At 39.0% G+C, this 112,795-nt stretch overlaps 4 protein-coding genes across 7 annotated transcripts; 2 read left to right on the forward strand and 2 right to left on the reverse strand.

Moving 5' to 3' along the window:
* Nucleotides 1-19,900: 19,900 nt before the first annotated feature.
* disp1 (dispatched homolog 1 (Drosophila)) lies at nucleotides 19,901-50,468 on the reverse strand. Of its 3 annotated transcripts, XM_053647637.1 has the most exons (9): nucleotides 49,933-50,468; nucleotides 49,722-49,849; nucleotides 39,932-40,443; nucleotides 35,506-35,535; nucleotides 34,809-34,932; nucleotides 32,874-33,001; nucleotides 27,485-27,582; nucleotides 24,488-24,585; nucleotides 19,901-23,744 (listed from the first exon to the last, which is right to left on the reverse strand). In XM_053647637.1, the coding sequence occupies exons 3-9, from the start codon at nucleotides 40,423-40,425 to the stop codon at nucleotides 20,220-20,222; spliced, it is 4,497 nt and encodes a 1,498-aa protein (XP_053503612.1). In that variant the 5' UTR covers nucleotides 40,426-40,443; nucleotides 49,722-49,849; nucleotides 49,933-50,468; the 3' UTR covers nucleotides 19,901-20,219. The 3 variants fall into 3 exon arrangements, with proteins under 3 accessions (XP_053503612.1, XP_053503606.1, XP_053503618.1); XM_053647631.1 differs by lacking the exon at nucleotides 49,722-49,849 and having other exon boundaries at nucleotides 49,933-50,467; XM_053647643.1 differs by lacking the exons at nucleotides 24,488-24,585; nucleotides 35,506-35,535; nucleotides 39,932-40,443; nucleotides 49,722-49,849; nucleotides 49,933-50,468 and having other exon boundaries at nucleotides 34,809-34,896.
* Nucleotides 50,469-60,001: 9,533 nt separating this feature from the next.
* On the forward strand, nucleotides 60,002-82,741 carry mia3 (MIA SH3 domain ER export factor 3). The gene is made up of 28 exons (XM_053639560.1): nucleotides 60,002-60,122; nucleotides 61,282-61,415; nucleotides 62,079-62,165; nucleotides 62,496-65,226; nucleotides 65,685-65,972; nucleotides 66,092-66,228; nucleotides 70,583-70,714; nucleotides 71,681-71,702; nucleotides 71,837-71,925; nucleotides 72,014-72,091; nucleotides 72,186-72,296; nucleotides 72,378-72,449; nucleotides 74,736-74,840; nucleotides 74,933-75,055; nucleotides 75,158-75,224; nucleotides 75,317-75,372; nucleotides 75,453-75,543; nucleotides 75,639-75,777; nucleotides 77,067-77,229; nucleotides 77,332-77,367; nucleotides 77,467-77,534; nucleotides 77,621-77,712; nucleotides 77,842-77,955; nucleotides 79,602-79,670; nucleotides 79,760-79,806; nucleotides 79,932-79,997; nucleotides 80,946-81,234; nucleotides 81,820-82,741. Exons 1-28 carry the CDS (start codon nucleotides 60,002-60,004, stop codon nucleotides 82,119-82,121), a joined length of 5,829 nt encoding a protein of 1,942 aa, XP_053495535.1. The 3' UTR covers nucleotides 82,122-82,741.
* Nucleotides 82,742-83,716: 975 nt separating this feature from the next.
* aida (axin interactor, dorsalization associated) lies at nucleotides 83,717-102,466 on the reverse strand. Its single transcript, XM_053647718.1, has 10 exons — nucleotides 102,032-102,466; nucleotides 99,611-99,677; nucleotides 99,424-99,477; nucleotides 95,989-96,043; nucleotides 95,492-95,555; nucleotides 95,292-95,395; nucleotides 92,792-92,914; nucleotides 92,544-92,666; nucleotides 90,773-90,890; nucleotides 83,717-90,460 (listed from the first exon to the last, which is right to left on the reverse strand). The coding sequence occupies exons 1-10, from the start codon at nucleotides 102,136-102,138 to the stop codon at nucleotides 90,364-90,366; spliced, it is 912 nt and encodes a 303-aa protein (XP_053503693.1). The 5' UTR covers nucleotides 102,139-102,466; the 3' UTR covers nucleotides 83,717-90,363.
* A 991-nt stretch (nucleotides 102,467-103,457) lies between these two features.
* brox (BRO1 domain and CAAX motif containing) lies at nucleotides 103,458-111,053 on the forward strand. Of its 2 annotated transcripts, none has more exons than XM_053647700.1 (13): nucleotides 103,458-103,610; nucleotides 103,980-104,099; nucleotides 104,198-104,304; nucleotides 104,962-105,058; nucleotides 105,255-105,350; nucleotides 106,864-106,936; nucleotides 107,090-107,195; nucleotides 107,333-107,422; nucleotides 107,524-107,609; nucleotides 107,952-108,033; nucleotides 108,209-108,359; nucleotides 109,452-109,611; nucleotides 109,729-111,053. In XM_053647700.1, the coding sequence occupies exons 2-13, from the start codon at nucleotides 103,999-104,001 to the stop codon at nucleotides 109,819-109,821; spliced, it is 1,242 nt and encodes a 413-aa protein (XP_053503675.1). In that variant the 5' UTR covers nucleotides 103,458-103,610; nucleotides 103,980-103,998; the 3' UTR covers nucleotides 109,822-111,053. The 2 variants fall into 2 exon arrangements, with proteins under 2 accessions (XP_053503675.1, XP_053503683.1); XM_053647708.1 differs by having other exon boundaries at nucleotides 103,469-103,610; nucleotides 103,975-104,099.
* The last annotated feature ends 1,742 nt before the right edge of the window (nucleotides 111,054-112,795 follow it).

The following is a 112,795-nucleotide window of genomic DNA, read 5'->3' on the forward strand; positions in this document are numbered from 1 at the left end:
CACACATATATACATACATACACATATATATATATATAAATACACACATGTATATACATACATATATACACATTCATATACACATATATACATATATACACACATATATACATACATATATACACATATACACATATATATATATATATATGTATATATATATGTGTGTGTGTGTGTGTGTATGTATATATGTATGTACATACGTGTGTGTGTGTATATATATGTCTATATGAATGTGTATATATGTATATGTATGTGTGCATGTGTGTGTGTAATATATATATATATATATATATATATATATATATATATATATATATATATATATATATATATATATATATATTAAACATTCTACAAATGTAGACACTCTGGGACTGTTGCCTCTCTACCAAGAAGTGCCCGAAGTATCGGTATTGGCGCCCAGTCAAAATGACACCAAGAGCACAACGAAGACTCGTCAATGAGGTAAAGAAACAACCCCGAATGACAGCCAAAGATTTGAAGGCATCATTGGAACTGGCTAACATCTCTGTTCATGAGTCTACAATTCGTAAAATATTGAACAAGCAGGGTATCTATGGCAGGACACCATGAAGGAAGCCACTGCTTACTAAAAAGAACATTGCTGCAAGCCTGAAGTTTGCAAAACAGCACATTGACACTCCACAGCGGTATTGGCAAAATGTTTTCTGGACTGATGAAACTAAGATTGAACTATTTGGAAAAACCACACAGCACTACATCTGGCATAGAAAGGGCACGGCATATCATCATGAAAACAACATCCCAACCGTATAGTATGGTGGAGGAAACATCATGATTTGGGCCTGCTTTGCTGCATCAGGGCCTGCCCAGCTTGCATTGAGGGGAAGATGAATTCCCAAATATATCAGACAATTCTTCAGGATAATGTGAGAATGTCTGTACGTCAGCTGAAACTGTGTAGAAGTTGCGTGATGCACCAGGACAACGACCCAAAACACTGGAGCAAGTCCACAACAGAATGGCTTCAGAAAAACAAAATCCGCCTTTTGGAGTGGCCAAGTCAGAGCCCAGACCTCAAACTAATAGAGATGCTATGGAATGACTTGAAGAGAGCCATACATGAGACGTCAAAAGACTATGACAGAGCTAAAGCGGTTCTGCCAGGAAGAATCTGTTAAAATTCCTCCTGAATGATGTGCAGGTCTGATCCACAGCTACAGGAAGCACCTGGTTGAGGTTATTGCTGCCGGGGGGGGGGGCGGGGGCAACCAGTTGTTAATTCTAAGGGTTCACTTACTTTTTCCACTGCCATTTTGAATGTCGAATGAGTGTGTTCAATAAAGACATGAGGGATCAGAATTTATTTTGTGTTATTATTTTAGACACATTATATTTGTCAATACCCTTGACTTAGATGAAGATCAGATCGCATTTTATGACAAATTTATTCAGAAAACCATGAAAATCCAAAAGGTTCACATACTTTTTCTTGCCACTGTATGTGTAATATATATATATATATATACACACACACACACACACACACATACATACATACATACATACATACATGCACACATATACACACACACAAATATATATACACACACAGGTGCATCTCAGAAAATGTTAACATTGTGGAAAAGTTAGTTTTTTCTGTAATTTAATTCAAAAAGTGGAACTTTCATATATTCTAGATTAATTACACAAAGTGAAATATTTCAATACTTTTTTTGGTTTAATCTTGATGATTACGGTTTACAGCTCATGGAAATCAAAAATCCAGTATCTCAAAATTTATAATAAGAATTTAAAATACAGAAATGTCGACCTTCTGAACAGAATGTTAATTTACACACTCAATACTTGGTCAGGGCTTTAATCCTTTTGCATGAATTACTGCATCAATGCGGCATGGCATGGAGGCAATCAGACTGTGGCACTACTGAGGTGCTCTGGAAGTCCAGGTTGCTCTGATAGCGGTCTTCAGCTTGGCTGTATAGTTGGGTCTGGTGTCTCTCACAGATCCTCTATAGAGTTCAGGTTAGGAGAGTTGGCTGGCCAATCAAGCACAGTAATACCATGGTCAGCAAACCAGTTACTAGTAGTTTTGGCACTGTGGGCAGGTGTCAAGCCATGCTGGAAAAGGAAATCAGCATCTCCATAAAGCTCGTCAGCAGATGGGAGCATGAAGTGCTCTAAAATCTCCTGGTAGACGCTACCTTGACTCTTGACTTGAGAAAACACAGTGGACCAACACCAGCAGATGACATGGCACCCCAAATCATCACTGACTGTGGAAACTTCGCACTGGACTTCAAGCAACATAGATTCTGTTCCTCTCCACTCTTCCTCCAGACTCTGGGACCTTGATTTCTGAATGAAATGCATATTTACTTTCATCTTCCCCATGATTGTGGTTGTGTACTGAACCAGACTGAGATTAAAGGCTCAGGAAATCTTTGCATGTGTTTTGAGTTAATTATCGGATTAGAGCTCTTCTCAGGTCAACATTTCTGTATTATAAATTCTTTATTCGAATATTTTGAGATACTGGGTTTTTGATTTCCATGAGCTGTAAGCCACAATCATCAAGATTAAAACAAACAAAGAAAAGGCTTGAAATATTTTACTTTATGTGTAATGAATCTAGAATATATGTATATGTACTTATATATAAGTATATCCAATACAGCTGAGTTTTAACAAATCCCTGGGTGCTTCTCAATACTCAAATGAATGCTTCCTCGTTTCCTCGCTTCTCCGTCCTCCAGCCCGTGACCTGGAAATCGATTGAAGTCAACCATCTTAAAGGACGTATCAGTTCTCTAATTACACCATGAGGATGCGAGGAACAAGGAGTGAGGAAGCTTCCAGTGGAGCTAGGAGCGAGGATACACAAGTGTATCCTATACATTTACGTTTATTCATTTAGCAGACGCTTTTATCCAAAGCGACTTACAAATGAGAAAATACAAGCAAAGCGATATATCAAGCAGAGAACAATACAAGTAGTGCTACCATACAAGATCTTTAATTGAGTTCCAGAAGAAGCAAAGTGTGCAGAGTAGAGATGTAAGTGCCAGAGTAAGGTTTTTTTTTTTTTTTTTTATTTATTTTATTTTTTTTTAAATGGGTTGGTTAGGTGTTCACGGAAGAGATGGGTCTTTAGGTCTTTTTTGAAGATGGCAACAGATTCTGCAGTCCGGATTGAGGTCAGAAGTTCATTCCACCACTGAGGAACAGTTAGTTTGAATGTTCTTGAAAGGGACCTTGAGCCACGCTGAGTAGGTACTACTAAGCGGCGGTCGTTGACTGATTGCAGATTGCGTGAGGGAACGTAAGCCTTCAGGAGAGAGTTGAGGTAGTAGGGTGCTGTTCCAGACAAGGTCGTGTAGGTGAGCAACAAGGCCTTGAATTTGATGCGAGCGGCTACAGGAAGCCAGTGGAGGGAAATGAAGAGGGGTGTGACATGGGTTTTCTTGGGCTGGTTGAAGACAAGGCGTGCTGCTGCATTCTGAATCATTTGAAGGGGTTTGATGGAGCTGGCCGGGAGGCCCGAGAGTTGTGAGTTGCAGTAGTCCAGTTTTGAGATAACAAGAGCCTGGACTAGTATCTGTGTAGCCTGTTCAGTGAGGTAGGGTCTGATTTTCTTGATGTTGTACAGGATGAACCCACAGAATCGTGCAGTTGTTGAGACGCGGTCTGGAAAGGTCAAGCTGTCATTGAGAATCACCTCAAAGTTCCTGGCCGTCCTGGTTGGCTTAAGTGTAGTTGAGCCAAGTTGTACAGTGAGGTTGTGGTTGATTGAGGGACAGGCTGGGATGATGAGAAGCTCAGATTTTGCCAGGTTGAGCTTAAGGTGGTGTTCCCTCATCCAGACTGAGATGTCCGACAAGCAAGCAAAGATACGTGCAGAGACGGATGGATTGTCAGGCTGGAAGGACAAATAGAGCTGGGTGTCATCAGCATAGCAATGATATGAGAAGCCATGAGACTCAATCACCTGCCCCAGAGATGTAGTGTAGATAGAAAAGAGCACTGGACCCAGAACTGACCTCTGTGGAACGTTAGTTGTGAGTTGCTGAGTTTCAGAAATACCTCCCCTCCATGATACCTTGAAGGATCTGTCCGAGAGATAGGATTCCTCCCAGCGCAGAACCGTTGCGTTGATGCCCAGGCTGGAGAGAGTTCACAGGAGGATCTGATGGTTCACAGTGTCGAAAGCAGCAGAGAGGTCGAGTAGGATGAGGACAGATGATCTAGAGGTTGCTCTTGCTAGTCGTAAAGCTTCAGTGACAGAAAGCAGAGCAGTCTCCGTGGAGTGATTGCTCTTGACGCCAGACTGCTTGGTGTCCAGGAGGTTTTTCTGTGTGAGAAAATTGGAGAGTTGATTAAAAACAGCTCTTTCAAGAGGTTTGGAAAGAAAAGGGAGGAGGGAAACAGGCCTTATAGTGGCCAACCACAGCAGGGTTAAGTGATGTTTTTTTAAGCAGTGGGGTAACCCGGGCCTGCTTAAATGAGGTAGGGTATGTGCCAGTAGAGAGGGATGTGTTAAAGATGTGTGTAAGTGCAGGTAATAGTATGGGAGAGATGGACTGAAGAAGGTGAGAAGGGATACGGTCAAGAGGACAGGTTGTTGGACGGCTAGAGAGGAGGAGTTTAGAGACATCAGTCTCTGAGAGGGGAGAGAAGGAAATCAGTTGGGAGTTACATGGGTTGAGAACTGGTTCCTGATTGATGTAACCTTGTTGGTAAAGAAAGTGTCAAAGTCACCTGCAGTGAGATAGGGTAGGGAAGGGGGAGGAGGGGGACAGAGAAGAGAAGAAAAGATTTTGAAGAGAGTGCGGGTATTGGGAGAACTGCCAATCTTCTCTTGGTAGTATGTGGCTTTAGCAATGGAGATGCTATTGGAAAAAGAGGAGAGAAGTGTTTGGTAATTGGTTAGGTCAGTTGGATTGTTTTTTTTGTAATTAACACTTTTATTGATACACAAGTTAACACAAAGAGACAAACAACATATATAATAAATCAAACTATTTTAACATAAATCCCCACTATAACCCCTCCTCCTACCAACCTCCCACCCCACCCTGGTCCCCCCACAAACACCCCTGTGGTCAATAGAATATAAACTCACATATCCAAAAAAAAAATAATAATAATAATACAAATAATAATAAAAAAAACACACACACAATTAAAAAAAAAAAGAAAGGAAAATACAATAATCAAGTATAATCATAGACTAAACTCTAAATTATACTCTCTACCGCCCCTCCTCGAGATTACCCCCAAAACACCAAATAACTGCTCCATTTCTTCCTGAAGGAATTCCCAACTCCCATCCTTCTGCTCGACCCCTCCTCAAAGGCAGCCACCCTCCCCATCTCCACACACCACTCTGGAAACGAGGGCGCTCCATCTGATTTCCATCCCCTTAAAATAACCTGCCTACCAATTATCACACTGGTCAAAACCCAACACCTCACATACAAAGCTCTGCACCTTCAACCAAAATTCTTGGATCTTACAACACCCCCAAAAAACATGGGTGGTGTCTCCATCTTCTGAATGGCATCACCAGCAGGTGGGTGTGTCTTTACGACCGAGCCTATATAATTTAGAGGGGATTCGATCAGTAAGGAGTAATACACTGATGCTTCATGTCCTCTTCCAAAAGCAGAAATCACCTCTCCCAGAGTATCTGCTGCTTTAGGGGGGTGCATGCTACTCCCAAAAATAGTACAGAGCAAGTGGCGTAGTTGAAGATACCTAAAAAACTGAGATCTGGGGATCCCAAAATGTTGAACCAATTTTTCAAAAGATATCATCACACCACTTCCATAAAGATCACTGAGTGTATTAACCCCCCTCGTGATCCACTCTGAGGTCAGTTGGATTGTTAGATTTACACCATTTAGTTTCAGATACTCTTAGTTTGGCCCAGTTGTTATGCAGAGCTTCTGAGAGCCAAGAGGGTGATGTGTGAGCAGGTCCGGAGGTTAGGGGCAGATGCTGTCAAGAGAGGATGTTAGGGTGGAACATAGCATGTCAGTTGCGGACTTTAAGTCAAGTGAGGAGAGGTGGCTATCAGAGGGAAGTAAGGTTGTGACAACGGAGGAGAAATGTGAGGGGGAAAATATACAGAAGTGTTTCCTGTCGAAAAACCTGACAAACGTACAGTATAAATTCCCCTCCTTCTTTGCATCTGCCACAGTCTCAAGCAATGGTGGGAACTCTAACCACTTATAAATGTAAGTATGATGCATGAAGTTATTGTAAATGCAGACTGTATCGATGTAATAACATGTACAGTGGTGCTTGAAAGTTTGTGAACCCTTTAGAAGTTTCTATATTTCTCCATAAAAAACATCAAATTTTCAAAAAAGTCCTAAAGGTAGATGAAGAGAACAAATTAGACAAGTGAGACAAAAATATTGTACTTGGTCATTTATTTATTGAAGAAAATGATCCGATATTACATATCTGTGAGTGGCAAAAGTATGTGAACCTTTGCATTCAGTATCTGGTGTGACCCCCTTCTAAACGTTTGCGGTAACTGTTGATCAGTCCTGCAAATCGACTTGGAGTGATTTAATCCCATTCCTCAGTACAGAACAGCTTCAACTCTGGGATATTGGTGGGTTTCCTCACATGAACTGCTTGCTTCAGGTCCTTCCACAACATTTCTATTGGTTTAAGGTCAGGACTATGACTTGGCCATTCCAAAACATTAACCTTAGTCTTCTTGAACCATTCTTTGGTAGAACGACATGTGTGTTTAGGGTTGTTGTCTTGCTACACGACCCACTTTCTCTTGAGGTTCAGATCACAGACAGATGTCCTGATGTTTTCCTTTAGAAATTGCTGGTATAATTCAGAATTCATTGTTCCATCAATGACGGCAAGTCGTCCTTGTCCAGATGAAGCAAAACAATAATATTGCCACCACCATGTTTCACAGATGGGATAAGGTTCTTATGCTGGAATGCAGTGTTTTCCTTTCTCCACACATAACACTTCTCATTTAACCAAGAATTCTATTTTGATCTCATCCATCCACAAAACTTTTTTCCAATAGCCTTTTGGCTTGTCCATGTGATTTTTTACCAAACTGCAGACAGGCAGCAATGTTTTTTTTTTGGAGAGCAGTAGTTTTGTCCTTGCAACCCTGCCATGCACACCATTGTTGTTCAGTGTTCTCCTGCTGATGGACTCATGAACATTAGCCAATGTGAAAGAGGCCTTACATGGGAAGTTACCCTGAGTTCCTTTGTGACCTTGTTGACTATTACACGTCTTGCTTTTGGATCAATCTTTGTTGGTCGACCACTCTGGGGGAGGGTAACAATGGACTTGAATTTCCTCCATTTGTACATGGACTGAAATTTCCTCCATTTGTACATGGACTGCTTAAAGATCTTGTTTTTTTTCCCCCATTTAGTAGTGCCCTTCAGAAGCTAAATAAGGTATTTACATGTCTCCCAGAAGACAAAATAACAGTTTACACCAATCATCCTGTTCAAAAGTTTACACCCCCTGGCACTTAATGTATAGTGTTGCCTTCTTGAGCATCAGTGAATGTTTGCACCTTATGTAATAGTTGTGTACGAGTCCCTCAGTTGTCCTCAGTGTGAAAAGATGGATCTCAACATCATATAGCCGCTGATGGAAAAGGGTCAAATATACAGAAGATGCTGGAACAGCAAAGAATGTGCAGGACCTGGAGGATTTTTCTGAAGAACAGTGGGCAATTTGACTGCTCAGGACAAATGAACAACTATCATAACACAAAGAATCAATCGTGGATCATCCAGATAATGACGCACAGTATTAAGAATCAAAGGTATGTTAACAATTGAACGGGTTATTTTTATAAATTCCATTATCATCTTGTGGACTATATGTAAACATCTGTTATGTGAAATAGCCTATTCAGGACAGTACTAAATAGAAAATAACATTGTGTTAAAAGTATTACGATTTTGCAGATTCTGCAAGGGGTATGTAAACTTTTGGGCACAACTTAATTAAGCTAACTGAAAATATTTTGTCTAATTAAGTTTAAGGCATATAGGGGAAAACAACCATTAATGATGTTAGATTATGACCCTAGATATGATTTTAAAAAGAGAGTGTTCACACTTATGCAACCAGGTTAATACATTTTTTTCCTAAAGCTTTTCTATTAGTTTTTTCACTTCAATTTTGTTGATTGATGTATCAAATTAAAACTGAAAGAAAAAAAAAAAAAAAGAGATCTGACATGATTTATCTTTGTGCCATTAAAAAACAAACAAACAAAAAAAAAACAACCAAAAAAGCCACAACTTAACCTGGATATTTTAACAGGGATGTGTAGACTTTTTAATCCCCCTGTACGTTCTTGGTTATTTGCAATGCCAGTCAAATTATCTCTATGTGAAAATAGGCGGTTCTTGGATACGGTTATTAACAAAACCTATTAGACGATGAAGCTAGATATCTGGCTTGTGGGAATAGTGTGGGCATCGACAGGAAACCAGGAGAAAGAACCCTGCACATCCTGATATCCTGCACTGTTATGGCAGCTCTGGAATGATGTTGGATGGGATGGGATGAGCAACCACATAAACAGTGAAACAAATCAAACATTCTTGCTATGTTGTACAATAAAAATGTTGTAAATGAGTAAATATATAAAGGGGACCTGTCAAATTTTATTTACAGTAAAACCCAACAGTAGATTGAAGAAAAAAAGAATGGAAAAAATGAATAAAATGGGATCATTCTAACTACTTGGCTAGCAAAAACATACTCTTAGGAGCTTCTTGTTCAAAATATAGTATATTCTTTTTAAAACATATGTGCTACAATTATTGACAGCCTTTAAAACAATTTTTGGCTTTAACCAAATATGAAGTTGCACACACCTGCACACACACACTTCTGTCTTGCTTTTACTTACTTTTCTGGTTGAGTGTATATTGTGTGCATATTTGCTGTTGCTTCTCACCATTTGTTCACCTTTTTTTTTCCTTCTATTTCCATATTTGAGGACTTGTATGTTTTCTGCTTATTATTATTATTATTATTATTATTCTGGGGCAAACATTGTAGGCCACTCAAGTGCTCTAGCGCCGCCAGTATGTGCATCATTTGGACACATGCCTACAATAATAACTCCAAAATATAATGTCATAGAAAGTTTATTCCATTTTCTTCTGATTCCTAACAGAGAGGGTCAAGAGCCTTGCCCAAGGGCCCAATAGTGACAGCTTGGCAGTTTAGGAGTGTGAACCCCAGACTGTCTGATCGGTAACCTAGCACCTAGTTCTTGGCTGACATTTTGGTTTCTCTAGGGGGTTGGTTGTCTTCATGTCTACATGTTAGGAATGCTGATGCTTGTCTCTGAAGCCAGTACATTGAGCTTCCTCCTCAGACCTTTTCTGTTTGTATGCAGCTCAGCTGGTCTTTATACTGTTGAGGGCTCTGGAGAGTAGCAGATCATTCAGATCCATTTCAGCTCCACTTCCTGTAATGACAGGTTGTGTTCTAGCTGGGACACTGTACACTCCAGCTGCCTGATCAGTAGTGTGTAATTTGGTAAGTGTTGATCTTCCTCTTCAGAGCCCTCCTCCATGACTTGGTCAAGGTTTCACCCCTCTTTACCAAGTGCTTTACCAGCCATTCTAGAGCCAGTCCTCCTGCTAATAATGGCTCTTCTGTCTGAGGTGTTAATGTCCTCCATCACCTTGTGTGCTAAGGCTAGCTTCCCAGCCTTTGAATGTGATGAAGCCATCACGATATACATTTACAGTCAGAATAACCAATATCAAGCTCCTTTCCATCTAATCATAGCAATCTCCCATTACGAAGGCCATGTTTTTCTGGTGGCTGTATTAGGTCCAGAGAGCTTGTGCCAAGTATTGTTATGGTTTGTGTATAATTTATGACTAATGATGGTCACCTTTTCTTCTGCTCGAGTCCAATCTTCTGTGAGGGTTTTTGGATGATCCGTATTTTGCTTAAGCTTAAATGTTTTTTGCCTGTGCACTTCAGTTCTTTTGAGTGTTTTCTGTAGCTATATTTACACTGCTTCCAAGGTTGGACTGCTACGTAAGATTAGTGCAGGAGTGTTTTGGCAATTAACACGAAGTTCTAACCTCAGCAACCTATTACAGTTAACTGCAGAGAAGTTGATTTTATGAAGTTTTGGATGCTTCAAATCCTTTCCCTGTCCTTTGCTTTGGTGCATCTTCACTTTTGATAAATTAAAGTTTGCCAGAGTGTAATATGATTACAAACTACAAAAATATCCCCTAACTGCTAAAAAAAAAAAAAAAAACCCCAACCGCCAAAATAAATACTCTCTTACTTGCTAAATACCCCCAACCCCTAAAATAATAAATAAATAAACAAACAAATAAATAAATAAACACACTGCTAAATACCCCTAAATACAAAAATACCCCATGACCGCTAAATACCCCCAAACCCTGAAATAAATACCCTCTTGATTGCTAAAAGCCCCAACCCCTAAAATAAAAACATTAAAAAAAAACACTCATTGCTACTTGCCCCAAACCCAAATAGAAATATCCACTTACTCTTAATACCCCCAAAGCAAAATCCCTCCTCACTGCTAAAATCCCCCAAACCAAACATAAAAACACATTAAATATATATTATATAATATATATTTATACATACACGCACACACACACACACACACATTAAATATATAACAGTATCTGCATTACTTTTTATGGATGCCCAGAAAGTACTGAATTAAACTAGAGTCTTAAATATTAGTAATAAAAACTCACTTTCACTGCACCTTGTGATTTCTGTTACTCACTGCCTTAGACATTATTTTACTTGTGTTTACTTTTGATCATAATATTTTAATTAGACATTACAGATCTTACTTGCGCTCCCACTCTATCACTGCGTCTACACCGTGAATGAGGAGCAACAAGGCCTCGTTACTAACACACCACTTCCGTTATAATAAACAACAGAAGTTACACTGATACAGCATATAATGCCAATAAACTTAAGTTAAACTAAACCTTTTAAGCAACTCACAACAACATCACTGTCGTGCTTCCATGCTATACAATCTCCGCTTTATAAAGTTTGATCTTCTCCACAGTGTTAAATATAAAATGCTCTCCTGCCTTAGAGGACTTTCTTTCTCAGTCACTTGATGATTTCGCCTCCGTCTGACGGTGAGTGAGGTCATGTTTGGGAATAAAAGATAATAGTGACAAACAGTAAACTAAAGAAAGTCAAGGTCGGTGACTCTGGGTATTAGGCTAAAGCTAGCGGCGTCGCATTACATGCATATGACATCATGTGCCACTGACTAGGAAGCGGCTTATACCTCTGGTTGGTAAAAAAAAAAACAAAAAAAACACTAGTGTTCCATTTTAGATGATATTACCTTTTTAAAATTCACACACTAGATGGTAGAGTACACACATATACATGTGTGTGTGTGTATATATATATATATATATATATATATATATATATATATATATATATATATATATATATATATATATATACACACACACACACACATATACATTTGTGTATATATATATATATATATATATATATATATATATATATATATATATATATATATATATATATATATATATATATATATATATATATGAGATCCAAGATGGCAGCACGGCAGTAGAACGCAGCCGCCTCTCCAGATCCAAGTGGTGCTATTTTTGTCGTATTTTGTAGCCCGTCTTTTTATAGCACATGGACATCAGAGAAACTGGTGTTCATGTTTACCAGCGTCAGAAACTGCTAAAATACAGAAATCATGCAACAACCAACCTGCATGATGATCTGCTGGAGAAGCTATGCGATCTTGGCTTGCTGCAGAGACCAGGCCTCCAGTCCTTGGCGTCACCTGATGCCGGTGGCCGGGGGAGGAGACTTCAAAAGCGGTGTGCGAGGAAGCAGAAGCATGGGAATAGGGCGGGGGTCCATGCTAGGCTAAAAGCAAACCCAAATGGCCGGCTTTTCCGTCCATCCTGCTCTCCTACCTCTGCTCCCTGGAAAATAAACTGGATTACATCGGACTCCAGCAGGCAACGCGGCATGAGTTTAGAGACTGCTCCGTCTTTGTTTTCACGGAGACGTGGCTCAGCGACCGAGTTCCGGACGCCACCATTCAGCTAGACAGGCTTGCCTTGTTTCAGACAGAAATGCAGCTCTGTGTGGTAAGGCTTGTGTGGTGGCTTGTGTGTTTACATCAACACGGAATGGTGCAAGAACTCTGTGCTAGATTCTAGTTACTGCTCATCGCTGGTGGACTTTATGACTGTTAGATGCAGACCAATTCACCACTATTCTGATAATCGGAGTATACATTCCCCCCAGCGCTACTGCTAAGGAGGCGCTCTGTGAACTGTATGAGGCTATTAGCGAACTGCAGAGAACACACCCCGATGGACTGTTTATTATCGCCGGAGATTTCAACCATGCAAATCTCAAGTTAGTGCTCCTTAAATTTCACCAACATGTGGACTTTGCAATGAGGGGGCCGAACACGCTGGATCTTGATTACACAAACATCCCCGGCGCGTACAGAGCAGAGCCCTGCCCCCACCTCGGCTACTCAGACGACATCTCTGTTATGCTAATTCCAGCATACAGACCGCTCATCAGATGCTCCAAACCGGTTTTGAAGCAGGTGAAAACCTGGCCAGCAGGAGCCGCTCTACAGGACTGTTTTGAGCACACTGACTGGGACATATTCAAGGAGGCTGCAAACTGACAGCAATTCCACCAACTAGGAGGAATACACGGCTTCAGTAACAAGCTACATCAGCAAGTGCATTGATGATGTCACCATCTCCAAGACTATCACCACACGCACCAACCAGAAACTGTGGATGACTGCGGAGGTGCGAGATGACTATTGAGGACCCGAGACTCCGCCTTCAGGGCGGGTGACAAGGCGGCCCCAAGAACAGCGAGGGCCAAACTGTCCCAGGCCATCAGGAGGCAAAGCATGCACGTGCCCACAAAATCCAGTCACTTCATGGATAGTGGCGACACACAGAGCATGTGGCAGGGCATTCAGGCAATCAGCAACCACATGACATCATCACCCGCCTGTGACAGTGATGCCTCCCGTCCAGATGCGCTGAACAACTTCTACGCTCAGTTCGAGGCACAGAATGATGTGGCAGCGAGGAAGACCACCCCTCCTCCCAACGACCAGGTGCTGTGTCTAACCACGGCTGATTTGAGGAAAACTCGACGCAGAGTCAACCCACGGAAGGCTGCAGGACCAGACAACATTCCTGGCAGAGTGCTTCGAGGACATGCAGATCAGCTAGCAGATGTTTTCACTGACCTCTTCAACATCTCCCTGAGCAGTGCTATCGTTCCTATGTGCTTCAAGGCTACCACCATCGTCCCTGTGCCGAAGAAGTCTCCAGTGTCCTGTCTCAATGACTACCGTCCAGTCGCACTCACATCCATCATCATGAAGTGCTTTGAGAGGCTCGTCATGAGGCACATCAAGACCCTGCTGCCCCACTCACTGGACCTGTTGCAGTTCGCGTATCGCACCAACCCCTCAACAAATGATGCCATCGCCACCACCCTACATCTGGCCCTCACCCAGCTGGACAAGGAGGACACCTACATTCGATTGCTGTTCATAGACTTCAGTTCAGCATTCAACACAATCATTCCTCAGCACCTGACTGGAACGCTGAACCTACTGGGCCTGAACACCTCCATCTGCAACTGGATCATGGACTTCTTGACTGGGAGACCTCAATCAGTCCAGATCGGGAACAACATCTCCAGCACCACCACGCTGAGCACTGGTGCCCCCCAGGGCTGTGTTCTCAGTCCACTGCTGTTCACTCTGCTGACTCACGACTGTGCAGCAATGCATGGCTCCAACCACATCATCAAGTTTGCCGATGACACAACTGTGGTGGGCCTCATCAGCAGGAACGACGAATCAGCATACAGAGAGGAGGTGCAGCAGCTAACGGACTGGTGCAGAGGTAACAACCTGTCTCTGAATGTGGACAAAACAAAAGAGATGGTTGTTGACTTCAGGAGAGCACGGAGTGACCACTCTCCGCTGAACATCAGTGGCCACTCCGTGGAGATCGTCAATAGCATCAGATTCCTTGGTGCTCACCTGACTGAGATCCTCACCTGGTCCCTCAATACCAGCTCCATAGCCAAGAAGGCCCAGCAGCGTCTCTACTTTCTGCAAAGGCTGAAGAAAGCCCATCTCCCACCACATTCCACAGAGGAACTATTGAGAGCATCCTGAGCAGCTGCATTACTGTCTTGTTCGGAAATTGCACATCAGATCGCTAGACCCTGCAGCGGATAGTGAAGACAGCTAAAAAGATCATCAGGGTCTCCCCCCATCACAGACATTTACACCACACACTGCATCTGCAAAGCCACCAGCATTGTGGATGACCCTACACACCCCTCACACACACTTTTCACCCTCCTGCTGTCTTGAAAAAAGTACCAAAGCATTCGGGCCCTCACAACCAGACTATATAACAGCTTCTTCCCACAAGCAATCAGACTCCTCAATACTCAGAGACTGGACTGATATACAGGAGTTCGTCCGTCGCTTTCGACGAAGACCGAAGTTTCCATTTCCGCCTCCATTATGGAGAACACAAACTGGGACTCGACTTGTGCGTGAATTGGATTATAGTGAGGAAGACTTGCGCGGCATCGGCCTCACTCTCACTTCCCGGTGACCACCATGATCCGGTGGCAAAACTGAGTCAAGACGACTGAAGATGGCCGAATTGATACACACACACACACACACACACACACACACACACACACAACTGAACATCAACCCACTCCCATTGAAATATTTGCACATTCCTGCACTGACACTGTTGCATTTTTTGCTGCTACTGTATTATACAAAATATAGTATCTAATTTATTGTCACTATATACACTTTATATACACTTTATCTGGCTGCTACCACAATAACTGCTATGTCCATGTTTAGTATAAGCTAATCTGCTGAATACTAAGTCATAGCAGGTTATGTTTACATTTATACCATTTTTAAATTATATTGTTACTCCTTGGCACCTATTTTTTTCACTACCTGTTATATCAGACACTTCCACACTAAAACTACGTGCTGTTCGGCGCTACGCTGTCACTGTGCCCATTGTCCTGTTTTAGTAGTTACTGTACTGTCCTGCATTGTTAGCACATGTCCGCACGTGCACTTTATGTAGAATGTTTGTAGATCTTATTTAGTTATGTGTCATCTCATGTGGTTAGTGTGTTGTTTTATGTAGCACCATGGTCTTAGAGGAAAGTTGTTTCGTTTCGCTGTGTACTGTACCAATTGTATATGGTTGAAATGAGGATTAAACCCCTTGAACTAGAACACAATGCATAGTGTAAGTGTATAGTTCATCATTTGGGATACAACTTTAGTATTTACTCTCGGGACCGTGTTTTCGGAACAGAAGTAACGTAATAAGTAAATGTGCTGCGCGGAGACCAACTAATCAAAAATGAGATTCGTTCACAGTGATTTTCATAATCGATTATCATAATCGTTGTTGCAGCTCTATCGGGAACAAACAGTTTTCTTGGCGGGCATGCTGCTGGAACTTGTGACCTTGGCATTCTTGCCAGGAGCTGATCTAATTCCCATTCAAGGGTGCTAAAGAGACATGAAGGTGGTAGGATGAATACCACGTGGTTATCTTGCAGTTCTGTGCCGTGAAGACAGGAGAGAGCGTCAGCTTTAATATTCTTTGATCCTGGTTGATAGGATAGCCTGAACTGAAAGCGTGAGAAGAACAAAGACCAGTGGGCTTGACGGGTTGTCAAACGTTTATCTATGCGGAGATACTCTAGATTCTTATGGTCTGTGAAGATGACAAATGGGTGTGTTGCTCCTTCTAACCAGTGTCGACATTCCTTGAGGGCCAATTTGACTGCCAGGAGCCCCCTGTTGCCCACATTATAGTTTCATTCCGTGGGGGATAACTTCTTGGAAAAGAATGCAACTGGATGAAGCTTGGGCTCCTCTCCAAATCTCTGTGACAGGATGGCTCCTACTCCAGTCTCCGAGGCATCCACCTCTACGACGACTGGTTTGGAGGGATCTGGGTGCTTGAGAATGGGAGCTGTAGTTAACGTGTTCTTAAGTTCCTCTAGTGCCACGTCAACAGGTGGATTCCAGGTTAGGCACTTCGGCTTACCTCTCAGCAAGGACATTAAAGGATGTGCCATGGAGCTGTATTCCCTGATGAAACATCAATAGAAGTTGGCAAAGCCGAGAAATCATTGTAACTCTGACAGTGCATGGAGTAGGCCAATCCACCACACCTTTCCCCTTGCCTTGGTCCATAGTGACTCCCTCTGGGCTGATGATGTAGCCCAAGAATGATATGGTGTGTTGGTGGAATTCACACTTCTCTGCCTTGACGTAGAGCTGATTCTTGAGAAGTCTCTTTAAAACTTGATGCACGTGAAGGATGTGTTCCTCAGGGGTATTGGAATAAACCAAAATATAGTCCATGTAAGTGATCACAGTTTCCCCCAACAGGTCCCTCAGAACATCATTTATGAGACACGAACACTGAGGGGGCACTAACGAGCCAATATGGCATGACCAAATACTCGTAGTGGCCGTAGGTGGTAATGAAGGCAGTTTTTCCACTCGTCTCCTTCTCTGATTCAGATCAAGTTGTATGCACTGCAAAGATCTATTTTCGTGAAAATTGTTGCGGCTCTGAGCTGTTCCAGGGCTGCAGGAACCAGCAGCAAGGGATAACCGTATTTGACAGAACCTTCATTGGGATCTCGGTAATCTATGCATGGCCTGAGGCAACCTCCCTTCTTCTCCACAAAGAAGAAACCAGCTGAAGCAGGGGATGTAGAGGGTCTGATGTACCCATGTTGGAGAACCTCCTGAATATACTCCCCCATGGCTTGTTGCTCTGCCATTGAGAGAGGATACACCCTTCCCCAAGGTGGAATGATTCCAGGAAGGACTCTCCAGGAAGGATGGTCTCTCCCTTTGGTAGCAGGGAACCCCCACTCTCCCCAATGTCAGAGCGAGTCTTGAGTGGGCACTGCTGGATGAAATGAGTATTCTGTCCACAGTAAAAACATCAAAACTCTCAACGTCATCTCTCCGTTTCCTCTTCACTGAGTTGCATGCGCGCCCCAGCTGCATAGGTTCAGAGGTGGTGCATGTTGCAGTGGGATCTCCCTCACTCCAGAATTTGCAACGGCTCTGAAGCAGGTGATTGACACGAATGGACAAGTCTATGAGTGAACCGAGGGCGAGTTGCTCATCAAGGCAGGCTAGCTCCGTGAACACTTCTGGGTTTAATCCGTTGCAACACACGGCTTTCAGCCCGGGTTCATTCCATTCACTCCTCATAGCACTGGTCTGAAATTCCAAGGCGTATTCTGCTATGCGGCAGGGACCTTGAGAGATGGTCAGGAGCTCCTCTCCCGGTTGTTTGCCCTCAAGGGAATGATCAAAGACACATCGAAACAACCCGTGAACTGTTCATACAAGGAGATGGGCTTGCCGCCTCGCTCCCATACAGCTGTTGCCAAGGTGAGAGCTTTGTCAGTTAGCAGTTCCATGAAGTGGATTATCCTGCATACCTCCGGCATGCTGGCGTAGCTGGTGAAGAACAATGAGCATTGCAGGATAAAACCCTTGCATCACGCCAGATCACCTGCATACTTCTCTGGCGCTGATATCGGAGGAAATGGGGTTCAAGTCTGCATGACTGCCGATGTGCTCTGGGAAAGTCAAGTGACTTTTTCGACCAGATAGGTGAGCTGTTGGTGGTGTTCTCCCATGAGCTGTCCGTGGGTGTCGACGGCTTGTCACCAGTCCAGCGTACCTGCTACGTCCATGTTACAGCAAAGTATTCCATCATGTAATGGAGGCACAGACAGAAGCAAGTGCAGGTATGGGAATTTAATAAAATAAGTCCAAAGGATCACTCAGCAATCAAGGTACATAGGCAGGCAAGGAACAATCGATCAGCTAAACAGTCCAAACTAGGCAAGGCAAAGAGACAAGGTTGTAAACGAGAACAAAGTCAAAACCAGAATAAACAAACACAATCAAGCCTTGGTAACGACAGAGACAAAAGGCAGCCGAGTGTATATTTCACAACTAGATAGCGAATGAGAGCCTCTTAAAAGAAGTAGTGTGCGTGTATGTAATTGGAATCAGATGTCTTTAATTAAAACCCTGGGGATTGGATCAGGCCATGTTTGTAGTCCGTGTTGCATTCTGGGAAAATGGAGTGGCTGCTTTGCAGAGATATGACAGTATGAATGGTCCTACACACAGTTGACTTTCCCTACATACTCTGCATCACCCACATTATATACAGAAAACTCCTTGTGGCAAAAAAATGAAGGGCAATACACAAAATGTGCTCGGTGTTAAGCGCTGATCCACAATGCGTCAAGTTGGCAGTGTGAAGTTTCAAAAGGTTTGTTAAATAAATTAACGATTCTCATGAAAAACAGTAACACTCCTGCAAATATTCATCTGGATATTCTTCAAAATGACACGGTATGCTCCGTCAGCTCTCTGAAATAAACGAATCCTGAAACTAAACCTGCTCCAGACCAAATTATGTTCCGAGAGTGAACATGGCTACTTAGATACCCTAAAAGTTACCACTGTCTTTGGAACAGAAAGTTAAGGTTATCATTTAACTCTGAGTAAACTTACCCAGGTAAGTGGCAGAACCTGCTTTCTGGAATTCCCCTGTTCTTGGTGAGGTCACTGTGGTACCCCATTTTCTCCACTTGTTGATGATGGCCTTCACGCTGTGCCACGGTGCATATAAAATTTTGGAAATACTTTTCTACCCCTCTCCTGATCGATACCCTTCAACAATGAGATCCCGTTTATGCTTTGTACGCTCTTTGTGGACCATGGCTTCAGCAGTCGGATGAAACCAAGAAGACGTCCTACAGAAACAGCCCATCTTTATTGGGGTTAGAGTGTAGGTGACACTAGTCCCAGGCAAGCCCCCAGTGTTTCCTTTCCTTTCTGCCTCCAGACCATCAATGGGATGACTCAGTAAAATGAGTTCTTTCTGCTGCTCCAAGCTTGAGCATGAACATTCACCCTTACCAGGATGATTCAGTATATGCGGAGTCTTTTTTTACATCACCAGGAAGTGTGTGGCATATTTAAGAGCCATTTAATGGTTAATGGAGGAACATAAAAGGAACACTGTTTCTCTACAATACACACACACACACATATATATATATATATATATATATATATATTACACACACACACACATGTGTAGCATGCAAACAAAACATCTTTAACTATAATACCAATACTGCACTGCTCCAAAACTTTATACTTAAGGTTGTTTTTAACATTTTCGACCTCCGTGCATTCAAGCCACAAAATGGGAAAAAATATAGATGCCTCTCTGTGCGTCTATTATATGAATGATCTCAAAACAGCAAAGTGTATAGTCAGTGTTACAGTTTTAACAAGCGAATATGTATGGAAATAGAAAATTACAGGAAATACTAGTATATACACAGTATAACTTATTTAAAAGTAAAGAAGTGCTACTTTGTTTACTGTTGATACTTTTAGCAGCCATGTTTATATGTTGTCATATGCTGAACTTTTACGAGTATTAATTCTGAGTTGAGCGTGTGTTTTCTGTACTGTTTTCCAGTTGGAGGTTGGAAATTCCAGGTTACGAGATTTAGTCAATTGAAGCATTAACCCCTCACCCTCTACTGCGTTTGTGTAATCTGGTGTCACCCAGAACAGTCTTTCAGTTTATCAGTAAAAAAATTACACATACATACCGGCAAAAGCAGATTGATTTGATATTTTTAATTACCATCAAGTTGTCATTCATTTTTTCTTTTTCATTCTTAATGAGTTATGTAATGCGATAATCCATCTTGCTTATAAACACTTTATACATCGTGACTCCAGTTAGTAGCATTAAAAAGTATATAGGTCATGTGCATTTGAGAACATCTCCAGCAAATGACATGACAAATCATTAGCAAAGGGACAATGAGAAACACACAAGAAACAGTAATTGCATAATTTTGCACATTTAATTGCATGTATGGCCCTATAGCAATGTATATTCTCTGTTGTCCTTCAAGTTTTCCCCTCATTCTCTTCATCAACATAAACTTTCAGATAAAGAGAGGGAGTTAAAGGGAAGGACCTGGACGTTTGCATCAGTTTTTTGCTTACAGTTTACTTTTAAAGTACCATTTAAGTAACTGTCTCTTTTGGGCGAGTCTTCATTTGTGGTTCTGTGGTACTGCTTGCATTGCACACTTCTGTCAAACATGGTGGGAGCCACCTTAAGTTTATCATTGTAATCTTGCACCAAAACAGAAGCATTTGCCACATTGCTTTTTATGTGGTTTAATGCTTTGTCCCCTGACTTATGTGTTCCATCATCAATCATGCAGTCTCTGGGCGTCTGAGGTAATGTGCAGCACTGACATACAGAAAGCTGCGGAGTGTGAGCTCGAGCATTTATGGCATCAGGTGGGGGTTTACATGGACTGGTTAAGTGTGATTCATCAGCTCTAGTTGGGTCCTGTGTTTGATGGTGCAATGTGGGCACATTACATCCCCTATGGTAGCAGCCATGCTTTTTGAGACAGCTAGTTCTTGTGGTTTGGGCCTGGGAACACTTGTGGAAATGGGCAGGAACACAGTGGACATGGTTCACATCATGATTCATAGTTGTGTGCAATGTATTTAGGGTGGAGAAGATGCTCTGATCTTTGGCTACATGACTGCCTGTTGAAGCAAACTGTGAAGCTGGGCATGGACACTCTTTTTCTTGCATACAGGTGTGGCGATGGGTCCAGTGTGTGCTCATTTTGTGCTGGGACAAAAAATGGCCACAGGTACAGCCATTATTATAAGAGTAATTATGCAGATATACAGAATCTGTGTTCTTCATGTCATTAGGATCAGAATTTTCTTTTACACAGTCTATTTTGTTGTTCAATGGACAACAAGATGCATGTTCAGGTGCACCTTCACTGTTTAGTTGAGTACATGCATTTTGGACCTCCGTTTTTTCCACATTTCTAACATTAGCTGCCAATGGCTCAAGTTCAAACTCTACCACTTGTCCCCTGGTATCTGACTGGTATTTGCTTGCCTGGCAGGGTTTTCCTTCGCAGTAGGTGGTCGATGAGTCAGAGGCACCTGCTTTGAAAGCATGACACTTCGCAAACAAATTAGGCATAGGAATCTGTCCACAAGTGCCCTGTGGACCGATACAGCGACACATGCACTGAAAGAAGAATGTAGAAAAAGCCCAACTGATACACATGATTAGCATCAGAAATGTACCAAGCTGGGTGTAAGCCAGTACTGTGGATGGCATCATCATTGCTCCAGCAATAAAAGTGGTGAGTGCTGCCATGGCAATGGCTGAACCCATTTTGCTCAATGAAAAAACCACCTTCCCTTCCCTATCGGGTTCTGGAGCAAGACGGTATGCTACACCATAATGAACTGCAAAGTCCACAGAAAGCCCTACAGCTACTGAGATAGTAACAGACTCTAGTATATTAAGTTCCCACCCCAAAAGCACTAATGATCCCACAGTTACAAAAATGGTTCCAGCGATAGAGATAATGGCATAAAGGCTAATAATGATATTACAGGTAGTTAGGAGCATAACACTGAAGGCAACCACCACTGACAGTGCCATGGCAATAAGTGTTCCACCAGACAGACTATCCTGGAGGTCATAGAATTCCAAGTTGCTGACAAACCAACCATAGCTTAATCCATCTGGAGCGTTCTTTAACTCTTCCTGGATCCAGGAATCCACCTCATGGTAAAACAGATGCATTTTTTCATATGCTAAGGTGAAGTGATATGTACTATGAAATTCAAGCACAATGGCACGGATTGTATCATTAATGTCAAATCTTGGCCCTGGTGTCTTACTGTCCAAATGATAGCCAGTGCTGCGATCCAGCTCCATAATAGCTCGCTTGATGCACAACTCAAAAACATCCTGTTTGTAGGGGAACGTGGACTGACTGCAACATGGGTAGACTCTAGCCTCATCGCAGTCTTGGTTCTCCATCCACTGCTTAAAAGTCTCCATGAAGCAACTGGTGAAATCTTGTTCATTAGACTGGAACACAAAGCTTTGGTTCCTGAGCTTCTGACAGAAGTTGAGAATCCATACTTGGCTGGCAGGGCTGGCAATGTTAAAACTTGTGTCAAGTGTCAGTTTACCTTTATTTTTGGGGTTCATGGGATCACCACTGTCTATTGGAATAACACCCCATATTATGGTAATAGGCATGTGGAGATCTTCTCCATGGTGGACACGTTCGAACATGAACAGTTTTTTGTATTCTGCATCATAGCGTTCAAAAGGATGTGTGGAGCGAAATACTTGAAATTCTGATAGCTCCAAGGAAGGTAGTTTTATTTTAGGGCTTACACAGACAATATATGCTCCAACAGCAGTTATGACCAGGAACCAAAAGAGCCACAGGTAACGCAGCTTGATTACAATGCATGGCAATACTTTTTCAAAGAAAATGCGGGAACACTCTGATAGAGCAAATAGGCACTTGTTGGCATTCCGATATATGCTCTTCAAAAAGCTTGTGGTGTGATGCGGTGACCTGAAGCACATGAAGATGTTAAGCAGGTATCGCTCATGAAGAATCACCACAGCAGGTAACCAGGTTACCATCAGAACATAGTTGACCAGGATAGCAGTGCCTGCATAGACACCAAAGCAGCGGATGGCTGTAATGTTGCTGACGTAATTAGCATAGAAGGCAGCAGCTGTAGTGAAGCTGGTGACAAACATTGAAAGAGCTGCATGATGAAGTGTGACATTTACAGTTTCAGAGAGCTCAGTGTTTGGCTTGTCAATTTTTGTGTAGTTCCACACATCACATAACACAAAAGCATCATCCGCGCCAATTCCAACAAGAATGATTAATGCCGTAAGATTCATAAAGGGGAAGAATTCAAAATTGAAGACAACCCGATAAAGAACATAGGCGATAATTAAGGAGCTGATGATGGCAAACATGGTCATGATGGTGATGAAAACAGACTTTGTGTATACACACATAACTACTAGCACAATCACAATTGCTATTGCAGGATACATAGTATCTGTAAGAAGGTAGTCCTGGAACAAATTGTGTTTGATGCCAAACTCTATACCAGTGACAGTGGTGATGCCATCTGTGGAGTTCCAGTTCTCAAAGTTGTCCAAGTAAATGTTCATCATACTTTCACCTTTCTCTGTGGGAGAAAACAGCATGCTGTACTTGAGATCGGGTGGATGGAATTCAATGCTCTTTGGGTTAAGGAAATCCTTGTCCACTAAGAAATGTAGGATATGATATACAGCATTGTATTTGGTGCACTTTCTGGGGACACTGGCACACTTGAACTGGTCTTTCCTGCGGGTATTTACATCCCAACACTCTGGGCCTAATGTGCTATTATAATAGTACTTGGCACAAGAGCGTAGGACCTTTAAGGTAAGTGATACATCCCTTTCCGTTATCTTTTGGCAGGATGACTTGTTGGTGAGCACAGCTATGTAGTTCCCCAGGGTCCAGCTAGGACAACAAGAGGCAGATGTGGCACGCTGACACAAACTCCAGTACTGTGGATGGGATCGAACCTGAGAAGACATGATTATTATTAATGTGCTTATTTAATCAATGCCTAACAGTGCAAGCTACCAGCAGTTAGACCCCAAATTTACAGTGCTTTTCATAAATATTCACCAACTATTAACTTTTCAACATTTTTTTTTTATTGTTATGACCCGGAACTGAAGTATTCACCCTTCTTGTTGTGAATATAAAAACATGCACACAAATCTTCAGTGTGAGATTTAACTAATTAACCACAGACACTTTCCACTTTTATAATAAAAAAAAAATAAAATAATTTTTTTTTTTTAACAAGGGTACCAATCATTTGTGCTATAACCAAAAACGTAACTAGAAGCCAAACTTGCAAAGTCAGTTTTTCGTAAATTAAAGAACTGAAGTAAATTGGGTCTTATCAGGCAAAGGTTTTACAGTCTGGCCCAAAAATGTGTGTGCTCTGCATGGATTCAAGTTGAGAAAATGAAAATGCAGTTCTAATCTAGAAATTATATACAAAATTAAATTAAATGTCAAAAACATCAGTTTCCAGACGTGATTCAAAGAAGGCTGTGTAGGACATCTGAAAGAATTTTAACAGATATCAAGAAGAACAGGCAACAATTGGTCACACAACCAAACAAAATTAGAACAAATCTGTCCAAAAAAAAAATAGTGTACTTCATTTGTCCTACTTTTGTATTACATTAGCCAAGTGTAAGGAACATAAAACAGGAATAATAAAACCCAAGAATTCAAGAACAACACATACCCTGGTATTGTCGAAATTGCACATGGATTTTATAGCGTGTATATTCCACAAGTTCTTCCCTTCAGCAGAGGTAAACACAATTCTAGAGTAGCCGTCACCTGTTAAGACCCAGTTGGACAATAATTACTCGATAGAACGCTAGTTACATATGTAACTGCAGTTCTATAAACCCCAGATAATTGCTAGGAGCCCCCCGGAAACACCTGGATATCTCATAGGGCATGTGCACATGTACGCCAAAAACGTCTAATAAAGTCATGTAGTGACGTATGATTTGCAATAAATTCCACAGACAAACATACATTTTTACCTGGAACATTCTTGCCAGGTTAGTGCAGGTTCTGAGTAACGAAGAACCCTAGCAGTTATCCCAAGGTTCATAAACTCAGTTAGATACATAACTAGCTTTCCATTTTGCCCCTCCAAACTGCCAGGGGTGATGTGAAACACCCAGATGGATGTATGCAAACAGTCTCATGAGGAACAGGACTCAACTTAGGACTTACCCTGAAAGATGCTGAGAGATGACCACCTAACTAACACTTACACGACTAGAAAGCGCAACTTTAACCTTGTAAAATCTGGAGAGGGTGCCTGGTGACGTCCAGGTAGTTGAATAGAGGTCCTGACACCTTTCTATAAATCCCATGAACAAGATAGTCCTTATTGTGACATGCCTCTGAACAAGAAGTATGAGTGCCCAGTCAATCAGCCATGGCAGATAAACAGTGGGTCTGAGGATTGGATGGGTGCTGTCTACTTTAAGCAATATTGTATGGCCTGTATGAGGCACAATGTTGAATCAACATGAGTGACATCACTTTGGGCAGAAATTCTATATCTAACTACAAGGTTACAGCAGAGTCATCCAACCACCAATGAAGGCAAGGCTGAAATGATCAATAGCAAAGAGAGACCTATTTCAAGTCAGCATTGTGCATATACTCAAAAGGAGGGCCTTCTGAGGGAGGAATTCACCCTGAACAAATTGTATGTCAATATTGATAATTAATTTGATATTCTATAGCATCCATTATTTATTTTTAATGAACACGTTGGTCTATTTTCACTTTGGTTAATAGTTTCATACAATATCAACAATGCCATATTAGTGCCAATGGGAATTAGCCACAGCCCTTTTCTTTAAACTGCTCAGCTCATTCACTGACTCGAGTCCAACTTTTGTTATCTCCACTATGTCTACACTGAATTTCTCATTACTATGATGTTTCCATTAAGAGACAAGGGAAAGGCCCAATGCAGGGCTGCTAGGGTACCATGGAGGTACCATACCCAAAAGCCACCGACCAAAATGTCTCTAAAATTCAGTGCTTATTTCCAATACTTCTGACAAAAATTTTATCAAAGCATTTAACAACTTTGAAGTCTGAGTGAATCCTTGATGCAGGGAGAGCAGAGAGTGTTTAAACATGTTGCAGACCTCTAGATTCTGGCTGTACTTTGTAAAAGTAGATGAGAACAATAAATTTGTAAATAAATTTGTATATAAAAAGCAGCACTGCCCTGTTTGCCCTTGCTTAGGTTGCAAGTGACCCTAGTGGTTATCCAGTGTTCACCCCTCCTAACCACCAGTGATGGTGTTCAATAGCTGGATAACCTTTATAGCAGTGGGCAGGGCCATAACCACCATAGACACTGAGGGGGACACGTCCTCCCCAATAATCAGATATAGCCAAATTTTCTCCCTGTGCATATGCAGCTCCACAGTGGAGCTACCAAGTTCCTTGGCATTCACATCCTGAAAGACCTCACCTGGACAACCACCACCAGCTGGCCAAGAGAGCCCAGTAGCTCCTGCATTTCCCCTGGCGTCTGAAGAAGGTCAACATCCCTCCATCCATCCTCACCACATTCTACAGGGGCACCATCGAGTGCGTCCTGACTAACTATCTGGTTTTGGAATTGTAACATCTCCATACACAAGACCCCACAGAGGATAGTGCCAACAGCTGAAAGCATCATTGGCATGCCTCTACCTCCTGTTCAAGACTTTTTCAACTCAAGCACCTCCGCTGATGGCTCATCATCATGTGCATGTAGTCTGATGTGCACAAGCGAGAAGAAAAAAAAGTGGGTGTAGGGTGGTGGTGTTTATTGCAAATACTGTGTCATATGTCAATATGTGACTTTGCTGGAAGTCTTGGCATGCATGCACACATACAGTGACAAGAAAAAGTGTGTGAACCTTTTGGAATTTCATGGTTTTCTGAATAAATTTGTCATAAAATGTGATCTGATCTTCATCTAAGTCAAAAGGTATTGACAAATATAATGTGTCTAAAATTATAACACAAAATAAATTCTGATCCCTCACGTCTTTATTGAACAGACTCATTCAACATTCAAAATGGCAGTGGAAAAAGTAAGTGAACCCTTAGAATTTATAACTTTGACTGGGCGCCCACTTCTTGGTAGAGTAGCAACAGTCCCAAAGTGTCTCCATTTGTAGAATGTTTGCCAAACTGTAGCTCTTTTTGGTGAGGCATGGCTCACATAAGCGTGTGCTTCTCGTGCAAAGCAAACTCCAAAAGTCTGAGGGGTTTTTAAATCAGTCAAAGTAGCTGTAGTCCACATCTTCAAACTCATTTTCTTAATGAGACTCCAGGTGTGCTAAAACCTGACTCCAATGAGCTTTTTGAGGTCATTAACTCAAGGGTTCACATACTTTTTCCACAAGCACTATGAGGTTTTTTTTGGTTGTTCTCAATAAAGACATGAGGGATCAGAATTTCTTTTGTGTTATTATTTTAGACACATTATATTTGTCAATACCCTTGACTTAGATGAAGATCAGATCACATTTTATGACAAATTTATTCAGAAAACCATGAAATTCTAGAAGGTTCACATACTTTTTCTTGCCACTGTATAAATGGATGTATCCAGGTGTTTCACAGTGGCTCTGGCAGTTAGGAAGGGCAAAATAATATTTACATTACATTTTGTGCCAAATTTCATAGTCTTTAAAATCTTTACCTGGAACATCACAGAAGAAATTGTCTTTACTGAAGTCCCATTCTGCTTGTCTTTTATCTCGTTCAGAGTGATCCTCTGACCACCTCTCTTCTTGATGACTAAAACCATAAGGCAATGCCAAAAACACAAAAGCCAAATAATTTACACATTTATGCATCAATATAATGGAAAAAAACTTTGCTAATTATTTATATGTGATACATAGATAAACTGGATATTATTTTGTTTTAAAAATTAAACGACCCAAGTTTGCTCTGTTGTGTTTAACAAGGTCCTGTTAATTTTCAGTGCATCTGGAAAGTATTCACAACGCTTCACTTTTTCCACATTTTGTTATGTTACAGCCTTATTCCAAAATGGATTAAATTAATTATATTCCTCAAAATTCTACAAACAATACCCGATAATGACAACGTGAAAGAAGTTTGTTTGAAATCTCTGCAATTTTATTTAAAAAAAAAAAAAAAAAAAAGCACATGTACATAAGTATTCACAACCTTTGCTCAATACTTTGTTGAAGCACCTTTGGCACCAATTACAGCCTCAAGTCTTTTTGAGAATGATGCTACAAGCTTGGCACACCTATTTTTGGGCAGTTTCTCCCATTCTTCTTTGCAGGACCTCTCAAGCTCCACCAGGTTGGATGGGGAGCGTCGGTGCACAGTCATTTTCAGATCTCTCCAGAGATGTCCAATCAACTGAATTTACTAGCGGTGGACTCCAATCAAGTTGTAGAAACATCTCAAGGATGATCAGTGGAAACAGGATGCACCTGAGCTCAATTTTGAGTGTCATGGCAAAGGCTGTGAATACTTATGTAAATGTGCTTTTTTTGTTTTTTTATTTTTAATAAATTTGCAAAGATTTCAAACAAACTTTCACTTAGTCATTATGGGGTATTGTTTGTAGAATTTTGAGGAAAATAATTAATTGAATCCATTTTGGAATAAGGCTGTAACATAACAAAATGTGGAAAAAGTGAAAAGCTGTGAATACTTTCCAGATGCACAGTATGATAAGAATTTCAATATAATTGTTAGCACACCGCATGCATTTTAATTGACGTTCCAGAGTAACCAGTTTTTCCCCTCACCTTTAGGGATAGCTTTGCCAGTACAGTGAAATGCACTTTTCAGTCCAATTTTTTTAAATATCAGTTTTTTATAATATATTTTTGCTGTAAATAGAGCCAAAGATAAATGACTCCGAGATAACTGCCACTACACTAGAGGTCCTAATGAAATAAGGATAAGGATAGTAGTAATGGCAGTTACTAGTGGTAAGAGATTCGGAAACCAACTGCTACAAACTAAAACTAAGTATACTGACTTCCAATGCTAAATGTCTTGCACAATAAAGTCAAGAAGAAGGATTAATAATATATTTTTCAATTACTTTCTATTTTGGTGTTCTCTGTTCTATATGAAAATTGAGCTAACTTATCTATATTTATCAATACAAAGTTAGAGGGTACAAGAAGTATCAGTAAAAAGAAAAAGATTAATTCATCTATTTCTTGAGATTAGCTATAACAAAAATTACTTTCACAAATAGGGTTAAAACAAGGGTAATTACCAACTTCCAGATAATTGAAGACCTGTATAGGTTAAGAAGATGGAGGGCTGAATTGACCAGAAAAAGCATTAATGCCAGTTCATAACATAAATTTGCCCTTCAGGCTATCTCTAAGCTCCATGGATATTGAGATGCTGTTTTTGAGATGCATGCAGGGCACCCTGTCACTTCTTATAACTGTCAGGATACTCCAGTATTTGGAAGACTGGCTCCCATGTTCTTCCACCAGAGAACAGGCCATTCAGTTCATGTACAGTCTCCTCACATATATCTTGAAGCTCAGTCTCACAGAAGAGCCCCAACCACCCCCCCACCCCACCTATTGAACTTGTTGGGATTGTTAATTGCAACCACAGCGGTGGTTGTCTTAATCAGTAGAGACACTCCCTCTTCTCAGTGAAATGGGCATGCACCCTGATCTGCAGGAGAAGCCTTTCTCACAAAGCGCTAGCCTTTTTGAAGTGGCTGCTGGATAGTAGCAAGTCCCTATCTACACTGAAAGTGTACATGGCTGCAATATCGGCACATCACAGCCCAATGGATGGAAGTTTGCTGGAAGATCATAGGCTTATAACAGGGATTCTGAAAGGAGCTAGCCATCTCTATCTGCCATGCTCATACAAGAGCCCAGCATGTAATCTTCTTCTCATACTGGAGTCCATTAAGACCTCTCCATATCAATGCACACAAAATGCAAATCTGACGGGTGTAATTGAAGACAGCCGTTTTACTGGCAATCACCTCAGGAAAAAGGGGGGAGCAACTACATACTTTGGCAATGAGCGTGCCCTACATGTGCTGGTGGCCAAATAATTCTGGAGTCATCTTGTTGCTCAACTGTGCTAGCCAAGCAGGGAGAATAAACAAAGTATTCCTCAGAAATAAACAACACTCTAGTTAAGTTTAGCTGAACCAAGCTATGAGAACTTAAATTAGCATACAGCCTTCTAGCTAGCTAGCTGGCAAAGGAGCACTGTTTCACTCTTCTAAATAAACCGTATGGCGTCTTTAGAAAAAAAAAATAGATCTGTGTCACAGAGTGGAATACTACATTCAATTTAGTGGGGTAGAGAAGGGAATTCTGCAGTTTCTTCTATTTGAGCACAGTGATGCAGGTCAAAAAAGGCTTGGAATACAAATTAAATTCATTGATGTCATTTCACAAAATAGCCCAATCTCCAACATAACAAATAAAACATAAAAGTGGTGACTTACTTCATACTAAAAAAAAGACAGCATCATGAAGACAAAGGAGCTATCAAAAGTCAAGGACACAGTTTTGAAAAAGTTATTAAAAAATCCCAAACTTTGATCATTTCATGGTGCACCATTAAATTAATTCTTTAAAAATGTAAAGAATATGGCACAGCATCAACACAGCCTAGAGGTGGTTATCCACCAAAGATAGTGAGTGACCAGGTAAGGAGGACAATAGTCAGAGACACAACCAAGCAGTTAAGCCAGGAATGCTCCAAACAGCTGGGCTTCAGGGAAGAGTAGCAAGAAGAAAGCCATTACTGAAAAAAAGCCAAGCCTGGTGGTGGAAGAATCATTTGGTGGGGACAGTTTTCAGCATGAACTGGGAAACTCATCAGGGTTGAGGGCATGATGGATAAAGCTAAATATTGTGCAATCATAGAAGTAAATGTGTTCCAGTCTGCAAGAGACTTGACACTGGAGTGGAGGTTCACCATCCAACAGGACTATGGCCCTAAGCACACTGTCAAAGCTACTATGGAAGGGCTCAAGACCAATAACCTGAATGTGTGTTAGAATTGCCTAGTCAAAGCCCAAAACTCAATTAAATCTGACAGACTTTGAGCAATTTTACCAGATCCAGATGACAGCTGACCAAGACATAACCCAAAGGATACCAAGTATTCACTCAGGTGGTGAATAGTTGTGCAACAAACACATGGCTCTTTTACGTTTAATTATTCTGCTCCCCCAAATGTTGTGTGTTATGTCAAGCAAATTAAGTCCATTTCAATTTCAGGCTGTAACACTACAAAATGCTGTACTGTACATGGGCTTTAAACTTGTGCTTACAGTGCCCTCCACTAATATTGGCACCCTTGGGAAATATGAGCAAAGAAGGCTGTGAATTTTTTTTTGAACTTTATTGTTTAACCTTTTGATCATTTGTTCAACAAAAATGAAATCAGAAAAATACTCTGCTCTGCATGGACAATTCAAGCACAACATGGGTTTATACAATTTTATTTTTATTTTTAATCTTTGTTAAATATAGGTGTGCAACAGTTATTAGAACCCCTATGAATTCATATGAGAAATATATATTTGAAGTATATTCTCATTGATATTTGACTTTTTTTTTTAGTACACCTGGGTGACTAGGAACAGGAAATTGTTCAACCATGACTTCCTGTTTCACAGGGGTATAACCATGAGGTAACAGGCCAAATTCCCTTAGTCATTCATAACAATGGGTAAGACCAAGGAATATAGCTGTGATGTGCAGCAAAAGGTTGTTGAGCTTTACAAAATGGGAAGTGGCTATAAGAAAATAGCACAAGCATTGAAAATGCCCATTTCCACCATCAGGGCAATAATTAAGAAGTTCCAGTCAACTGGAAATGTTATAAATCAACCTGGAATTGGACGTGTGTCTATATTGTCTCAACGCACTGTGAAGAGGATGGTTTGAGTGGCCAAAAAATCTCCAAGGATCACAGATTGGAGAATTGCAGAAGTTAGTTGTATCTTGGGGTCAGAAAATCTCTAAAACTAATGAAGAATAATCTGACGTCACCTACATCACCACAAGTTGTTTGGAAGGGTTTAAAGAAAAAAGCCTCTACTCTCATCCAAAAACAAACTCAAGCATCTTCAGTTTGCCAGACGCTACTGGAACTTCAAATGAGATCGGGTTCTATGAAACCAAAATAGAGCTTTTTGGTAATAAACACCAGAGGTGGTTTTGGTGCACACAGAGCAGTAGCCATATGGAAAAGTACCTCATGCCCACGGTTAAATGTGGTGGTGGCTCTTTAATGTTTTGGGGCTGTTTTTCTGCCAGAGGACCTGGACATTTTGTTAGGATACATGGCATCATAGACTCTATCGAATATCAACAGATATTAAATGAAAACCTGACTGCCTCTGCCAGAAAGCTTAAAATGGGCCGTGGTTGGATCTTCCAGCAGCACAATGATCCAAAACATACATGAAAAATCAACACAAAAATGGTTTACTGTCCACAAAATCAAGATCTTGCCATGGCCATCCCAGTCCCCCAACATAGAAACCCTGTGGGGTGAACTGAAGAGGAGAGTCCACCAGCGTGGACCTCGAAATTTGAAGGATCTGAAGAGATTCTGTATGAAGGAATGGTCTCGGATCCCTTGCCATGTATTCTCCAACCTCATCATGCATTATAGGAGAAGACTCAGAGCGGCTATCTTGGCAAAGGGAGGTAACACATATTGTCTAAAAGGATGCCAATAATTGTTGCACACCTATATAAACAAGACAAATTTTCACAGCCTTCTTTGCTCATATTTACCAAGGGTGCCAATATTAGTTGAGTGCACTGTATATACAGGGAAACCACTGGCAGCTGCTCCTTCAATAGTTAATGTTCTAATGTAACTGACCACTTACGAGACCTTGCAAAAAAATCTTCATAAAAATTATGACAACCCCAATGGCAAAGACAGACAGTGTAATACAGAAGTATTAGACAATCACTGACGAATCTAAAAATGAAATTATATTCTTTTGTAATACAGGGTAGCCTTTGTTTAGAATAGTCTCAATTACTTTGGATGGATAAAAAAAAGGACAGTGTTACCTTTTGGCCTGTTCATCAGCATATTTAAAGGGGTAGTTGGCCAAGGTGGCTTTGTAGCCTGTATTTTTCACCATGTTGTTCCATGTGACAAGCCTTTGACCTATTGTAGTGCCCCTTGGTTCAAAGCCCTATGGAGAGAAACAGTGGGAAAAACTATATTTAGAGAATAATGACAGTATGTCCTCAACAACAAAAATGACAAATGTCTTCTGAATATTGTACTTAGAAAATCTGGGGTAATTCCATCATTTCCAGGAACAATTTTGCATTAATCTCACTAATCACATTTAGTCTCACCCGGATACACAAATTTGTAATTTTTCATTTTTAGTCATATTACACACTTCCCAAATGAAGAAAACAGAAAACTGATCTTGTACGTGGATTACAGAGGCTATTAATAAAGATAACTACAGGTATAAATCTTTAAATTCACATATTCCACATACTGTTTAAACTTTCTAGAAATAAAGAAACGCGAAGTTGTGTCACGGTCAGCTCCTTAATAATTTAATGTTCAATGCTGGCAAGTTAATAATCATAAATAATCCAGTAATGTTCCATGTATTCAAACCCCAAATGCAAATATAACATATGAACATGTGCTATGCAAACACCTAGGTTTGTATGAAAAACAACTCAGTGGAAACTCACTTGTCCTGTGTTAATGTCACAAGTTTTATCCCAGAGAAAATGTGTGAAAAATGTTTAAATGACAGGCGTCAGTCAGTGAAAGTAACCCCATCTGGATAGAGCTGATGAAAAAAAATTACGTGCATGACCAGCAAACTGCATCAGATATTGATATTTTTCACTTGTTTCATTGCTCATATAAATGCCATTAAGTGAAAAGTTTCTTTAAGCTTCATCTAAATCAATGTGGCTTTTGGAAGAGGGAAGTAGTAGTGGAGTGCACAAGCCACAATTTTACCTTATTTAGCGGATTTCCACAAGCAACATATCACTAGAAATATGTACAAAATAGACCACATGTTGCAGAAAATACCAATACACTGTACCACACAATAACTTGAGAAGCTCTGCTCTGTTAAACACACTTTTCTAGCACTAGCACTGTTCCCGAGTTGTTTATGTTGCAGGGAAGAGTATCCGATCGTACATGCTCTACCAATTCTGATCAGGCACAAAATAAAAAGTGTAGCTTATGGGTAGGGAATAAAAATGACATGAGTGCTTTATTGAAAAAATGATCAACCAATGGGTGGCGATGCCACATCAGTCAAGTCGTTCCCTCATCAGCCTTTCTCTATTTTCTCTCCCATTAATTTAATGGAATTTAAAACTTAAAATTGACCGGAATACATTTGTTTGTGTTGCCTGGGGCTTTAAAATTGAAACAGGCAATTTCATGAAGTCAGTGTAGGGAATGAAGCACTGAGGTGATGTTGGAAAACATGACGTAGCTGCATTCGGGATCAGTTGCAGAGATCTGATGGGACACAGAGGAAGCACTGCCAGAGGAAATTTGCAGTAATCCAATCCAAAATGGCAAGGAAATGAACAAGTACCAAAGTGGCCTCTAAGGAGATAAAAAAAAAAAAAAAAAGGCCAGACCCTCCTGCTGTAAAGGAGAAACCTACATGGCAGATTCAAGTTAGCAACTCGAGTTGAGAATCATAGCTAGTTGGCCAGGACTACACCAATAAGGATTATTTCCCTTCTCCAACATGTCTAACAAACTAGTATTCACCTAGTCAGTCCAATAACATGTCTTTGATCAAGGGAAGTTACTGAACTGTGCAGTCTCTGGTCATCTAGTTTGGGAGGGAGCACCTCTGGTTTAAACCTTCAGATCTATAAGCATTAATCTTTCAGCTTAGTTTCCTTATCAAATGAGTCAAAATACAATCCTAAGAGGTGAATGAAAGCTTTCATGATACCAGTTGTATTGAGAGAAAAACAGAAATGTCTTACCAGTAAAGGATCTGAGAAATCGGGCAAGTCTGGCACAAGGACACCTACTAAAGTGCATACCACAATGAGTATAGTACACACACCAAGGACCACCACAGGCCAGTCAGCAATGAGCTCTGCATAACTGTAAGCAAAAAGAACCTTTATTTACAGCATGCCTTTCCAGGAGAAAGAAATGGCATTTAAATTTTCACTTTGGTTGATTTAGCCTGAAAGGATTTTAAATTAGACCAAGACTTTTCCCGGAACATATGAGCACTGAATTTTTGGTACAATTGGTCAGGTATGATGGCTGGTTTTGTACTCTAATGTGGTCTAGTCAACATCTGGTTACTGGAAATTGTGATTTGAGGTTTGCTTCAATAATACATTAAATAAACAAATTGCGTACATTGCTTCTCACTTTGCCAAAACTGATAAAGTAATTATTTGTGCAACTAGTCCACAGTTCAGAAGGAATTCATCTTTGGATTTGTCTGGGGGGGGGGGGGGGGAAATCTAGAATCGAGTGAAGCATTCACGCCTAAATGTAATGATAACTAAGACAAGCATAGCCAGAAGAGAACTTGGAAAGAGGCTGACATTAATTGTGCACAAGTAGAGTAGTAATATACAAGTTTAGATGGACAAGAAAAAAAGAAGAAGGGAAAAAAGGGAAAAAAAGGAGAAAAAAATAAAAGAGTGAGAGAGATCTTACCTTTTGGGGAATCGAAAAGGTCTTGCAGGGCTACAGGACAAGACAGACATTAAAGTTACATGTCAGAGTTACAGCAACAGACAAGCAAACTCCTACTGGCTACTACTTCAATTAATATTGACATTTAAATTTATTACATTTGGCAGATGTCCTAATCATTTAAAAAACTGAGCAGTTGAGGGTTAAGTGCCTTTCTCAAGGGCCAAAAAGTGAGCACTGAGCTACCACTGCCCCATATGAATAATTTTTCCTTTTTTTTCCCAATTTAATTGTACACCCAGGATAATCAAGTGGCAGCCCAATGGCCATAGTGACATTAATCCTCTCAGATACCCACCAGGGTTCGCAGTCACTCTGTACCAGCTCAGACTTGGTATCCTTAAACACCATCCCCAGCGGTTACCCAATGTTCACATAGACATATTTACAAAACACAACTAGCATTCCAAGTGCACACCAAAGCCCAAAGTAATCCTTTGTAATGATTGCCTAGTTGGGATATTCTGTGAAAAGACAGCCAGGCTGCTATTATACAATATTAAGCATTTAGTGAACGACAGTAGTATTAGATATTGGGAAAGGGGCGTCTTTAAGAGTAGGAGAACTGTTTAGGATTCCAAGCCTGACTCTGGATGGCATCAAACGAACCACCACAGCCCCTGTCATAAATGTAAACAGTCGGAACCTTGCATGTACAGATGGCCCTGAAGAGGATTAGTGCAGCTTAGACACACATAACAGAGTCTGTAACTCAATAAAATATCAGAGCGAGTTTATTACCTGCTTATACAAGTTAGAAATTCTACTCGTTTAAAATTCCACCATTAGTGGAAAACAATTAAAAATCAAACCAATAAAGAAAAACTGGATCAATTTCAATGTGAAAAACACTGTTTCCTTTATTTACTTACGGCATATTGCAGAATGACCTGTAATAGAGCTCTGGTAATGGTGGTCTAACAAAAACAGCCTTTCCTTTTGTTCGTTTGTTTTTCATAATCATGATGGGAACTCACAGAAAAGTTACTGAAATTATGAACACAAAGTAATTGTGACCCATCCATCATTTTTTTGTGTAATACTGACGAATGACGAATCAAGCCCACAGATACCTGTAAAATTAAACTATATTCTTAGAGTTTCCTTAAGAAACTGGATCATGAATGCTTATTTTCTTGGTCTGCATGCAATGGAAAAATAGCATGCCATAATCACAATCAAGCTCCTTTCCTTGAGCACTTACAAGCTCTCTTAAAAATCTACATATGCCTTCTTCTGTTATGTTCCTCACTTAATCCTGGGTTTACTGACTCCAAATAGACAATACAGCAGAACTCTCTGACATGAGGGTTTTTAGTCTTCTAGCCTATTGCTCCCCCCTACCGAGACTGCTAACAATTTCTCTACTCTGATACTGTCCTGTGCCCGTTAAGAATGTAATGCAATGGCACAATCTGAGTTTTTTGGTTTGTTTTAATTCATGTGGAACCTACCACTATGCCCTGGAAAAACTCAAACACACACAACAGGGGAAAATATATTGTGTAGCAACTACTAAACCTGATGGATGTTTAGAAAAATTTATTTGCTATAGTTTACATCACCTACACGGTGTTTTCACACAGTGCGAGTCCTAGAGTCATACAGGTATAAATACATAAATTCATTAAAACGCCCCAAAATGATTTGAATGAATACATAAACAAAATGTATCTATTCAACAGAAAGTAATTAAATAATAAGTCAGTCCGGATTTCGAGTTGTTTGTGCTTTTTTTTTTAAATGGAAAATTACTCAAATTGGCGAAATCTGTTTTGCACGGTCTTTCACAGTGATGTCTGTTGATAAATGAGACCTTTTAGCTGTACTCATATTTAATGCACGTTAATCGAAGAGGCTGATTTTGCGTCGAATTTCTGCAATCGCACAATCGCAATGTCCTGGAGGGACTGATGAGACCAAATAAGTAGAACACTATGCCAACGGCACGGATGACAAGTCTAGTCCATCTCTTTACTAATTTGTATGTCTCAAACACCTTGAAGATATACTTCAAACCAAAAAAGCGACTGATGAAAGATTACTTCAGATATTTGACCTTGCTGTGACATTTACCCTGTTTGGATGGGTTTCCAAAATCTAATCAGTTCATCAGCTGGTTACGATGCTAATTCCATATGAATCCCACAAAACATTTAACGACTTGTTCTTGAGATATTGCGCTAACGAGAATATCGGACAATTGGCCTTGAGCTCCTGAACATGAAAATGCAACATCTCTATATGACAAACAGGAAGGGTTAGGCTTAGAGAGTACACCTTGGTATTTTTAGGTGTTCGTGTGGCAAACTTTATTTAACTGAAATAACCTCGCACAACCAAACTGTTCAACATAAACGGGGCTTTCAATTGAAAAACAAATCACAGGTGAAAAAGTTCAGGCTTGTGTATGATGTTTTAGTACTTGATTTCACGACAAATGTATCCAGGTAACTGCAAGTACATTTGAAGGTTTTCAAGATTCCTTATGGCTGTTTATTTGTTGACGTGAAAGTGCAAATGTCAGAAGAGCTCAGTCTTTGGTCAGCGATGTTATTATGGGAGAATTTGGTTGTGTATCTTCAGGGGGAAAAAAAACCCCCAAACATTTGTATATAAAAAATAATAATAATAATAATCAAAAAAAAAAACGTTGGTTCAATTTGTTATTTCAGTCTCCACCCCGAAGGAGAGTGGAACTGTGTGAACTCACACTGTGTGAACTAGCTTTGAAAATGTTCAAAGGGGAACATTCTATTGACAACAAAACAATACCATGTTTGAAAAAAGGAAAAACAAACAAAAAGAAATGGATCAAACTTGGATAAAAGATAAAAGAGCATGTGTATTTGTGAAAGATCTGGCCAAGAGGAAGCATATACCGCATGTATGGTGAACACGAGGTGCCAGTGACCGATCCTTGAGTGACACCTTGTGTGACGGAGCAGTAGAGCAGGGAAAGGCTGCATTGGAACGGATTAAAGAGACTGTTGGTAGTGAGATAATGAAGAGGAAACCGCTCTTTCTAGCAGTTTGGACAGAAATGTAAAATTAGAAATTTGATCTGTAATTAGAATATTCTTCAGGGTCAGCGCTAGTAGAGTAAACTTGGTTTCCATTGTTTTTTTATGGTGTGAAAAAACTTTGTTATAAACCTTGGTCATTTAGCCATTTATTAAATATAAACTACCGCTATTATTATTATTATTTATTGTTTTTACCATTGAAACTGTGAGACCACACATGCTGTGACTTAAATTATTATTATTTTTTTAAATCACAATAGTTCAAGAGATTTCATGTGAACTTTAATCAAGCCATTGCACAAGCTCTGTCTAGTGTAAAGTCTGCTTTAAATGGGCTTGATGATGTCACACTACAGGTGCATGAATTTTGTTATACAGATATGCTATTTTGTTATATGGGTGTGAATACAGGCATGAATTTTGTATGCTCCATAGAGGACTTTATGAATTTTTTTTAAATGACAAAATTGAAAACACTGGACTAAAACATTAAATGTAGTAATTCAAACAATTTTATAACCAGTTGTGTAAAGACCAAAGCAAAGCTAGTTACGACTATAGGATGGGAGTTGCTGAAATGAGGACTAGAATGAAGCTTTCATTTATGCAGTAACACTTCAAGGATCCTTCACTGACATCATGTGCAGACTCAGCTGAAGATCATGTAGATAATATTACGAGGATAATGTGCATTACGCTCAGAAACAATGCCAAGCTAAGAAATATTACCCTGTTGCATGTATGGCTGCAACAACTAATCGATAATAATCTATAATTAAAATAATTGACAACGAGTTTCATTATGGATTAGTTGGGCCTGTGACGTCACTGTGGATAACCCCAGGCACCCCAGCTTGTAGACAATCAGTTGTTTTTTGTTTTCAAAATATAATGTTAATATTTTTTAAAATCCTTTGCACAATATATAGCATAGCGCACACAGATATATTTAATACCTTTTCTATAGCCTTAAGTTTGCAGGACAACATTGGGCAGAATGTGAAATAACGTATTTGTAAAAATTCAATCCAATTAATCGATTAATCGAGAAATAATGGAAATATTCATGGATTATCAAAATAATTAGTTATTATCAAAATAACTAGTTGCAGGATACAGAGACAGAAGCTTAAGTTTTTGACTTCAGTAAAACTTCTCAGTCATTATAAAATACTACTAATGAGCTTCAAAAGCACTGAAAGGTCTCACTCCACAGTATCCGAGTGAATTCTGGTCTATTATGTTCTGACACGTCTGCTTCTATAAATGAGTATTGAGATGACCATGATCTGAAGAAGATAATCACGAGTGAAAAAGAAAGGGAGGAAATATTACATCGCTTACAACCAGAAATCCGTTACCTGAATGTGGTCATGTTTGGTTGGTTCTGGAAACGCTCCTGCCACTGGTGCTGCATGCAGAAACTAGGTGTCCCCTGCACACAGCAAGGGCTCATGTGAAGGGCCCTTCTTCCATGCAAGGACCCCGGGAAAAGGCTGCCTTCTTGCTGGTTCCCATTACAGCACTCAGGCTCTTGAAAAGGGCAACAGGGAGAAGAATGATTTGGAAGAGAGGTGGGCAACAGCTTTGGAGAATTGAACTGTGACAAAAACGCTGAGCATCGGGATGTGGACGACATTGATGGTTGGATAGAGCAGTTCTGCTTGACACTATTTTGGCTAGGTGGTTCAATTTTAGACATTGTTCTCGCTTTCTGCTCTAGATTCTCATTGGTCTCCAGTGTAGACTCGGCAACAGAGCTGGCAGGCTCACTTGGCGTAGTAGCACTCATGCTTTGAGGGACTCCACCATTATTGAGTGGCGGAAGGTTAATAGAAGCCTCAGTCAGATCCATAGGGCTTGTATCCTTCACCTGAAAATCAAGATGACAAAAAATAAATAAATAATCACTTGCCATTATATGGTTCAATTTACTGTTTCATTCAAGAGAAGACAGAAGAAAGCAAACCAAAAAAAAAAAGAAAACACTGTAAAAGACAATCTTGCTCCCATCATCAATAGCATATATATGTTATTGAAATAAAGTATCATCCATCCATCCATCCATCCATCCTTCCTTCAGGGTCACGGGAAAACCTGGAGCCTATCCAAGGAAGCATCGGGCACAAGGTGGGGTACACCCTGGACAGGGTGCCAATCCATCGCAGGGCACACTCACATACACATTCACACACCCATTCATACACTACGGACAATTTGGACATGCCAATCAGCCTACCATGAATGTCTTTGGTCTGGGGGAGGAAACCGGAGTACCTGGAGGAAACCTCCGCAGCACGGGGAGAACATGCAAACTCCACACACACAGGGCCACGGTGGGAATTAAGTATAATTTATATATTAATTTAGTATTCTTCCCCCTTTCTTTTAGCAATCTAAATTAGGACTAGCATTTCATTTTTGAGTGCTCACACTAAATAAACAGGGTACACTGGTGTTGATTCTAAATCCACCTGCGTCCAATTGCATGCTTGAACAACAAGTCCCTCTGACTTTGGCAGGTCTCACAGCTAAAACAGTAGATCAGATAAGTCCTGTGATTATTTGTACCAGGGAACTGGCCATGAAGCTTTGAAAGGAAGTTGCTAGGAGGAAAAAGATGGACGTGACTAAACATCACCAAGATCAGGCCAATCTGAGTGCTCGGGACAGAAGGGCAATTGTCATTAAAGTGTCCATGAATCCAGCTACAACACTGAAATATGAGAACCTTTGAACCTAATCAGCTCTTCATAAATCAGGCATCTATAGAAAAGTGTCCAGAAGGAAGCCACTTCTGAGAAAGGCCAAGTTTGAAAATCTGAGAGCATTTGGAATAAGATTTTGTGGTCTGATGAGACTAAAGTTGAGCCATTTGGTGTAAACGACCTAAAACACATATCCAACTCAACAAAGGCATGGCTTCAGATAAAGGAGATCAACGTTTTGGAATGGCCCAGTCAGAGCCCACATCTAAATCCTATTAAAAAACAATTTAAAAAAACAGTGGATTGACTTTGAGACCGCTGTGTACAGGAGATCCCCTTGCAAATTTGCACCTCTGATGTTTCACTTAACTTGGCAAGCAATAAAAGCTTGCAGAAAGCAGGCTCTATAACCATAGAGATGTAAATATCGGTTCATTATCCGTTCTTAGCTGATACACAAAGCTAGGATACTATTATTGTGTCAAAAATGGAAAAAGGAGGATATGAATTGATATAAATTGAAATGTATATAAAAAGTTTTACGGAGGACACTTGTCCAGAAGGGACCCGTGTCTTTTGAGAAGATATATCCTGCTGTATCAGTCCTGAAATGACCTTAACATCGTGATCATCATACGGAGTCCTCAAAGATGCTCAGCGTTCCTTTGATGACGGGATGGAAGACATGAAACAAAAGGCATAAATGTCCATATTTACAGGTATCATTCGTATTCACTTGAGTTATAGAAGTGTTCACAATCTTTTGCTGCATAATCATCATGCAGGACTCCTGACACCTAGAAGCATGAATTATTTTTTTTTTTTGCTGATGTGGTCAGGCTTCAAGGGAGACATCTTAGCTTTAATCATACAGCTGTACTGAAGAGCATTACTTGCACTATAATTATAGAGATGATGTTAGTAAGAGCAGCAGCCAGAGAGCACTCTAACTACTGGTGTTAAAGCGCTTCTATATATGCAGGTTTTAAGAACTTTCTTGAAACTAAAAACTGACACGGTGCATTTTCTTTACTTGCCACTACATGTGTTTGTTTTTGTTTAGGGACCTATTTGCATTGGATCTGCCAGCAATCCTGATCAGGAAGTAACAAAAAAAAAAAAAAAAAAAAAAAAAGGAATATCGGAAGACTATAGCATTAGAGATGTGCATACACGCATTAGAAAGGACTAGCGATAGAAATATCAGTATAGTTTTGGTAGAGGAAGGTCTGGGATATTATCGTCCCTACACAATGTTACATTGCCACGATGCCTAATGACATTTATCGCCAATTACATTATATTACCAGATCTGCCAACTGTTATACATTTTGCCTTGAAGCGCTACAAAAACACTGTACTGCGCTAGTGTTAGAGAGTTAATGGGTTAATGTTTAGGTGCACTGCATTGTGGGTATTGTAGTTTTGGGGGTGGGGTTGGGAACATGAGTGTTCATGAGCTGCAGGGAGAGACCGTGTCTCTCGCAAGGCCGAATGTTTTTCTTATTTTTGTCTGTGGAAGTAAAACTGAATAGAATAAATGCCACCCATTATAGCAGCTCTCAGAGAACAGCTCTCAGAGCCTTCTGAGCCCGGTGTGGAGGCGCAAAAAAAAAAAAAAAAAAAAAAAAAAAATTCAGGAAAGGTAACACAAAGTATGAGTTATCACTCAAAAGTGCAGTCTTCATCTCTTTAAGTAGAAGATGAGTCAATCAACATGCGAATCTGGAATGATCTGCATGTTTTGGGAGCTTTCTGATATTAACAGACACTTCCTGGAAGCCCCACCCGCTTTCCCCAAACTCATCCCTCGCGTTCTGTCACGGTAAACGGAGAAAGAAGATTTGACATCAGTTAACAATATTTATTAAAATGGGCCTCTCATGTGCTCCTGCTCAACACTGTAAACAGCTTCAACAGTGAAAATGTCGACCACCTGAACATTAAATTATGCCGTTATTTTTTTTCTAACTGTTTACTGTGCATTACTGCAAAATCGTTAGTGTTGTGCTTTTGTGATAACATGACTACGCCGACCCTACTCTCCTTAAACCTGAAATGATGGAAATGTTTATTTTCCTGCCTCTTTAGGCTAGTGGTTCTTTACAATTAAACCATTTACGGCAATATTTTGAACTGGAAATAGCGATCAGGAAAAAATAAAATAGTGCACAAATCTACTTCCAACATTTGAACTAAAAGGCCACTGGTTGGAGTCAGTTACAATAATTAAGTATAAACTGCAGTCAAATATTTCAGTTGTCTGATATTATACATTAAAGTTATATATTAGCATCATCAAATTAATACACACATTTAACCTTCATTTGCACCCATTTCCATCACTGGTTTTAGAATAGGAGAGGGTTACATCGTATAGTTTGGGTCTTAGTTCAACGGTTTCAATCCAGACAGGATGGAGATACTGGAGCGTTGTCTGGGGTTCAGTTTACCGTTTTTGCTTTACTCATGGATGAGTATGTCCCAATCAAAATAACCTTTTGAACAGGCGAGTTTCAAAATATCGTGCAGTCACTTAAGTAAACAGAGAGGATCAATGTGGAATCAGTCACGTTGGGGCTTGTGGATAGGATATAAATTTGTATGTCACTTTCATAATAGTCAAATCCTCACCCATATGTCCTAGTTATATATCCAGGAGGCAGCATATAAATGCAGTGGGGGGGGGGGGGGGGGGGGTGTTGGGCCCTGAAAGTTCTTTGTTTAAAAAGATCTGTGCCAGATCGACTTAGGTTATAAGGGCTCTCAAAAATGTTCCACCTGGTTCTTTTAGGATCTGGAGACACAACAGCAGTTTTTAGTTACAAAGGGACAAAGCATACTGCAGGACAGTTGGCATACTGCAGGACAATCAGTACGCTTACATGAACAACAACAATCCAATATTAACCCGATTAAGACAATACTCTGATTAAGAAACTACCATGGAAACAGCAATTTTTTTATTACCTTAATCTGACTAAAGTCATACTCGAAGTAAACACAAATCGAATTAAGATGTGTAGAGTATTCCTGTTTTAGTCGCATTATCGACGTGTATTACAGACATGTACACACCTTAATCACACTATTAACATCGTGTGGGAGTTTTCACCGCATTTTGTGATAGGACATGTACACACACGGCAGTGCGCAACCGTTTTACGGCAAACAAGAGAGCACGGCTGCGTCCCAAACCGCATACTTACCGCACTTACAGTAAGTGAAATACATGTATCTCAGCTACTATATAGTTGGTAAGGACGCGGTTTTGAACGCAGTCCACGGTTTCAAGCAGTTGTCTATTTGCACATACAGCATGACAAATAATTAACTGCCCTTGAAGCTTTCGTAAATTTAAAAATGAAACACCCAAAACTGTATACGGTACCATAACGAAGACGAACTGTATGTCAATACGTGAAATTCTGGAGGGAACATCGGACGGCGTGGCGTGGTGATATAATGACGTGTACTGTTAATCGATCTATGTTCTATAACATGTAAAACGGGTACATGAAAGGAATATTCTAAAAGCGACTCATGTAAACACCTTAATCACAATATTGTCTTATTCAGAATAAGCTCAATAATTAGATTACTGCTGTCCATGTAAACGTAGTCAATATTTTAGACATTACGTAGCGACGGGGTTAAGAGAGCAAGTAGAGGCCATCATATTGGAAATCAGAAAAGATTGTTGTGACGCTAGATAGACAGGCGGAGGGAGAATATTATTTATATTTATACACACACACACACACACACACACACACACACACACACACACGGAAAATCACTGGGGTCAGAGGCAGGAATGAAGCAAATATTATTATTAACAGCTTACTTCCCCCCAATGAGTCTTCATTTATTATACGAGAATAACATGATGACTTAAGAGCATTGTTGTAGTCAAATAATAATGTTCATATATTTGTTAATGCACAGTTAGCAAGGCCAGATATTTATACTGACGCCCTTTGGCTGCAAGAGTGCCCAGATCTTTTGTGAACCAAGGAGACGATTTAGTAAAAGAGATGAAATGCTCTTTCAAGAGCGCAACCTGGTCCAAGATGGAAAAATACCTACTGCGGAAAGAATCAACACAGATGACCAGTCACTGACAGAGCGGCCAGTTATAGACTTGATGGAGTGGTGCTCACTTTTTCTGCGCAGCAGAACTACCAGGTTTGTGTGATATAACGATTTAATAGTCGCTACATTAGTACATTATTTTCAGTGACATTTACTCCGAATACATTAGATCACCAGACCTGTCAACTTTTACACAGGAGCGCAATTTAACGTCCGAGTACGCTAGTGCGAGTCATCACTCAAAAATACCTCACTGTCATTTATAGCTGGACCTTCTTTTGTATACGAGTCTGATGTACGAGTCAGAATTCTGCCTGACAGTTCTGATGTCTGCTTTAAAATGCCATGTTTTCGATCATTTTTACTTACGCAACAATATGGCTGCAATTTTTCTTTAACAGCAAAGGCCTTTCTAAATATTAAGGTCAGTGCTTTCATTAAGTTCGAGGTGGGGTTTTTTTTTTATGTTTATGACTCAAATTCATTAAACTAAAGTAAGACAGTTTCACAAAAGGTCTGTGCGTCAAAGGTCTTTCAAAATTAAGTTCTACATCTAAACAAATTACCCATTAAGAGACGGGACTACTTTTTGTGAATACCACAAAACCTTCGGAAAGCTTAATTAACCAGAATTACTTTCTACTGTATTGTTCCTTTGTTCAAAAGATTCTATAACCATATAGAAACAACCTCTGGTCAGACTCATGGTCTCATGTCAGTCATCCTAAAAGCTTTCGCTCCTAAGACAATAATGGGTGTCTCTTTTTAATTAATGTCACAAATATACACAGTGTAAATGACTACTGCCTTAGAGAAAATCTAACCAAGAAATCCCCTTAGACTTCCATTATTAGGAAATTTCATGTACATGGATATTTGTTCTTTTGTCAGTACAGAGACCCATGTTGAAATCCCATATAATGCCAGTGTATTTATGAAATATTTTTGACTTGCAAAATTTTTGTAAAAATTGCACACACCATTTAGACCCCAAATCAGAAATATGAGGAGAGAGAGAGAGACAAAACAAATGGCAGGCAGGTAAGGAAACAAATATCTCAGGTTTTAAGTGGTTAAATGAGTAGAGTTGAATAAGATTTGAATGGTTTTTATTTTAGTTTATCAAAGCTCTGCCCCCAAAACTTACAGCGGTGCAATTAAACAATATCGCACAAGCAAGAGTGCGTTTACACTGAATATCGGCACGGCTGTGATTCGGCTATAAGCATGAGCAAGATATTCAGTAGAACCCCACTCTTACTCATGCGATATTGCTTTTATACAACAGTTCTAGAAACAAGAAATTACTATCAAGTGAGTGACATTTCAGACACAATGTGGACAAATGTTCTGTTTATTTTTTTGCAGACATAGATCCTGAAGAAGCCAAACTCACTTTATAGCAGATCATCAGCTAGTGCACTAGGGATGCAACTAACAATTATTCTCATGATTGATTAATCAGCAGATTTTTTTTCTTTGAGTAATCAAATTGGGGAGGAAAACATTCAGTACCATTTTTTCCATTTATTGAAAATAAAATCCACAAACTGAATGTTGCAAACATAAACCCTCTTATATAAAACTTGTTAAAGTTTTATAATTTCATAACTGTTTGTCCAATTATATTATTTATAATTACATAAAAATTTGGATTTTATATAGAAATTCGTATCTATATGTATAAATATACATACATACATACATACATACATATATATATATAAAATAATGTGTGTGTGTATATATATATATATATATATATATATATATATATATATATATATATATATATATATATATATATATATATACACATACATACACACACACACACACACACATACATATATATATATACACACACATTATTTTATATATATATATATATATATATATATATATATATATATATATACACACACACACACACACACACACACACACACACATACATATATATACACACACATATATACACACATTATTATATATATATATTTATATATGTGCATTATTTTAATGGAAAAAAGCACATATAATTCAACTACAGTCCTAAATTAATAATAAAATCTAACTGCACCTTGTGGTTTCTGTTACTCACTGCCTTTAAATATTATTTTACTTGTGTTTACTTTGATCATACCATTTTAATTAGACATTACCGATCTTACTCCCGCTACACTGTTGATCACCACGTCTACACTGCAAAGGAGGAGCAAGACGGCCTCGTTACGAATAGATCACTTCCGTTATAATAAACGACAGAAGTTACACTGCAAGCACGCAAATACTGCATATAAATCACAAACTGGAATTAAACTAAATCGTTCAAGCCAGACGCACCAGTTTCCCCAGCCCCTTAAACAGTGGAGCATTCTGGATATAAACATGTTTGTGCTCGTGCATCACTGTCGTGCTTCCATGCTACACAGGCTCCATTCTGCAATGTTTACAGGTTACAATCTTCTCCGCGACATTTCATTTAAAATGCTACCCTGCTTTACGCCGCTGTCTGATGGTGACTGAGGCAACGTTGGGTACGTGCGTTTTCCGTCATACGCTGTCAACTGAGAAATGGCTTATACTTCCGGTTAGTAGTTTTTTTAAAAAAACACCAGTGTTTCATTTGAGACGATATGACCCTTCTAAAATTCATACACTAGACGATAGAGTACACAGTGCACAGGGTAAGTGTGTAGTATGTCATTTGGGACACATCTTTAGTATTTACTCTCCAATGCGTGTTTTCGGAACGGAAGTAACTTAAGCAGTAAATGTACCCTGTGCCGTGCACAGACTGACTTATTGATTAGTTGTTGCAGCTCTATAGCGCAAATTGACTTGCATATTCCTGTTAAAGGTACTGCCGGTGAAATCAGCTTTCACATTTTAAGCCAAAAGTTATATTCCTGAAAATGATCCTTTGCCATGTCCGCTGATGATGTTGCAAACTCTACTGTAGTAATTAGGAAGTGGAATTTTTACCTGGCGAACACAGACGAGTGGAGTGAAGCACACAGTGAAACGTCGCAGTGCGGTTATAGGAAATGTAGTTACTCTTGAAAAAACCAATCAAATTAGTGGCCCGAAACTAATGCCACTTTTCCACTGCACGGTACAACTCGACTCACTTTTGGGGGGGGGGTTTCCACTGTGGATAGCACCTGGTACTTTTTTCAGCACCACCTCGGTCGAGGTTCCGAGCCCATACCAAATGTGAGCCACACACTGAGTGAGTAGGGAATTCTACTTAAGGAGTGGTTCTGCATTTTGCCTGAATAAATGTGTGTCATCTAATACATACTTTGTGTACGGTAATATTCTATTAATTGAAAATTCTGCATCGTTTATCTCATTACAGATAAAATTACAACAAAGGTTTCTGTCTTACAGATTACAACAACGATTGTAACAATCTACAATACTGTACACTGTTACATCTCGCTTGTTACTGATTTCCAAACAGGCATTTACCGATGTCACTCCTGTCGCGGCTGAATCTAACTTAGTCACATAGAGCACTACGTAGGTTCTAGAACACCGTTATTTTACATCCTTAATAGGGTCCGTGTTCAGTGAACAGAAAAGGCATTTGGAATACGGCCTGACCATGTATTTATACAGGGCTTCGATAATACAACATTATTCCTGCATGAAGGCGAGTGGAAGACGGCACCCATGTTGACGCGGCACCAAACTGCAGTGGAAAAGCAAGCTCAGAAAAGTAAAGCGAGCCGAGTCGTACCGTACCATACCGTGCAGTGGAAAAGTGGCTTTAAGTGTTGTCTCACTGGAGTTACCATTAGCGAGGACTGTCATAACATCACTTAGTTAAAGCTCTATCAACATGCAACTTCTCCTCATAATGATTTATAATGAAGTGTTGGGGGCGTGGCTACACAATGATTGATAAGAAGACAATACAAAAACACAAACATATATTCCGGACAGGAGGCCAGGTTTCCAAACTGAGGTAGGGAATAGACTTGTTCTGAGACCATGCCTACCAGTTATTATTTTATCATTTCCACAAATAAGAAATGAAGAATATTAACTATTGCACCTTTAACACTTTGTATCCTTTTATTTAAAACTAGACAGAAGCTTGGAATCTGAGACCAAAGAGAGAAAAAAAATGCTTCCCTTGTGTGGGTTTGAGAAAGAAACAGACTTAAGTGAAAAACGTCAGAAAGTTGAACAGACTTAACTCAATTCACAAAAAGATGCACAAGTGTAGTGGTGTGTGTGTGTGTTGGGTTCTTATGTCTTAAACGCACTTCCCGAACTGGGAGCAAAGATTCAGCGATATGAAGAAAAACAGCTCTCTTCCACTCGGATTATTTACCTTCCAAGAGTCGACAAACTTTCAGCACAAACACTGCAGGCGGTTCACACAGTCCTCGATTTATTTGTTGGTTTGTTTGTTTTCTTTCTTTAATAGCGGGTTACACTGTAGCATTTCAGCTTGAATATCTGGAAGTGTTATCTTTTGATGAGCATTTCCTCAGAACAATGACGCGCACGAGACGGATTAAAGACGATTCATAAATCGTTACCTGGATCTTTGTTGCCAGAAATTGTTGTCAGAGTTGAAGTTGTTTTTTTTTTTGTTGTTGTTGTTGTTTTCTTTTCTTTTCTTTCTTTCTTTTTTAAATGTATTTATTTTGTGCACCTTGGTGGTGAGCTCCACAAGCAGCGGTAGTTTAAAAAAAAAATCAACAAAGGAAAGGTTCTGAATTATTTTCTCGCATTAAAAAAAAAAATCCCATTGACACTCACACACAGTGTCCTAATGGTGCTGTGAGAGATTCAGAAACACGTAGGCCCAACGCCATTCCCCACCAGATTCCCCACTGCCTTGTGATTGGCTGTCTACAGCAGCTGTAACGGGAAAGTTCCCATTCTCAACCACTGGAGAGACCGTGGATACCTTCCTCAGTGAGAAGTCTGTAGGCTCTTCCTTCATATCCAACTCCACGCACCTCCTCCTGGAGCTTCCTGGAGTACATGAGGAGGAGTACCAAGTACTACAGTCCCAGTCCCACCCACAACCGCAGCTCTGATTGGGTGCAGACCCCGGAACGTCCCCGTATGTTAGCCCGCCTCAAACGCACTCCCATTGGCTCCCACTGGAGCAGGATGACGTCTAGGGATGTGAGAATGAGGAAGTGATCTTGGATCCAGTGGTTTATTTGTAGTTCTGTGTTTTTCCAGCATTTTCATCACCTGTGTATATGTTGTGAGTGTGTATATAGTGTATATACATAGTGTATATGGTGTCCATAGATAGGGGAAATGAACACTTTTTTAGCCAAATGTAATTTTATTTACATTTAATAATTTCTTTCTTGCAGTATCAGCGTAACAATTCATAACACAACAATTTCTATAATTATAGGAATAAAGTACACTAAGCAAATGTCTCTGCATACTGTAGGGTTAGTATTTGCTTTCTATATTTCCCAGTCTACCTTATTTTCCTGCTTCTTAAGATGTTTAATACGAACACCATTTAATGCCATTAAGTTCCATCAATGCGTCATTTACGCATAGCTGTGGTGTGTTTCATACTTCCATTCATGCATGCTGTCACTGTTCCTCACTCCACTTATTTTTTAAAATATTTTTATTTATCAGGGCCTAAATAACAATTGTGTCTTCGCCAACTTCTACAAAAAAAACAAACAAACAAATAACCTCAAACAAACCAAAGGTCACAAAAAAAAACATGACAGATTTTTAATATGCAGTCATTTTCCCCAAAAATTAAACCAACAGTCAAAAACCAGGTGGGAAAAAATAAGCACATCCTATAATTCAGTAACCTGTAGAACCACCTGACAGTTTATCAGGCTCTCACATCATTTTGGAGAAATTTTGGCCCACGCTTCTTTACAACATTGCTTCAGTCCATTGATGTTTAAGGGCATTCGTTTATAAACAGCTCTCTTAAGATCCCTGGACCTGGCCATTTCAACACCTGATATTTTTCTTCTTTAGCCATTCAGATGTTGATTTGATGGTGTGTTTGGGATCATTGTCCTGTTGCATGACCCAATTTCAGCCCAACTTAAGCTGCTAGACAGATGGCCTCATGCAAGAAAATTCTGGTATAAAGTGGAGTTCATCGTTGTCTCAATGGCTGCAGGTTTCCCAGGCCCCATGGCTGCAAAACAAGCCCAAAACATCACCCCATCACCACCATGCTTCACAGTTGGTATGAGGTGTTTGTGGTGATACGCTGTGTTTCCGCCAAACATGGCGCTGTGCATGATGACCAAACAAAGATCTCCACCTTTGTCTCATCAGTCCAAAGGATATTGTTCCAGAACTTTTTGTGGATTGTTCAGATGCAGTTTTGCAAACAAAGTCATGCACCCTATTCTTATTTTCTTAACCACGCTTCCATGAAAGCAATACTTGTTCAGTCTTTTTCTGATTGTGCTGTCATGAACATAAACATTTAATGTGCTAACAAAGGCCTATAGTTCACATGATGTAGCTCTTAGGTTTTTAAACGGTCTGACCTTGGATTGAATTTGCTGGGACACCCACTCCTGGGAAGACTGGCAACTTGAAGTTGCTCTTCATTTTCAAACAATCCTTCTCACTGTAGAATGGTGAATTTCAAATTGTTTGGAGATGGTCTTGTAACCTTTCCCAGATTGATGAGCAGCAACAATTGTTTCTGCGTGGTTATGGCTAGTGTTCCAGAACTTTATAGACATTGTCACACTTTTTGATAATTAACTAAACTTGTGCACTTCATTAGTAACACCTGGCTGCTAATTACTCTCTTAATGATTGTGGAAGTAGGAAGTGTGTTATTTTTTTACCCACCTGGTTTCTGAATGTTGGTGTACATTTTGGAGAAAACAAATGACTACATATTGAAATCTGTTGTGTTTTTTTGTTGTCAGCTGAGGTTATCCATCCATCCATCCATCTTCAACCGCTTACTCCTTTTCAGGGTCGCGGGGGAACCTGGAGCCTATCCCAGGAGGCATCGGGCACAAGGCGGGGTACACCCTGGATAGGGTGCCAGTCCATTGCAGGGCAACCTGAGGTTATTTGATTGTTTATAGAAGTTGGTGAGGACCACACAATGGTTATTTATTCCCTGATAAATAAAAACATAGAATTGAAGTAATTTTATCTGGCTGTGCCCACTGTAGCCTCAGATTCTTGTTCTTGGCTTGCAGGTGTGGAATTTGATCTTCGGCTGTGGTAGCCTACCTGCCTCACGGTTTGACATGTTGTACATTCTGAGGTGTCTTTCTGCTCACCACAGTTATATGAGTAACCTTCCTGTCAGCTAGAACCAGTCTGGCCATTCTCCGGTAACCCCTCTCATCAATACGCTGTTCCTGTAATCAGTTTAATAGGATTTTTATTTTTATTTTTATGAAGAGTACAAAAGAAAAGACCTTCAGAGAAGCTTTGTAAAAAAAATTCTGTTTACACACAAACTATGTACTTTATTAATAAAACTGCAGGATTAGTGGTGTAGCCTGCATGTCACTGATGTATCTCATCAGTGGACTCCTTACCCCTGTTATAATGCATGGTGCAAGCTTTTTGAATTAATACAATACAAATTATTATTATTATTACTACTACTATAATGATTAAATATAGGCTATAATGACTATTTGTAACTAGTTCTAGTCATTTTGAATAAATTACTATGTACCATATATACAGTATAACTATATACTTTACACATATTGTAAGGCTTATATTCTAACCATAATGGTGTTAAAATGAACAGAGCTGATTCAGAGATTTAACACAGGCAGGTAAACAATTACCAAGCAGTAAAACACTGTACAGTTATGGTACCTTACTTAATTCACACCTAATTCCTCATTTCTGTTACATACCTCCAGATTTTGGCTTTTCCAGGTGCTGTTGCTCTTTTAAATAATATATATTTTGACTGGCATAGGTGTAACTCAAAATAACTTATAACTGGTGATTTCCAGGTGGTTGGGATTCATCGACATGCATGTGAGTACAAGGAAAATCAGTGTTTCTGAAATGTTTGTACATCTAGTGGAAATTTTTTGTTTGGTTTCACACATGCAAACATTTACACATAAGGTTTATTAAAAGACTGATATTAGGCCCAATGTATCCAGGAGTTCTACATTGTTTGTCTTTTCCAGAAACAGCTCCACACCCTAACAGTTACAGTACTTGTATTATATGCAACAACAGAAGCACACAGCAGGATGTGAACTAGATACTAGACACTAGATAGGCTTTGTGTCCAAGTAAAGAAAATCTCTGGACTACACAGCTTTCAAAAGTTTTACTTCCAGGGTTTGCTACACTTTTTTTTTTAGTAGCTGACAATGTTTTTCTTTCATTAGGTTTATGCAAAATAAAAAAGTCTAAATATTGAAAATGACATGAATCACCATTGCATTCACACACACACAAAAAAAAAACAACTTGGACTCCTTGGAGGTTGGAAATTGACAGCAAACTATGAAAACTTGCATAACTTGCAGCTTGCCTGTTGCCAAGATAATCAGATCCTTGCCAGCTTACACCAGGTCCTACTCGGAAGTGCTACTCCCTACAAATAGGAGCTGTTATAACTATGAGCCCTTTTTGGAATGTTTAAATTATGATATATTTATTAACACTCATATGAAGTGTCAGCCAAATTGCATTATGCATAGCGAAATTGTTCAATGCTTTATATCCACACGGTATCATATGTTAATGAATATGTTTTTACATGGTTGTACCATTTAACATACACAATAACATTATACTGTAATTTTGCATCTTGAATGTCTTGAGGCAGCACTGTTGAAATTAATGTGAATTTCCTGATTCTTACAAGAGGAGAATATAAAGGAATATTATATAATCTTCACTTTCTTTTTGCTTGTTGGTGGCTCTATGATAAAGGCTTACTAAATTCCTTCACTATTTAGTAATATGAATATAATGAGTCCTCAAACAGAAATATTGAGTCATTCAATAAATAAATTACTGCAGTATGTGCATGTGATTATGCCTCATAATTTTACATACATGTGAGATTTGGGCCACATCAATTAATGTACAACAGAATTTTGCCACTCTTTTTGCTTGCACAGTGTAACCCATGAATTGATCACTCGTTCAAGATATCAGCATTTTCACTGCCGTTTATAATCATGAGTAGAATAAATAATGGATAGTGTAATAAAGTGGACTTACAAGTGGACTTTGAACTGCATCATGGGTTAATTGATCACATTGTCATGGCAACGCTGTTCATAATATTGCCATTTCTTTTGCAATTTTACACCATGCTGACCAATTTTGATATTATTCTGATTAATCCTCTACAATGGATCACTAATCCTATGTGTATGTAATTATATCCCTTCATTTAACAGACATGAAAATAATCTGATGAAACATCTAGGAGGAGAATTGAAAAGTTTGGTTTATAAACCTGTCCAGTTGGTGGCACTATGAGAATGAATCACTCAGGTCATGTACAGGTATATGTGACTATTCTCCATCATTTAACATACATATCAACCACATCACACAAGGTAAAGTGAAATTATGCCACAACTTTTCTGTTTGTTCCTTAATTGATCGAGTTGACATAGAAACACCATTTAAGCTATAGAATCAAAGATATCTTGCTGACCAAATTTGGTAGGAATATGATTAACAGTGTATGAGGAGGATCTAAAAGATTGTTTAATAATGAATCACTGTAATGGGAAATTTGCTTATGCCTCATCACTGAACATACATGAGGATTTTGTGCCACATTGCGTAATGTACAGTAGAGTTAAGCCTCACTTCCTGTTTGCGTGGCATGACAACACTGTTTGAGAGACCAAAAATGGTATGACTGGTATGAATCTGATGAGGAACGTTCTAGGAGGATTATTTAAAAGCTTGGATACTTTCAAAATGCACATAATCCAAAGTGGCTGACTTCCTGTTGAGTTAATGAATGTGACGGTGAAATTTGGTTGTCAGCTAATTTCAGTTTGATTGGACATGTGGAGTGTGAGTGTGTGTGTGTGTGTGTGTATCTGTGTTTGTTTGTTTTCTGGGCATATACCATAGTTTTTAGAGAAATGAAAAAAACTTACATTTGAAAAGCCATTTACAGTGGGTCTAAGAAAATATAGTGTTTTGATTATATTTAATGCCACTGTAGTAATTTGTTGGTTTCTAATTGCTGTTTATTTACAGAAAATACTTTTTACAGGTTTTGTGCCAGTATTTTACAGTAAAATGGCTGTAGTTATTGAAAAATGCTGATTTTATATATATATATATATATATATATATATATATATATATATATATATATATATATACACATATACATGAATATACCATACTAATTTGATTAACCTACACATTTTATCCATATAAATGTAATTACATATACATTATTAATTATACATTATATATGTATAAAAAAAGATTAATGCTGAAGTCTAGGGGTTAAATACAAATCACAAATAATAATTAAAAAAACACTACTGCATGAGCCTACAGGTGAAATTCTAAGCACAAATAAAATAACAAAATAACAATAATAATGATGATGATATTAATAATAATAATAACACTAATAATAATAATGGACTAATGCTGATATCTAGGTATTAAATAGTTACCACTGATACTTACTACACATTTTATGATGAACGTGAGGTGAGGAATACGAGGTGGTGAGTGTGAGGTGATGAATACGAGGAGGTGAGTGTGAGGTGATGAATACGAGGTGGTGAGTGTGAGGTGATGAATACGAAGGGGTGAGTGTGAGGTGATGAATACGAGGTGGTGAGTGTGAGGTGATGAATACGAGGTGGTGAGTGTGAGGTGATGAATACGAGGTGGTGAGTGTGAGGTGAGGAATACGAGGTGGTGAGTGTGAAGTGATGAATACGAGGTGGTGAGTTTGAGGTGATGAATACGAGGTGGTGAGTGTGAGGTGATGAATACGATGTGGTGAGTGTGAGGTGAGGAATACGAGGTGGTGAGTGTGAAGTGATGAATACGAGGAGGTGAGTGTGAGGTGATGAATATGAGGGGGTGAGTGTGAGGTGATGAATACGAGGTGGTGAGTTTGAGATGATGAATACGAGGTGGTGAGTGTGAGGTGATGAATACGAGGTGGTGAGTGTGAGGTGATGAATGCGAGGTGGTGAGTATGAGGTGTTGAGTGTAAGGTGATGAATACAAGGTTTTTAAGATTATAGCTCTCTCATATATATTGGAATTAAACTAGAACAGATTCGGACGGGCCTCCTGATAAATTCCTCCTCAACAGGATTCACACGCTGCCTTCTATTAAGAATGGCTTCTTCGTTGTCCTCTTTATCCCTCCTCCTCCTCCGGCTTTGGACAGGAATCAAAACATGGCCTAAAACATAAGGCTGACCAACCACACAGTCAGTTATGTTGACACTGACGCGAGGACGGTACACAGGAGTAACAGAAGGGGGTGCACTCGTCACAGTGGATGGTCTTCTTAAAGGAGATAGCCTCCTCACAGGGGTTGGTCTTATAGGAGATAGCCTCCTCACAGGGGTAGGTATTCTTATAGGGGATGTTCTTCTTAAAAGTTATGAGAATCTCAAAGGAGATGGGCTTCTAAAAGGGGGTGTGATTCTCAAAGGGGATGGGCTTCTTACAGGAGATTGCCATAGGAAAGGGGATGTGATTCGTAGAGCAGATGGGCCTGGTAAAGGGGATGGGCTTCTCGAAAGTTGTGGGCTTCTAAAAGACACCTCATGCTCATTACGACATCCTTCTTCATTACGACAGCTCCTCCTCATGCTGGTCAGGCATGTGGACGTCATCCTCATAGTCACTGTCCATGGTGTTGTAGTGGAGCTCGTCGGCAGCAAACTGCAGTTCAAATGACATATCCTCCCTCTGTCTTCCTGTGTCGAAAGAGATCGTGAGATAGAAGAGACAGTGAGAAACATCCGGACTTAATCAGACATTTACCTCAGTGCTCACTTTTTCCCCCCACAAAAAACATAATAAAATACATTGATGTCTATTACCTTTTTTTTTTTTTTTTTGCTGATCTCTAATGGTTCTCATCCCTTTTTTTGTCCATCTGTGGCTCCCCAAAAACTCTTCCCACCCTCTTTCTCCTAAATTACACGATACCTAACTTTATTACACACGATGGCTATGAAGAATAAAGCATTTCCGACCAGATTTAAACCAAACAACTTTATATTTTTTCCTAAGCAGCACTACACACTGGTCAGATTTATTACTGTTTTTATTTATTTATTGCTCAGTCAGCTGCATTTCCTCACAGCAGTGCGCTCTCTCTCTCTCTCTCTCTCTCTCTCTCTCTGTAGACTGTAGTGTAGGCTTTAACGCGTTCCACCCGAGTTCAGATCCGCCTTTTACTGAACTCGCTCTTCTCCCTTTTCCATCACATATCAGATCGGAAAGGCATTTATCTTTTGAATATTTGAAAAGTGGAAATAAAGTGCCTAACAACTTTAATAATAAAGTGTTTATCGGTTAGGGGTAGGTGTAGGAGGGCTTTATTGTCCCAATAAGGTGGCATCCATTTAATAATTTTAATAAATATAGTCATTTACACTCTGTTATTACTGCATCCTGTTAATGTACAACAATACTGAGGTGCAAATAGTATCTGCAATATTTATAAATAGCATCTAACAACTATTTGCACTTATTGCTAAGAACTGCTACTTTTATATAGTATAAATGGAATATATCACTATTTATTTTCACTAAGTGTAAAGAGCTGCTGCCTTCAGATAATGACACCATGTATAACCAATAAAAAGCACAGTGGTATTTTTAAAATCTAAACAGAATGATATAATTGGTCAAGGGATGATAGGGGGAATCTTTAATATGACTCAGGAACAACGAGTTGTCTCAGAGAGTGATTCGTTCATTTTTGACCGCGCATGCACTGCAACATCCCCATAGGTTCTGTACAGGAAACAGAAATGATTAGTTTATCTCTCGAGTCTTCGGGTTTGAGTCGTTCATTCATCACATCACAGCTCCACTGCATACAGATTATGGGTCGGTCACAGGACGAACGAACGACTCGAACCCAAAGACTCGAGAGGTGAACTAATCATTTCTGTTTCCGGGGACAAATGACAAATGTGACGTGACAAAAGAATGATTGGATCGGGAGGTGAGGTGAACTAACAGACTGCAGAGCCTGAAGAACCAGTTAAGCTAGTAATTAATCAATTCTGTGTCTCATCATTTGGCCTTGGCTGCATTAGCTTATAGTTTATTTTTTATTCCAAATGTGATCAACGTTTGCGTAAGTACTAGATGTGTTGGGGAATTTAACATTTTAATTATATTCTGCTGAAATGAAAGAAATGACTCGAAAAAAAGATTTGTTCATTTTGCTGAACGAGATTCAAAAGATCTGAGTCAGTAAAATGATCTGAACTTCCCATTACTAGTGCCCAGGGGCCTCTGAATTCTTAATCCGGGCCTGGTAGTCTTAAAGCTTCTTGATTATCTTGAGATCCTCCAAGGAATCAGTGATAAAAAAAGCACCTTCAGTGCTTGGACCCCTAATAATCCATCCATCCATCTTCTATACCGCTTTATCCTTTTCAGGGTCACGGGGAAACCTGGAGACTATCCCAGGGAGCATGGGGCACAAGGCGGGGTACACCCTGGACAGGGTGCCAATCCATTGCAGGGCACAATCACTTACACACATTCACACACCCATTCATACACTACGGACAGTTTGGACATGCCAATCAGCCTACCATGCATGTATAATAATAATAATAATAATTCTACCAGACACAATACAGCTCTTCACTTCCTCGGGCCCTAATAACATATAATGGCAAGTTTTTTGGAAAGTAAAACACTATACGGTCAAAAGTTTGTGCACACCTGACCATGACACCCATGTGTCCTTGTTGAACATCCCATTCCAAAGTTGGTCTCTGCTTTGCTATTATAATGCACTCCACTCTTCTGGGAAACCTTTCCACTAGATTTTGGAGCGTGGCTGTTGGGATTTGTGTTCATTCAGCTACAAGAGCATTAGTGAGGTTGAGGTCAGGCGCTGATGTTGGGATGTCGAGGAGGCTCCAGTTCATCCCAATGGTGTTCAGTGGGGTTAAGGTGCAGGACTCTCGACTTCTTCTTCCTTTACCTTCTTCCAACCTTAACGCACAGGAACATGTTTTTGCTCTTAGTTCCAGTGAACTGTAAGAAAATTGTAATGCTACAGCGTACAAAGACATTCTGTACAGTTGTGTGCTTCCAACTTTGTGGGAATAGTTCAGGGAAGAACCGCATGATGTTCAGGTGTTCACATACTTTTGGCCATAACGTGTAAGTGCTTCTCAAGTGTACAGTATTACAGTGTACCCTCTGATAAAGCAAACCTATAATTACTGTTGGAAAAGACACCATTTTGTCCCTTTGAGGACGCTAAAGCTGGTGTGAGTCCTGTCCCTTTAATTTTCCTACCGGGTTGTGTGTAACATGACTCCAGTTTCTTCTCCTCTGAGCTGCAGCAGCCTCACGGATGTGCTGACGTGTCGGCTTGTGTGTCAGGCACAGCGTGTGCGTTAACCTGACAGAATGACTGGAATCAATTCACCTTTTAATCTTTTTATTCTATTTATCTGCATATGTTTGTCAAAAACGTCGCCAGACCGGCGTTTCTCTGACTTTAAAAGATGCGCAGATGACGAATGTAGCAGTAAGTACACAGCTAACCGGTGGCGTGTTTGAACTTTTTTTTACCCATTAATGTTAGTCGAGGTGGTGGTACAACATCTCCAAAAGCTCCAACTAGAGCGTGTTTTATTTTCCGAAGTGTCGTGATATTAATAATAGTCTACAGAACTCAGGCGAGAGTGTATTGTGTTTACAGTTTAGCTCTTTAGCTAGCAGCAACAGCTAACTCAGCCTTAGATTTCATTAAGGACAGGCTTCTGCTGGAAATAAGCTGCTTGTTTGGCTTTAGTTATTCACCCACATTTTGGTCCAGGTGTTACCCGTGATTTGTTAAATTACTGCTCATGTTTACCAGAATTTGGGCTTATTCTAACCATTTGTTACTTTAACCAGCTGATCAGTAACTTATTTTGAAGAGCCACATTAGGTCTTGCAGCTCCTTGTGCAAGCTGTGTTATATCTGTTTGTTACTTTTTTGTTATATCTGTTTGTTACTTTAACCAGCTGATCAGTAACTTATTTTGAAGAGCCACATTAGGTCTTGCAGCTCCTTGTGCAAGCTGTGTTATAGCTGTGTGTGATATCTGTTAAGTCCTTACAACACATGACTTCTTTTCACTGAATTTGTTTATCAAAAACACCAGTCTGAAATTTTATTTATTTGTGCTGACAGTAACATACTAAGGCCATGCATGCATGCATATATATATATATATATATATATATATATATATATATATATATATATATATATATATAATATATATATATATATATATATATATATATATATATATAAAAAACGTGTCAAAACGATTTTGTTTATCCACCATGCTGCGGGATCGTTCTGAGGTTCTGCTGCCTCCAGAACAACAAAAACAACAGGTTGCTATGTCGAGTACACAGAAGCCGTGATCACGAGAAAACAACTTTTGTTATGTCGAGATCATGAGAAAATTTGTTCGAGTTCACGAAAAAACAACTTATTTTGTGATCACAAGAAAACGATAAAGGAAAATAATAATAACAATAATAATAATGCATGTCCTCTTAGGGCTTCCATAAAAATACACTTGTGACCCAAAAAACTGTGCTTACCTAAGGCAGAAGCTTACCATGTACTTTGTAGAAGTGTCTTTTTCATCCAAAAGTATCTTTTCTTTCTTTCTTTCTTTCTTCAGTGCTGCTTTGTCGGGGGAAAGCCTCCCAGGACTTCGCTGGTCCAGACTGCCGTTTTCTGTCCTTTAAAAAAGGAGAGACTATATATGTGTACTATAAACTCTCGGGACAGAGGTCAGATGTTTGGGCTGGAAGTGTGAGTAAGACAGTTAATCATTCATCACTTGTTGTGTCGTGTGCACACTACGCTGTACGACTGGACAAATCACGCTGACGTCGACACTGACCCATATGCTGGCGATCAGTTGTTTGCTGGACATAGAAGTGTGAACACTACATGATCGATTGCACATGAGTTGCACACACTTCGCACCTCCGAAACAAAGCATAACCACTTGCTCTGAGGACAGTTAACTTAAACCAAAGTTCGGTGTGAAAGGTGAACCAGCGTGTTAGTCCATTTTCCTTACAGAAAGTGTGCAAATGAATGCTCAATTAGAATGTGCATTTAAGCAAACATAAGGAGCCATTCATGTATAATTTTAATAATAAAATCTTTTTTTTTCTATGTAGACTTCCCCATACTATTTGTTAAATGAAGTCTAGCCCTAAAACTTTGAAATGCTCATTTTTTTATAGAGGTATGTTAATAAAACATATATTTCATACTTTAATTTGTATCATTAGTAGGCATGGATGAAATGAATTGAACTGTAAAGCTGAGGACAGGCGACATAACAGTAGCAAGAAACTGCCACTATTCTGAGACCTGTAAACAGATGTATGATTACACAACTGCATATTATTGTACTTTAGTATGAACAAAAACCGCCTTTTGTGTTTTATTTATTTATTTTAGATTGGTAACAGCTTTGGCTATTTCCCAAAGGATTTTCTGAACATTAATCACGTATATACAGAAAAAGAAATAGAAGTACGTGCTGAGGTAGGTGTATTGTGTATTGCTGACCACCATTCATACACTAACATACAGTATGTACTATATGCAAGCTTGTTTCACATACACACTGTCAGTTAGTTTAATGGGCTGTATGAAAGTTTGTAATAACCAATCACCCTTTTCTTCTGTGTCATTGCAATAGTTACTTAATATTTCCTGTTTATCATTTCAGTACATCAACATGGTATGAAATGGTTTTTGTAATGGCTTTCATGAAGAGATTTATGTTCTCCATGTTTTTATATGATATTAAATTTGTCATATTATTAAACAATTTCATAGAACTGGAGTTCATTTGGAAACAATGTTTTTCAGGAAACGGACTTTGTCTGCTTTGACACTGGACTAGATAAATTTAAAAGCTATGATATTGATGTCCTGTTAAGAAACTCGTTCTTAAATGAGGTTGATGAACCAAGCGACCAAACGGAAGAGGTTCTGGACACCCTCAGTGAGGATGCCGATAAGGACGGAGAGACGGAAAATGCTAGCGGGGACGTTGTAAATTCGGACTCGTTGCATACAGAAAGTGAAGCTGAACACAGAGTTGACACAGAAGATGATGGAGAATTGCCTGCTTCTGAAGCTGCTCAACTGCGATTGGAAACAGCAGCTTCATATGAAAGGGATAAAGACAGTTATGTTTTCAGTGACACTGGTGAAGATGTTAAAAAGAGTGTTGTGGGTGATTCTGATCCAGAGCAAGCAATAGACAAAGACATGCCAGATGAGCCTTCACCTAAGGATGTTGGGGTTTTACAGGAAAGTGACCATACAACACGAGTAGAAGCCTTTTCCAAGTTAGAAACTACTTTAGGCACAACTTTTGACGCTGTTACCTCAGATGATGAAAACACACAGAAGGTAACCCCCTATGATGATGAAGATCAGAGCAATGACTTGGTCGAGCAACCAGGTGAAGTAGAAGAGGAAAGTGTGAAAGAGCCTTCACTGATATCTTTTGACAAGAACCCCCGATATATTGAGGACAACGTTCCTGATGCAGCCGAGTCAGAAGATGAACACGCTCCATTTCAGAAAGAAGAAATATCTCTCAGTGAGGATGTTGCTAAGGATGGAGAGACGGAAGAAGCTAGCAGGGACATTGTAAATGCAGACTCGTTGCCTACAGGAAGTGAAGCTGAACACAGAGTTGACACAGAAGATGATGGTGACTTGCGAGATTCTGAAACTGCCCAACTGCCATTGGAAACAACGACTTCATATGAAAAGGATAAATACAGTTATGACGTTAAAAAGATTGCTGATGGTGATTCTGATCCAGAGCAAGCAATAGACAAAGACATGCCAGATGAGCCTTCACTTAAGGATGTTGGAGTTGTACAGGAAAGTGACCATACAACACGAGTAGAAGCCTTTTCCAAGTTAGAAACTACTTTAGGCATAACTTTTGATGCTGTTACCTCAGATGATGAAAACACACAGAAGGTAACCCCCTATGATGATGAAGATCAGAGCAATGACTTGGTCGAGCAACCAGGTGAAGTAGAAGAGGAAAGTGTGAAAGAGCCTTCACTGATATCTTTTGACGAGAAGCCCCGATATTTTGAGGACAACGTTCCTGATGCAACCGAGTCAGAAGATGAACACGCTCCATTTCAGCCTTCTGCCTCAGTTGAGGCAACAACGGATGACAACATGTGGTCTACTTTAGGGGACAAGGTTTTTAAAATTGTAAGTGGAGGTGAGAGGACGGGTGTACCTGATGGCGGCAATGATGACGACGACGATGATGATGATGATGATGATGACGACGACGACGACGACGACGATGATGATGAGGAGGATGATACTCACTCTAAAACAACTGAAAAAGGTTCAGATGAGCTTCAGTCCAGTTTGGTTCCTGACTCGGATACAAGTGAAGTAGCAGATGAAATGAAACCCTCTATTAACGACTCTGTAATGAATTCATTAAGTGACAACAAATATGCTGAAGTACAGGAACAAAACGATGATAAAGAATTAGAAGAGATTAAGGACAAGTTTTTAGATCCGGATGAGACCTTTATTGATGCTGTTGAATCTGAATATGATCCTCCAGCATCACCATTAGAAGATGTAAAGCCAGTGTTCGACAAACCCATCGAAAAAAATATTTTGAAGCCAATCCCCAGTGAAATAGAGCCAGACAAATCTGAGGCTCTCTTCAAGGAAGGTGCTCAGAGTGTACCTGAGCTTGATGAACAAATAGGCGCAGTTAAAAAAGAGATTATCAATTTATTTAAAGAGACACTGAAAACAGAAACAAGTCAACCTGACATTGATGAGGAGGAAGAGGAAGTTGAGCAGCTGCTAGAGGATGAAAATGCTGTATTGTCCACTAAAACGGAGTTCACTGATAAAGCTGAGGAGCTAGAAGAATCCATTCAAAACACCAACCTTGAAACACAGTTAGAAAAAAATGAATTAGCCACACCTAAACAGCCACATGACAACAACTCACTCGAACAAACAAATGAGAACACATCAGAACAGATAAACCATGATGAGAAAACTGGCATGGAAACATTGTTGGACATCTCAGTCTCCTCACCTGATAATGAAATCGACAGTAATGGTGCAGATAAACTTCGGAAGGATTCTGCCCTCAGTGGCGAGCCGGAGTACAGTGACAGTGTGCGGAGACTCACGCTTTTAAGAGAGCACTTTAAGGACGAAGAGATCGAGCGCATTTTGCGGCACCTTAGCATTAAAGACCTTTACAAGGTTGAAGCGATGTTCACTCATTTGGATGATCAGCTGAAGTCTGCCAGGCAGTCTTACTCAGAGAATACTGAGGGCCTGGAGCATGCACTGGAGAGTATCGTAGAGGTTACAGAAAATGCCATACTTGATGAGGTTGACAAAATGCTGGATGCTCGGGAGCAGAGGGCACGGGTCCTTGGACACCAGATTGACCAAGTCATGATTGACGAGGAAGCTGCTGTTTTGGATGACTTTCAGGAATTTGCTTTTTATCTGCATCAGAAATACAGTACCAGCATCATGTTAGAGAAGGAGAGCCAGTCACGCTTTGAAATGGGTAAGTCTTATCCTTGGAGGTAATTTGCAAGTCATTCTAGTCCATTTTGTCCACCAGGGGCACAACGGTGCAAAAAGTATAACCATGTGTTCTCCTAACGTCTATGCAGTATACATCAGATCAAAATATGTGGTTTACAGAAATAAGTAGTTTAGCCATCCTTATATCTAAAAAAACAAAAAAGCATAGGCAGGATGATAAACCAAATTTAAAAAATTTACATTAAATTTAAAAAAAAAAAAAAACCCTCTTTTTGTTACTAAACTGTTAATACGTACAGCAGCCTAATGAGGTTTTCAGCTGCTCACTTGGTGTGCTTTTGTGCTCTACGTTTATATATTTTTCAATATTAGACCTCTAGTCATAGACCACGAATTACCTGAAATGTAAACTTGACAAAAATGTGCTTTGTGAGCTCATGGTTCGAAAAAACCATCATACCGACGCTTGTTGTGTAGCAGAGAACGTGTCTGAAGAGGTGGAAAATCCAGTGGAAACCATCCCATTGACCGAGGTAACTGAAACTCCAGAGGTTCATCAAGAAGCCAGTGAATTGTTCAATGCGAACAGTCAGGAAGACGAATCCCGTAGCAAGGATGTGGGGCCTGGTGAAGATGGTGGGCATTTCAATAAAAATGAAGACATTCAAGCAGCCTTTCAAGACACATCAGAGATTCAGAGAGGACCACAAGCTATTCTGGAGAATCCTTCAGATATATTAGGATTTGAAATTGATCCATCTTCAGGTTGGTGTTTTTTTTTTGTTTGTTTCTTTTTTTAAAAAATTGTTTTTATTTTTATTTGTTGCTTAGGGTGGAATAACTCTTAAATTGTTTAGATAACATTTTATTGTTTCACTTATCAGATTCTTTGGACTCTTCACGGACTTCTGATTTTACTGACAATAACGCAAACTATGACCAAGCAAGCACATCGACCTCGGATCACGCTTGGGACTTCTTTCTTCTTGCATCTGAATTTCTTGGCATGTATGCAGAAATAGTAAGTAACTTTTTTTTTTTTTTTTTTTAATTATGCTGCTTTGTAGTTTAACATCAGCAGTTTTAATATGTTGGGCATCGTTTGAAATTGGGGATAATTCTCTTTATCACGTAGAAAATGATGCAAAGGGAAATGTGTTTACCTACGTTCGGTCCAGAAAGGCCATGCGTTATTTATTTATTTTCTTATTTCTCTTGTGATCTCGCAGTAACAAAAGTGATTTTCTGAGATATCGCATCGGTAGCATACTAGTATTTTATCGTCGAGGCCAGCGAATATATACACTGTCATATATTGGTATTATGGCGATTCTGCAGTAATTAAATCCTATTTCTAAAGATTTTGCTCACTGTTGGTTTTGTGAACCACAAACCATTCAGGCGGCATCTCATAAACATGCAGAAACCGTGGAGACATTCCAGTCCCTCAAGCTGGCTGGCAAATGAGACTGGTCAACTGTTCAGGATCACTATAGAGTTTCATTCTCAAGTGACGGACACTAATTTGGAAATTTTCTGCCACTGACAAACACACAGCTAGCTAGCTAGATTGATTGATTGATTTTATTGATCCGGAAGGGGACATTTGGGGAAAAAATACAATCGAACGCCAGATAATCACCTAAGCTCAGGCTCGAACCCTGGAACTGTAAATCAGCCGCTCTACCACTCCGCCAGCTCTACAGGGTGGGTCTCATGTCAGGCACGTATAAATATATACTGTCCCTGCTGGGAAAAAACAAACAATAAAAATAATGGTTTAAATTCCAAATACCATTACAAACCATCAGCTAACCATTAAAACCATTGCCATTAACATTATTGGTCCTTAATGGTATCCACTAGACATGACATGCCACTAATAGCAGGTGACAAATTACCAGTAGAGACCCACAGGGACTGTTAGTTTCCATTAAAACCAATACAATTCCCATTAAAACCATTACAAATTCTATGAGGGTTTCTATAGGTTTTTTCTCTTCAGCAGTCATTATCGCGAGAAAACAACTTTAATTATCGCGAGATCACAAAAACAACAACCATCTATGGGCTTCCGTAGTTTACTGCTGAGCGCGCCGCCATGTTGTTTTGACGTCATGTGTGTTTATATCAGCGAGCTCGTGCGTGTTATATGTGGACGTTTCTAGAGTTCCAGACTTGCAATTCCGACCTGAATGACCGTTTTCATTGCACTTTTTTAACCTGTCGGAGGCGTGTTTTTTTATTCATTTATTTTTTTGGGTCCGAGTTCGACTCGTTTTAGACAGTACTTTTTTTCCGGTTGTATTGCGTGACGTAATGATGAGGTTTTCGGATGTCGACGTGTTGTAGAGTGTAGGGTTGAAGTACAGACTTTAGTTGTGGCTTTCCAGACAGTGTTTGAGCTTTCCAGGGCGGAAATAAACACGTTATATACAGAATATAAAGCTCGTAAAGACTCGTGGTTTGAGCTACATTAGCTTCAGCACAATCCCGCTCATGCTCATGTTCAGTTTCAGTTTCAGGAGCTGACAGGTTTTGATATACAGACTGGCGGCTTAGCGGTATGAAGTTAGCTTAGCCGGAAATTTAGCGTGCTGTGTTCGTGAATGTCTGTGAGAGCCGAAAGAGAAATGGAGTCGGATATAAGCTACACTTCTTCTGCTCAGTCCGGAGTGCTGGACCTGTGGACGACTGTTTCTGTCGTGTTTCTGTCGGGATTTCAGGAAGTACGTGTTCTCACTCTCACTGCTGCGGTTCACAACACCTAGCTAGCTATTCATAAACTGAGCTGCGTGTCCGGGGTTTATAACAACGAGTGATCTCAGTCAGAAGGTCATTTTTAAACATTACTCAAAGTTAATCTGCCGAGAGCTTCATGTGAAGAAAGGCAGCAGTCTAAAACCTCTAACTGTGATGTGATATGCTAGTCAGAGCAGAAGTGTTACTAGCGTGTATGTTTACAGTTACAGCTGTAGTGTTTACTGTCGTGTAGCAACTACGTGTTTCATCTATAATCTAGATCATTATAATGTACTGCATAAGGGCTGAAAGTCCACTGAACCTGGTGTGTGTGTGTTGCTGAGTGTTTGCTTAGTTGAAATGGTTCTCAAAGGCATCTGTCCTTTTTAAAGTCCCCATGAAACCAAAATGTAAAACTTTAGTGGCTTTTAGTATGAATATGTTCACCTTAAGGTTATCTATAAGCTGATGAGCTCCAAAACAATGACAGAAACCGCATTTAGAAGATGCACGCATTCAAAATGTACAGTCTCTGCCTACCACCGATACGGCTCAACGGTTTTGACGACGTCATTCTGCACTTTAGTGTCACGGCAGATTTTCTATCCAATCACACGCTCTCTAGAATCTGGGGGGGGCTTCCCTGACTTCCTGTTTCAGTGGAAATTATGTGAACATGTCTAATAATGTGGCACGTTTCAAGTCACTTATGGGGACTTTTAAATAATATCTATTATTACGTGTTTTTAATTGCGTCGGTCAAGGGTCCTTTCCAGAACCTTCACACTAACTGTTCCTCAGAGGTGGAATGAACTTCTAACCAAAGTTCGGACTGCAGAATCTGTCACTATTTAAAAAACCCCCCAAAAAAAACAGTTAAAGACCCAGCTCTTCCGTGAACACTTAACTAACCCCTAAAATACCAACCCCTACATTATTTATATATATATATATATATATATATATATATATATATATATAAAATATTAAACTTCCTCTGGCTCTTACACCTCTACTCTGTGCACTTTGCTTTTCTAGAACTCAATTATAAATCTTGTATGGTAGCACTACTTGTATTGTTCTCCACTTGATATATCACGTAGCTTGTATTTCCTCATTTGTAAGACGCTTTGGATAAAATCATCTGCTAAATGAATAAATGTAAATGAATATATTTTGTTAACACTAGCCAAATGAAAGCGACCAGTTTTTGAAGTGAAACGAAACAACAAACCAGCACTTTTGTGGTACACAAACCAAAGAGAGAGAATACATTTTCAGTAACATATGTACAGTAAAAGTCTCCATGTTAATGTCCTAAACTATGATTGATACGAGTCTGGACCTCTGCTCCACAGTGCGTTTAATTTTACATACCAGTACTGCTGTCATGTTTCACTATCGCGGATAGCTGAATATTATTCGTACATTAACTCTTACAGGTGTTGAAATATTAACGTTAGGCAGAAGGCACCCTGCTGGGAAAAACAAACAAACAAAAAAAACAATAGAAACCAACACTGAAATTCTAATGGTTTCCACTAAAATACCGTTATAAACCATCAGCTAACCATTAAAACCATTATTATTATTGGTACTTAATGGTAACCACTAGACATGGCATGCAATCAATAGAAGGCAACAAATTACCAGTAGAGACCCACATGGACCGTTAGCGTTTCCATTGAAACCAAAACAATTTCCCATTATAGCCATTCAAAACATTACAAATTCTATGAGGGTTTCTTTTTTTTTTTTTTCAGCTGGGTAGTAATCAGAAATGGTTAGTTACAGAATATCTAAGTTCAGATAACTAGTGATTGTGAGTGATGAGCAGTCTGGTTTGATGTATTGGGTTGGAAAATTGAGATGTGTGAGATATGACCCGGAAGTTAGTTTACTAGAGTAGGATACCCAAACATCAGCCACTCCAGCTGAAAACCTGTGTCTTCTTTCAGGGTGCATTTGTGTATATTTATATCTTAAACTCACTGAATGTTGTATGCTTACCATTGCGTTTAGCCCTGACCTGAAACAAACGTACAGAAGGTTATGCTTTGATGCTTTTGCTACACTGACATGCCACTTGTGTTGCATCTGGTGCGAATTTTAGATAACTACTTTGACCATTTACGACACTATGGTGAGATGGAAGCACAATTTCCTAATCCTGAGGTCAAAGGTAATAATACTACTCTGAAGAAGAAAAGCAAATCGATCTCAGTGTTTCAGCTGTTTATCATATTTAAAAGTAAAAAATCATAACCATTTCAGGGTATGGCCAACTTTACAGATTGAAACGTCAAAGTTTTTGTTGGGGGAGGTGACTTTAAACGCAGATATTAAAAATATTTATCCAGGATTGTCTCTTCTGCCGAACTGTAATAGTGTGAGCATGCATTATGTAAGGATTATACATTGCATTTATACATTTGAGTGCAAGAATTCAGAGCTGAAAAACATAAACAAATTTCTAATTCAACATTAAGGAGTCAATTTTGAATGGTTTATTCCCATCCTTTAGTGGTTTCATCGTGATGGTTATTTCTAACCTGTGTCCTAATACTTGCGTTCCGTTTAATGCAGTGTATGATATTTAAAGTGACTTGACCTGTCTGATGTGTGTCTTCTAGCTGTTGGCTGCTTTGCCTGAGGAATGGCAGCCGGGTCCTACGTTCCATGGGCTGCCCTGGAAGCCTGTGGTGGTTACAGCTGTGGTGGGAGTTCTCACTGTGCTCGTGTTCATGTGGAGGACCGTTCTCGCTGTAAGATATTTCCTTTTGATCGTTAATTGTTAGAAGGGGTGGGCAGTATAATATCGTTCACAGTAATACCGGTATAACCGATATGATTTCGCCGTATTGCGATATTCTGAAGCCAGGTTTAGAGTGTTTTGATTGTGTTGGAAGTTGAAGTTAGAAGAGCAAGACCAAAGTGCATTCTACCACATTGAGTTAATATAACAATTTATTTTTTAAAACAAAACTATACACATTACACGTTAACTGTACGGACATTACACGCCATCGAAGGAAACATGAATGGAGAGGTGTAGCGGGACATGTTCGAGGAGGATTAATCTCATCTGCCAATAAACTGAATCTGTTGTTTCAGCAAGATAACTACCCCAAACCTACAGCCAATGGTTTATATATAATATAAAAACCCAAGAAGGCCTTACTAGCTTGATCTGAATCCCACTGAAAATTTGTGGAGGATTTTGAAATTGTCCATTAGTGTGACCCTTGTAACCATGGGGCATTTAAAGCTGATTTTGCAGAGAGGAACAGGCCAAAACAGAACCAAGATGCTGTGAAAAAGATAATTACATCTTACTGCAAACTTCACAAAGCTGCAGTTGCCAACAGCGGCTTTGCATCTGAGTACTAATGTTGGTAATTTGTGGTGTCCTAATACTTTTTCCCCCATCAGTTCAGTTTAAAATTTATATATATAAAATATTTTTATACTTATTTTCTTCATATTTAAGTACAAAGTAAAAATACATTATTTGTGTAAATCCGAAAGTGAAATTATAGATTTTCAAAGCATTTTTCCATATTGTTACAGAACGTCATTAACGCAACGATATCCCAAAACCTGTGACGTTTCACGAAGGCCATATTGCCCATCCCTAATAATTATTAATAATGAAATTTTCATATTTTGTTTGCCATTAATTGACATTGCGTTCTGATTTAACCTGAATCTAACCTGGTCCATCTCCTCAGGTCAAAAACAGGATGTATCTCTGTAAGTATTTTCTTTTATCATAGTCTGTCTATGGCTGTTTGGATCATAGTTATTTTTGCGTCCCTTTCACCACATTGTGCCTGGTTTACCAGAGTCGTACTTTTTATTTTTTTTTTAATTTTTATGTTTACCAGTAACTGAAAAGCAACTTGCAGAGAGGATTCAGCAGCTTATCAGTGAGAAATCGGATGTCCTCAACAAAGTAACTGAACTGAACAATGTGGTAAATATATATATTTTGTAATTAAAAAAAAGAAGGTTTTTAGTAGTAGTTCAGCACTGATCAGTCTCTGCTTTCTGTATTTATTTAGATCAAGCAATATGAGGAAAAGCTGAATAATTCAGAAGAGTCACGATGTTCGCTACAGAAGGAGTTTAATGAACTCAAGGCAAGTCTCGAAATAATTCCGTTACTTATGATATTAATGTTAACGTTGGTTAAAATCTAACGATTTTAGCTAACTTTTGCATTATGTGCTCTAGACACATTACCAACATCTCAACAACCAGAAGGAGAAACTGAGCGTTAATTTTGCTAATATCTGTGAAAAAATTGCAAATACACAGGAACAGAACAAATCTCTGAATGAGAAGGTAACCTTTTTGTCTATCAGAACTTTCCTTTTTAAACTATATGTGATTGCTGCCCGCTGAAGCATTTTCTTTTTGTTGCAGATATCCACAATGCATGAGGGAATTAAGAAGTATCAGAAAACCCTGAAAGTATATGACGAGGAGCGCTCTAAGGTGGACTTCATATTTAAAAAAATAAAACCAAAATCTTAAAAGTGTTTATTTTGTGCATTTCACCATTATCCCTCTACTGCATGAATTATTGCAAAAATCTTTTTATGGATTTTTATTACTTAGAATTAGTTCAAGTAATAAACATATTTGTAAAATATACCTGCAAGCAGCAACAGCGGATTCCTCCACAATATTGCGGACCATTTGAAAATTGACATGGTAGAGAAATGTATCCCACAGATGCAACATTTCAACGCGTTTGGATCAATGGCAAATTTGAAGTTCGTTTTTGTAGGTTTCCACAAGTGATCATTGTAAAGAAAAATCAGGAGTCAGTGAGAATTTTGGAGAATTACTTAGTGCTGATACAAGACTACTTTAACATTATTTTGAATTTATTTCTGCTGCTATAACATTAATTTGATTTACTCTGTGCTGCTATATATATCTGAATTAAGTCTACTTTGGCTGGATTCAAGACATCTAGTGGACGATAAAGATAGTGTTAAACATAATATAACCGATAATAACAAAGATAATCATTCTTTTAATATCATTGTTTTTGGAGTTATGAGGTTACCATGACACATGGTAACGTACTGTAGTGTTCTCTTTGTGTGTGGCACAGATCAAGTCCATAGGTTAATGTTCCATTGTTTAATATACGCAAGAAATATGTGCAACAGTTGTCAATTCACCAATATGTAAATAGTTCAGTAAATTTATTTTGATTCCATATTGCTTATCACCCTACAGAAAGACATGTATCCCACTCATATGTACCACAGTTCAAGTCAATCGGACCTATGGTTCATGAAAAGATTTTTGTAATTTTCAATGTACTGGAAAATCTATCATCATCATATCTATCATGGTGGACTTTATGGTCCCAAAAGCTTGTTTGTTCCCCATGAGAAATAAGGCATGTATACCAATTTTCAGACATTTTGGACTTATGGGGTGGAGGGTAAATCACACAGACTTTGGGCATGGCCTGTAGAATGAGAGCGTGTAGAATGTGACTATGGGCTCATATAGGCCATTTGTGGTGTGGGAGTTACTTGTGGCCTGTGTTATCAATGTGCCCGATTTCAAAACAACTTACCAGTCAGATCTTGAGTTGTTGGGCACTTTAGGGAGGTAAGGAGAATAATAAGAAGAATACTAACAATAACAATAGGTTTCCTCCTGACGGAGGAATCCTAAAAATTAGAAAAACAAAATTTAGGAGGGGTAGTTGGTAAATTGTTGCCATATGGCAACAATGTGCAATGGTGGAAAGTGAATCATAAATAACACACACAATGTATGAGATTACATTCCATTTACTGCATTTTCCAGACTATAAATTGCCACCTAGTAAGCATGTAAAGGATATATCTTCAAGAAAGGAATTACAGTTGTAAACAGTATGTGGATGGAATTACTCATTCAAAATACATACAAAAATTAGATACAATCTTTTGGGTGATGTATCTTTTTAATTGTTTTTCCTGAAACATAAGATTTAGAAAATAAGTCTGAAATGTCTGAAAGTACTACAGTTTTTCTTACTTTGAATGTGAAAAAATTTAAATATACTATTAGAGAAGCCTGGTTTTGTTTAGTTTTTTGTTTTGTTTTGGGTTTTTTTTTTTTTGCTATGTAGACCTGTTTCAGTTCATGAATGCACATACTGTACCACAGTTCCATTATCGCATTTTACCATTTAACAGAATACTAAAAATATATAAACTTGTTTAAATGACATAACATAAATGTTAACTTCTCAGATAGTGTATTTTCCCCCCAATGTGTTTATTGTCCATTTCTTGTATTATAATCAACCACAAGTACACAAGCATACACCCTTTCACATACACGTATTCAATTTACACTTCTTAAACGAAAAAATGCATAAAAAACTGAGTTCCCCCCCCCCCCCCCCTTTTAAGTAGTTTTGCTTAAATATTGAAAAATTAATCAAATATTGAGATCCCTCCAATGATGTTCATGTGACTGCAGAAAAGGAAGTGCAAACAGCACTTCCTGGTCATGTGACACATCATTATTTTTGTTATGTCAAAGTTAAAGCCTCCTTTTTCCAGTTACATAGGAAACTAGTCATTTTGTATTGTTGCATATCAAAAAACTGGAGATAAATTAATTATTGCCATATGGCAACACCATGCAGTAAAGGGTTGTAGTCATATCCGGGTCACTTTGGGTGTATAAATTATGGGTTCCTTTCCCTTGTTACTACAAACTGCAAGTACCAATTTTCTTATTTCTGTAATAATGATTTAGGTTCATGTCCTCGTGGATGAAGCTAAACTCAGAGAAGATGCCTTGAAAGCTCAGGTGCTGTCATTTGAAAAGGACAATTGTGCCTTGAAAGAGCAGAAGAAATCTGTAAGTTATGACACTTGATTTGATCTTGTAAGCGAAGATTTTTTTTTCTTCCATATATTAATTCTTTTGTGCTGCTGTGTCCCTCACAACAGCTGTTGCAAGATGCCAAAGACTGGCAGGAGAAGCATGAAAAATTGAGTGAGGAAATCAAAGTTTACCATAAAACACAAACGGAGCTGGAGAATGCCCTCGTGCACAAAGAAAACGAAATCGATGTGAGCTAAACGTTGTGCTTCGATCGCACAACATTCATCCACTTGTTTAATAGCACAGCCGAACCATGATGGAACATTACAGACTGTCTTCTCTGCTAATAGGTTCTCTCTGGATGCATTGCTGAACTGAAGAGCCTTGAGTCATTTAATGATACAGAGCTAGAGAATGGTAAGATGACGAGCGTTGTCCGATTCTGGGCTTTAAAAAATGAATTTGGTTTTGTTAAACTGGTCTGGATATTCAAACTCTGTTCTTTTCAGACAAGAATGGTGATCCACTGAAGTCGCACCTCAAACAGATGATGGATGTCTCAAGGGTAAGAAATGATTGCTATGTGAATGCACGATTAGTGCACGATTAATTATTATTTTTTAAATATTGTGGGTGTTTACTCAGATCAAGGCTACGCTTTCAGTCATCGAGGATGAGCGAAATCGCTGGTTTGAAAACTTCATGGCTGAACAGAAAGCAAGACAAGAACTTGAAGGTATTTACCTGACTTTTACACTTAATGTGGAACCTGGGTTTTCAAGCGCTTTTCAAAAGACATTGGTTTGATTTAAATTTTTTACCCCCCCCCAGAGAAATTTCAGAAGGTTGTTCATGACCAAACGAATCTGAAAAGTGAGAAAACCCATCTGGAAAACCAGTACAAGAACCTCCAACAGAGACTAGAAATTACAACTGAATTGTACCACCAGAAAGAAAATATCTTACACCAGTAAGTATCATTTGTCCATCTTCATGTTCGCTGACTATTCTTCAAGGGTTATCACACTTCATGTGGATTTAGTTTTAGTCTTAGTATTTCTACAAACACATCATAGTGTGCCAACATCTATACTTTAGCTGGAGCATCTAAAAAATTTTTATAGAATACAGTTGAGGCCAAAGGTTTACATACACACTAGTTTTTTTTCCACAAAACAATCAAGACAGATTTATTTCAGCTTTAATACACTACATCAGAATTCCACTGAGTCAAAGCTTACATACACCATCTCTTTAAATAATCTGGAAGATTCCACAAATTGATATAATGACTTTTATAAGCTTCTGATTGGCCAGTTGTCATAATTAGGAGTTAACCAGGAGCGTACTTGTGGCTGTAAAAGGTTAACCCTTGAGACCCTTGAAAATCCAAGCAACTCAGCCAAAACCTCAGAAAAAAATAATTTTGAACCTCTACCTCCAAGTCTGGTTCCTCAATTTCCAAATAACTCAAGGCACTATGAACATCTGTACAAACAACCGTATGCAAATACAAAACACTGTGTGTGGAGGAAAAAGGGGTGAGGCTTTTAATCTGAAGAATGCTATCCCAGCTGTGAAGCATGGGGGTGGTAGCATCTGGCTGACCAAATCTAATGCCTTCTGTATGGTAATTATTTAACTTTAGACTTTTATTAAAACTTTTCTTAAGATCTGTTTTTATACTGCGCTGATGCTCAGCTCTACTCTCTCTCTCTCTCTCTCTCTCTCTCTCTATATATATATGTATATATAAAACAATTTTTCATTGCATTTATAGACAGTTTATCATTAAATGTGACGTGATGCAGCCTGCTGTGTTAATTTTATTACAGTTGTATAAAGGAAGCTTATACGCTCAGCTGGTTGCTGTTTATAATTCCAAACATTTCAGCAGATAGCTGTTAAACATTTTATTTTTTATTATCCTGTTAAACATTATACACTTTATCTAATTTTGTGGAGCTCCTAATCAAAATTCTTAATGGTTAACATTTCTGGTAATATAATATAATGTTACTAGAGTTGTTTTTTATTTATTTATTTATTTATTTTTTAGCAATATGGACACCACTGCTATTGGCTATCCAACCTATTGTTTTTAAAAATTTTTATATACGTAGTTCACATTTAATATCTACATATAGATTTTCAATGGTGTTCAACTCGGTGGACTGTGAGGGCCATTCCAAAAGCATCGTTATATCATCAGATATCATTTCTCACAAACCAAGCTTGATGCTTATGCCCATCTCGCAGGAAGTTGACTCAGGAAGAGCTGGAGCGCCACGAAAAGGAAACCAAGCTATCTGAGGTGGATGGCCGAGCCTTGCAAGCTGAAGAGGAACTGAACCGCCTCAGGCAGAAAGTGAAGGACATGCAGGAAGAATTGCAGCAAAATGAGAGATCTCTTAAGGCTGAGGTCAGGCACTTGCCTGTATTAAATGTGCTTTGATATGTTTGGAAAGTACTTTTGCCACCCATGTATTCATGATTTTCTTTTATCCAATGTGTCTGTTTTTAGATTGCTGTTCAGGAAAAGAAAGCCCATGAGAACTGGGTAAGAAGTATAGCGTTGTGGATGCATGTCTTCTCTACTGTATACTGTGTCCTCTATGCACTGCTGGTACTGAACACAAGCTTCTTTTGTGTGTTTCAGTTAAAAGCCCGTGCTTCTGAACGAGCCTTGATAGAAGAGAAGAGAGAGTGTGCTAATCTGCGTCAGAAGTGAGTGGAGTTTGACTTGACGCGGTCTTGCGAAATATCGACGTGGCGTGTTCGGTCTGATCTCATGAGCTTTTTTTGCTTCTCAGGATTGTGGAGTGTAGTGACAAAATGTCCGATTTAGAGCACACACTGTACAAGTCTGGTCCTCTAGACCGTCACATGCCTCCTCTACAGAGAGGTGAGCTCTACTCCCCAAACCCCCGCCCCCATCTCGTCGTTTCCTTGTCATTACTCTTATTGTAATGTTTTTAGTTTTAATAATTGTTTTAATTCAATTTTACCGATGTTGTATATATTGTTTAAACAGGGGATTCATACGGGCCTTCTCCTGTGAGTGGTGGTGCTCCTTCTCCTCCTTTAATGATAGAAGATCCTTCACGTCCTCCGTCTGGTCCTGTGGGACGAAGGGGTGAGCCTTTTGGTGAGTTGCTTCCTGTCTTTTCCTGTTCCAGTTTCAGTCTTATCCCAGCCAGCACTTTGTTCTTTTTTTTAATATTGTTCTTTATAATGCTGTGACATCTACGTTTCACGGCTTTTTTAATTCCCACATCAAATTTCAATATGATGGCTTTAAATGGTGAACGCCTCCAACATCTTCATTCAAATGTTTTTACAGAGAGATTGTGTGTACTGTAATACATTTCATCGCTTGCAATTTTAAAAAATTTACACAGACGCACACAAAAATCCAACAATAATAACCAAGAATAGGCAGTTTCTTAGCTTACATTTCCTCCTCAGTTTGTTTAGCAACGCATGAAGTAGTTTATATATTATTATAGGACTTGAAACGAAAAAGAGCGCTTAATGTGTAAAATGTTAAGAGATGCATGTACAAAACAAACAGGTTGAGTTAATTGACAGGCTGAAGGCACTGACAAGGGCGAGCCTGAGCAAGATGGTGAAAACACCTGTGAGGAAGCTAGTTTCACACAGGATGCTGTAACTGATATTGTTGATAGTGTCTGCTCTGCTTGACGCACAAACCGTAGAAGCTTCAGAAGCCAGATCCTAACATGTCTGGGCAAAACACTGATGTGTTAATATGGAGAATTGGTGAAGCAGAGCAGTCAGATTCTGATCTTGAAGACCAGTGCAAGACTACACACCTGTGTTGCAAGTCTTAGAGGATTTTGCGAGGGGAAGCCGCCGACTTGAGTTGTGGGACTAAAAGAAGGCACGAAAAGGGTTGGATCCTGTAAAGTTCTTCGAGGGCTGGATTCCAGACGTGAACATGAAGGACACTTGAGACAAGCTAGAGCTGCTCATCACACGTCGAGCCAACAGTGAGGTTTTCTCGTGAGGCTTCATAATTACAAGTGTAAAAGAGCATTCCGGAGGTGACCGGAGCCAAGGAAGCCGTTCACCCGAGAGCAGGAGAAAGTTTCCTTCTTTTGCCATGTGAAAGAAGAGGGTTGAAATGGCAGTGGCTCGGAGGCAGCTACAATCAAGGTGCTGAGTGCACTTGGAAAAGTGTGTGTATGTATACACGGTTAAAGACACGGAGAACTTTCCGAGCTCTACCAAACCATCAGTGGGCATCAGGACATTTCCTTAATGAACTGTTGTCCTAGCTTTCACTATTCACTCCACCCCCTTTCCACAATTTACGGAAATAACGGACAGTTTTGAAGAAAACTGCTACTTCACCTGCTACTGAAGGCAGGGAGGGTCAGCTTGCCGCCCCCTTTTCTGGAGTGGTGTAATCATAGCGATGGCATTGTGACCTACGCTTTCAGTTTACCTCCCTGCCTATAGGCTTACTTTATCAGCTGGCTCTTACCCAGTTCTTATTTACCCAGTATACTGCTTTGTAGAAGTAATCTTACCTGATGATTTTGGTTGAAGTGAGAGCACTGACTGCGAAGAGCGCTGGCACAGCTTGGCACATGGACTACGTTTTCTTTAAGATGCACCATTCAAATCCGTGAACCTTTCTGCTTTGTGACTCCTCCCAAGCAATAAAATCTGGACTCGCGTGCACAGAACAATGCTGACACAGTATTTTGTTGGTGTGGTGATTGTAGTGGTCAGCACGTGTCACAAAACACACCTTCACTTTTCCAGGGCCGAGACTGCTCATGGATGGCCATAGCCGTTCGGCTGACCTCGGACATCCGCTGCCGTTTCGACCAGGTATGCATTATGACGTGTTCAGAATTCTTTTCATAAACACTGTAAGAAGGAAAATACCATAAAATCATTGTTGTTTTTTTTTCTTTTAGAACTGTCTGTCCCCCGTACCTCATCTCCTTGCACACAGGATGGATCTGTAAGTATCCATCATCCTTACCTGTGCTGATAATTTTGACTTTTCTACATTTTGAACAGATGTTAAAGAAACCGTAGTCATGCCGTAGTCTCCATAGTCACTGTATGTGTTTCTTCACAAAAAAGCAAATAGCTCCAATAGATGCAAAGGCTGAGGTCACAATGCAGGCCTCCACTGATCCTACAGAGGCAGTGAGTACTTTGGCCGAGTGCTGGGATATATATTTTAAAAAAAAAAGAGGGGTGTGTGAATGATCATCATTTTATGCAGATTCAAAAGCTCCCAGTGCTGATTTTTGTGGAACATGTTTGTGGATCCCTAACCGATTGCTTTTTTTCTCTTATTAAAAAAAAAAAGAAGGGTGAATTCAGATAAATTAGGACAGATTTTGAATTTACAAAATTTCTAAGCTTTTTTTGACACATAAAAACTAAATCCCCAACGCATGGTACGTTTCTGAAATCTGCAAGGTGTTGACTAACTAACTACATGTGAAGGAATTCTATTTTAAAAAAGCATGGATAACACTTTGAGAAAAACTGATTGAAAACATTTTCTTAATGGCATGATTGGTAATTTTCAGTTAATTAGGCTTTTACTTTCATCCTCGATGACATTATTTAATAAAACATTATTTATTTGTATCATACTTATCGATAAATCAAATTTACATTATGGGAATCTTCTCCATGTTCATAAGCAGACTATGTAAACATTTGGAAGGGTTTAGAAGTACTTCTTAGTATTTTCCAAATTTATATCCAATCTTTTCTTTTCCTATATGATGCTACATTTTATGAAGTTTCATTTATCAGGCCATAAAAATAAAAATAAAAAAATGCTGCTAAGTTAAACTGTTCCAATTGACCTGCCATCCAAATATACCTGAATTCACCCAACAATGCTGATTCTGACTGCTCTATGTGTTAAGAAAATCAGTAAATTCTTTGAAATCACTGGTGTGAGATTTTATTACTGAGGCTTGTGGGACATCTAACACACTGCTCACTGGTGGTTATCTGCTAAGGGGTTTTTAATTGCATGGCTGAAGTTATAATGTGCTTAGTTTAGTTTATAGACGGCTATAAATTGGGTATAATCTGAGAAGAATCCTACTCGATTCTTCGATTCTTTTTCAGATCTCCAAGTCCCAGAGACAGGGATCATTTCTCCCATCTCCTATCAGGGAATCTCCTGTCCCAGCTTCAAATCCTCTTCCAAAGGCTTATGCCCCCCAACCAATGGGTGGACCATTTCCTCCATTGAACGGACCACTTCCTCCAATGATGCGACCGCCCAATGGCCATTCACCCATGATTCCTCCTGGGCCTCCATTTGGACCCGACACCTGTTTCAGGCCACCCCACATGGACTCCTACAGACCTCCTCTTCCTTTGCGCCCATATGGACCCATCCCTCCACCCTTTGGTAAAATGTGTTCATATACTCAATGCTTAAGGATAAAACCAAGAGTAGACATTCAGACGCTATTCATTCTTTAAACAACCGATTTAACATGACACACCTGGGCAGTAAGAAACACCTGTCAAAACATCACTTGACAAAATGGGTGGGTTCAAATAAAACGTGCCATGTTCGAAGTTGTTTAACACGTCTAGATGTAAATATGAGGAAGTGAAAGCTGAAATTCGGATCCATCATCTCATATTCTTTTGATCTCAAACCCAAATGTCTTCAAGGACAACAATAGAATCGGCTTTGCCGTTCCAATACTTTCAGAGGGGACTGTATGCCTAGTAGAACACTTTGAGAACTCAAGAGCATAGTGGTTGAATGTTTTTAGGATATATATGGAATTATGGGTGTAACCAGTAGATAAACTGATTAGATTTTTGAATTGATCCAAACAGGGTCAAGGTCACAACTAGGCTTGTTTATATTTCTGAGTCAATAATCTGTTGCAATGTTAGTCTGTGAGACAAAAATCCCTATCCCAAATTTATAGTCGTAAAAATAAATAAACCCTCACCTGATCCTTCTTTTTGTCTTTAGTTCATGGTCCACCTCTGAGGGACTTCCCTTCCATGGGTCCACGTCCAACACCGCACGGCATGCATGACTTCCCGCCTAATTTTGCCGGACCTCAAGACTTGCCTTTCCCACCCCGGCTCTTCCCTTCTGGGCCTTTGCCACCCCCTGGCGCCATGGTTCCACCCACACCTGGTGCCCATGGACCAGCTCCACCTACACCTCTGCAGCCTAGGGATGGCCAAGAGATGCCACATGCCACAGATGTACCACCCGAGCAGAGGGTTGCACAGGATGCTCCAACACCTGCAGTAACACAATGCTGAACCAATAAATAAGCCCACCGTGCTCAGTGCTGGACTTGATGACGTTCTGTTATTTTCCTATGCTTCACATTTCAAAATGCATAAATAATTATCATTTACACATTTTTTTAATCGTCAAGAAAGAAAAGGTTCACTTGTGCCAGTGTTTTCTGTAGGTCTGTATAAAGAAACACCTTTCCTGTGAAAATTTTCAAAACTTTGGAGGGTGTAAAAACAAATTCGGCTGTGTTGTTGAATTAATGACCACTACTTAACCCAAACAGATGTTTCTTAGTGAACTGTGAGATTTTAGAGACTGAACTATTGTGCTTTTTAACTTGAAATTAAGAGAGAGTAGAGTATTGTGTTTGTTTAGCCAAAGGATTAAAATCTCAGGCGGTTTTACCCCATTAACGAACAAATGCTTCGCTGATATGTTGCTTTTGTTGCTAAGAAATGCATGAAATTTAAATCAAAATGCCTTGAATTGTTAACTCGGCACATTATGCTCATCAAAAGTCCTTTATTTAGTGTGTTTTTATGATTTCTTTTCCTAGTGAAAAGACTTGCTTGCTGTCATATTGACAAACTATTTGTGCATTTCCCTTCATATGTGTTCAATAAAACTGCCATGAATCAAATGAACAGAAATGATATCCGTGATGGGAACTATTCATTAGAGCAGTAATGTCGATTTCCATTTACTACATCTTTTTTGCTGGTACATGGTTAACTCCATAAATGTTCACATCAAACGTCAGAATGAAGAAAATGTGTGACTTTAACTGTGGCATGGTGGTTGTTGTTACCAGATGGGCTGGTTTGAGTTTATCAGAAATGGCCGATCTCCTGGGATTTCCACACACAACAGTCTCTAGGGTTTACACAGAACGGTGTGAAAAACAAAAAACATCCTGTGAGCGGAGAGTCTCTGGGTTGAAACACTTTACTGATGAGAGATCAGAGGAGAATGACCAGACTGGTCTGAGCTGAGAGGAAGTATATAGTAACTCAAATATGCACTCTTTATAACTATGGAGCAGAAAAGCATCTCATGCAACCTTGAGGTGAATGAGCTACAACAGCAGAAGAAGACCTCAGGTTCCACTCCGGTCAGCGAAGAACAAGAATCTGAGGCTATCGTTGGCACAGACTGGACAGGTGATCCCCCCATGTGCAACTGTCCAGTTTGGGTGGGTTTGTGCCCTTGATAGCCTCAGATTCCTGTTCCTTACTGACAGGAGTGGAACCCAACGTGGTCTTCTGCTGTTGTAGCTCATCCACTTCAAGGTTCGGTGTTTTGTGCGTGCTGAGATGCTTTTCTGCTCACCATGGTTATAAAAAGTGATCGAGTTACTGTATCCTTCCTGGCAGCTTGAACCAATCTGGCCATTTTCCTCTGATCTCTCTCAACAGGACATTTCCACCCACAGAACTTGTGCTCACTCGATGTTTTTTGTTTTTCACACCAGTCTGTGTAAACTCTAGAGACTGTTGTGTGTGAAAACCAGCCCATCTGTTCCCATCAACCATACCACGGTTAAAGTCTCACTTTAGCTATCACACTTTTCCCCCATGCTGATGTTTGATTAACTGAAGCTCTTGTCCTGTATCTGCATGATTTTATGCATTGTTCTACAGCCACGTGATTGGCTGATTGGATAACTGCATAAATGAGCAGGTGTTCGTATTAAAGTGGATTCCTATTAGAGTGTATGTAACTAGCATTCCATCCATCGATGGCATTTATCTATCTATGTCTTAGGAAATCCACTGTTATATTGGGAATATGTGATGTGAAGACTTTCATGTTATCAGTGGCTTGTGAGTAAGAGTATCCAGATACAGTCAGGGGAGGAGATGAAAAGACAGTCAAGTCAGACAGGGATGTTTCATGTAGTTTGCTGCCACTGTTTGCAAGCTTGAGTAATGTTAGATATTGTTGTAAAAAGATACATAAGCAACTAATTAAAAAATATATATTTCTTGAATATATTCATGGTGCAGATTAAAATAATAAAAAATTGTTGAAATTGTGACCAAAGAGAGAGAAGCATTCCAGAGCCTCATAAACTAGCTATTAACCACAAACACACCTCTTAGGCTACATGCTGTTTTCTATACACATCGTGTCAGTCTGAAGGGATAGATATTCTGATATGATTAAATGAAAAGAGATTGTTGTGTATAACATGACTACTATACATATTAAACACACTGGATCCAGTCTACAGGCATTTATTAGAGACAACTGGGGAGGTTAGAATTTTTTAATAGTATCATAGAAACAATATTCTGTACATGTCCTCCAAAAACATAGCAAAATCATATCTCTTAAACTTTTATGAAGAGACTTGAGACGTAGGGATACATAGTACATATTTAGATCATTTTGAAATGCTGGAAAACAAGGATAGTGTTGAAAGATTCTGTCTTTATGAATGTACGCTATATGGCCTAAAGTACATTTTGTGGACACCTGACCATCACACCCATATGTGGTTCTTCAACAAACTATTGCCAGACAGTTGGGAACAAAGCGAGCTCCATGAAGAAGGGCATAGTGTGTTAAGGTTTGAAGAAGGTGGAAGAACTCGAGTGTCCTGCACAGAGCTCTGACCTCAACGCCACTGAACATCTTTGGGATGAACTGGAACTGGAACCTCCTCAACCAACATTAGTGTCTGATCTCAACCTCACTAATGCTCTTGTAGCTGAATGAACACAAATCCCCACAGCCACATTACAAAATCTAGTGGAAATCCTTCCCAGAAGAGTTGAGCGCATTATAACAGCAAAATCTGGAATAGGACGTTCAACAAGCACATATGGGTGTGATGGTCAAGGGTGCACCACAAACTTCTGGCCTTGTAGTGAAGTACTACAAATTGCAGTGGGTTTTGGATGAGATTGCTTTCGAGCATCCTTTTGAAACCATAATGAAGAAATGGGACACACTCAGACACACTTCTCAGCTCAACTGTAAGTCACTTTGGATAAAAGTGTCTGCCAAATGAATACATGCATTTTTAATGAAATTACATCAACCATTCTAATTCTACCCTTTGGACTATGATCATCCACCAGTTCAATAGTCGAAAATCTTGTTTTTGCACAGAGAATAAAGGTCAAAGTGTGTCACTCCCTACTAATCTATAGATGTCTTGCAATGCAGATTCATATATTACAATCAGTTCTCACTAAATGTCAGACACCTGGGAGCTAAACATATGAGTGCTGGCCATTACCATCAAGCCTGAATTCACACACTTTAGAAAACTTCTCTAAAAATCTATTTGGGCCACATTTTCAGCGTAACATCAGTAAAATAGGGAGGTGTGACAAATGAAAGGAAAAGGCACTATAACCTGACTTAATCAGGTGTTGGGCCAGCACTGGAACAGTTTATCTTAGTATACAGTGGAGGAAATAAGTATTGAACGCATCAACCTTTTTTCAGTAAATATATTTCCAATGAGGTTATTCACCTGAAATTTTCACCAGATATCAGTATTAACTCATGAAATCCACGGATTAAAGTCCATAAATGAAGTTAAGTGAGGTGGAAGCATCATGGTGTGGGGCTGTTTTTCATCACATGGTACTGGCAGACTTCATATAATTGAAGGAATGATGAATGGAGCCCTTTACCAGGAGATTCTTGAGAAGAATCTGCTGCCATCCACCAGGATGATGAAGATGAGACGTGGGTGGACCTTCCAGCAGGACAACGATCCAAAGCATACAGCAAAGGAAACTCTCAATTAGTTACAGAGAAAAAAAAATCATGGTGTTAGAATGGCCCAGTCAATCTCCTGACTTGAATCAAATTGAACAAGATTTAAAGACAATGTGTTTAGAAGAATGGGCCAAAATCACACCTGAATACTGCGGCCCATTAATATCTTCATACAGGAAGTATCTTGAAGTGGACATTACAAACAAAGGCTTCTCTACTAAGTATTAAATAAATTTCAGTTAGTGTGTTCAGTACTTATTTCCTGTGTCATTCCTCTTTATTACACATAACTTCATTTATGGATTTAATGTTGTGAATTCTTTATATTTGCAGAATTCTTAAGTTAATACTGATGTCTGATGTAAGTTTCATGTGAATAGCCTCATTGGAAATATATTTACTGAAAAAAATGTTGACGCGTTCAATACTTATTGCCCACACTGTAGCTTGTAAAATTCTCTGGAAATGTATTGGAGGGAGGAGCACCATTCTTCCAAAAGATATGCTCCTACTGATCACGGTAGTAAAGAGCACTGAGATCTGAGGAGATCATAGCATATGATTACATGCTCATTTCCAACCGTTCAGTGACTTCTCATACCCCTGTGGATTGGTGCATTTTCATCCTGAAAGAGATCATTGTGGTATCTCATTTATTTGATTTTTTATACACTTTCTTTGAAAGTTCCCCAATGAAAGACAGCATGAGGATGTAGTAATGAGACCAATAACAAAATTTTAAAGTTTGTTCTTTAATAGCTACATCATACAGTAAACTGGAGTTTGCTCATGCCATTATCACAGGCAGGGCCGAACACAACACCTGAAGATGTGCAGAGAAGGAAAATGTGCGATTAAATGGTAAACAGTAAATGGTCTGCACTTGTATAACGCCTTTTAACCTTAGCAGTTCTACAAAGTGGTTCTTCTCATTCACACACACAAGCAAGGTGCTACCCTGCCATCAGAAACAGCTTGGGGTTCAGTGTCTTGCCTAAGGACACTTCAGCATGTGGGCTGGGGATCGAGCCGCCAACCCTGCGATTAGTGGACAACCTGCTCTACCACCTGAGCTACAGCCACCCTAAGACTTTAAGACTAAAGACAGACTTTAAATAGCCGTCTAGAGTTCATTATGAAAGCAAGAAAATATACAGGACTAATGCAGATATACAGTACTTGCAGACACCCCACATGGAAAATGGAAAATCCCCTGAGTGGAGTTGAAGTGGAGGGCCCGGTTTCATCACTTAGTATTCCATGTATTTCCTTAGCTGTAAACACCTTAAACTGACAGAGATCAAGACTCTCTTCACTGATGCCTGGAATTTGTTTTTATTTCACTATGGGGAATTAAGAGTAGTCAGCTACTTATTTGAATAACTAGTTGACTAGTAAAACTTAGGTCTTGAGTCCATATTGTGCAACAGTTAAAGTAAAAATATTTATGAACACCAGCTAATAAGGTCGTGCATAAGTTCATAAATTCTTGACTATTTTAGATTTTTACTATTTTTGAATTTTCCAAATGGTAGTCTGAGGAAAACAAGAGTCCATCTGCTATGAAGGTTGCAATTGCAGTAGTAGAGAAGTAGCATTCTGAGTGGTGTCCTGAGGGCACCAAAGCCACAGGCAACCAGGCTACGTGTGCAGTTATGATCAGTGGTTTCGACCACTAGTGAAAGTAGAAGTGGGAACCAAGGCCTTGTTGGCTAATTATGTGGCTGAGTTGCTGAATTTAGTATATCATGCAAAATATCAGCAGAAAGGCTTACAGTACATGGCCAGCTGCGGATTAGTGCATTTTCTTCCAGGATGCTCTCTTGCGCTATTGTGGGAGAACCACAATCATAATAAATTGAGTTGGCATTGATGAAAAGGTTGATTTGCTCCTTTACCAATCTTGTCCACATGTGGTACACCAATTCTGTGTGCTGATACCACTCTCCTGGGCATGTGTGATGTTTTGACTGCTGTACCATTGTTAAGTCGCAGTAGTTCAGACACTCTTAGTGAGGCTAAACATGGATAGGCCTAGTTGAGCAGCTTCAGTGCAAGGTAAACAGAGGCATTCAACCTTGTGCTGTGGTGATGCTTGGGGTAACACATGACAACACACCTCTCTGTGGTACCACACCACACTTTAACTGATGAGGGAGGCATCTCTCATAAACTATAGTCTGTCCCGCTCTCCCTGTCTGTGATATTTGGGGTCAAATCTCGGATTGATAACCCACTTGTGAAAGTCTCACAGTATCAACATGGCCAGTAGAAATACCACTACGGCCGCCTTCAGCAGTCCTAGCATCTGCAGAAGAACCCGATAGCAAATGTAGCAGCCTAACTGAATCAGACTGGTGAGTGCAATGATATCTGCTGTGTGTTGAATTGACAGGGTACTCTTCTGAGTTCACTGTGAGACCGAGCACAGTAATGCGACCGAGGAGGGTAAGACATATCCTGAATGGTGGGGCCGGTTGTCCAAATACAACAGTAGCCTCATACCTTTAGTCATTTCAGGAGACAATTCCATTTGTATACATTAAAAAAAGACACCTAGTGAAAGAGAGAGCCTGAAGGGTAAAAACCTTTAACTGGCAGTTAGAAGGGGTGAAACTGAACATTATTTACAGAGGACTAATTTTGTGATCTCTCACTTTTGTTGGATTTAATGTCCGTGACATATAAACCAGCACAAGACTGCATTTTGACAGAATGAGAATTAAATAAGCCTGCGCTTATTTCAGAACCAGCTGATGTCATGGATAGAAATTTGCGACACTTTAATTGCACACAAGAGGCATCCATTCATCTGTACATGGTGGAAAAGTGGAGTGGGAGTGAATACTTGTGCAAGGCATTGTAATGCTATAATATCTCAAAAGCCAAACTATGTCATTTTATGGCATAAAACAGCACAGCAGAAATTAATGTAAATGGTTTTAGTTACATTTTTTGTATATGGAGGGTTTAAATCAAACGCCATTTATTCACCTCTTATTATTATGACATATTAGGTGTCAATTTGAGAGTGCATGAATTGAGGTGAGCTAGGTGACTGATTAGTTAGCTAGATTAGTTAGGTTAGACAATATGTCTAGCTACATAAACAACTTAGATGCCATCAAATAATTGTAGCCTGTTGAATGTGTTAATGCATAGTTACTTCATATTTTCCAGTTGTAATGGCAGGTCAAGAACTGTCATTAAGAATAACAATTCCAGAGTGTAATAAAGTCAAAAATTTCAAACCTCTCCCTCTAAAGAGCTGACTGAGGATCTGAAAATGAATCTAATTGAAGCCTACAAAGCAACTGTGGAAGTCAAAAGACCAAGAACACTCTCAGACTGAACTGCATGTATGCAAGACAGAAAGGCAACACAAACCCCCATATGATACTGGAACTGCAGGAAGGTTTATCAGACACAGGTTTGGGGTGCTCTGGTCCACTTTGCAGTGCTGCCTGCACAAACATGATCTGCATGGAACCTTTAGTCATCAGAAGGAACCCTTACCTGCATTACAAAAGTGACTTTCTGATGTACGCAAAACATTATCTAGATAACCCCAAGGCATTTTGGAAATAAGTGCTCTGGACTGATGAAGTAAAAATGGAACTCTTTGGCAACAATCACCAATGGTATGTTTAGCGGTGGGAAAAAGAAGCAGCATTTGATGAAAAGAACACCTTGCCAACTATTAAGCATGCGGGTGGATCCATTATGCTTTGGGGTTGTGTGGCAGTCAGTGGCACAGGAAACATTGCATACGTAGAAAGAAGCATGGTAAATATCAGCAAATGTTACACAGTCAGTCAAGAAACTGAAGCTATTGACTTCTACAACAGGACAATGATTAAAACGTGCCTCAAAATCCACCATGAACTACTTTAACAAACAGAAGCTGGAGCTTTTGGACTGGCCATCACAACCCCCTGACTTGAACATTACTGTAAATATGTAGATCTTAAACATGCTGTGCATGCAAGACGGCCCACAGAAAAGTGGATGAAAACAAGAATAGACTCCTTGCTAGCTGTGATGTTATTAAGTACTGATTAAGTAAGGAGTCCAAACTTGTGTTTACTTCTTTTCACTTGAAAAATCAACATTCAGGAGCAAATCTCTTTCATAGTGATAATTAACAATGGACCAGCATTATTAGGTCATGAAGACACACACTGTGGGTGCTTGGCCATCACACTGCCTGGGCAGAGCAAAGCCAGTGTTAATGTCTTCCTTGATCAGAGATAACTTTGAAGGACCAAAGATGAACTAGTGAGAAAACATGCAGATTACATACTCAGTGTTTCCAAGAGTGTTGCTCACCCTTTTACAAATGTTTGGAAACACTTGACAGACACTTGAAGTAGTCTTGTGAAACCTCAAGGCTGAAGTCTAGGGTCATAATGTTATATTCTAATAAAGGCGATGGACCCAACTTTAGTCAAATAACCAAAAATGCTGGCAGGTCGGGAAAAGTGCTGTTCCTTATGATCAGTTTTATGCTGACCCATGTGTTGCTCAGTCTTTATGTAGAGTTTGATGGAGGTGAAGGTAGAGTGGCTTCTTCGTAAGGAGATTGAGTTTCTTCCTCTTGAAATCAGTTGGCTTCTTGTACCTAAGATCACGGTCGCACACGTTAGACTATCCCATATCCAAGACTGTGCTACATGTTCAGTATCCACACAACTTTTGATATAACTTTCACTGGATGGAATCTCAGCTATACAAGCATCGCCCCACCATGCCATTAAAACTACCACAGGACAAATTTTATATTAGTATAAAGAAACAATTTTAAAATAAATACAATGTACAAATTACAATGTTAACATTCAGAGGAATCCTTTTACTTTTATATGTACGTACTGTATTACAAACCCACCATCACTGTCTGATTTTTATATATTTTTTTATATATATTACTCACAGCTCGATCACAATGGGGCCAGGTTTGATTTCATCCATCTCCATGAAGGCAAAACACTTGGTACTGGTGAACTTCTTCTTGGGCTTGTAGTGTTTGAATTCAAAGAAAATAGCAGCACCTACAAATACAGTAAAACTCCATCACAGAGACCCACAAACAAATGAGAACTTTACACTGTTAAAGATTTAATTTTTTATTATTAAACAGACGACTGATACCAGTCATTTCATTCAATGACTGAGTGACTGACTTAATACCTACTAATAAATCCAATCTTAACATCTGCAATCTACTCACAATCCAGTTATGGCCTAGTTAAATATTAATTAAATCCAATTCAATTTTATTTATATTTTGCTATTAACAACAGACATTGTGATAAAGCAGCTTTACAGCTATCTGAATGTAGATTTAGATCTCCAATGATCAAGCCAGTGGCAACAACGGCCATTACTCTTCCACAGCTGAGTGCTTTAAAAGGATCTTCAGTACAGGCATCAGAGTCTTTTGTGATTCCTGAAGAAGTTTTTAACTTCAAATCTACATTTGAAGTTATCCACTGAATAATGGGCGAGTTAAATATTACACAGGTTCAATAGTGAATATTCAACAATACTTTCCTTTAAAAAAAAAAATTTAATCCATTCACAACACCTCAACACTTCCCCAACTTACTACCTGACCTCGCAGGGTTCTTGCCACATTTGACTCAGATGGGGAGTAATAGTTAACTTTATCTTAAGTAATATTTTGTTATTACAATTTTAGCTATTATCATGTACAAACTTAGGAGTTACTGTACATTTTTAAATGTTGTGTTTTACTAAAGCATTCCACTGACCCATCAGGTTTGGAGGTAGTATACGCTGGATCAGATCTCCAATAATTTCCAATAATTCGTAAAGTGTTTATAGTGCATGTGACATGAATGAATGATCGATCAGGGCTGCGTTCAGGATCCCGAAACCATTCGGGTCCCCTCTTTCAAAACAAATAACTTGGCAGTTTTGTTACAAGTTGTTTGACAGTTCTCCATTTATTCTCAAGCTGACCAGGGTTTCAACCTGCACATCAAAATTTGGAACAGATTTGTCAATGTTTTTTACGCAAGATGTTTCTCAAGTGGCCCAGTAGTTTGGTCTGTTTAATGCAATCTGCTCTGCATAACACTGAATCACAAAGGAAAAGGCAAATGAACCGATTAGGAGTGTAATGAATTATGAACTGTAATACGATTAGGAATGTAATAAATTATGAACTGTAATACAAGGTGTCTCAAAATTCTCCATACATAGGGGACTTGTACACCAGCAGCAAGTCGGTTGTGCAGTTGGTCAGCAGATGTTCATGTCCTGGATGTCCACTTCTTCTCAACTGGTCTGCAACACTTCCAGTCTTTTTGAATTTGTTAATAAGTTTGGTGACAGTGTGGTGTGTGATGTGCTTGCTGTGTTTCCTGTGAAAGTCCACCGCAACCTTACGACAGCTTGCCGATCCAGCCATGAGAATGATTTCAATACGTTCTTTTTATGTCAAAGGACGGCAAAACTAGTCCTGTTATCCATAGTTTGCACGATTTATAGAAAATACTGAAAATGGTTGAATATTTTAACAAAGAAATTTTACTAAAGCAGTTTTTAGAGAAATACAGTATGTCTAAGGATTATTTTTAGCATTTGAATGAACAATGGTATAACAAAATTAAAGAAGAGAAGCATAATTTTTTTTTTTTTTAAAAACCACACAAGAGAAAAAATATCATTATTTTGACCTTTTGGTAGCTTCTCAAGATGTTTCTGGATCTCCACATCTACATCGAAATGAATGTATGTATCTTCTTTATGTGTTGACACTGGAGTGTCCTGAACAGGGTTTAAATCAACACCATCCAAGTCTGTAGTAGAGGAAAAACATAATGTATATCATATGAGGCAAGTGCTCTACTATTTTTAAGTTCTATACTGTTATGAGGCTTCATATAAACAAACAAAAAATGATTAAGGAAAATCAGTGTCATACCTCGGACACTAATTGTCATGTAAGGTTCAATGCATTGCCCTGCATCTTTTAAACCAATCTTCTCGATTTTCAGAGTGAGCAGTGTCATTCCTGGCTCTGAGGGAAGGCGTGGTAATAAAGTACCTGTTGAAAACAATAAAACCAAAACTCCAAATTTATAAGGGCTATATAACTTCAGGTCTGTGGTGTAGCCTTGGCACAACTTTATATATAGTCGGTGAGGACAAAGAGACATGTAAATCATGCAAAAATCATGACCATAAAATGACCAAAAAAATATATATCCTTGTATTATACTTATATTGTATCCTTTTGAGAGAATTACTTTGAAGCGCTGTTTTTTTTTTTTTTTTTTTTAATCTTTGGATGTAATGTTAGCTAAGCTATTAAAACAGCTAAATTAGGAATAGCTAAATCAGCAGTGTTCAGTGATGTTATAATATTTGTTATATTCCCAACTGATAAATGTGATTATGTCAACATTAATCAGGCAGCTAACAAATTAAGCTAGCTCTAGCTACATAAAAAGCCTATATCAGTGGTCAGCAACCCTTTTCATTGAGATCTACCTTCCTGCAGGTTTCATCTCCAACCAAAATCTAACACACCTCTTTTAGCTGATCAAGAACTTCTTAAGGAAATGATTAGATGGTCAGGTGGGCACGATTATGGTTGCTGCTAAAGTCTTCAGGAAGGTAGATCTCCAGGAACAGGGATGGTGACCACTGCTCTAGAGGTAAACAAAGTCTAATATTGAAGACTAATATTACTCATGTACTTTTGTTAATTTCCTGCATGTATGCTGGTCTGGTGTAGCAGTAGGAAAACAGGCAAACAAATTATGAACATTTGCAATATTTCAAGATTTTATTTGTCCATTACACAGTTATATGCAGTATATAACTTGCAGTGAAATGAAAACCTGGCCTACTCCTCTCGGTGGTATGGTGGTATAATATGGTGGTATGATTGGCAGCATCATAGGATAAGACAAATAACATGCATGTAAGGGGTGTGTGTTGCATTTCACACCAACAAGTCATCCTGAAATTGTATGACCCTTGATTGTGAAGCACAGATCATACCTGTAAATCCTAGTCAGACCAATACTGTCCAACATGGAAACTGGTGTTAGTTAGATAAAAGTATTTTTAGGACTACTGGCTGGATCACCTTACATTTAGCAACTGATATATGGTAAACCTAAGTCAATAAGTAAACTAAAACAACTGCTATCAACTTGAGGCTCAAACATATAGGGCTCTAGATGGCCTGCCGTGTTGCCTATTGCTAATGCAAACATGTTTTTTCGTCTATTATTACCCCTACATATACACAGAATCTTTACACATATCTTTAGACAAAGTGCTTCTGAAGCTGTAGGCGGTGAAACCAGTTGATATTTCAAATGGTTGATGATGTAATGGTTGTTGTAGTCATCAACAGGGGTTCCAAGAGATTAGATGAGCTATTTTTTTCCCCACTAGTCCATTGTTCACTCCATTTAATTTCATGAAACATGTAAAAAAAGTATTAACAAGCTGTATTACATCTTATTTTGATCATTTCTAACCTTAATAATAATAATAATAATAATAATAATAATAATAATAATAAGTAGTAATGTTCCATTACTAGCATATTTTGCCAATAAAAAAAACTAATAAATAATGGTGGTTGGCGTTAGAGAATCAGCTCAGCCATGGAGCAGGAATGGACTGTGAAAAAGACTGATCTTCCAAAACCCCAAATCAGTCATTGTATTAGTTGTAAAGGTCAGGTAGTGGTACCAGTATTTTTGGTACCAATTTTAGCAGTAGTAGTGCTCCTTCACCTTCTCCTTCACCATGATTGCTACTTGTCGCATGAAATCTTTCCCACAAATGGTGTCGTCTTTTACAACGACCCCAGCTGCAATCTACACAAGAACGTCTTTCATGCAACATTTCCTGTATATCTAGAACTTGATTTATGTTTTGCAACTTTTACGCATGCGCACTTAAATAAATAAAGTGTCCAAATACTTTTCCCCCCTCATATTTATAAGTACAAAGTCAAAAGACAAATTGTTGTGGATATACTGTATGCACTGGAGGTATAAATAACAAAATTGTCCAAATACTTACTGTATAAACATTCTAAAGTTTATTATCCTGACTAAAACGTGTGAATCCACTTCCCGCTCATTGCGTTTTACACTGAGCATTTATTAAATTAGAATGCTTCAATGAGCTTTGGACTTCTTTTCACCACTTCATGGCTCACAATTAAACACATGCACGAGAAAGACACAAGAGAGAAACTTTGTGCTCTATGCTTAATACTACTACTACTACTGCCATTATATACTGTATTTTTCATATATTTATGTGAATGTGAGAAAGGGTATGTTTCTTTATGATCGTCTCATCTAATAACTAATACATTATCACTACAGTGGGAACTGGTTTAAATTAATTGAGTATTGAAGCATCACTTAGTTAAGTAGGGAAAGCAATACCTGGCACCCTTGTAGGGAAGGACTGTATTAAGCCCGTCCCCGTAGCCGTGTCCAGCTCCTCTTCGACATCTAGGTTCTCTTCCTCCCCTGGTGCAAAGATTTTTCTAAGGGCAGTATTCTGAATTAATATCATTTACCATGCTCTCTACCCCACAGCTTAAGAATAACTGGAGAAAATAATGAACATGTCTTATATTTACCTCAAAGGCACTGGTTGGACATCAAAGGGGAAATCTTTGTTGCAAGTAAGAATATTTTTGATGACTGTTCAAAAGAAAAACAAAAAACCCACCATAAACATAGTGTGAAAAAAAATCCCCCAGAAGTAAGCAATCTTTTGTTCTGCACCTGGATTGCGATCATGTTTTATCCAAGCAATAGATTTGTATGTATTTACTACATTTGATGAGATATATAATTTGTAAGCCCCCGTTCCTTGTCCACCGACAAATAATCTGAATACTGGATCATTCTCAGAATCTCGGATGGACGCACAGACAATCAAGCGTGGACTGTGTATTTAAAAATTTAATAATGAAAAAAATTTTTTTTTTAAATGTAAAAAATCACCACTACTAATGTCTTCAATATTTAGAAGTGGTAATACATGGAAAGATGATTGACAGGCGAGTGAGGATTTTATGTTAAAATGTTAGATTTTTGTTAAACATTTCTTGTATAAATTTTGTATACATACTGGGTTCCAGTTTCTTCAGATCCTGTAAGGTAAATTCCTCTTGGGACTGTGTGCTCTAACAAAATAACAAGGAGGAGAAAGATGCTGAAATGGTTGTGGGGGTTTGAGGTGTACCAGCCCTATGCATAAAATAGACATTGTCAATTTTTTTTTTTTTAATTAAGATGGTATGTTATAAGATTGAATATGCAGTACTCAAAGTTTCTATAGAACAGAATTAGGTTTATACCTAAACCTTGGTGTAAATACATGTATTAATTAATTCACTGCTGATAAGAGTTTTTTTTTGCTCTCTGCAAAACTCCTCATGCATCACCACACGAGTAGTTTATTGTGTTTCCCATAAGAGACGGGGGAAAAAACCAAGAGAAGACTGGCTAATCGTTTTGTCAGTGCGTTGCATTTGCTAAACACTTCAGCACCAATGGACACAGCATTTATGAAATCTGTTTGCATTGCTAGTTGTTGTAATGGGATCAGAAAAGTGAAGAAACAGCTTGATAGAGCTTAAGATTTTCATGAAATTTAAAAGTGAGCTCAAACATTTGATAGAACATTTGAATAATACATTTGATAATAGAACATTTGAACCCTTTGGAATGAACAAAAATGTTTGCATGGTCAACCAATTTGAATATCAACTGGCTTTTACAGCCTTTAGCCTCTAATGCTGCAGCAAGTTGGTGCTTGTGTGAGTGTTTGTTGGGTGGTGGTGGCAGCACTTGGAAGTGGGACTCAAGGGGACAAAATCTGAAGATGCCATAGAGTTTTACACAGAAAGGTGCCAAAAAGAGGTTTTTTTTGTTGTTGTTGTTTTTTTTTTTTTTTAAATCTAGTGAGCGACAGGACTCCAGGTGGAAACGCCTTGAGAGAGGGGAAGAACAGCAAGGCTGCAGTAGCTCAAATAACCTCTCTTTACCATCACAGTGAGCAAAAAAAATAAATAAATAAATAAAAGCATCTCAGAATTCAAAAGACTAGGCAATGTTATTCCAATCATCAAATTATCATTTTCAGTGAACCTTACAGCCTCAGATTCCTCAGGCCACATTACACTTATATTAATGTCAAATGGCCCAGACCAAAACAATCAATTTAGTGACCAATAACACAATAGGACAAACTAACCATCATAAATTCAATTGTCATTTTTACTTGCTTGCAAATTCTGTGCAGTCACTGACTCAAGTCTAAAATCCATAGACATCACCACATGCTGGGTTTCTTCCCCAGTGATGACCTGCCCCGATGATTACTGCAGCTGTCTTCACTTCCTGCTTGTTCTTGGGGTGTTTTGCCTTCAGTTTTGCCTTCATGCACGAAATGCAGCTCAACTGAATTCAGGTCAGGTGATTGACTTTGCATTGCACGAAGATTCCACTTTTTTGCCTTAAAAACGTTTTGGGTTGCCTTCAAAGTAAGCTTCAGGTCATTGTCCATCTGCACTGTGAAGCTCCATCCAAGGAGTTTTGAAGCATTTGGCCGAACTTGATCAGGTAATATAACCCTGAACACTTCATAATTCATCCTAATGCATTTGTCAGCAATCACATCAATAAATACAAGAGAACCAGTTCCACTGGCAGCCGTTCACACCCACGCCATAAGATGAGGTGATATGCTTTGAATCATGAGCAGTTCCTTCCTTTCTCTTCCCAACATTCTGGTAATCTTTGTTTAAATCAATCAAAGTTGAACTTTGTCTTATCTGGATGTTGGTCCAGAACTGTATGAGATTTTTTTTGTAGATGTTTTTGGCAAACTCTAATCTAGTCTTTCTGTTTTTGAGGCTAATCAATGGTTTATATCTTATGTTAAATCCTCTGTATTTGCCCAGGTGAAGTCTTATCTTGATTGTTGACTTTGAAACATATACGCCAACCTTCTGGAAGGTGTTCCTGAGTTCACCAGTGTGCTGTTTCATTTTAAGAATGTACCAAATAGTTGATTTGGCCACACTTCATGTTTTTGCTTTTTCTCTGATGGGTTTGATTTGATTTTCCAGCCTAATGATGGTTTGCTTCACTGGTAGTGACAGCTCTTTGGACTTTGTATTGCGAGTTAACAGCAAGAGATTCCTAATGCAAATGCCACACTTAAAAACCCTAGACCTTTTATCTGTTTACTTCTAAATGAACAGCGGAACAGCCAATTATCCAATTAATTTGGTCAATTAAAAAGTTGGGGAACAACATGTACAAATACATACATACATTTTATATACAAGTAATTCCTACAACAGTTACTTGACTTGGATATAAATGCTCTCAAATTAAAGCTGAGGGTCTTCTCATTGCATGATCTCTTTGAATATTGAATATACTGTGACAGACAGCTAAAAAAAACAAACATAACTTTATGTCCAAATACTGTATTTATGGATCTGACAGTATTTAATATAAAGGTTATAACTCGGTGCAAGTTACAGTACACTTTTTATTTAAAAAAAAAAAAAAAAAAAAAAAAAAAAAGCGCTTTACCTGTAGTGTACTTTGGGGCATAAGAATAAGTGCTAGCATTTTTTTTGTGTACATTTTCATTGCTTTCCAGGGAGATAGATAGATATAGAGAGAGATAGATTATTTTTATATATATTATATAAAAATTAGTCAAAATTAGTCAAAATTATTAGTCAAAATTAGAAATATGAAATACTTGTCCTTCAAAAAGACATTGCGGCAGCACTGAGGCCCATTCCGTTAATAGTGTTTAATCTGGTTTTTGAGGACGAATGATGGCAGTAAAGAAAAACTACCATTTCTCAGAGAATGAAAGCATAGCCGAAACTATAGCCCAGGAATCTAAGCAATAATATTTTATGACCTTTCTTTAGCAGGTTTTTCTTTTTCCTTTCTGTAAATCAGCAGAACTTTATCATCTTGAGCATTGACTGTCATGAATTTGTCATGCCAATATCTTTGCTGCTTACAGAAAAAAATTATGTCTATATTCTCCGATAAATATTTTGTATTTAAATGCAGAAGAAAATGGTTTTCTTCACTGCAAGCCACAACTCATTTATCTACCAATTACAATTTGGTGTTGTTGGGGTTTTTTTTGGAACTGACAAATCTGCAGGTCAGGGATTTGACTAATTAAACTCAGTTTAAGATTGAGTTTAAGATTAAGTTTAATACTTTTCAAGCTCTCTTTGTGAATTGGAGCCAAGCATACAAGTTTGGTTTTCCACAGTGTTTTACCCAACACTAGCTGGCTAGCTCACTTCCATTGGCATTGGAAGAGTGAATGACCTCAGACTCCAGCACTACAAACCTTTCACCTTCAAAGAAGGCTCATGTTTTAGGTAGGTAACATTAAACTGCTAGCTCTCTCTGCAGGTAATGTGCTGTGTTCTGATCCCTCAGAGCAAAAACAGTGACACTACAATGCTGATGGGTCATTTTTCTAACACAGAGAGCTTAAATCATCACCAACCTGTAAAGACGCACTTCGCATTTCAAGACATGCTGAAATTTTCCCCAGGGTTTTCTAGTAAAGAAAAAGAGTTTGGTAAGATTGACTATAACTATACTGTATTAAATATGACAAAATGCATTAGTATGTTACTATGCACATTTCATCTTTTATTTTCTCTTATTATACATGTGACAGAAATAAATACCTTTTGTTCCTCTGTGAAATCCTGAGAATTTGAGGACTGGACCTCTTTCTGCAGCTGCCGTGCAAGTCTGTCATAAAAAAATATTTACACTCAACATACGGTACGCATAAATGCAGCCTAATTAATAATTAACTAACTAATTGAACTAATAGATTACATTAAAAGAACAACTTCCAAATATACACCTAATGAACCCTTTAAAGAACAAACTTTTCTTTTCGACCATACACCTCAAAAACAACTTAAATTCCTGGTGAAATATACTTGGGTGTATTCCCTGGCCAAATCACATGTTTTGCTGATTTTCAAAGTGAAAAATTAGTAAACATCTGCAGCAAATAGTTTTTTAAAATAGCATTTTCTGCTAATTTTAATGTGCAATTTATATTTGTTGATTTATTTTATCATAATTACAGCAACAACCTGGAATATCATAGCATCAGCCTAGCAACCACCAGGAATACCATAGCAACCACATAGCAATGCCTTAGCAACCATCTGGAATACCACAGCAACCACATAACCCACAAAACATTTGGTATACCATAGCAACAGCAAAGCAATGCCCTTGCAACCACCAGGAATACCACAGCAACCACCTGGAATACCATAGTAACCAACACTCTAGCAGCCACCTTGTATTCCAATGCAACAGCCTAACAATACCCTAGTAACCCCTTGGAATACCACAACAACCACCTAACAACACCCTAACAACCAGATGGAATACCTATGTGCAGCATAGTCGTAAGTCAGCAGTGTAAACAGCAGTGGAATGAGCACACAGCTCTGGGGTGTTAGTGTTCAGTGTGGTGGTTCTGGAGGTGGTGTTTACGATCCTGATGTGTGAAATCAAATGAAAGTGCTCCATTCATTGTTCCTTCAATGATATGAAGTCTGCCAGTACCATGCGATGAAAAACAGCCCCACACCATGCTGCTTCCACCTCCAAACTTCACTGTTGGTATAGTGTTTTTAGGGTGATGTGCAGTGCCATTTCTTCTCCAAACATGGTGTGTAGTATGACAGCCAGAATGTTCAATTTTGCTCTCATCTGACCAGACTACACTCTCCCAGTATTTCATAGGCTTGTCCAAATGAGTTGTAGCAAACTTTAAACGAGCTTAGTAATGGAGTCTTGCAGGGTGAGCGTGAGCACTGGAGTGCATTGCCTATTGTTTTCTCTGTGACGATAGCACCTGCTGTGGTCCTTAGCTCTTGGGCTACTCTTCTGACTATTCTTCTGACTCCCTGGTCAGAAATCTTGCGAGGAGCTTCTGTCCATGGCCGGTTGATGGCAGAGTGATGTTGCTTCCACTTGTGGATAATGACCCCAATGGTGCTTACTGGAAGATTCAGAAGTTTTGAAATACGTCTGTATCCAACTCCATCAATATGTTTCGCAACCATAAGGTTCTGAAGGTCTTGGGAGAGCTCTTTGCTTTTACCCATCATTAGTTGTTTCTTGTGTGACACCTTGGTAGCGAAAAGCCTTTTTATAGACCATCAATTTACTAACCCAGCTGATAGTAATTTGCACAGATAGGGGGTATAATTACTTATGGATTTCAGTTGGTTCCTTGCCTTGGAGAACTGCTTTTTCTTTGTGTGTTCAGTACTTTTTTCCTGTGTCATTCCACTTTATTACACACAACTTTATTTATGGACGTTAATGTTGTGAATTCTTTATACTTCCAGATTTCTTGAGTTAATACTGATGTCTGGTGAAAAATTCATGTTTATAGCATCATTGGAAATATATTTACTGAAAGAAATGTTGACACGTTCAAAACTTTCCCCCACTGTAAAATGTAATGGTAAAGTTTCCAGTGGCTCCATAAATTGATTTAAAAAAAAAAAAAACACCACCACCACCTTATGTGCATTCTTTGTTCTTCATTTTTCTAGAAGCAGAGTTGAAAAAAAAACAAGCTGTATATTTTTTGTAGTTAAGAGAAGGTAAACATCAGATGTTTTGATTATTTAACTGGGTGATCATTTCTGTTAATGCATCTGTATTTTTAACCTTTGTAGTTGTGTATGTATGATGAACCATACAATCTGAAGTCTTTGTCCAGCTTGCCATTTTAAAAAAAACCACAGGCTTTACAAATGTTCAATTTAAGGACTCTTGCAGTGTAGTGAAAGAACCGGAAACGCGGGAGCAGAAAAATACAGAAGAATGCGGAAGTGGTCGTGCAACAAGCCTATTACGAGTTTTAATTTACAGCGTGGATTAGATGCTTTCTCAGGCCGGGTGTCAGGCTGCTTTCGAGGAATCAGACTCTAACTCTTCTAGGTATCTGACACCGGGTTAGAATTTAAAGCGCCACAACTGAAATGCTGTCATTTGTTTAAAGCAAAAGAAAAAACAAAACAAAGCATTATTACCCCCATGCCAACCTGCTGAAGGTAACTTACATCTGGTACTCATCAATTGCCTCCACCAACTGCCCCCATGAATCAAAGTCCGTGCCCTTTTTTAAACTTGCATGCCATTTCAGGACGGTCTTGGTGACATCTGACATCTTCTCCAGCTGCAGGAGCCCGCCTCAGATTTAACATCGCGGGTCACTGGCTATTGCTGGTCGGTGTTAGTTAAATATGAGCATGAGCTGATGCTCGCACGCGCTGCACCCGAACGGACCAAGCCCTTGTGCGCGTGCAACCGAACTTAACCGAATGCTGCACTCGGCTTTCTTCGTCAGTGGCAGGTCACAGATCGGAATTTCTCGGAAATCAGTGTCATTCAGCCAAGAATTATACGTTTAAAAATCATTTTATTTCACCCTGGTTTATTCAGACGCACCCCATGTGAACTACTGTCTTCACTACTGGTTAATTTTCAAAACAGTGTCTTTGTGGCCTGAAGTGGCTTACCATTTAAAAATAAAAGTCCCTAAGTGCTAAGCAAAAAAAAAAAGTGTCATTATGTAATTCAGTTTCAACTCATTAACTAATTTCTAAATCCTTTGTGAAAGCCAGTGTGTGCGATATATTTGCGTTTAAAAGCAACAACAAAATCAGACCAACTAGGAAAGTTTTCATCACTGCATCTGAATACTAAAAGGATATCAGTATCTATTTACATTCTTACTGTATATACTCTGAAAAGAATATCTTCCCATCTTGGAGATTATTAGAACAGTAATTGCTGTTTATAATGACGAATACAGAATTAAACACTGTCATTAAAAGCCCTGCTGAAAAAACCCCAGCAACAGCAGAACCCCTCATAGAATTTGTAATTGTTATAATGGGAATTGTATTGGTTTTAATGGAAACTGTAATGGTCCCTCTGAGTCTCTACTGGTAATTTCTTGCCTTCTATTGGTGGCATGTTATATCTAGTGGATACCATTAAAGACATGTAATGGTAATGGTAATTGTAATGGTTTTAATGGTTAACTGATGGTTTTTAATAGTATTTGTGATGGAAACCAGTAGAATTTCTGTGATGGTTTCTATTTTCTTTTCAGAATGGAATTTTCTGTAAGCAACAGCAAAACGGTGTAAACACTGAACACGTTTGTCTGTTTTTAGCAACATGCTAACCCGCTAACTGTGATGACTTATGTATATTTTACTCAGACCAGTGAACTGTATAGTCAGTATCATAGATTTAACAAGAGAATATATCTGTATGCTCATTAATATAAAGATACTACTTGTGTATATACAGTGTAACTCATTTAAAGGTAAAGAAGGGCTGCTTCGTTTCCCGTTCACGCTGTGAGCCGCCATGTTGAAATGACGTCACTTGATGAACTTGTTTCTGAGTGGGAATTCCGAGTTGAGGGAATGTTTTTTAAATTATCATTATTGGGGGAATTACGAGTTACGACATTTACGTCAGTGTTTACGTAGACACCAGGAAGAACGTTCCCTATTTTGTGTTAGCTGTGTTTATTTTTCTTGGAAGCGGTTCCGATTAAAAAAAAAAAAATAAGAGAGAAGAAGGAGAGGTTTGACAGTTCAGTAGCTACTTTTCGCGTTACAGGTGAATTCAGTAGTTAATTCTTAATGGATTGGTTGTTTTTTGTTAGCTTGGTGTTTAAAGGGATGTCTGTGTTTGGCTAAATACGCGGTTGTTCATGTTGCGTAGTTAACCCTAGCTACATTTCATGTGAATGTATAGTATGCAATAGGTATTCACATCATATATACATGCTTGTCAGTGGATAAATAAGATAGGTATATGATTTTGTAAGAATATGAAAGCATTTATTCGGTTCAATCAACAGTTATAATCTGTGACAAAGAAGAAGAAAAAAAAAAACTACTTAGTACTGAACTGCCTGACTATCACATAAGTACATCAGCAATGGCCATGAAGACCTCCTCTAACTTGACAGTTTTATCAGCACAGGTGTGAAAGGAGCTCCACTATGACCCACTGGTTTCACCGGAATCCTCTGAAGGCCACAGCGCCTGTCTCATTTAACCTGTACGGAGTGGCATCCAGTCCTGCTGCCAATAAAATCTGCAAGTAAGTTCCCTGACTGAGCTGATGTGACCTTAGGTGATGGAATTGATATGACGTTTTGTCCACAAAACAAGCTGATGTTAATTTTGTTTGCGCTACAGCGATCTGAGGACGACAAGGGCCAGGCTTCTGGACATGTTCACAGATGCTACGTGCACTCCGGAGATCATGAAGAAAGCTACTGATGAATACTTCTCTCTTTTACAGGGTTCGTTTTGTCTCCTTGTATAATATCTTAAACCAGGTGCCACTAGGTACACAATACGGCCAAAAGTATGTGCACATCTGACCTTCACACCCATAAGTGCTTGTTGAACATCCCATTCCAGATTCATCTGCTGTTATAATAAGCCCCAGTCTTCTGGCAAGTTTTCCCACTAGATTTTGGAGTGTGGCAATGGGGATTCGTGTTCATTCAGCTACAAGAGAATTAGTGAGGGCTGATGTTGATGTCGGGCCACTCGAGATCTTCCACTCCAACCTTAATACACCATGTCCTTCTTCATAGAGCTCGTTTTGTCCAGAGGAGCACTGTCATGCTGGAACAGGTTCCAGTGAAGGGAAATTGTAATCCTACCGCATGGTGAAGAACCACATATTGGTGTGATGGAAGGGTGTCCACATACATTTGGCCTTATAGTTTAACCCGGTTTGAACAGCAGACATAAATAAAAACTTGTGCTTGACGGAATTCCTTACCTTATTTACACGACGCAAGAATATTGCGACAATGTGCAAGTCAGCACCCAATTGAAAAGTGAAACACGAGAACAAGCTACTTATAGACATTTACATCAGTTCCCTCATGTATAAGGTTTAATGAATATCAAGACATTTCTGTTCTTGTACCGCTTGACCTGTGTAGGGTTCATTGTCTCTCTGGATGGTACTACACAAGAGAACAAACTGCGCTTCATTCAGAACTTTAAGTGGACTGACACTTTGCAAGGAAACACACCAAGGTAACGTAACCTACAGAGAACGAAATATAACAAAATAGTACCTCAGTAAATCTCTCTGTCTGTGCCACATGGAAGCTTTTCTTAAATAAGTGTTATTACATTTATCATTGATTTCCTGTCATGTGTAAAAGTATGTAAATTGTATTGCAATGCAGCAATAATATAGAATTGTATTTCTTTTATTTTTCTTATTCAGTTCTCAACAAGATGCTGTGTTTGAGCTGGTATCCATGGGGTTTAACATTGCTGTTTGGCATACCAAATTTGCATCAAGGCTCGCAGGAAAGGAAAAGTGGGTACATTAGTTCTTATATATCCTTTACAACAGAGAATGAAAGTGGGGCTGTGCGATTCCTGATGAAATAGGAATTATTGGGGTTTTTTTTTGGTTTTTTTAAAAATGTGGCCACCACTCAGTGGTAGAGGCATTATGCTTTTGGGGTGTCTGTGAGTTTGTCTAAGTTGCAGCAAGGTCAAATGTTTAAAGTAATTTTTCTTCAGTAGCTTCCTTCATGTTCGATGTGAATTTTCAGGGTATTTCAGTGTAGTGGGAGCAACCCCATCGACGCCAAAGGCTACTTGAACTAGAGGTTGACCTATTGATCGGTTTTGCTGATTAATCGGCAATGCTAACTGATTGCTGGAACTATTGGTTATTGGCAAGAATCCACACCGATAGCGGCCTCTAGAGGCGATCAATCATCAACCAGTTTTGTTGTGTTATTTGAAGTGTTTTTTCATTCTCTATTTTTATTTGTTATTTGGATTGTTACTTTTTGGTTCAGTTTGGATGTATATTTTTTAATTTATGGGCCAGTGTTGGCTTAGCGGTTAAGGTTCTGGGATACTGATCGGAAGGTCGGGTTTTTATGCCCCAGCACTGCCAGGCTGCCACTGTTGGGCCCTTGAGCAAGGCCCTTAACCCTCTCTGCTCCAGGGGCGTTGTATCATGGCTGACCCTGCGCTCTGACCCCAACTTCCTAACATGCTGGGGTATGCGAAGAAAAGAATTTCACTGTGCTGTTATGTATATGTGATCAATAAAGACTCATCATCATTATTATTTACTTTAATATTCATTCATAGTTAATATATATTAATATTTATAGATTCATTTCATTTTTAAAAAATACACTACATTTTCATGGTACAGTTAGTACTGTTTATTTTTGTAATAAAGTTTCTTTGAGTGTTAGGATTTCATTCAGTAACAATTTTAAAAACTATCGGTTGATTTAATCAGTTATTGGCAGGTAGGTACTGCCCAACTTAGTTATTGGTATCGGTAAAATCCACTATCGGTCGAATTTGAACTTAGGCATTTTTATAATACTTAGATGCACCAGTTTTAAGGAACAGTGTGTATATGACATTATTACATACTTTACACTGACCAGCTCCTTTACTGTAGCAGACAGTGGTTGTTTGTGAATTATAGCATTTGTGCATTTTGAATTACTGAATTCTGTCAAACATTTACTTCACAAGCCATTAAAAAAATCCATACGAGAGCTCCATGAGTCCAGTGGATACTAGAAATAGCAGGTCACATGGAACCATGACAATGAGTTCATTGGTCACAGTGAATAAGGGGGAATAGTACCACTCTTTGTTTTATGTAAAATGGGTGCCCAAGTGCAAATATTGCAGAATTGATGCTTTTATTTTAATCTTATTGCATTGAGGGGAAAAAAACAGGATATCAACATTTTATCTTCTTTTTTTTTTGTACAGCCCTAATATGAAGTCATGTATGATAAATGCATGTAATTGTTAACACCATCTATGTAACCGTTTAATCATAGCATCACTGAGGACGAGGCGAAAGATGTTCATAAGAATCTGAAAATTGCGGCTGGAATTTTCAAGTACCTCAAGGTAAATTTTTCTCTGGACAAAAAAATTAATAAATCATGCTTCGATGTTTAGTGTATATATTTCATACCTGCTACTTTTCTAGTAGTAGTTTAATAGTCGATGATGTTTCTCCACTGTAGATGCTTGACTGATTTCTTCCTTTCTTCCTAACAGGAGGTTCAGATACCACGCCTCATCACGCCAGTGGAGAAAGGCAGAGACATGGAGCCCAGGGTGATTGACACATACATTGTGCAGAGTCAAGCAGAGGCTCAAGAAGGTGTGGAAAGAACGTTCTTTGTTTGTTTGTTTTTTTGTTTTTTTTTTACATTCCCTGTTTACTTTCTCCACCCCCACTGGTGTATTGCAAGAACAAACAAATCATTTTGGGCATTGTATTTCTCCCTTTCCGTTTAGTGACCATTGCTCGTGCCATTGAACTGAAGCATAATGCTGGCCTTATTGCAGCTTTGGCACTTGAGACAGCAAACTACTATCAAAAGGCTGGTACGTTTCAGATAACACTAACAAAGAAGCATAGTAATGTGTAACCTATGTGTTATTTGCATATTGACATGTTCCAGTGAATAAACTCTCCCTCTTACTAGATCATACTCTGAACACTCTGGATCCAGAGTGCAGCAATAAATGGAGAAAGTACCTGCAGTTGAAGCATCACTTTTACATGGCTTATGTAAGTCTTTATTAACATCAGTGCCGATGTGTTACAATTGGGTGACAACAATTAAGCCTAAAATAGCAGAAAGACTAGGGTTCCTTAATCTCATCTGCAAGAGGCTGGCGTGGCTACAGGTTTTCACACAAAAGATTACATCATGAGAGCAGTACTGATGTGTGTGTCATGCACTATAATTTCCCAATCCCTTAATCTCTTTAACCAGAGCCCTTTACAACATGTTCACAAGGTGAAAAGAATATTCTCATGATTCTCCGTCTTGGCGTTGATATTTATAGATTGTATTTAAGCTTCAATTCACACCTAAATGTGGCAAATCATTTTTTTTTTAAATCATAGGCTCACTGCTACTATGGACAGACTCTCCTTGCTAGTGATAAGTGTGGTGAAGCCATTAGATCCCTACAAGAGGCTGAAAAATGTGAGTACTTTCAGATTAAAAGCAGGCTATTCCAAGTATATGTTTATTATCATTTTTACATACGACTCTGTACTTCAGATATGTGGAATTATAACTTGGCCCCACATATTGTAAATGGCTCATTTGGGTTGTAATGTAATCGTTTCTGTTTTTGTTTTTTGTTTTCTTTCTTGAGATTATTTACGTGCAGAGGCACTGTGTAAAGAATACCGTCATACCAAAGGTCCAGGCAGCACTGCCAAGCCATCTGAACAGCTCTTCTTCACGAAGCTCGGTGGCCAGATCAAAAACACTCTGGAGAAATGTCAGCGGGAAAATGGTTTCATGTGAGTACGGGGACAGACATGCTGTACACCATAACACACACATTCCCACATTCCCATAGAGTTATTATTGCACCTAGTGGTCAGAAATGGGAACTGCAGCAAGTGCTGATAGACATCCGTACATCCATAGGGGAAGGTTTTTGTGTGCCCCAAGCTCGCACTATGAACATTTTCAGTGGAGCCAGATTGGGCTAGTTTAAAAATCTTTAAACCAAATAATAATGATGTACAGGACCATTTCCATTGTGAGATATATTGCAAATATTGGGAGAGTGAAAAGAGGAGTATGGAGTGAATAATGGCTATACATCAAAAATTAAAAGGGAAAAAAAAAGTTAATTTTCCAATGCCCAAATTTTTTAAGATATTTTGTGTGCTTATTGAGATATAGTTGTACTGGACATTTTCCTCAAACCCTGCAACCCTGGTTAATGATATGACCTCAAACATAGGTGAACAAAAGGTACGTTTAAAGCTAAAACCACTCAAAGCGAGCTGCTAGACTGTACGGCAGATGACTGCATGTTGTCGAGTCACAACTGCCGATTATGAGATTTACTAGATAATAATCTATAGCATAAGTCAAATGGGATAGCTTCTCGACTTGAATTTGTTTGAGGCTATGTCGTTATTAACCAAAATATATGGTCACGTGCAGCTGCTGCTCATCGACTCTGATTTTACTTAACCTGATTATGTATTTGTAATCAGTTTATGTAATTCAGTTTACATCTAGCCTATTAATACCCCAAAATTCATAACTAATACCAGCACTTGAGTTTCTAACTGTCAAACTGGCAAGTAGTGATTCTCTGGAATAGCTTGTTCATTTCAGGCCTTGTTTGCTTGGTTTGGGGTGTTTGGGGCTGAAAGATGTGGACCTTGTGTGGTCCCTGAAGATCAGTTTGGGGAAAACTGACTTGAGTGAACTGGCCTTGGTTAGATGGTGGACTACAATCTCAGATACACATGTACCTGGAATGGTGTTCACAGTGCATTTAAAAACTTTTATAGAAAGTATAAAGTTTATAGTTTATAGAAAGCTTTTATTTATTTATTTTTTTTTTAAAGAGACATGATTTTGATTGACAGATACTTCCATAAAGTGCCTGCAGAGGCACCTGCTTTGGAGCTGAAGGCAAGTTATGGTCTGGCGGAGCCCGTTATCTTTGAGCTTCCTGCTCTCAGCAGCCAGTGTACTCCTGAGGTCTACGCCACATTCGATCTCACTAGAGGACCAAAAGATGACAAGGTATTAGATGACAAATTACGCAGATAAAAATCGTCATGTTTGTTATATTTGAAAGACGTAGCAACAATCAAATGCTGGCTAGATCTATTGACGTATTCATTCGTTGATTGCTCCTAGGCAACTATGAAACCCAAGCAGGAGGAGGAGATTAAGCCTGTGAAGGAACCTGATCTCAAGCCCCAGAAAGACACTGGATGCGTGATTTCTTGAGCACTAACAGGAACATCTGAGAATGAGAGCGTAGATACTTTTCTGGTTCATTATGTTCATTAACATGATTAATCAAAACTGTCTGATTGTTCATAGCTGTATGAGATCTAAAATATAGAGGTGGTAGGTAATACTCATGTTATTACAATTAACCTTACGTACTGTCATTTACTCCACAAAGTGTTCTACAAGACAAGTGTAGTCAATAGAACATTACTCCAATTTTATAATTATATTGGACTGTCCACTAAACTGCTGAAAGCACTGCAAGAAAGACCACAATTTGTCAGTTCTGCTGAATTAAAAGTAATTATCAAGTTCAAGCGTTTTATGCAAACTGAACTTTTTTCGTTAAAACATTTATCTAAATCTCTAGTTGATTTAAGTAAAAGGGATGTCGGGTAATATTATAGAATAAGGTGCAAAGGTCACTAATGTGTAGAGCAACTAATGTCAACTAAATTAAAACACGTATACACATTCTTCATAACTTATAAGCAAAATGATCAGTCTGTAAATGGATGCTGGCTATTAAAATATATTACAAATGGAAAAAGGCATGTATTATTTTAACTTTAAGAGTTCATTTTTAAAAAATACTGGTAGTGTGCACATTTAGCAAAGTGTAAAATTCTGTTCATTTGCATCCATTTGGCACATGAAAGGGAATCTCTCTGACAGAAAATTCAATCAAACAGCCGAGATTGTAGTTAGCAAGTCCAAATTCAAAAACGAAGAGAAAGGTTTCAAACAATGCGTAACAATAATTCATTCGGCGCCAGTCCACCTAGTTCAGTAGCAGTGGGTCATAACCATATGTGTAACCATTGGACTATTTGGAACAATGCACCATTTTTAAACGGCAACGATCATAGATAGAATATTATTAATTATAAATCGATTGTTACAGATTATAAATTTGTAGCGGTTCATGGGAACGTAAACCAAAATCTCATAGTAATATTTCCAACACGTTGTGGAACCCATGCAATGAAGAAGGGGAGGACACCCAGTATTAGTATAGTGTTCCCAATAAAGTGACCAGTGGATGTATGTATGTAAAACCCATTAGTTAAAACAATGGTTCTGTAAAAAGTGAGATGTATTATCAAATGTAACTTGGTTTTAATGTTATCTAGTTAATGCAAACATGCTAAAACACTCTCTTGTCAGCTTAAAACTCGCTATCATGTATTTAATGCCTTATACCAGTAAAATGCTTGTCAATTGTGTATTTTGGGAATTGTTTTATGTACCGTGTGCACTGTATGCCTGTAGATAAATAGATTATAGCTTATAATTCACACATAATTAAAAAAAAACTATACATTAACAATAATCTGTGTAACACATTAAAACAAACATTTTCTTTTTACTAAATAGTATTACCTCCACTGTACGAAGAAATTAAATAAATACACTACTAGCCATTGTCAATTTCTACATTTACAGTCAGGCACTTATTTACACAGTCAAACGTAAAGTAATGCTCTTATCATGCTCATTTGTGCCCATGTTTTGATATTTCTATTCCATATACATATACAACGCCAATTCCAAAAAAGTTGGGACGCTGTGTGAAATGTAAACAGAATGCAGTGATTTGCATATCTCATAAACCTGTATGTTATTCACAATAGAACATAGAAAACATATCAAATGTTTAAAATGAGGAAATGTACCATTTTATGGAAAAAATAAGGTAATTTTGAATTTGATGGCCACGACACGTCTCAAAAAAGTTGGGACGGGTACGACAAAAGGCTGGAAAAGTAAGTGTTACTAAAAAGAAATAGCTGGAGGTTAATTGGCAACAGGTCAGTAACATGATTGGGTATAAAAGGAGTATCTTAGAGAGGCAGAGTCTCTCAGAAGTAAAGATGGGATGGAATCTGGATGGAAAAATATGTTGCTCTTAAACCCTATATATAGCTTTCAGCATTGATGCCTGGAAAGATGTGCAAGCTGCCCATTCCATAGGCACTAATGCATCCCATACCATCAGAGATACAGGCTTTTGAACTGAGCGCTGATAAAAAGCCGGATGGTCCCTCTCCTCTTTAGTTCTCTTTAGTTCAGAGGACACAGCGCCCATGGTTTCCAAAAAGAATTTCAAATTTCGATTCTGACTACAGAACAGTTTTCCACTTTGCCTCAGTCCATTTTAAATGAGCTTTGGCCCAGAGAAGATGGCGTCGTTTCTGGATCATGTTCACATATGGCTTCTTCTTTGCATGATGGAGCTTTAACCAGCATTTGTGGATGACACGGCGAACTGTGTTCACAGATAATGAGTTCTGGAGGTGTTTGAGCCCATGCAGTGATTTCCATTACAGAATCATGCCTGTTTTTAATGTAATGCTGCCTGAGGGCCCGAAGATCACAGGCATGCCATATTGATTTGCGCACAAAGATTTCTCCAGATTCTCTGAATCTTTTGATGATATTATTTTATGTAGATGATGAGATATTCATAGTCTTACTTTAGTCTTACTTACGTTGAGGAACATTACTCTGAAATTGTTCCACAAATTGTAAATTGTAAATTTCATTTGAAATTGTAGAACTATATGAATGTTTAGAAAGGATGAATACATAATTTTTTTGTTATACACGGAATACATTGCAAAATACAGAGATGAGCCACAAAATTTCTGGAACCAAGAATCTACCAAAGTGATGGAAAGGTCAAAGTGTGGAAGAAGAAAGGATGTGCTCATGATCCAAAACATACAAGCTCATCTGTGAAACATGGTGGAGGTAGTGTCATGACTTGGGCTTGCATGGCTGATTCTGGAACAGACTCACTAAACTTTACTGATGATGGAACTCATGATGAGTATCATCAGAATGAATTCAGCAGTTTACAGGAACATTTTGATCTGACAATTTACAGAGAAATGCATCCAAATTCATCGGGAGGAACTTCATCATGCAGCAAGACAATGATCAATGGGGGGGAAGTGGAAGGTTT

The sequence above is a fragment of the Ictalurus furcatus genome, chromosome 2, assembly GCF_023375685.1.
Source record: "Ictalurus furcatus strain D&B chromosome 2, Billie_1.0, whole genome shotgun sequence".
Classification (NCBI taxonomy): domain Eukaryota; kingdom Metazoa; phylum Chordata; class Actinopteri; order Siluriformes; family Ictaluridae; genus Ictalurus; species Ictalurus furcatus.

What these genes read in the sequence shown, in the direction of transcription:
- disp1 (XM_053647637.1), bottom strand. Translation starts at nt 40,425, where the DNA reads ATGGATCTGACTGAGGCTTCTATTAACCTTCCGCCACTCAATAATGGT. An exon ending in TTTCTTCTGTGATGTTCCAG is followed by an intron (nt 24,586 to 27,484) that starts GTAAAGATTTTA and finishes GGGTCTTAACAG; the next exon opens with GTGACGGCTACTCTAGAATT. An exon ending in GCAATTTCGACAATACCAGG is followed by an intron (nt 23,745 to 24,487) that starts GTATGTGTTGTT and finishes ATGTCTTCTCAG; the next exon opens with GTTCGATCCCATCCACAGTA.
- mia3 (XM_053639560.1), top strand. Translation starts at nt 60,002, where the DNA reads ATGACTGGAATCAATTCACCTTTTAATCTTTTTATTCTATTTATCTGC. An exon ending in CAAAAACAGGATGTATCTCT is followed by an intron (nt 71,703 to 71,836) that starts GTAAGTATTTTC and finishes TATGTTTACCAG; the next exon opens with TAACTGAAAAGCAACTTGCA. An exon ending in TGATACAGAGCTAGAGAATG is followed by an intron (nt 75,225 to 75,316) that starts GTAAGATGACGA and finishes TGTTCTTTTCAG; the next exon opens with ACAAGAATGGTGATCCACTG.
- aida (XM_053647718.1), bottom strand. Translation starts at nt 102,138, where the DNA reads ATGTCAGATGTCACCAAGACCGTCCTGAAATGGCATGCAAGTTTAAAA. An exon ending in ATTTCACAGAGGAACAAAAG is followed by an intron (nt 99,478 to 99,610) that starts GTATTTATTTCT and finishes TTTCTTTACTAG; the next exon opens with AAAACCCTGGGGAAAATTTC. An exon ending in TCTGAAGAAACTGGAACCCA is followed by an intron (nt 95,556 to 95,988) that starts GTATGTATACAA and finishes TCTTTTGAACAG; the next exon opens with TCATCAAAAATATTCTTACT.
- brox (XM_053647700.1), top strand. Translation starts at nt 103,999, where the DNA reads ATGACCCACTGGTTTCACCGGAATCCTCTGAAGGCCACAGCGCCTGTC. An exon ending in TTGCAAGGAAACACACCAAG is followed by an intron (nt 105,059 to 105,254) that starts GTAACGTAACCT and finishes TTTCTTATTCAG; the next exon opens with TTCTCAACAAGATGCTGTGT. An exon ending in GAGGACCAAAAGATGACAAG is followed by an intron (nt 109,612 to 109,728) that starts GTATTAGATGAC and finishes GATTGCTCCTAG; the next exon opens with GCAACTATGAAACCCAAGCA.